The sequence below is a fragment of the Balaenoptera physalus genome (assembly GCF_965194825.1).
Source record: "Balaenoptera physalus genome assembly, chromosome: 4".
NCBI classification, from domain to species: domain Eukaryota; kingdom Metazoa; phylum Chordata; class Mammalia; order Artiodactyla; family Balaenopteridae; genus Balaenoptera; species Balaenoptera physalus.
In genome coordinates, this window is record NC_138891.1 from 120,196,428 (window position 1) to 120,340,606 (window position 144,179).

Genomic DNA, 144,179 nt, shown 5'->3' on the forward strand with positions numbered 1-144,179 from the left:
CGAGATGAGCCCCATCTGTGTCGATCTGGGAGAGAAATTCCATCTGTACTCTGATGAAGGGCAGCAGAGCCCCGCAGGACATGAAATCTGCTGGCTTGGACTTTGTTTGAACAGGTATGAGGATGAGAAGAGGTGGAAGAAGCAAAGGAAATGTGGTTTTGCATGTCACTAGTTCGACTCCTCCAGCCTTTTCTGTTAAGTGAGGGAAGCTCCCCGATCTCTGTAGGGCAGCAGCAGTGCCCAGGACCCCACATTTTTTGGGGTGCGTTTGTGAGAAGTAGTGTGGCAGCAACAGTGGGGAGAAACTCAGCAGGGGGCCCAGATGCTGCCCTTCCTAGTCTCTGAGCTATCTGATCAGGACAAAGGGAGCAAACTCCCCCTCGCGAGCTAGCCAGCAGTTTAGTTATTTACCTGGTTAGTCGTGGGGCACTGCAGAGCTCTTCTCCCACCCAGCACTGTGTACATTTACCTCAAGAATGTGCTCTTTGGGCTGGTGGTGGTTGAGATTGAGTGATATCTTTCTCTGATGCAGAATAACTGTCTGGAGAGTTATTTGTGGGGTGGAGGTAGGAGAGAGCAAGGAGGATAAGAGCGGTACACCAAACATTCAATGTTATAAAACCTTCAACGATTTATCTAAAATTACTGGGTATTGACTCTACTAGGGGCCATATACATCTTTTACTTTTTGTATAAAACTCAGTCTTCAAATAATTGAAGACCAACACCATGTTAAGAGAAAAAAAGAGTATTAGATAACTGTCTTTGTTACACAAAAGATTATTTAAAAAACAATGAAAAGCTGTTCCTCTAAGCCCTCTTAGAACACATGGAAAAATTCAGAATAGTATAAGAACCTCTTGAGTACGTTTCCTTCTCTGGAAATCATAGAGACCTGAGCTGAGGGGCCGGAGGTGGTGCTGCTTAGAGGCAGCTGCCTGGATGAGGTAACGCCGGATCCATGGTTTCCAGACTTATTAAATTCATGGAATATTAAAATAAACATAGAAATCAATTGTGATGATTAATTTTATGTGCTAACTGGCCTTGGCTTTTGTGCCCAGTTGTTTCAACACCAGTCTAGATGTTGCTGTGAACATACTTTTTAGATATGATTAATATTTAAGTCAGTAGACCTTGTACAAAGCAGATTAAGCTCCATAATCTCCATAATGTGGGTGGGCCTCATCCAACCAATTGAAGGCCTTAAGAGAAAAGGCTAAGTTTCCCTGAAGGGGAAGGGATTCTGCCTCCAGACTGCTTTTAGGTCCAAGACTGCAACATCAACTCTTGCCAGGGTTTCCAGCCTACAGCACCCACAATTGGGTAAGCTGATTCCCTAAAATCAATCAACCCCTTCCCCACCCCATCTCTCTGTCTGTCCACCTACCTACCTACCTACCTACCTATCTACCTATCCGTATTGGTTTTGTTTCTCTGCAGAGCTCTGAATAATGCACCAACATAAGATTGTGGTTTTAATTTTTACCAAGTAAGGACTCAAAACCAAACAAATAAATAAAAATGAAAACCAACCATCTACTGTTATCACTTCACGAAGGAAAGAACAATTTTCTGCTCCCATCATAGGAAAGAAGTAATCTCAGATTAAAGGACAGTTCTATTAATTGAAGAAATCATGTCCTACCAAACAGCTTACTGCACTGACTTTACATTTGTCATTTTCCATTCACAGGTGGAAATGTCTGAGCCAGTCTTTAGGAGTTGTGCTCTGGGTGACCCAGCTTCTGACTGTGTGGGAGAACAGCCCCACTGTCACTCCTAAGAGAAGTCTCCCCAAATACTTTTCCCTGATAAGAGAATGTGGGAAAGTAATGAGGTGCCAAGACTTACTGTCCTTTTTTCCTTTCCACAAACAGTACCTAGAGAATTGTAGAGTTGTTTATGAGCCATGTGCATTCTGCCGTCTCTTCTCTTTGTTTTCAGATGGTCATAGAAATATCTTGTTGAAAAAGCACCTCACTGTTTCTTCTTAATGAAACCACACTTCCTTTATGTCCTTTCAGCTCAGTTCTGCTGTTCATGCAGAGGCGGAGGAAATTTTCCATTGCAAGTTTCTTAAAATTCATTATCCTTACAGAGTGTAAGAGCTGGAAGTTCCCCTAAAGATCACAATGTTCAAGTCTACTTTTGACAGGCGAGATAACAGAGGCTAAGAGAGGTGGAGTGGAGCCCAGGAGTGGCAGAGGAGGGTTAGACCCCAAGTTCTCGAATTTCAGTATAGCAATGGCCTTGCTCATTAAAACTTCCTCTTCTAGGCAAAGAATATACAAATCAATTTTCACTGCAAAGTAAAGGAGCTGTTACAGTGGAGGATTACTGGACTGAATGTCAATATTATGACATAGTATGAGCGTGTTTCATGTTTGGTAATTGCAATCATTGTAGCTTTTGTTGTGGTCATCCATGTACAATGCTTGGTGTCAGTCTATTTATCTCTTGTAAAAATAAAATACAGTGTGTGTGTGTGAAAAAAAAAACAACTTCCTCTTCTGCCTTCATCACTTTCATTTCAGTTGACTCTTTCCCCCAGAAGAGCCCTTCTCCCTTTACCTCTCCTTTTCTTTGCTTTGAAGTTACAGATCTGACACTCAGTGTTTAGCTATGCCTTGGCTTTCTTCCACATTCTGTGTACGGATGGCCTCTCATAAACCTCCTTTTATCTAGGTTTCACATTTCCCCACTTTCCTCTGCTGAAGCTTGATACCAACTGACCTATAAGGGCTTGTCCTTCAAAACAGCCTTAGTCCACTCTTGCCTGTAGGACCAATTACCGAGAGGACAAGTGAAAATAATTGCTTGGAAATTATTGCTTAAATTAAAGCTACAGAATTCATTATGTTTCCTACATACTATTTATAGGAACTTTTCAAATTTCTCATTTTCCACACACTTGAAATTTTATCTGGTGGGTAGGGTTTTGTGAATTTTTGAGCCACAAATTTATCTGAGTTTCAGATTCTGATTTATTTTCAGTAGTGCTCTCAGTTTAGTTTACTCCAATTGCAAAAATACTCCTTCTCTGTAGGTATTTACAGTAACAAACTCTGAATGCAAATTCAGAGAAATTCAATCAATGGTGAGTCATGGGTGCCAATCTCCACCTCATCTAAACAGTCCGGCAACCCTTCCACTTGTACCCAGGACTTTTCTCATTTCTCAAGAAGCAGCTATTCATTCACCCCTTCGCTTGAGCTTCTGACCCCATCATCTTTTCCTTTTCTTTCATGGAGAACAGAAACAGCCAGGTAGGCACTTTCTCAACTTACCCTCCAATGAATCTCCTTCAAATACTTTCATCTGCGGTTTTACCTTCTCTCCAATATCAAAGCCTGAGATGATCCTGGACCTCTTCAAAGACAATTCATTCTAGGTGTGCCACATTGTTCTGCCTCTTCAGTACTTTACTCCTTTGATTATTGCTGCCTCTCCATCTTTAGCCTTTCCACTAGATCTGTCTTCTCAGAATTTACTCATGTTTAAGTATTGATACTCCCCAACTTGAAACAAAACAAAAACCTTGGACCCACAATCCTGACTTCCTCAACTTTGTTTTATGGTTAGACTTTTTAGAGCCCATACCCCAAATCCACTATCCTACTTGCCCACACACACTTCAAATCATTATGATCTACTTTTGCTCCCATAGGTCCAGTAAAACTATTCTCATTGAATTCCTAGTTGCTAAATCCAGTGGACCTTTCTCAATCCTCATTTAATTGCTGGGCAGAATCCTTTTCAGTTGGTCAATATAGCTCTGTTGGCTTTTATATCTCTTAGACCCAAAGCCTACAGGGTTTGTTAAGAGTTCCTGGAACACAATCTCAATTTGATGAAATAATTAAAGTGGAAAATAGGTGGGAACCAAATGGTGAAGGCTTTTAATGCTGAGCTGTGAGGATTGATCTTTATTCTCTAGGCAGTGGTAATCTATAAGAGTCTGAGGAAGGAAGTACAATAGTAATATCACATCTTTTGGGAAGTAAACGCTGGGGCAGTGGATGGTTTGGAGCAGCGGTTTGCAAAGTGCTGTGCAGGGCAGCAGGGCCAGCATCACCTGGGCATTCGTCAAGATGAAATTCTTGGGTCCCACCCTGATCTACTGATTCAGAGGCTTTGGATGTGCAGCCACGTGACGTATGTGTCATGAAGCTCAAAGTTAGAGAACTACTGGTTTGGAGGAGAAACAGAGACAGAATAAGTACTAGTCATCAAAGGCCTAAAATAGAGTCACAGAAATGTTGTGGAGAGTGGGGTATGTGAAGAGAATGTGCAGTATTCAGTCACTGGATGAGGGCCTTAGGCATTTTTTTTTTTTTTTTTTTTTTGTAGCTACTGACAGAGAGAACATGCAGTCCTGGTGCTGCCTCTGAAGTCTTATTCACTCCTTCATTCAACATATGCTTACTGTGTTGGGGTCATTTAGTATGACCAGGGAGAACACAGGCCAAGCTCAGAGCTAAAGTTATGACCATCACTGGTTTGTATTAGATCACTTCCTGCAAGATCCTGGTAGATACAAACTGTGAGGACTTAACAGTTAATTCGTGGAGGACAGAGAAAAGTGCTCCAAAGTCACCCCACCTATGAACAATGAACACTTTTAACAGGAAAACAGACATCTACATTACCAAACGATTTAATTTCTCTTTAGAACCTTTGCATCAGTTTCAGCTGACCCAAGGCAGACCATGTGGTCCTGAGGGATAGTTCCGCTATGTGGTGGCTCTCAGCAGTTCACTTTTAGAAACCAGTTCTGTAAGATCTCAGAGCGGGAGAGCACTGAAATGAGATGTCACAGGGTTCTCAGTTGCAAGCCAGAGAAGGCAACTGGTTGATTTAGGCGGAAAAGGAATTTATTCAATGGGTAGAGATTGCCCAGGAAGCTTGGAAACCAGGCAGCGACAAAGGTGATTCTTCAGCTACTAGGTTCATGGCCAAATTCTCAGAGCAGTGGCTACTCAACACCAGATGCTAGGAGCTTACCTGTTGTCCCCATTGGATATATACCAGATGTTTCCCCTAGTGATAGTCAGACGCTGCTGCTCTCAGCGTGGATCCTCTCCTACCCAGTTTCTTTGCTTCGCCAATTAGGGTGCAGTGTCCCAGTTGCAAGGGAGGTTGGGTGAAGTTTTTGCTTCCACAGGTAAAAGTGGTCTGTGCCATTTGAACACTGGAATGGGATTCAGATGCAGAGCAAATGCCGCCCCTCCCCCCCAAAGAAAAATCCACTGATGTAAACTTGCAAGTCGTGTGGAACTTTAGAAGGGATCTAAGACATCATCTAGATCAGATTCCAAAGATAAAACCTTTTAAAACCTTTTAATTAATAATTTAGAACACCAATATATAAATGATTTAAAAGGCGTTCTGCCTGCAGCTCCCCCTCCTTTCTATTCATCATACTCACACCTACTTACCAGTCTCTAAGACACCTACAGAGAATTCTGGGTCCTATAATGACATTTAAAAATGAGGGCGAACCAATCATTTTACAAGTACTTTGAAAATTCTTAAGGAGGCTCAGAACCTGTGCAGGAACAAAGATGATGAAGCAGAAGGCTTACATTTTACCAACTGTTGGCTCTAGCTTAGTGAATTCAGGCTTAGAAAAGTTTAAGTGATTAATTTCCCTTAACGTCACAGAGCAGTTAAAGCTAAATAGGAGAACAACTTCATTTGTGGTCTGGTGCTCTTTCCAGTACTTTCTCCAAACCAGACTCTCTTGATCTTCATCGCCTCTTCTGGAGAACAAAGTGGTCTCAGACTGTTAGACTTTGAAGAGACCTTCAAGGACGATCAATATTCTTTGCAACCCATTAAATGTTTCAATTCTCAAACATCCCTTATTTTGTAATCTCCCTCTTATCTCTTGAACAACTGTTTCCTAGTTTCAAATTATTACCACAAGGTATATAAATTACTTTAAAAATCATTTGTGGGAAAAATGATAATTAAAAAAAATTCAGATTCATAGTGCTAACCATGAGTAATTTTGAATACTTTATTATTTTAATACCCTTTTAAAAGCCAACTTAAAAATATTCACAACAGCTTTATTCATATAACCTTAAACTGGAAACAACTCAAAAGTCCATCAACAGGATGAATGGATAAACAAATTATAATACACACAAAAGACTAGTCAGCTAGAAAAGAGGGAATGAACTACTGAAGCTTGCATTAATATAGATGAATTTCAGAGCAGCCGGCTGAGTGAAAAAAGCCAGAAGCAAATGAGCACATCCTGTGGAATAACATTTATGTCAAGTTCTAAGGCAGGCAAATGCAAATTACGGTGATAGAGATCAGAACAGTGGAAAGGAAATGGCGAGTGAAGAGATTAGAAAGGGGCCCAAAGAGGGGATGGTTACACAGTTGTATACACTTATTAAAACTCAAACAACCCACTTAAAATCTGTGTATTTATTGTATGTAAAGTACACTCCAAATTAAAAAGTTGTATAGACATCTAGAAAGCCACAGGAATCTTATTTTCTGCTTCGAACTCTTGGGACAGAGGGAATATTAAGTATCAAAGAAAGATTCTCACAAAAAAGTTAAGAAATTGTTAGATAACAATTCTAAGTATAGACTCCCTAATCGTGAAAAACAAAACTTTTCATTTAGGTCAATAATTTAAAGAAAATATACGGACACAAAAATATCCACTGAAGCTAGCAGATAATAAAATATTTATTTTATTGTTGTAAAATTAAAAATAGTAGACAAGCATATGTAGTTACAGTTCCAAAGCAGAGCAATACAAATATATAAATTATTGCAGTTTTAAAAGGAAAATATAACAGCCAAGTAATGTCTAAATAAACTTTTTTGAAACCAACTTGGTTTTCATCACTGCAGCTTCATTTTCTTTTCTCAAAGGTCTTAGACAATTTTGTACAAATTTCTACTCAAGTTTAAAGCAAGATTAACACACACACAAACTGTAAAAGTATGAATGGCATTTAACAGAAGTCACTACTGAACACTTTCTAAAATGCCTCTTTTGGAGGCAGTAGAATGGAAATAAACATTCTACACGTTCGAAAGAAGAAACACACATTTACTAAAATTCCCTTTGCTTTCTGTGCAGTTGAGGGAAGTTCAACTAACACTTTTTCTGAAGGGAGGGTGGAGGGCAATACTCATCTTCATGATTTTTAAATTTGTTTTTAATTTGGCAAGGTTAAAATTGTGGACTAATTCAACATCACTGAAATGCATAAGTAATCTGGATTATTTTAAACTAAAGAGAATAGGAAAAGCATATGTTACAAACTAGGTGCTCAAGAAATCTCAACGCTAGAGACTTGCTATGATATGGTTCATAGCAAGGTGACCAAGCTGCTTAATAGGTTAGACTACATTATCATAAGGGCAGTTATGAAAGAATGAAGTGAATGAAAATATTTAAGACGCTGGACGGAATGTTGTTATTCCAAGCACAGTATTACAGCCCTCCTCCAAGATACCTTTACTTGTGCCAGAGCCTTATTACCTTATTATTTTGGTAAATAAACTCTCTCCCACCCCACCACCACAGTCCTCAAATAATTATTTCCACCAACATAAAGTTAAAAATGCAATTGAACACTGAAATGAAATCAATTATCTTTGCTTTACAGCCACATCTGAACAAAAGATTTTTAAAAAAATCTATTTGTAGAGCACTAAACTTTTTATTAAGTACTTAAAATTACTCACATATCTTACTTTAGCATAAAAATAACGCTACAAGAACTTTACACTGTACCATTTTAAAGTTTTTTATGTCACGTAACTTAATTTTATGGTTACTAACCTGAACCTCCTACTAAGCTACACAAATAATTTCTTTAAAAGTTCCTACTGAAGTTTTGAGCATATACATTTTCTATTACATTTTACAACATTAATAACACTAGCAGATTTCTTCCAAAACAAAACAAAATAAAGCCAAAACTGGTAAACATTAACACACAGGCATCCATCCCAAAATATTAAAAAAAAAAAAAAACGCAGCAAAAACTGACCGAAAGCCTCAACATTGTAAACACCTAGGTAAAAAAATATATAAACAAAAAAGAATGAACTTTAAACCATTTTCAGTGGTAAAGAATACAGTAAAATAAAAAACCCGAGAAATCTCAAGATGCTTGTCAAGATGCCAACAAAACAATATATTTTGACTATATTACTGAAATCACTTTCCAACATGAATTTATTTTAAAAATAATCCTCAAATGCATATAAAAATGGGCACTTTGTGGTGAAATGAACATATAATTTGAAAAACTAATAACATTTCTCTGCTCCAACACTGTGTGTAAGCAACTACATAATGGAAAGAAACACTATCCTGCTGCCTGCATGCATCATCTATTATTGGTCTCTTAAGTGCATGCCTTTAAGAAAAAAAAAAAAAAAAAAGACTAATTTGGATACTAAATACTAGGATCAAAGGATAATAATTGCAAAGTAAATAGGTTTTTAGCTTAAATAAAAGGCTGTAAGCATTTTAAATCTTCAAAGAGAACAATCTTGTGTGGTCAAAATAACTTTAAACTTCAAACTGATTTTTTAAACTTAATTCAACTTGTCTAATTATGAAATCTAAAGTGAAAAAATATTAGTCTTATTTCACTCCCTTTAATTATATAAGCTGTGAAAATGTCAATAATGGATGATTAGCAGTCTCTTTTTTACCATTTTTGAAACTAAAGGTATATGTGAGGTTTTCTTCTAAACTTCCTCAAAAAGTACTAACAACTCTGCAGAAAAATAGCCTAGTATGGTAACCAATATTTGCGGTATTTCATATTCTCTGAAAACTCAACTCTATCCCTTATCCTTATTTTAGCATATACAATAATTGCATATTCAAGAAAACTAACATAGGAATATAAAATAAGTTGACCAAATATTTGGATAAACTGCTGTGCAAAATACTTCTGTCAAAAATTTTTTTTAACTAGGATACCCTTCCAAATTAAGTACTAGTGCGAGTACCAGCACCGCAGGTATTTTTTAAGAGCACCTTGCCTTTGAAGGGCTTAAGTTGAAATATCTAAATGGAATAAATTAGAGTCCTCAATTAAGACCTTCGTATATACGCTCCCATCCAATTGTGCCAAACTCATTAGTAACGCTATAAATTTGCCAGAAACTCTAAGAAATAAGCAAACACTTTCTTTGGATAACACTGTTGTATTTGGGACTGCACCATATGGCTCATGTTCTGGCAACAAGCTACTACTTACATCAAAGGCAACACATCCCAAACTTTTACGACTGTCCCTAAGTGATCTAAATAGAACCACAAATGTGTACAAGCACCCTGGCTGGGAAGATTCTTAATGAATTATGCCAAAAAAGAGTAAAGTCAAATTTGAAAATCTGACCATAACAACGAAACACTGAGATACTTATCAGCTTCATCAGGAAATGTCTTTATCCAACTTATAATTTATAGAGATTTTGATATTGCACCCATTCAATTAAAGCTTATCAAAACTAAGGCAATGCATCCCCACTCCCTGGATTTTAAATTCATTCTGGGTGACTCAACGGATTGAGAGAAATTGAAAACATCTTTCAAAAGCTCCCTCCGAAAAGCAGTTATGTCATACTTCAATGAAAACAAAATCAGTGAGATATCAATTGATATCCTCAGGCAAATTTAACCCATTTTAGCATTACAAAAAGTTGTTTTCTACTAGGTTGAGGTGTTTCTTTGCTTAGTCAAATACTCTTTGTGTTCAAGACTAAAATCTGACCCAAACCAGGGCAGGCTGCCAAATTTAAGGCAGAAGTTATTCATATCTTTATGCGTGAAACTGCCAAGTTAATGGGCTTTTCTGTGGATTCTTTCAAGCAAAGGATCCTACCTCATAAATACATTCTAAGTACCAGTTGAAAACAGAATTTAGAGCCCATTTTAATTCTGCATTGGTTTTAGCTTTTACTATATTATTTGAAAACTTATCTAGCTGTTTGAGACAAACTATTAGTTCGGAACTCTTTGGAAACATGATAGGCAAAAAGAGTATCCTCTCAAAAACGGACTTTTTTTGAATCAGAGTTCTGTTTTTCTGTGACTAGCAATCTTCTCTTTTCCTTTAGATTCTAAAGTTTAGAAAATGCTTTCTTCGGGCACTACTTTCAGTGATGTTGATAACAGAATTTGGACAGTTGAAGGATTCTTGAACTTTTATCTGAAGTGGCACACAAAATGATTTTAATTTTTTTCAAAGATAGGACAACAATTTCATGGCATATTATATTTGAAGATAGACATTACATTTGACTTGGAAGTGAGACTTGACTTAAACTCTGTCCAAATCTAACACATCAAAGTCATTGCAATGAAAGTAATAATGATGTAGAATAGGCTTTTACTTCTATGGAGACAAGCTGACATACAGAAACTAGATTAGCATTTTCTTCTTGAACTCGTAACTGTTTTTGTTAGAAAAAAATAATGTCTTTTATTTTCCTGTATACTTGCTTTAAAAAGTTATTAATTCCTCTTTCATAAGAGTTATTAGAAGTCAAAACAATTCAACTAGATAGATTTCTATGCCAAAATACATTTATCTTTGGAAAATAAGATAAAACAGCTGTAAAAACATTATTAAGAGAATAAAATGCAGTGATCTGAAATATGGGTAACATTCACACATGAAAGTGTAAATATAATATACAGAGCCATTCAAATACACATTTATAAACAGAATGAAAAGGTACCTAAAATACTATTTTTATATATAAAATTTTCATATTAAAATATTGCTCAATAAATAAGAGGTGATATTATGAATTCCATTTACCTCTTAAATGTTATCTTTAGTAGTTTAGACTAACCTAAGAACTTTGTTAACCTTCTGTTGTTCTGACAGGTGAATTACATTAAACCATGTTTAACAAAGTCACACTCTAACGGTATATTTAAGTAGTCACATGTGGTAAAAGTTAGGGAGGGCTGTTTAGTAATTATGGGAAAAAAGATTTCCCAAATGAACCAAAATGATTAACCCTAGAAGACTAAAGTGTAATGATCTGCTTTATTTGACAAAGATGATAAACACTGCCTTAAGTTCTGCAAATTTAATGACCATAAAATAATTGACCATAACTTTCTTCAGCTTCTTCAAAGTGTGCATGCCCGGCAGGCCAAAAAAACGGCAGGCCATAGGAAGGATGTGTAAGTTTAGAGTTCAGTTGTTTATGGGTAGGTGTGACTTCATTCCTGTTCGTCCCATTTGCAGACACGGTAACTTGGAATAGTTCTTGAGAAGCTGTTCGATGGCAATGTGGCGGACATGGAGCTCTGAGGCCAAAGAATCTTTTTCTTGCACTTGGTGGGCTAACTCTTCAAAAACTTCTGAAAAGATTTAAAAAGTAGTTCCATTTTTAGTACACAGAAAGCTAATCTATGATTTATATTTCAAGTACTTTAAAATGAATGCACTGGGCAAATGTTTGCAATGAAAGTAGTTTGAAATCAAGGAAACGGTTGTGTTTTGATCATCCTAGGAAGTTGTATGCTTTGCATAGCCAACTGGAATACTGTTTTCCTTTTCTCCATCAAATGAAATTTGAGAGTCAAGCAATGACTTAGAGATGCATAGCAGAAATGGCAGTTACAACTAGCTCTGAGACACTTTTCTCAATCTGAACAGATCAACAGGTTCAATCAATTTCTAATATGACTTATGGACAGTAGAGTGCCCATTAGTACCCAGGTCTGGAACCCCCCTAAGAGGCTTTGGAATCAGACTACCGGAGTTTTGAATCCTTGTTCCGACTCTCACGAGTCTCAGGCAAGTAACTTAAACTATGTTTTTTTTTAAAAAATAAATTTATTTATTTATTTGTTTTTGGGTCTTCGTTGCTGCGCGCGGGCTTTCTCTGGTTTCGGTGAGCGCTTCGTTGCAGTGCTCAGGCTTCTCATTGCAGTGGCTTCTCTTGTTGCACAGCGCGGCTCTAGGCGCACGGGCTTCAGTAGTTGTGGCACATGGGCTTAGCTGCTCCGCGGCATGTGGGATCTTCCCGGACCAGGGCTCGAACCCATGTCCCCTGCAATGGCAGGCGGATTCTTAACCACTGCGCCACCAGGGAAGTCCTAAACTATGTTTTAATTTCTTATACATAGCCTCGATAATGAAAGTAAGCACCTCACAGGGTTATTGTGAGTATTAAATAAGATCATACTTGTAAAGTACTTACCGCAGAGTAAGTACTTGATAAATATAAGGTGCTATTATTATTATCTTATTATTCTGAGAGGGTGTGTGGTCAAGAAAGACTACTAGTTTTGGAGTTAAAAAGACAGGGGTTAGAATCCTTAATCTGTTACTGACTGAATGCATGATCTCTGTAAGCAACTAAAGCAACTGTAAGCAACTTAATGTCTCTGAAGCGCAGTTAGTTTCCTCGCCTAAATGGCAATCAATTGTAGGGAAAAAAAAAAAAAAACAGTTGGGGAATGTGAACACTTTCAGCATCCTATTTGATGATGTTAACAAATTACTAGCCATTTTCTTTTAAAGATGTGATAGAGGTTGTGATTGCCTAAAAAATGATGTTATTTTTTTGAGAAAATCCTACACTATTTACGGACAAAACAAAATGTTGTCTGGGATTTGTTTTAAAATAATCCATGCTGGAGGTAGGGATGAGTCGAGGGGAATGGGTGCATGCAGAGATGAAGGAAAATTAGCTACGCTTTTGATTATAGTTGAAACTGGGAAAGATGGGTCAACGGTTCCACTATACTATTCTGATTACTTTTGTGTTTGGAAAATTTAATAATAATTAAAAAAAAACAGGGCCAATACCACCTGCCTAAAAGAACTGCTAAGGAGCACACCTGCACAGTGCCTGGCACAATAGTAGGTAGTCAAAAACATGTTAGTAAGAGGTAGAGATTAAGTTGTTGTCTCCGTTTTCACCTAAAAAAGAACCTATTTCACCTGCAGTTCATAAAGAAGAATAAGAAGAATTCTTTTTGCTCTGGAAACTCTAACAGGTTCTAATCCCATAATTTAAATGCAGATGAAGCTAACGGGATTTTCTGTATCAAAATTTGCACATGTAAAAAGCACTGACACTGAGTCTTTACCCTGTATTTGTTGTCGGAGCTCTGCATTCAGTTGCTTTACCTCACCAAGAGTCATCGAATTCACTGAAACATGAAAATATATTCATTATTACCATGACAACCTGGGAAAAGAAGTTATCTACACCACCAACACAATATCCTATTTAAAAGAAATATTTGCACTTATCTTCCCACATAACATTCGGCAGGGCCCCAAGATTCATTCATTAACTCCTAAAGTGTTGAGTTTTCAAGTTCTGACCACAACCCACAGTAAGAAACATTTCACTCCCAGTCTACCTCCACCTGTAATAAAAGGTTCACTGAAAAATTCTTAGCATTAGGTCCAGTGGATTCTGATATTTCTCATTCTGTTTCAGTTTTTAAAAAGTGCTAGTCACTACCCATCAAGTTGATTTTGCTTAAGCACTACATGCTTCATGATGTGTAGCTTGAAAAACACTAAAGTGCTGTGGAAATAGTTTGAAAAATCAATTTGTCTACCTAGCTATATAGCCTTAGATAATTCATGTGTAGAATCATGGAGTTTTATAAAAATATACCCAAGGGCCCTTCTAGCTCTAAGATCACTTGATTTTAAGTCAATTAAAATTATCTTAGCTCCTATGAGTTTTTGAAGAAATATATGCAGACTGAATCAGTCACTTTTTCCAAGTGCACACATTACCTTTGGCCTTTAGTAAAATGTCAGATTTCTGCTTTTGAAATGCCACCCCCAATTAGTCTTGTAGGGATTAGCAATGTGCCAGTGTGTGTTTGTCAATGGTTGAGGCTGTACTTCTAAACTATATGAACCCTGAACTTTCCAATTCACAGTTGTTGATTCCATTCCGTTAATAATTTAAAATGGCAATACAAATGATGGGACTGCAGAATTCCAGTGGTTTAGGACATACTAAGGAATATTCCAAAGAAATGACGAAGAGTTTTAAGACATCTCATTTTTGCTAGGGTGAACCTGTCATTTAAATACTGTATTTACCAAATCTATAATATCACAGCAAAATTCTTGACACATCACATCTATAAAACATAAAAAAACCCAACAGAACTCCAACCTTTACCTTTTCTTCCTATTTTTACTTACATTCTTCTCTGCTGTAATGTGGATGCTGGGTATGGACATTAGCCTCTGGATTAGAGACTGTCTCTTCTTTCTTCTGTTCCTGGTTGTGACTCTGAGGCCACAATTCACTATTGTGGCATAAAGTGGCACCTGAATCTTGTAACACAGCAAGCCCAAAGTCCGTATTTTCCCTCTGTTCCAATATTCTTTGTGTACAGTTTGAGAGGCCACCTGCATTTCCATCTATCCACTTTGCAGAATACTTTGGTACTTGGGAGTCAAACTGTGGGAGTAACTTTTTATCTGGCTTATGCCTGAAATTAAACAGGTGATGCTGGGGATTTTTAGAACATTCGGAATCTGAATCCAGATCCTTATTTTGTGCATATTGTACAATCCAGTTTATCTTCTTACTCAAAATGGTTTTAACTTCTTCGTAAGTACTTTTTGAAAGCTTAGATCGAGGACAATCCTGGTTTGCAATCAAATGGTATTTTTCAAAGCAGTCTTTATGGCCCCTTAATGATTTGGTGTGCAAGAGATTAGATTTTGGTATTCCTAAAGAAAAAAAAGAAACAGAAGACTTGAGACAGTTTTGTTTTTTATAAGGTGCATTAAGAAATACAAATCTTAGTAAAACACAGTCACTGATAATTTGTAAATCAGAGGAAAAATGCTGAAGAATATTGGTATTAATATAAAATACAGCCTAATAATTTATGCTTCAATTTAACTATTCAGTAAATTCTGAATAGCAGAAATATTAAATTCTTATGAATAGTAAAGCCTTTCTAAGGGCTTAATGATTCAATTTCAACCTCAGCCCAGAGGCATGTTGTTGCATAATATTAAAAAATACTACTGAACCAGCAGTTTACATTTACAGAATCTTGGCCTTGATATTATAGTGCTTTCTTCACTAATCCTCCTGAAGTACACACTTGCAAAAAATTTCTGTTATAGGCTCAGTAACAGAAATGCTTGACAATTTTTTTCCCAACAAAAAAACACAGTAAATCATGAACTTAAGTTATTAGTTATGTTTTTACTGGGGAAAGATAAACCAGAACCAGAAAAATACACATTAATAAAAGCCTCAAAAAGTCGATGAACTGTTTAATTTTTTGAGTAAGAAAAGCATCTAAAATGTTTTCACATGTTTGATACTTATTAAAACTTTATCAAGATAATTTTATCTCTAGAAGAAATGCATTACACACAATTATTACTCATATAGCAACACATTCAGTCTACCAAAATACAATAGCCAGTATAATTCTTCAACTCACAAGTGTTCATTATGCACCATAAATAATGGAAATATTCGTATTACATGTTTATATTTCCCAACTTTTTAGTACGGCTTAAGCATACTATCTCAATTGCTTTTTAAAATACAGAATACCTTTTCAAATACACAGCACACTTCGAAATATAGAATACATTCATACGTTTTCATAAGTTCAAACCATTTAAGGTCAAACAGCAGTGCTTTTATACTGAAACTGAAAACTGGAACTGAAAATTAATGCCTGCCATAATTAAGCAGTCTAAATCTGCTTAGCTTTGAAAACAGAGTAAGTGGAGAGCCACTCAGGTGCTAGGTTAAAAAAAATGTTTTAGCTGACTCGTCAGAAAAAATTACATTCTGTATTCACCCCTTGTTTTAAAAATTGAAGTCGTAACAATTTTATTAACTGAACTGCAAACGCTGGCTAATACTAAGATAATGAAGTATTTGTACTTTTTTATTTTAAATTTATTTATTTATTTATTGGCTGTGTTGGGTCTTCGTTTCTGTGCGAGGGCTTTCTCTAGTTGCGGCAAGTGGGGGCCACTCTTCATCATGGTGCGCGGGCCTCTCACTATCGCGGCCTCTCTTGTTGCGGAGCACAGGCTCCAGACGCACAGGCTCAGCAGTTGTGGCGCACGGGCTTAGTTGCTCCGCGGCATGTGGGATCCTCCCAGACCAGGGCTCGAACCCGTGAACCCTGCATTGGCAGGCAGACTCTCAACCACTGCGCCACCAGGGAAGCCCCGAAGTATTTGTACTTTAACGGCATTAAATCAGGTATAAAAGTGCTTGTGAATACTAATTTGTTCCAAAATGACATAACATCAGCCAATGGTGGGTCCTGCTAAGACTGCCAAAACCAGTGCTAACTGGGCTGTCAGTTCCCTCACAAGTAAGCTATGGGGCGCACCTCCTAAACACTAACAGTTTAAGCAGATGAGAGCCAACGACTCTCACCAGGTAAATTCAACTATCTCAGCCTTGTTTCTTCCACTGAGTATAAAAACTTAAACAGAATTTCATACACGTTTTATTTACCCCTTTGGTACTTGTACTGCAACTGTGTGTGTATATATTTTTTACCAGTTATTGTCTGGTTGGGTCCAATTTCCAGCAGAATTAAAATATTTAAGCGCAAAACCTCACAGCTGTATTTCAAAACCTGGTAAATTAACATAAAAAGGAAGTTCACAAACCTTGATTAGAATGAAAATATTAAATGTATTGTTATTATGCATGTTTCTTATCATAAATAAGACAAAAAGGTAGTTAGTATCAATTATAGACAAAATAAGAAATACCTCCATTCTGCTGTTTGATTCTAATACTTACTGCTAGGCAGAGAGAACCTGATAGCTTGCTTACTTTACTAACTTTGGAAGATTCATCAAAGAGCTTCCTTACTCTTTATAAACTCTCCTAGGGCTCACTGCCCTAAGATGAGGCAGACGGCTAGCCAATCCCTGAAACAGTAAACAGTCTCATTCTCACTCGGTCCACCGCCACAGCACCAATCATGTAGCAATGATTTAGCTGAATCTGAACACTGTAAATTGTTTCTCCTTTACTATGTATGAAAGGAAATCCTTCAGCATATAAAAAGGGTTCTAAACTAGGCTACAGAAAGGCATGATTTTTTGCTGTTATATTTTGTTTTTTTGGGTTTTTAAAATTCTATTTGGAATGTTCAGAAATTGTATTAAAAAAAGATAAAAAATTATATGAAACAACAAATTTCCTGATGTACCCCAGAGCTTCAACAACAAATCAATATAAAGGATGTTTATTTGAAGAATTATGTGGGCTTTTAAAGATATTTTTACCCAACGTTGCTTCTTAGTAATTCATGTAATATAACTTTTTGTCCTCCAGAAATAATTTTTTAACTTTTACTTAAATCCCCAAATGAATGCTTGGAACCCAGTAAGCACATGATTATATGCATATTGGTAATCTGCTGAGATAAACAGCAAGTCAGAGAACTACAATATTCAATTTACTGTGAAAATACATAAATGTAAAATAAATTTCCGATTCAGACACTCAGGTGAAAAATCCCCTATAAAAGACATAAAAAAAGTCATGGCAGGAAGAGTTCTGAATGTGGGAAATATTTCTACTTAGATGTCCCACAGGCTCCTTAAATTCACCTTGCCTAAATGACACTCCTCTTCCTCCATTTTTACCACCCAAACCCAATCCTCTTCCTGAGTCTGGTACCACCACCTGCTCAAGGAAGAAACCTGGGTGTCCTCCTTGACAGTTCTTCCCTGCACCCCCATCCCAGATGTTTTACTGTCCATCTTAACAGATTTTGTTCCCCCTGAAGTCTAGCAGTACAGCATATTAAATCCTCCTTCACTCCATTACTACTCCCACTACATTATCTGGGTCTTCCTCACCATCCTGTCTAGTTCTCACTTCCTGTAAAGAAGGCTTTTCTAACCAGTAACGTCTGAGTTGATCACAGCAGATTTTACAATTGCTTCTTCACTGGCCTTTATCTCCTGCTAGAAGGTCAGTTCTGTGAGAAAGGGGACCATCTGTTTTATATGCATCCTTATTGTCCTAGTGCCTGGCACATAGCGAACACTCAAGAAAAATGAAATGAATAAAGGAAAATTAAAATTATATTAAAAAACAAACCTAAAACTTATTACCAGTTATTATTTGAGGTCTACTGCCATGAAGTTTTGCCCATCCTAGCAAGGTAATTAGGATGTGCAGATAGGCCAGGCTCTCAGAAGTTAAAGGCATCTTCCAGTGAAGTTACTCCTATGTTTATAGTTTAACGTGCCATTAGTCCCAAGAACTAATGAGTGGCACTGATACAGAAATGGCATTCCTGTGGCATCATTCAATCTGCCAAACAAAATCAGGAACTTCTACTCAATTACATATTTTTATTAGAAATGTACATACAGTGAATATACAAGAAGGCTATTTTATGTAAACTGTAGCTCATTCATCAGATCTGTACCTGTAACTTCTTTAGCTCACTAAACATTTAAAACTTGAATCAGTTTTAAAGTTCAATTTGAAAATGTTTGTCTTATAAACATAGTTTAAAATATCCCATGCAGTAGCAGAAGAAACAAAAAATTTAATACACGGACTACTTCGTATACTTGAACAAATTACTTTTTAATCTAGAAAAGAATGTGAGTAGCCCACTTAATTTGTATCAGCAATATAGGTGTAATTGTATGAACTCCTGAAGTGATTTTGCTTTTTCCACTTTATCAATTAGAATGTAAGAGAAACAACCACTGCTATTATCAGAGATCCCAGTGAGTTTCCCAACTGACCTTACAATTTTAATTGCATTTACAAGTGTAAACAGCTCTGAGCACCATTTATTTCTTCAGCAGCTTTTGAAAGGGAATGAATCTAAATGCAATTAAATAAGTTGATACTTTTGAGAAACTGAGTTACAAGTAATTTCCAAACCAGTTCAACAAAAATTGCACTAAAACTTCCTTACTAATAAAAATTCTGAGGGCCAATATAATTGACATCTTAACTATCATAAAATCTTTAAAACATATCACAAAGATGTCCATGTAACTCTGTGTCTTGAGTTCATAATTATTAGAGAACCAAGACCTTACTTGGCAACTATAATTGCTAATATTTTTAAAAAGTATGTACTAGTTTCTTCTGGATAGAGGCTGTTTAGAAATTTATATAGGCAGTGCATTTCTTTTTTATTTATTTATTTATTTTTGGCTCTGGTGGGTCTTTGTTGGTGCGCGTGGGCTTTCTCTAGTTGCGGCGAGCGGGGGCTACTCTTCGTTGTGGTGCGAAGTCTTCTCATTGCAGTGGCTTCTCTTGTTGCTGAGCACGGGCTCTAGGCACGTGGGCTCAGTAGTTGTGGCACACGGTCTTAGTTGCTCCGCAGCATGTGGGATCTTCCTGTACCAGGGCTCGAACCCGTGTCCCCTGCATTGGCAGGCAGATTCTTAACCACTGCGCCACCAGGGAAGCCCCTAGGCAGTACGTTTCTGTATGAACAGTGGTATTTTAAAAAGTTAAGCTGTTTCTATTCAATAGTTTTCTTTTTAAAGTCTTCCCACTTTCATTTCTGATTTTGTTACACCATTCTCACATACTTTGAAAACCCTCCCACTAACCCATCTGGCATGCTATCCCCATTTTTATTCTTTAAATTCTTCTTTAGGATCAATTTGCTTCAAGAAAACTCGGTTAAACTCATAAAAGAGCAAGAGCCACTCAAATGTAGATCTTCCTGTCTGCCTATCACTATCACCCTTTTAAAATAAAGATATTTCTATGCATATATTTAATATGCCTATTGTAGTAACATAATTTTTCCTCTCACAGGATGATACTCCAAATGGCACTAAAAAATAGCCACAAAACCCAAAACACTTAAGAGTTCTATGACATGTCCCATTACCTTCTGCTTTTACCCCCAGCCTCTTGAAGAAGATCTTATTTATGATTTGGTGGTAATTAGGTAAGCTAAGCAATCTTTCCCTGATGGTTCCCTAGCTGGTCCTGTCAAACAGCACCATCTCTCAGCCGACTGCACTGATGCTACATGCCTTTTATTTCACACGTTCTCAAATGTCATATCATCTGACTGACTGCCTCATGCATGTTTACTCTCTGTCAGTTAGCCTTCCTTCTGAATTTGACTACTATATTTCATTTCTCAAAGGACTGGCTTCATATAATTTGGTATTCCATAGGTAGAGCAAATATAATACAACCAGTAGTTGGATGTAAAGCTGTAATACATGTTACCATATCAGGAGGAGACTGGAAAGCTCTAAGGGAGTAAGCACTTCGACTTTTACTACAAACTTAAAAGAACCAGAATTAGAGAACTGGCAGTGTTCGTTTTCCAAATGGTGGGTTTGTGTGTTCTTTCTTAATTTTTAAATAAGACAAGATAATTTAGTTATGATTTAAGTTCCAGGTTGTTAACAGGCTGTGAAGAAATTTTAAGCACGCTGCCTTTAGACATGACCAACGTTTGTGCAACCATTCACGCAGTACTGCTTCAAAATCTTTTTTATGGAGGCTCACATTTTGCCCAGAGTAAAGACTTTTCCAAGAGTTAAGGTGTTTTCTTTTTATGATGATCTTATCTTGGTTGCTAGGAAAGGGAGAACAAGCACCTGCATGTTTACGTGTTGCCCATATTAAGCCATGTTTATGTGCTTCTTTAAGTAAGTGTTAATTGTAAAGATGGAGGGAGAGCTAAACTTTGTTGTACTACGAATGGAAGGACTGAGCTGCTACGCCTTTGTTTTTGAGTATCAGGTTCCCATTTCTGATAAAAGGACTAGAGGAAAAGTTCTGTAAGTAGAGGTGGCACACCCACAGCCTGAAGTCTGGATCCGTACTGCAGCAAGTTAAGTTTAGCCTACAAGTGTTTTTTTTAAAAAAAGATTCACTTACAATTTTCAGTTTCTTGGTTTCTCTTAAAAACAAAATCAGAAGATCTGACAGCCACTGGCTGGTAATGAGAAGCATCTACTGCCTGAAAACTGGGTAAGTGCTCTCCAGTTCAAACAGTCCTTATCCTTCCTTTCGTGAGTGTGCAGGTACTTGTGACCTAGCAAGCTCCGTGGCCATGTTGGTTAGTGACTCTCATACTATACTCAGACTCTGTGATGACATAGGTCTGGATTGCTTCTGTGTAAATAATGGCTATCCCAATGATGCTTTGACACCCAAAGCGACCAGGCTACTCTGCATTTGATGATCAAGCAGCAGCCAAGCCATGATTCGAGAAGAGTTATTACGATTATATCTACCGCCAGTCACACACGCAGTGGGAGGATGCTCAGGTTGTCTATCCCGTCACTGACAAAAGGCAGATCAGCCCGAAGGTGGGAAGGCGAGGATGGAGAGTTGGAGCACCTACTTCCTTCCTGAAACCCACAATAGGACAGGCTTCTACCTCTTGGAAAATTTTACCAGTTGTCCTATGTGCCTTAGTGAGTACTAAGATAAACAGCGCTCCTTTCCCCACCCCCTCATGCCACTTACAGTCTGCCGTATTCAAATACCCAACATAGTGTTTAAAAGTAATAGGTAATTGCTTATGTCCGCATTGGAAGCAGATGGAATTACTGGCAACTGTACTAAGCCGGTATACAGATGGGTTCAGCAACTTGCTTCTTCCACATTTTGAGAATCACTGCCTTAAAGAAAGACATACCAACAGGTGGTCTTTAGAGAGCATATTTCTGTTTAGGAGATGTTTATGCCATTTTAAAATTTTTGTGTGTGCTAAGAGGATTAAGCAGTTGGTCAAAGCAGCTTAATCCAATAAAGGAATTATAAGGGCAAATTTCAATCAGCAAAGTGTTCAGAGAGATGATGTTAAAAGATAAATCTCAACCTCAAATAACCAAGGTAGCCACAGTAGAACTGAGTTCTTGTATTGATGGATGTATAAACTGCAAATGATTTGTCAAAAAGAAAACCTTTCTCAGTGAATTTTACTTTTTCATTATAATGGTTGGGAAATTGGGGAAACACACCTACATAACAACTGTTTATTACTAACAGGGTACAAAAAAATAACAATCCAAACTCAATTCTGGTCTCAAACTTAGCTACCTGTTTTAACGAGCAAGGTCCAACAGAACTCTCTGTGAAGATGGACACGTTCTCCATCTGTGCTATACAATACGATAGCCACTAGCTACATGTGGCTACTGAGCCTCTGATATGTAGCTAGTATGACCCAGGAACTAAAGTTTTAACTTTAATTAACTTAAATTTAAATAACCAAATTGTGGTTAGGTTACCATATTTGACAGGGCAGCTTGTCCATAGGTAATTGATGAAGTAAAAGGGTACTGGAAAAAAATATGAATGGAAGCTATCCATGGTCAGGATACTAAGCTCACAGCAGCACAGAATATAAAAAGCTAAAATTGTTTTTCTAGCACATTAAAATATATTTAGACTATAATTTTTAAGTGGCACAAAGAATTAAAAGTTACATTATAAAAAATTTTAAGTCAATAATCCAGTTGACCCAAGTAACCCTCTACTTGTTCCATTTTTCTCCTAAATAAAACTTCCCTAAAAATAGGCAAGGTTAAAAAGATACACATTACCTAAACAAAAGACAGTCTGGAAAAAAGGCTTTCATAGTAACACCGGATGAAAGAGGATAAACCATTAAGACAAAGGAAATTTATGGGTTCAAAAGCAAGAAATGTGATAGCCATATGCACTCTGCCCTTTATCTCCTGAACTGCCTGCCATCTGCCCAGTTAAGGTTTTGACTGATTTATTTTCTTACAAATAAGAAAAACAAAATAAAAAGCTGTCCTGCAGCTATTTATAAAACATCTGTTTTGCATCTCAACTTCTCTGCTTATATTTGAATCACTGTTCCTGAAATTCTAGTTGACTATTCCTTATATAAATGCTTTATAGCAGTATCTATTAATTAGAGATTTACTAGCAAGTGAATTTGAAGGCATTTATAATTCAATTACTACTATAGGTAGTAAATGGTAAAAATTAAGACTGATGGGAAACAACCACTACTATTCACCAACCATTTGATTAGAAAAACTAAAGGTTAAAAAAAGGCGATACCTGATGAATCATACTGCAAAATATTAAAAAAAAATTGTGACTATGTATTATAATTGAATCATAGCAATTCTAGAGTAAAAAGAACTTTGATTAGAACAAAGGGTTTGGAGAACTAGTGTACAATAAAATCATTCCATGATGAAACAAAGTTTTAAAAATTATGGTCCAATGCAATGCAACCTTTTACAAAAATATCAGCATAGTAGAATTTTACCTATTGACACGAAAAAGATGTTTCTGATATATTAAATTAAAAGACTGGTTATAAATAGTATATATAGCCTGATTTCATTTTTTAAACACAATTTACCACGCACACATGCATACTCTACTGCAGAAAATAATTCAGAAAAACAACATACCAAAAATATTAAGAGATTATTGGTAGATAGGTGGGATTATAAATCTTAAAATTCTTCTTGCTTCCTGTATTTTGATTTTTCTGTAATAGGCATAGTTTGCTTTTTTAATGGGAAAAAAGACTTTATTATGGGAGAAAGAAAATCTTTTCTCATTTTAAATAGTGAAAATTTAAAACATTAAAAAAAATGCCCATAAAGAAACATTTTGGTTTGGGAAAGGAAATAGTGTTCCTTAGTCCGAGACAAATTAGGTTTTGTACTGTATGTTTCAATGAACTAAGTAAAACAAAAAATTTACAACTGAAATGGTAAAGATACACATACCTAAAATATCCCAATATTCTGGTTTTTTTTTTTAAACTGAGAGTTTCCTTAGGCTAACAATGTATCTATCAAAGGATAACCTTCAAATGAAAGAAGTCCCCCTCCCCCAAAGTAAGATTATAACGACAGTATAGTTTTATCTGGCAATTCTTGTTGGAGGCCCGGAAGGCTTCAAAGGGAGTGAGGGAAAAAGACACTGATACATGAACAGAATTCATACTGTTGAAAGACACTGTGGGGAAAGGATTGGCTGGGCAGCTCCTATGTGAATGAAATTACGGCAGCTAGAGCAGAAAAATCTACTGAAAGCCAAATCATAAAAAGGTAAACTCAGGATAAAGTCAAACCTCCTCAATGTACATAAAGAAATGAATTATTTTGGCAATGGAGGAGTTGTTCAATATACAAACAAATCATAGTAATCTTTTCAGTAGAATTTCATCTTTTCAGATGAGATGAAAACAAAACCCTTCTATATTTCAATTTAAATCAACACGAACATTTGCATCACATACTATATTTACCAAAGAGCTCCTACATTCATCATCTTTCTGTGATCCTCGCAGCAGCACTGTGAACATAGGCAACAGTGTAATTTATCATCACCTCTATTTAATACATGTGCTCCAAAAGTTAAGCAGTTGCATACTAGGAGGAAGAAGTCAATGGTTCAAGACAGAGGGAACTAGATAAACAAAAGTGTGCAAGTGAGAAAGAAATGGAGGAAAAGAGAGGAAGGGAGAGAGAGCATGCACAAATGATTGGCTTGTAGAGTGCCTTTGAAGGGTAACGAAAGATCAAGGTAGACAGTTAAGCAGATACCTGGTCATGAAATGTCCTATGTGTCATGTTAGGGAGTTAACAGCCTAACCAGAAGAAAATAGTAAGGAATCGAAGAGTTCTAGGAAAATGAACAGCATGATCAGATTTGCATTTTAAAGACCTTTCTGGTGATACTGAGAGAGAACTAGGGGTGTGCGGTAGTGATGGGGAAAGGGGGATAAAGTCTATGAAACTGATTAAGTGGGTCTTGAAGTAGTATTGGTGAGAAGGAATAAAGGCCTGGTCAAAGGTGTAGCAGTGGGAATGAAAAGTCAGGAACAGATTGGGGAGAATCAACAGTACTCAGGGACAGACTGCATGGAGAGGGTGGGTGGGAGGGAAGCAGTGAGGGAACAGGGTAGGGTTGCTGCAAGGCCACAGGCCAATTTGCCTTTGAGAACTGAAAAACCATCCCTGCCAGGGTGCATGGCTTGAAAAGCAGAGCTTAGGTAAGATTTCAGCCATAGTTCATCACTGCATCTACACAACTTTATATGGACAGTCCTGAAGAAACTGGAACCATTCATTCGCTAAGGGCAGTTTTTCAAAGTTTGGTCCTGAAACCACCTGCATAAGAGTCGGCTGGGATTCTTATTAAAATGCAAATTCCTAGACTCAACTGTAGACCTACTGAAACAAAATTTCTGGGGTGTAGGGCCTGGAATTCCATGTGAACCAAAGATGAAGGAAATAAAAATGCATGTGTATATGGAAATAAGGAGAGAAATTTAGTTTGAGAAACTTAAATTCAAGACAGCTGTAGAATATCTAAATGGAGAGGTCCAGCAGGTGGTTGGATATATATTGATAGGTCTGGTGCTTAAAAGACAGATTTGGCCTGTGATATGTTTGTGGAGTTCCATTAGCTTACAGAGGTATAGCTGAAGCCAATGCAGTGAAAGAAACAGATGAGTGCAATATGAGAAAAAAAGAAAGACAAGGACAGAATTCAATGAAACACTAGTATTTCAGGGACCTGTAATAAGCAGTGACCCTAGGAAGAAAAGAGGGCAGAAATAAGAGGCCCGAGATATTTTATCACAGAACCCAGGGAGCTGAGTGTTTCAAAAAAGAGGGAAATGTTAAATGTCAGATTTTGAAAACGGCAGGAACATGAACCTATTTATTGTGTTGATAACTAGGAAGTCACTGGTGAAAGCAAAGGAGGTATGCCAGTTACAGGGGCACGGAAGATTAATTTGGGAGGAGAGACAGAGGGAGACAATGCATGAACACCGCTCTTTCAAGAACTATGGCTTAAGGGAAAGAGAGGAAAGCTTTTTCCCTTGATTTTTTCTTTTTTTTAGACATGGGCGACATGAGCATTTCTGCCATTCTAATCATCTTTTTGGTCAATCTGCCAGGTTACGACGGAGAAGATAACTGTAGGTAGGCAAGATGATGTGTCAGTATACGATAAAACAAATGAAGGAGAGGATAAATGAATGAAGAGTGGGTGGTAGAAAAGAGAGACAGAATGTAAGAAGCATGAAATTAAATTGTTCTGGAATTAGTCTCTACTGAGAACTGTGATATTTTCTTTCCGCAGATACTTATGACTGCTGTTTCATTTGGTTAGTAAATACACTGGTAATCTAAGGCTGAGTTTTCTGGAGAACTGTCTGATTTACTATATAGGAATTATATTTTATTATATTGTATTTATTCTACTTTGTAGTAGAAATATAGCCAAATTGTTGATTGACATTGAATTGAAACTTGATTGTTGATATATTGAAATTATTCTGGTGAGATCTGGTCAAGATTATGAAGGATACTTTAATACTAAATAACAGAAATGTGCTCAGGGCAAATACTAGGAACAGTGTTAGTGAGGAAGTAGTAAGAATACAAAACCTTTAAAATCTTTCCCAACACTTAAAGATACTAAAGATCCTCTTTAATATTTGAAGATAAAAATCTAGAAGTATGAATAAAAGAGGACTTCATGTTAATTTTGAAACACTTCCCCTCCAATAACAACAAACTTCAACACGTGAACTCTGTTTTCAAAACAGACTAGGAATTATCATTCACTAAATTCATTGTAGATATTATTCCACCAGTTATCATGAGTTTTAGATATTAAAGATGTCATTTAAGTATATCTGTATAACACTTTAGAGGTTGGAAGGCGTTTTTACTGTCTATTAAATTTAATCTCCACATTATATAGGAAATAAACACTAAGTGTGAATTTTAAATAAGGTAATACAGGGAAAAATGTATCAGCGATTGAATTTATTCTTCATAAAAGGCAAATAATCCTATATCGCCTTCCAGTGTACCATATAACTTATTCTAATGTCTTTGCCGTCCTCTCATGTAAGCTTCACAAGTTTATGTTTGTTTTGTTAACTGCCTTATCCTTAGCTACCAGAACAATTTCTGGCACACAGCAGTTGCTCAATTAATATTTACTTAATCAATGTGTATAAAAATTGCTATGAACATAGCTTTAACTCTGAGATTCAGATTTTGATGGGTACACACAAACCATTATTTTGCCTTACTGTTATACAGTTGAGACAGTAATGCCAAAAAGCTAACAGAAATAGATACACTAGTTTAAAATTTTTTGTAAATAAACAGACACTGTTCCGCTTTATTACAAACTATAAATCCAAGCCTCAGTGTTTAATGGGTTTATTCCCCTTTTCTAAATCCTAATGTGTGCCAAACTGGATTAGAATAATTTAAATCCACTCTAACTAGAACTGTAGTTGATAACATTTTGATAATTCTGCAATGTTACTTAGCCACTTTGATTTCAATCATTTATATATTTTGCATGTAACACCTTATCTGAAATTCATAATGTTAATATCCTTTATAATATGGAGATTAAATTTAAGATGCTGTAAAAGCACCTTTGAACATCTACAGTGCCTTATAAAGTTATGTTGTCTTACCACCTGTTTCTTCTCTCTCTTTCTGGAAAAGTGTTCCAGGCGACTACCGGGGCAGATGAGCAAAAGGGAGATAGCGTGCTAATTCCAGGATTGGTGCTAATCTTTTCACTGTTGTTTGCACTGTCTGCCTCCACTTACTTAGAACCCTATTCCCTCTTCAGAGGAAGACTAATCAGGATAAGTATGTTAGCCTCTATTACTTGAATGGTTGGAAGGACGGAGAGCAGTGTTAGAAGAACTGCCTCATCACCAGCTGACACCTGTATGATTCTGTAGCAAATGTCAGTGTACAGCTCAACTTCCTTGTCCCTTCTAGGCAGGGACTAGCAAGACTGTCATGTGTGTGCCTCTTCTTCCTAGTTCTTTCCTCCTCTCTGATAATCATCAATCTAAGCCAAGAGTTCTAAAAGACCACATTTTCTTGACATACTATTTAGATTGTAATCTATATGGAGATTGCATCATCCCACTCTATTAGGTCATGAGAAATGTCTATTTTTGGATATTCCACCAAATGTGTATTAATCAAATAATATCATAGGTAGAAATAACTTTTAAAAAGCAAGCATTTCTTGGGACCCAAATTTTGTTCCTTGCTTGAACATTCACATTTGTGTAATTCATCTGTAACTTTGCCTGAAAGTTACTTAATATCTCCTAGATTCTTAAGAGTTCACGTAATTTTTTTTGGAAGGAGAAATGATTTAGGCACTTGGACTTTTTGGAATCAGATACCTTAGGTTTGGACTTCCACGCTGTGTGATTTTGGACTAGTTTCCCAGACTCTCTACTCATTTCCCTCATTCATCAAATTGGGATAACCTAGCACCTAGCTCATATAGTTGTATTAAGAACGAAATAATGCATGTAACACAGAATACCTGACAAACAATACCTGACTATTATTTAGGTAAGTCACTTACCTAAAAGTGTATATCAACTGTCAGAAGTATCTGACAGTTGGACTAGCTTCTCCCAACTAGAGAGTGATTATTTCACTTCTTCCAGAGTAGAGAGAGAAACTTATCTTTGTCTTCTTTCTTCACAGGCATTATTTTGCATGCAACAGAAAAATTACTCTTTATTTCTGGGAAGTTAATTTCTCTTTATTAACTCTCCAGTAACAGTTATTCAAATTATTTCAGTCATGAAAAGTGTATCCCTTTTCTGAGAATAGATATTAATATTTTTGACCTAAGTATTAAAAGATTTTCAATCTAGATTTAATTTGTTTCCATATAACTCATAAAACATTTCTTTTCATCTTTGTCAACACACTGGAAGGAATGAATTATGAATTTGAATCAGAATGTCATTTTTATCTAACAAATCCTTTATTTATAATTATGATGTTTCTATTAATAAGATATTCTGGGTTGTATATTGTTTCTTTGTTTTCAACTTTAAATCACTGATTTAAAGAACATACTTTTATTATTACTGATTTAAAAAGCACTCTGGATCATCAAATGCCTTGGGGGTCATCATAATGAGCAAACATCACTATGCTGAGGTGTTCTGAATAACAAGAGTTGCAGTGTGTAAATGAATGCAGAAACTCCCACTCTAAACACAGTTCTGTTTAAGACTTCTTGCTCTGTGTTTGGAGAAAAATACTATGTCTGTTTTCTATCTTCCTGATTGAAAAAGATAACCAGATATCACTCTTAGTATTATTCGCTACATTTTTCTTCTGAATATGATACAAAGTTCTTCTATTAGTAAGATTTGTAAAACTTTTAGGAGACTCCAGAAAGATCTCAGGCAATTCTGTGAAAGAGCAGAAAAATAGCAGAAGAGTTTCACTGTGGGCCAGTTTAAGGGAAAAATATAAAAAAAGACAGTTCTCTCAAGTCTCCTTTAGACTGATTCACTCATCAGTCACATACTCATTCATAACTTCTTGTCAGTCCTTGTACTACTGCTGATAATATACTAGTAAATAAAAGACTCTAATCCATGTCTTTATGCAATTAGAAATGGGGGAGGGGTGGCGCATTAAACAAACACACAAGCAAATAGTTACAGCAACAAATTATAGCAAGTGCCATGAAGGAAAGGGCGCTATGAGGACAAGCAGGTTGGGGCTGACAGCGGTGGCAGGGGCGGGAAGAAGTGCTAGGGCAGGGAAGGCCGCTTTGAGAAGCACCTTTCCAAGCGCCACGGCAGGCAGGTTCTTTCCTGTGGCGCTGCCTCGCACGCATTTTTGCCAGGCATGTAAGTCTGTACCTTCTCCACAGTGTGCTTCCAACCCCAACGCTTCTGATTGCAGGGGTGGAGGGGAATTCACTTATTTAATTTACTCATTCATTTCGAAAGGAGATACATGTGGTACAGGAATAATAGTTTAACTTTAGACATGTAGTCGGAAGTACTTACAGGCTCTACAAGTGAAGATGTCTACAAACTAGTTGCATATATAGATGTGTACCTTGGGGGTGGGAGAAAGAGGTAGGAGGAGATCTGCTAGTTATCAACACATAAAAGGCCATGAAAGCCCAGACAGAGCGACCATGGAAGGTCTAGGACAGAGCATGCCAACATAAAAAACAACAACAACAAAAAAGACACTACAAAGATTATCAGGACTAATCAGAGGCATTAGGAAAACCAATAAGTGAATGCCATCAACATAGCAGGGCTGGTCTGCAATTTAAAACTTAAAATATGGCAAAGGTCAATGTCCATTTCTCACAGTGGTTACAACTGCTCTGACACCAGAGACCTGATCTGAATCCCTTCTGTGTCAATTACTATCTATATGATTTTAGGGTAACTTTATTTGACCTCAGAACCTTCATTTTGCCACATATAATTGAGGGTACTACTATTTACCTCTTAGTCCTGATGAGAGACCTCTATAAACATTAGCTGCAATAAATGCTCCATTATGCTTAAAAATCAGTTGGTAAAGTAAGGGTTTACAACCATCCTAGTCACTTCTACAAGCATTTTAGCCATATACTGTATCACTAAATAGGAGAAAATAAATATTAATCATTTCCTATTTAAAACATACATGGGCATATACCTGTAGCTGAACTGACAGAATAGTAATATACACAGTGGGAATTCCCTGGAGGTCCCGTGGTTAGGGCTCCGCATTTCCACTGAAGGGGGCACAGGTCGATCCCTGGTCAGGGAACTAAGATCCCGTGTGCTGAGTGGCGTGCCCACCCCTACCCCCCCAAAAAAACAAAACCAGAAGTAACTTGCCTATGGTCTCACAGCTACTAAATGTGGATTCAAATCCAGAGAGTCAGGCTCTGGAGTGAGTGCCCCCACCAGGAGTTTTTGGACCTCAGTGGCACAGAATTAGGAACCTGTGCTCCTAATCACCACGCTACAATTACTCTGCAGCTTCATTGTGAGCATCAAGGGCAAACAAATAAATCTGAGCTCCACTGCTTATACTGCCAAGTATTCTTGGAACAAATGTCAGCAACTGGAGTTCAGCCTTTTGAATTAGATTCTGGCACAATAATTTCAAGATTAAGAAATAAAAATATAAAACTGCTCTTACTGGTAACATTTGAGAACCAGTATGACACAATAAACTTAGGTATCTTGCCAAGAAAACCCAACTAGTAAGTGGCAGGGTCAAGATTCAAGGTCTGAGTCCAAGGCCCACATGCTTAATCACTAGAGCAGAAGTGAAGCAGTAGCAGATGTATCCAGCTGTAGAAAAGCAATCTTCCCTGTAAAGGTATGAGGAAGGTGGAATTACCACATTAGTCTATCATGAACAGAGGCTGGGAGAAAGCAGGAAGTAGTTTTCCTAAGTTTATAATATCTAACATACCTATAATGAGCAGTAGCATTAATCATCACATTTTATGTACCGAGATGGGTCAGAAACTTGAAAATTCTTGTAAGCTTTTTGGCAACAAGTTCACATGAGATCTGGCTGCATGCCTATCCTCAGAATACAATGCCTCATTCTGTAAAAATCCCTTCTAGTTCAAACTCCTGGGTTAGAAGAATCACCAGAGCATTCCTTGTTGGTCTTAGTTTTAGCTCAAATAGTTTGTCTTCAATGTGGTAACCTTTAATTACTAGAAAGGCCTCTCTATGGCCGATTTTGCTAGGTGCATACTCAATGTCCTTTGTCCCTTTCTTTGGAAAACACTGATTTTATTTGGAGCAGCTTCTCTTGAAAGGGCAGTGGAATGTATAAGAAATTGTTAGGTGGGACTTTAGGAAAAGCTCCTTTTTAGATGCAGGAGAGAATGCTAACATGTATCTTTTGTCCGATGTCCTTTCTTTTCTGTCTGAGAATAAGGAAGCAATGGCTGGAGTTCTAGCATCCACCCTGGCTCATGAGATGACTGACGATGGCAAATATGTGTTAAGGAAAGTGGATTAGAAAAACAGAAGCAGCTTGAGCCTTTCTGATCATGGAGCTACCATACCAACTCCAGATTCAACTTCTTTTAATATAAGACATATAAATATCCATTCCATTTTATTTCATCATTATTATTTGGATTTTCTATTACATACAGCCAGACCTAATTCCTAATGGAATATACCATTCCAACTGAAATTCATGTACGATCTCAATTTTAAATTCATCCTAGACTTTAAAATTAGAAAGCTTAAAGTTAAAAGGAGAAAAAGTTGGGAGTAACTAAAAAGAGGCCACCATTATTAGGACTGGGATAAAAATCTGGAACCTGGCTCCTCAGATGTGGGTTGTGAGTTAAGTCACAAGTCTTTACCAGACGTTGTTAGCCTAGTTTTATTTTTTAAAAATATTCTAAAATTTAAAGTTATCACCAATTAAACCTACATTTCACTTCTATCCCTCCCTACTCCTGTCCAAATAATTAGATTTTACTATCAGAGCCATTTAAAAAGTGTTCAGATTTATTTAAAATGGCATTAAAAGGCAGTTAAAGAAAAAAAAATTTAACCTTTCATCTGTATTTCTAAGTATATCAAAGATAGCCAAGCTAAAGTTCAAAAGGTATATTAGGCTTATATTTAAAAGTGCTCTTTTAGTTAATAGCAAGGCATGATGTTTGTCATTACGGGAAACAAGAGAAAGAGGTTAATGCCAGATTGAGTTAGCAATATACAGTCTCCTTATCACAAGTAAAGTGGTGGGCTTTTACTTAAGTGGAAAGATGCTGATGTGCCAGAAGCAAGTCAAAGGAAGAGCTGTTGACAGGCTTTGAGTAGTTAATAATCAGTCTTGACTTCCAAGCTAAGTCAAGATTTAATATTCAGATTCAAACTGCTTCCTGACTACTGACCATGTGAACCATGTTTTGGTCAAAGACACAGAGAATCAAGGAAGAATGAGATTAAAAGTGAGCATTGGGGGCTTCCCTGGTGGCGCAGTGGTTGAGAATCTGCCTGCCAATGCAGGGGACACGGGTTCGAGCCCTGGTCTGGGAAGATCCCACATGCCGTGGAGCGGCTGGGCCCGTGAGCCACAATTACTGAGCCTGCGCGTCTGGAGCCTGTGCTCCACAACAAGAGAAGCCGCGATGGTGAGAGGCCTGCGCACCACGATGAAGACAGGCCCCAACTTGCCGCAACTAGAGAAAGCCCTTGCACAGAAATTAAGACCCAACACAGCCATAAATAAATAAATAAACAAATAAAAAAAAAAAAAGTGAGCATTGGGTTCACCGGTGCCTTAACACCAACAGAAAACACCTATAGACTTTTCTGGCTGGAAAGATTACTAAGGATCTGCATTATGGTCTGTTTCTAGAAAAGTTCCTGGGAAGTTCAACAAATTAGAGGAGAATGAAGTCTGAGATGGATTTTACAGTGCAAGATGGACTAGTAAGCATTAAAAATGCTTCCTAATCAACTAGCAAGATCAACTCACACTGAAAACTTTGGCATAAGAGGAACTGATCTTGTCTTATAAAAAAGTTTCTCTCTGTAGAATAGAAAGGAAGTCAATTATTAAAGGAAGGTAAAAATACTAATTATTTGCACAGTAGTTTGGTACAAAATGAAAACTGACAGTATGAAGTAATAGATTGGAGCCCTGGATCTCTCTCCCATCCCCCACCTGTAGTTTCATTTCTGACTTTCTTATATTACAGTTGAGTTTCATTACTGGCTCCTGACCACTCTGGGCTACCTTCCTCCCAGACTTAATAGCCTAGGGATTGGTAGTCAGTAAATAACTTTAGAGATTTTAGCACCATGAACCATGAGGCATATTAATGCATTTGATCATACATGCATATAGCGTCTTAGTGTCAAGGACAGGCCATCAGTATTAAGAAGTTTAAGCATCTATCTCCTAATCCTAGAAGTAGACAAGTAATTCTAATGGTGAATTATAAGTGCCCCCCAATCAATCTCCTTAAAGTGCATTTCTTAGATCCTTGAAGTATATCACCTATGGGTTGAAAGTATATGAAATGTAGGTACTCGTTTACTTTTAAGTACTGTAAAGTGACAGAAAAAAAGGCAACTTAGAGCCAAGCTCAGAATATGAAATCTCTCCTACAAGATTAGACTGTCTTTTGTTGATCTAGCCTCTTAGCTGAAAAAAGAATAGAAGGCTTTAGAGCAAACTCAGCAATTAGAAAGCTAAGAAACCAAGTAACAGAAACATTACCATACTACAAAAAAGTTATACCAAAAACAGTAAAGTTAAATGTCATATTTTTTTAAAGTCCCTCTTACTTATCTATTTATTGACTGGCACTGTGCTGAGAATTTGGTAGGGGAAAGAAAACTTCAAAAACATTTTAAAAGGTTTACTGACATAGACAAAGAATAATATACTTTGTTATTTTTCAGGTATGTGATTACTTTATCATCACTTTTTTCCATTGATTTTTTAAAAACCTGTATACTGATATAAAAATCGAAATTTTGAGAAATTCAGGGTTCTCATTTCCCTCCTTTTCCCCTAAAATTCCTAATACTTAGAAAAAAATCTCATGACATTAAAATGGTTATACGCACAAGCTCATCACTGTAGTGAATATAAAATGTATTTGTGAGATCTAGGAATTGACTTCAGATAAATTGAGAAGAAAATTCTAAAGTAATTTTTCTTATGAAGATTTAATTGGCATTTAAAAATATAAAACCTTGAGTGTACAAAGAATATAGAGGGAAACAGTTCTAATACAAATTGAGAATTATTTTCGTCTTTTAAGTTAAAGACAACTCTTATTTCAACACGTAGGGCTTATGACAAGCTTATATACTGAGATAAATGTTATCAGAGATGAAATATTTATGAGATGGTACCTGAGGAATACTTGTATATTCTATATACAATGATGAAGAACCAGTTAAAAGGCATTAAAAACAGGCTAGAAAAGCAAATATGAAAGTTTACATTTTGGTAGAAAAATCCTATCACAGCATGAACAACACTAATGATTTAGCAGGAAGCACTGATAAGGAAAAGTTGGCTGACCGAATATCAAGGAGAGCAATTAGGACTCAGGAAAACAGGTTTCTAATATTAGCCCTATCAACTAAAATAACTACTGACAGTAGATCAATGGAATTAAAATCACATATACTAGAACTAGATTGGCAGGCTTCAAAGCCCAGCACTGTCATTCATTGCTGAGCAACTTCAAAGTGCATTTTTTAGGTCTTGAAGGTTAGACTCCATCAACTTTAAAATGGATAATAGTAGCCATCCCAGAGCTATTTTGAGCTGAATAAGATAATCCATGTAAGGTGCTTAGTACAATGCCTGGCACATAACAACAGCTTGCCATCACTGCTAGAGCAACCTTGAACAGTCCAACTACCTGGTTGTCAGTTTTCCTCAATGTAAATACAGGTTTGGCTGAGTCATTTGTAATGCCTTTGCCCATCTAAAACTAAAATCTACAATGTAAAAGAATATATAGGGCCAACTCTATTTCTAAAGAACATACATTTATATCTTTCACTCTAGCATGATTAAGGACATGGTAATTTAAGTGCTACAGAAGAATCATGTTTTTAAGTCATCCCTTTGAAATTAGTTATAATGCTACATTTACTAAAGCCACAGTTTTATGCGTTCTATGCAACCCACAGGAAATCCATGATCTTCCATCTATTATCATGTTTAGCAACTACAGTTCTGAGAGTACAATGGCAAAACTGTCAAAACCAATATGATCTTAAATGGAAAATGAATGTCATATAATTAACTCTACATGTTTTTAGTAGTCTACTTATGGTTATAATTTTGACTTTTACTACAGAGTGTCTAAATATATTAATTTGGTGCCTACAACAATTTCTGAAAAACAAGTCTTAATAGGAATCTCAAGGTAGATAATCCTATTTTTTTTTTAATGGCACGAACATTTGATATTTCTTATTTAATAAATAGAACAAGTAGAGATAATACAAATTAATCTAAAGATCTAACAAAATCTCTCTACTGAAATGTTACAATTCAAAATTCAAATGGCAGGCCAACTTTTTTTACTGCCAGAATATTAAGATTCTTTTTTAGTGTGACTCAAATATTAAAAAAAAAATCAGAATTTATCATGGTAACATCAAGATTAAGGAAACATATCCCACATGTTTCTCAGGGACAAACTACTGATACCCACAGAGACATTAACTGTGCACCAACCCAAATACTTTAATAGAGATTTTTTTTTAAGTATTTGGAGAACTCTTTTTCGTATACTCTTAAAGATACTACTGAGAAATTTTAAAAGCCTTTTTAGTTTAAAAAAATTATCAAAGGTGTGTGTGATCATTGAAAAGAGGTTATCTAAAAATTTTTAAATGTGTTGCAGATAATAAGATAGCACTGGGGAAAAAAGTTATAGCTCACCTCAGTTAGGTACTAGCACGGTAGGCCAAAAGAATAAAATTACATTCGCCTATCAATGTAAATGTTTGGTTATGTTATTTCATAATATTAAAACAAAACAAAACACACACACATGTGTTAAAATCTGACAACTTAATAAGCTCTCAAACCAGCAAAGTTTACTAGTCAATACTCATTCCTCATTTTTATATTAGTAAAATTGGGATTAATGCCGTGGGAGTTAAAAAAAAAAAAAAGTTTCTCTTAAATTCATAGCTGTGCTACCTTCAGTTTCATTTCCAGAAACCCTTATCTTTAACAGATCTCCACTTCATACTTGACACAATTTACAATCGTTCAAGAAATTTTAGTTTTACCTTGTAACTAGTTCAGCATAAAGTAGTTCTGTAAAGTTCATGCCATAAAATTAATCTACACTGTGTCCTTACCATCAATATTTAGCTCAAAACAAACGTGGCAGAAGGAGAGTGTTTCTTTGTCTGTTCCCAGTTTACAAACACTGCAGATGTTGTCATCATTCAAATCAATGCTTACAAATTGCTCCTCTTCGTTCATAGTGCCCCTATTAAGAAACAGAAAAAGAAAGTTATACAATTTCAAGAACTTGCCATTACGGCAATATTAGGAACTTCTAGGAAGACAGAAGGATGCTGTTCAGGTTATCTAATGCAACAGCCCCATCAAACAAGCACTGCCACACTTGTACTTCAATATTATACTTTTATTGTGCAAAGACATAAAGCTAGTAAAACTTAAAGCCTAGCCGTAAGTGACACTACGCCTAAGCGCCTTTTTTGGTCCTGTGTTTTATTTACTGGAGGGGCTCTGACGGAAAGCAGTTTTCGGGTATTCTAGCCCACCCCCATCCCCGACCAGGTGTAGAAGGAGCTTAGCAGCGACACCTATTCAGCTACCGGGGTCTGTCAACCTACTTAACGCTGTTAAAGGTAGAACGATCTGCTCGGGACACTGCTTTGCTAACTTCATCGTGGGAACCTTAGATGCGTTTCGCTAGCTCGGCGTAGCGAGGTTTCCTATTCGAGATCCGGGGCAGGAAAATGCACATGGAAAAGTGAACACTAGGGATGGGGGCCCGGCCGTTTACAAAGCATCCTCACGGAAGGTCGGGCAGCGGCTCCGCTGTGCGGCCCGGGCACGGCCGGAGGCGGGGTGGCCAAGGCAGTCTGGGGATCCCGGAGCCCGGCCGGCGGGAGCGCCGCGTCCCGTCGCCCCGGGCTTCCTCCCACCCAGGAAGAAGGCGTTCGAGGGCCACGGCAGCTGGTCCATCTGGACTCAGCGCCTCTGGGAGCCGGGTCCCCGGCGTTGGGAGCGCGCGCTTGCCCCTCAGGGTGCCGCGGAGCCGTGTCATTCTCTCCGACCGTCCGTCGGGGCAGCCCCCGCGGAACAGCGCCAGGGGCCGCGGGGCTCAGAGTGCAAAGGCGGCGGGACCGAGGGGGTGGGGACCGGGGCGCAAGCAGTCGTGGGCAGGGGAGCTGGGGCTTTACCGTCCGCTTCGTGCGCCGCCGCAGCCGATCCGCGCGGCCCAGGGTCCTCCACTATTGTTTCCGGCCGCAGCGCAGGCGGCCGCCGCGGAGAAGGCTGCCGTGCGCCGGCCCCGCCCCCTCCCGCCGGTGCCATCCCTCGGAGGCTCTGGGGGGGATGGGGGACGGCGCGGCTGATAGCGAAGCCGCGCGCTCGCTCGGCGGCCGCGGGCACCGCCGCTCCCCTGCTGCACCGACGCCGCGGCCTCAACTCGGATTTTCTCTTGATTCCGCGCCTCTTGGCCGGGGTCTCTTGTTGTTCTGTGGAAGGTAGCTCCTCACACGCCCCCTCCTCTAGGCAAGTAGATAGAGGAGTCCGTTACCACCCCCCCCTTCAGCGTAGTGGAAACTACTGCCCCCGGGCGGGGGCCGCAGGGGGCGGGGGCAGAAAAGTGACGAGTGGATGGGTGAGAGGGCCAGAGATGCGTGGGTGGAACTTCGTGTGAAATCGGTAGACTGAAGCAAAATAGTATCATTGAACTTTGAGTTAGGTGCCAGTTTAAGTATTTAATGAGGGAAAAGTTCGTTTTTAAGTTTCATAATTTAGGGATAATCTTAAATACAGAAGCTTATTTTTTACAGATTATCTTAGAAATGGGGCGCCCCTCCCCTGTAATATGGCGCATTCCTTACACGCCCACGAGTCTAATCCCGGAGCCCCACCTCTTACTTTAGGTCCTGCCTCTTTAAAAAGATGATCTCTTTTTGCCCACTTTGCTTGACATTTTAAACCATTTTTTTTAAGGTTATAATTCATGTAACACTTTCACTTACATTTTCTATTGTAATCCTCAAAACAGCCAGAGAAGAGAAACGAAAAGAGTTCTCTTCTTTTGCATTCGAAAAATGACTAACCCAGATTATCTATTGGTTAGAAACAGAGCTGGGACTTGAACCCAAGGCTGCTGACGTAAAATCACTGCTATTTTCCAGAGGATCCTAAACAGCTATCCTGCTTACACCAACAAAGAGAAAGGGGACTAGGTTGTCAGTCTACATGTAACCGGTGGTAGGAATGGATTCCATAGATCTTGGGAACTTATAGACCGAATTGGCACTTGATATAAACCATCAGTGCCCCAGACAAGTGGTCTGTGTTTTTGCTACTTGAAGTGTAGGAGATGAACCAGCAACATCGGCCTCACCTGCCTGGTATCTTGTCAGAAATGTAGACTATCGAGTCTCACCCAAGACTTCCTGAATCAGAACCTGCATTTTAACAAGACCCCCTAGGTGATTCCTATGCAGATGAAAGTTTGAGAAGCACTAATTGAAATTGAAAAGTCTATGCGTTTTCTACTTGAATTTCACATTCTAAGTAAATATGACTAAAATGTCTTACATCTTGGATTCTACCTATCTTTTCAATGAAAGTGCTTTCTAAAATCGCTAACGAGGAGCTTCCCTGGTGGTCCAGTGGGTAAGACTCTCAGCTCCCAAAGCAGGGGGCCTGGGTTCGACCCCTGGTCAGGGGACTAGATCCCACATGCATGCCACAACGAAGATCCTGTCTGTGTGCTGCGGCTTAACGATTTTCTTGTATCGAACAAGTTCTTTTAATTTCTCAGGGTTATCTCTCTTTCTGTGGCATTTTGCCTTTTTAACTCTCCTTAAAACTTTCACCTTGTTTTTTATTTTTAAATTATTTTTAAAAGTCTACACATTGGGGTTTAACTTACAGAAATAAAATGTTCCCGTTTTAAAAGTACAGTTGCTGAGTTTTGTCAAATGTATACAATAGTGTGTCCACCACCCCAGTTAAGATACAGAACATTTCCACGACCCCAGAATTCCCTATGCCCCTTCTCAGTCAAGCCTCCCACCAACATCTGATATAATTTATATCACTAAAGACACGTTTTACCTGCTCTAGGACTTTATGTACATGGGAATAAATGGTATGTATTCTTTTGTGATTGCTCTCATTCAACATGTTTTTGAGATTCACAATGTTTTGTAATAGTAGTTCCTTTTTATTGCTGAATAATATTCCACAACTTGTTTATCCATTCACATATTGATGAATACTTGAATTGTTTCTAGTTTGGAGACTATTATAAAGCTGCTATGAGTATTAATGTAAAAATCTCTTTGTGTGTTTATGTTTTCTTTCTCTTAGGTAAATAACTAGGAGTGGAATTGCTGAGTCGTATGGTAAGTGTACACTTACTTTTAATTTTAAAAGAAATTGCCAAACTGCTTTCCCATGTGGTTATGCCATTTTACATAGTTAGGACTGTTTTCTTTTCTTGATGATTTGACCCTTTTATCACTGGTGGTATTTTTATCTCTGGTGGTATTTCTTCTCCTGAAATCTACTTTATCCGATATCAATATAGCCACTCCTGCTCTCTTATGATTAGTGTTTCCATGTGTTTCTTTTCTCCTCTTTTTATTTTTAACCGCTCTATGTCTTTATATTAATGTGCTGCCTGTTTCTATTAACAGACTATTTTTTCCCCTGCTGGGTACGTCATATTTTCTTGCTTCTTATATGATATGCATTGACTGGTTGCTGAACAATGTAAAAGTGATATTGTTGAGTGTAGTAGGCAGAATAGCTCCCCAAAGATGTTCACACCCTAATCCCTGCATCCTTTGAATATGTATGTAACATAGCAAAAGAGATTTTGCAGATATAATTAAGGTTGTGGACTTTACAAGGGAGATTATCCTAGATTATTAGGGGGTGATCCCAGTTTAATCACATGAACCCTTAAAAGCAAAGAACTTTCTCCAACTAAAGTCAGAGAGATGCAGCAGAAGAGGAAGTCAAAGTGATTGGAAACTTTGAGTTAGCATTGCTGTAGGAGCAAAGACTGGATCCCAGCTGACAGCCAGCAAGGAAATGGGGACTTCAGTCCTAAAACTTGGAGAAACTGAAGTCAGCCAAAAAACTGAATGGATTTTGAAGTTCATCCAGTAACTGGCCGACCTCTTGATTTTAGCCTTGTGAAATTCTAAATGGAGGATTAGAAATCCATTGTACCCGGACTTCTTACCTACAGAACTGTGAGATAGTAAATGGTATTGTCTTAAGCCATTAAATTTGTGTTAATTTGTTATGGCAGCATTATAAAACTAATACATTGAGTGTCTAGATTTTTAAAGAGTGTTGGGCTTTATTTGGGAGGCTGTTACTCTAGTAGCATATTAAACTTGGTGAGACTCTAGACTCTCCTTTTGCTATAAGAATTTCTAGTTCTCTCTTAAGGAGTGGCTTAGGCTTTCTATTGTATGTCACAGGTCTTTAAAAAAGTTTCTGTACTCTACTTGGAGAAAACTCAAATTATTACTTTCCCTATGAGTTCCAGTAGTTGTTCATATTGTAGTTCCCAAGTAATTCTTTTTTCCCTGGTAATTAATTTTTGCCCAGCCTCTTGGAGCTTCACCCTGTACATGCACAGCTTAGTATTCAGGCGAAGACTTAAAGCGTATTCTGAAACTCTTTCTGTGTATAGCTCTTCCTTTCTAGCATTCCTGATTACAAATTCCAGACATCTTGTACACCCCAGACTCAATCTTTGTCTCCTCATCCCAGCTTTGCTTGGATCTCCTCTTGTGGACCATGGTTTGAAAGTACCTCCAGGCATAAAACCAGGGCAATTGTAGGGCTCACCTCATTTGTTTCCTTTCTTTCTGGGATGACATGTTTGCTCTGTGTGTGTTTCAGTGTCTGAAAATAGATATTTCATAAATTTTGCCCTGTTTTCTAACTTTGAAGAGCTATTCTGGTACTCCTTACTCCATCCTGGCTAGAATCCCTTGTTATTTTGTCGGTGGATCCTTCATTCATCAAATAAGAGCTTCTTCCCAGGTCTCTTTGCTTCTGATCTAGTTTTTTTCACTCCATCTTTCACAGTCCGTTATGAAATAAACACAGGTGAACTCCCCTTCTCAAAAACTTGTCATGGCATCTTGCCTTTCTCATAACAGTAATACATGAATCTATTCAGCATTTAGACAGTTACAGTGGGATTTCCAGTTTACTGTCTCATTTGATAAAACCTAACATTTACTTGGATAGTCAAGGATTTTATTTTTATGTATTTATTTTTTTAAAAAAATTATTTATTTATTTATTTTTATTTATGGCTGTGTTGGGTCTTCGTTTCTGTGTGAGGGCTTTCTCTAGTTGCGGCAAGTGGGGGCCACTCTTCATCGCGGTGCACGGGCTCCAGACACGCAGGCTCAGTAATTGTGGCTCACGGGCCTAGTTGCTCCGCGGCATGTGGGATCTTCCCAGATGAGGGCTCGAACCCGTGTCCCCTGCGTTGGCAGGCAGATTCTCAACCACTGCGCCACCAGGGAAGCCCAAGGATTTTATTTTTAATTAACTGCAATCCTTTCTAATTTAGTAACTGAGTAAAGTGTGCAAAAATGTGTTACAAACTGTAAGGGGCTATACAAAGATTAGTTGTATAATTTGTTCTTGACCTAAAACAGACATAACCTTGACTTTAGGCTTAAATCAGTTAGGAATCCTTTCAGATGAAAGTAACAGAAAACCTGATTAACAGTGTCTGAATCAGGTAAGGTTTTATTTGTTTCACCGAACAAGATCTGAGGAACCATCTCCCGGCAGTGGTTCACTGGCTCATTATATCAGGACTACCCTCTCTGCATCTATTCTGGCTTTCCCTTTCAAGAGCAGAATGGCTGCCCTACAGTTAAGCAACATATTGTCTTCCAGGCAAGAGGATAGAAATGGAAGATGTAGGGAGAAGTGGGAGGGAAAGCTGCCTCTTTCATTTTTGCGAGGAAGGAAAAGCTTTCCTGAGAGACTCCAGTAGATTTCTGCTTATATCTAATCACTAGAAATTATATGACAACAATGGATTCTAGGGAAGTGAGTATTTAGTTTTTTCAACCTCTATAACAGAAGGCAAGGAAAAGAAGTTAGGTATATAAACCAACAATGACTGCTAGAAAGTTTACATAATTTTCTTTTCTGAATATCATTTTTATGTCTGCTCTGGTGCAAATGACCCTCGCTCATCATTCCAATGAATGTCTGCTATAAAAATTTCTCTAATCTTCTCGTTTTTCTGAATCCCCACAACTCTTGTTCATGCCACTGCTATTCTTGGTATTTTTTCTGGCATGTTCCTATTTTAAAGTAAAGGATTCAGTATACTTAGTGTATCTATTCATCCATCTATTACCTTTGCTGTCTTTGCTTCTCTTTATGTGTTAATTCGTTCTCTGCTGTTGGAGATGTGCTTCATCCATTTAGCCTGGAAGATTGACGCATGCAGCCCCAGGCTTAGAGCCTTCTAGTACCATGACCCTAAAGGACCCAGAAACTCAAGATGTGTGCATAATCAATTGCATTATTATTTCCACTTCTTCATACCCTCCCTCTGCCATGTGACTTCATAGCTCACTGTAGTGGGCAGAATATATTTCCCCACCCTGTTGGAATATTAATGAACATGACGTGAGCAGAGACCTTAAATGTGCTGTGTGATTTAGCTTGGCTTCTTGTGCCTCTGTCATATATCACTAAGAGAATTTCGCCCAGATAGTTGCCAGTGCAAGGAGGATGAGAGATGTGGAGAAGACCTGCGTCCAATCAGCAGCCTAAAGCTAGGGAGGCCTACCTGACCTACAGACCTGTGATAGATGCTTGTTGTTATAAGCACTGAGTTGTGGGTTGTTTTGTTATGCAGCATATTGTAGTGATGGTTGTTAATACAGCAGGATTCTAAATGGCCAAGTTTAATTCATATGCTCATTTCTGAATCAATTATAGTGGCTAGTATTGGGATGGCCAAAAAGTTCATTTGGGTTTTCCATCAAGATGTTACGGAAAAGCCGAATGAACTTTTTGGCCAAACCAATATATATATATTTTTTTTAATAATTTTTTTTAAATTTAATTAATTAATTTATTTATATATTTTTATTTTTGGCTGAGTTGGGTCTTCGTTTCTGTGTGAGGGCTTTCTCTAGTTGTGGCAAGCGGGGGCCACTCTTCATTGCGGTGCGCAGGCCTCTCACTGTCGCGGCCTCTCTTGTTGCGGAGCACAAGCTCCAGACGCGCAGGCTCAGTAGTTGTGGCTCACGGGCCTAGTTGCTCCGCGGCATGTGGGATCTTCCCAGACCAGGGCTCGGACCCGTGTCCCCTGCATTGGCAGGCAGATTCTCAACCGCTGCGCCACCAGGGAAGCCCCAAACCAATATTTTAATTGGCCAGGCTTGGATTATAGTCCCACCTCTCCCAACTCACCCCTCCCCAGAAAACAGGTTGGCTCAGGAATGGGGCTGCAGGGATTAAAATTTGATCTCATAATATGGGAGAAGAACTTCTCCAAAGAAAAGTGGTTGTTGTTACCAGAAGAAGGGAGTTGGTTTGAAAATATAACAAACAGGCAAAAACTATTGTAATTCACTCTGGTGTTCTTTATATTTCAATATTCATTGCTAGAATTTAAGCCGGTTGTTTGCAAGGAACCCTGCTTTAGTCATCTTGTATTTCAACACTACCTTACAGATTGTGCTTGTATCAGTTAGGATTAGGTTTCACTGCAGTAATATAAAAACCCTGAATACAAGTAACTTTAAAAGATAGGACTTTATTTTTTCTCTTACATTAAAGTCTGGAGATGTGCAGTCTAGGGTGGGTGTGGTGGCTCTGACCCACAAAGTCCTCAGGAACGCATGCTGCTCCTAGTTTTCTACTCTGTTATGCCTAGGACGTGGGCTCATCTTTTTGTGCAAGAGATAGCCCCTTTCGTTAGAGACAAATGTTAAACAGTAGGGTGGAGGAAGATGAGAAGACAGGGCAAAGAATATATACCAGTTGCTTTTTAAGGATATTTCTGAGAAGCTGCTACAAAACATTTCTGGTTACCTCCCACCCTTCCAGTGGTAAGAGCCTGGATGAAAGGGAGACTTGGGATCAGACCTTTATTCCAGCATCCGTGTGCCCAGCTAAAAATCAGGGCTTCTAAATAGGGACAATGTATATTAGAATAGTCAACAAGCAATCTCTGGCACAGTACTCAATAGATATTTCTTGAATGAATGTGTTAAGTGAATGAATCATATATTAAAAATTAAAATTGGTCAATAAACTCTGAAGACTAAATTTTCAATCTTAGATTCAATGCTGGCTTAAATAACCTATTTGAGGTAAAATACCTATCCTACTTCTCATTTTTAGCAAGCAAGAAAGCAAAAATTGACTGTTTTAGAATTATTTTTGCTTTACACTCAAATTGAACAGTGTGGTAGGCTTATTTCAGTGTTGTTGATCCATTTTCTAAAAGTCTAAGTTTTATAGGATTATAGACAAAGTTTAGTGCTGCTCTATTGGAATTCTTAACTCTGAAGAAAATGTCTCTCTTAAAATTATGGGTCCTCTTAAGCTTAGACCAGCATCCCTTCGAAAGTTTGGGCTACAAATATTTGCATTAAAGGGATTTACCACCTATAGTTTCAGTAACGCTGACTTTATGGGTAAGCTGTCTGTTGATCCATTGTCCTGTTGTGCAAGCAGAACAAACCAAACCTATTTCCAGTCTGTAGATGAATTCACTGTTGGCATTGCTGGGAGAAGATTGGGAGTTAACTACTAAGCTATTGATTTTTTCTTTTTCCACTGTGGTTCAAATCCAGTCTTTAGTAATGTGCACAATTCCCGCTGTTAAATTCAAGGTGATAAAAGGAAAGTTTGAGATTGATGTCTGAAGTTAGAAAACAGTCTGTTTCACAATATTTTACCAGAGGTTTATTTTTATATTTCATTGTATAAATATCAGATGTCTGGGTGTGGAATACTCAAGCTAGAAATTGAAATCCCGACATATTTCTGAGTTAACTATTAGTGCACCTATTGAGTTAGATAGAGAATTTTAAATTTCAGAATTTTAAATTTAAAATTTTCAGGATTTTCTTTAATTCAGAGAGGTTTGTGGATGGGAGATGATAGCATTAATGGTAAGTGAAAAAGAATACAACTTTTTGTTTTTGGAATTTCTACTAAACGTGTACTTTTTCACAAAAGTTAAAACTAATTCAATTTTTAAAATACTTTTTTTCATTCATTATTTGTTCATTTAACAATTTCTTATTAAATGCTCTTTATATTTGAGATACTTTTCCAGGTATTAGTTATACAGTAGAGAGCAAGAGAGTGCCTACTCTTGAGAAATTTACCACTGATGCAAGGGACAGGCATTAAGCAATTGCTTCTGGAATGGAGTTTTTAATGGCATTGAAATATATTTGCATTTTCATTGCCATAGCACTATAAAGATGTCTAAGTACCACATTGGCATATATTTTTGTATTCTGCTTTTTTTTTCATTATTCTGATAAATTTTACATGTTAAGTATAGTAATGATTCACTTATCTATAATCTGTAGGAAATGAGGGGTTCCACCACAGTTTTTTTTTTTCCAAAATAACTGGAAAATGATAGTTTTTAAAACTTTAAAAATTTTAGCTATTTTGAAAGAAAGCTGCAATAGACTGAATGTTCTCCCCAAATTCATATGTTGAAATCCTAACCACCAGTGTGATGGTACTTGGAGGTGAGGCCTTTGGGAGGTGATTTGGTCATGAGAGTGGAGCCCTCATGAATAGGATTAGTGCCCTTCTAAAAGAGACCTTAGAGGGCTCCCTTTCCCTTCTGCCACATGAGGACTCAGTGAAAAGGTGGCTGTCTATGAACCAGGAAGTAGGATCTCACCAGACACTGAATCTGCCAGCACCTCAATTTTGGACTTCCAGCCTCCAGAACTGTGAGAAGTAAATTTGTGTTGTTTATAAGCCACCTAGTCTATGGTGTTCTATGGTATGGGTAATAGCAGCCCAAACTAACTAAGACAAAAGTTTTCAAAAATGTATCAACATTATGGTTTTTTTCACCATCTTAAACTATATAGAAGATAATTTCTACATTAGCTGGGGAGTTAAATTTCTGTGTTAGAGTAGACTAAGTTGTAGTAAAAATAGACTTAGAAAATCAGTGACTTAATGAACAACAAGGTTATTTCTCCCTCATGGAATAATCGAGGGTGCTCCAGGTTGGTAGCAACTCTCTTCCACATGGTGATTCAGGGACCCGGATTCTCCCATCTTGTCATCTTGTGACTCTTTTATCCTCTGACACCTTGTCATCAGGTCAAGGCTTGTTCACCACCTCAGGTTCAGCCAGTGGAGAGGGGAACAGTGTGGATGAGGCACGCCTCTCTTAAAAGCTGGAGTCCTGAAGAGGCAGGTGCATATCACAGCTACCCACATATCATAGCTGAGATTTTAGTCACATGGTTACATCAGTCTGCAAGGGAGACTGGGAAATGTGACCTAATTATGTGCTAGGAATAAGGAGTGGATGAATATTTGTGGGCAGCTAGCTGTTTCTCACATAACCTGCAATTCTGGCTGCCAAGTGTTTGTGTATGTCCTTCTCACATTCATCCTTTCTCTATGCAAGACACATAGAGCACACTCACCCGTTTCCCAAGGGAGACTGCACAAAGTTCCATCTACTTACTGTATCCAGCTCAAATCCAAGGATTTCTGAGTGATGTTTAGTCTTTTCACTCAGGTCCAGATGTAACTCAGGTAGGTCAGGGCGGCCCAAAAAATTAAAACCCCTATTCAGGTAAGAAAACAATGAGAGACACAGCAGTCATTGGTCCATAGCACTGATGGAGACCAGCTGGGCAGGTGTCTCAAAGACCTCTGCTCTGGCAGTGGTGGAAGTTCCTTGATTGCATCCTGTTTTTGCTCTCTGGGAGGGAATTCTTATCCATTGCTCTCTGTGGTCCCTTGTGCTACCTTCTGGAAGAACCTTCCTCATCTATTATTCTTCTTGGCCACATCTGAAATGGGTTGTGGGAATATGTTCCCCTTAGGGGCTGTGTGTATTTTGCAGCTGTTTGTAAGCCTATAGGTTGTTTTAAGGCTCAAAGAGTCAGATGGATCTTTGGTTCTCAGGCTCATAGATTCTTTACCAACACAATTTCCTCCATCTTAGTAAGCTCGTAGTTTATTTGCTTCCAATATGTCTGTAAGCACAATCAAAATTTTTTCTGGATATATTCTATACAGTACTTCAGTTTTTGCTTTCTTCTTCTTCCTCTGACATGTTCTTTTATTTTAGTCGCAGTTATCTTGAGGCCATCTGAAAAATTAGGGTGGACTGGGAAAGCAACAGTCTGACCTTTTGCTGTTTAATCATTATCACTCCCTTAGGAGGCCTTCTCTGATCACCCTACTTAAAGCTTCCACTCAGTCCCACCTTGCCCCAATCTTTAAAAAAAATCATTACTTTCATGTATATATGAAACATGTATATATGAGATACATTTATCTTATTTATCATACTTATTGTTTATTGTCTGTCTTCCTCCTCTAGCATGTAAATTCCATGAGGTTTGGAAGTTATATTTTCTTCTCTCATATATCTCAGGGACAGAGAATAGTGCCTGCCAAATATTTGTTGAATGAATAAATGAATGAATGAATGATTTGAGAGTGTGCTGACTTTTCAGGATCTGCTGTATACTATTTTGTTAATGAGCTATGCAGATACTGCTGGTTATAGCCATTTCCTCCTCTTCCATGTAAACAGAATCCTCATTTTGTTCATTGGTAGAGTAGGGCAGGGAGGATCCATCTTTGTTCTCTGTTCTCTAGCCATAGAGAACTCTTCTATGCCAGTTATGGAAATTCCATTCTTCTTCATCTAGTCTAACAATGGACAAGTTTCAGTCTTGGCAAGTGAGAGGTAAGCAAAAATGTGGTAGAATGGAAAAACCTCTGGAAATAAAAAAAAAATTCTGCTCACCCCCTTCTTTTTGCTTTGGCTATTCTTTACTCTTGTGTTGATGTGATGTTGAAGCTTTACCTGCCATCTTGTGACCATGAAGGCTGACATTGCTAACATACTGAGGTTAGAAGAGTGGAGAGATAGAAAGGACCTGGACCCATGTGACATAATTGAATCACTGCAGCAACCTTGGATTCACCTTTTTTAAAATAAGATAATAATGTCTACTTCATTTAATCCATTTTTGGTCTGCTATTCCGTTACTTGTTGATTGTAGCTGAAAACATCCTAATTGATAGAGTAGCAGTATCTTCAGTAGCTGCTGAGACTAACTGACCACTATTCTGTTCATGCATATCCTTGAGGAATTGACAATAAGGGTACAAATGAATAATCACAGAGTCATCTATCTAGCACACTGTTATCACAGAGCAAGTGCTTATTAGCATTCAAATTCAGTATAACTAGTGGAAATGGTTAGTCTTTTAGGCACTCCTAGTTGGATAGAGGTAGTCTATCCTGTCATCTCTGCAATGGGCCCACATGGATTCTACTATAAGGCACCATTTGAGAGAGGCTCTCTTCTATTGCCATAGAAGGAGTGACACCAGTGTAGACAATTTTGGCCATACTGTTTATTTCTTATCCACTCAGACATAAACTCATTGGTGGAGAAGATTATAGGGTTAAGGAGTTGGGTGGGTTAGTTTTCCTCTTTCTCCTCCATCTCTACCCCTAGATAACTTCTTAAACACCCAGGAGAATGGAACTGACTCTGGCTAGAATGTGTTGATCGATTTGTGGCAGCTTAAGTACTTTGCTACAGGCTATTGGTAAAATTTGCATGTATGCCTAGAAAATAAATTAGAATTTCAGATTGTTAAATATTTCAGTTTAATCATCTGGAAAACTGTAGTGGTTTTTTGTCTTCAAAAATAAAGCAAAACAAAAAAAGCCCTGCAGCTTTATCCGCCCAAAGTAGCTATCTAGTCATTGATACATTGAACTTTTTTTTTTGCAAAGTCATTCAATATGTGCAAATGGTAATGTTAGCTGACAAATGAGGATGTGGGCTTTCTATCTGGAACTCAGTAAGAGAAGACTATATCCAGCTCTTTTTCATAATTAAAGTTCAAATGACAAATTCATGTATTCTCAGGATGAGTCTCAGTCTCTCTACAGTGCATCATAATATTAGGTTCATTGGCTTACTTTTTATGTTGGGCTCATTAAAAGTTTCTGTAGGAAAAAGGTTTATATAGCAAAACTCTAAAAAAGGTAGTGACTTAGAGTATTATACTGATTTCTGATAGACTTAACAGATAGATTAATTTATATGCTCATGGGAAACTGTTCAGGAGCTACTCTTAGTTTATTTATTTAAAGTTTGTATCAAGTACCTTTAAGTCTAAATATCCTTAATTTTTTTCTGTCTGCTTTAGAATCGTTTGGGGATTTCCATTCTTTGTTTCTGTCTACTCTCTGGTCACTAACTTCTCTAATGGTATTTGACTCTTCCCTTTGTTTGCTTCTGGTTTGTGATATTTAATGGTTAGGTTCAGTTAACCAGATGTAGGGGAGAGATTATAATTTTCATCTTTGATACACATAAACTTCGTATTTTAAAAAGAGGAACTGCTTATGTATATATCTGAGAGGAAAACAAAAAATAGAATATTGTCAAAAATGTCCGGGGACGTAAGGCTAGCAGCTATGCCTGTACCAAAACATGTTTTGATTTTCTTCTGAGGAGGTCAAAGTATTTCATATATTATTTCATGTTCATGACATTCCTACTGTTGTACAGGAGCAGATGCTATCTCCACTTTATGTTGTGGCATTGAAGAATGACTTATCTGTGGGACAGAGATGAGAATGAGTCTAACAGCAGTGAATTTCCCAATCATAAATTCTAGAGTCCCTGCAAGGGGCCTGCATAGTTATGAGAGTCATCACATGCAGGGAGCCCCAAACTGTGGTTTCCCACCAGGTTTTTATAGTTCATGTATAGTTTCTCTCCTGCCAGATGCAATTTATAATTTTTTTATCATAAGAAATATTGCCTAGTAGCACCACTTCCATTCTACCTTTTTCAGGTTTCCAGGGAAACAGTGCTGTAAAGTTAACCAGGGTCAAGTTTGTTCATAAAGGACAAGAGGTTTTGTTAATGCTTTACCTGCAGTTATGTAGTCTCTTCTGGACTATTAAGACTGAGTTGGAGTCTTAACAGATCTTGGTCACTGATCAAGTGTACACTCACCCTGGTTCTTGAAAAGCTGGAGTGGGTTACGTGTAATTTTATAGCTAACAAAAATATTTTCCAACCTTGTTATTTTATAAATAAAACCCTGTTATTCCATGTTTTGTATTTACAACTTTTGGTAGAGATTGAATTAACTCTTGGCACTTGCCCAGTAGTACAGATCAAACGTAGTGGAGAACACAGCCCCACTGTTAGGAATTCCCACTGAGTTAAAATGTTGTAATCCAGAGTGAAACAACCTTCAGCACATAATCTGACTCTCTACTTAATACATCTAAAAGGGCATAGACAAAGACAGATCTTCCCAGGCATGTAGGAAATACAGGCATACCCCAACAGGATTTCTCCTAGTTTTAACATTTTTCTAGTAGAATGCCTGTGACTTTTAATATGTCATAAAGTATATGTATCTCAGCTGTAAGAAAAATTTATACTTGTGCTTCTAAAATATAATATGCTCTATATTTTTAGGTGTAATTTACATGTGGTGAAATGCACACACAAATTTCAAGTATACAAGTCAATAATAAATCAATACACCCAGGCAATCCACACCACTGTCAAAATATAAAACATTTTCACTACCTTAGAAAGTTCCCTTGTATCCCTTCCTGTTCAATCCCCTATCTTTCCCCCTACCCCAAGGCAATCACTATTCTAATTTCTATCAATATCAATTAATTTTACCTGTTTTGAAATTCATATAAGTGGAACCATAAAGTATGAACTCTTTTGTGTCTGGCTTCTTTTGCTCATCATATTTTTGAGATTCATCTATATTATTGTTTGTAGCAGTAGTTCATTTATCATTGTATGAATATACAGTACTGCAATATGTTTTTCTGCTACCTCTTGTTGGACAATTGTGTGGCTTCCAGTTCTAAGCTATTATGAATATGGTCGCTGTAAGTATTTTTGTATAAACTTTTGATGGACTTGTTTTCACTTCTCTTGAGTAAATACCTAGAATTGCTGGGTCATAGAGTAGGTATACATTGAACAGTTTCACAACTTAAGAACCTGCCAAGCAATTTTCCAAAGTACTTGTTCCATTTTGCATTCTCAGCAGCAATTTATGAAAGATCTGGTTGCTCCACATCCTTGCCTATATTAGGTGTTGTCAACCTTTATTTTCAGCCATTCTAGTATGTATAAAGCTTCTGGAAGAAAGAAACATGAGAATATCTTTGTGACCTAGAGGTAGGTAAAAATTTCTTATAGAAACCACTAACCATAAAAGTAAAAATTAAATAATTGGATTCATTAAAAGCTTCTGCTCTTTGAAAGACACTTAAAAAATGAAAAGCAAACTATAAACTGGGGAAAAATATTCACAGTACATATATTTGACAAAGGACTTGAATATATAAGCAACTCTTATATCTCAATAGTAAAAATACATACAATTAAATAAAAGAAATAGCTAAAATACTTGAACAGAATTTAACAAAGGAAGATATACAAATACCCTGTAAGTACATGAAAAAGTACATAGCACTGTTAATTGTCAGTGAAATGAAAAATCAACAAAATATTTCCAATGAAACAATGTATAGGAGTGTTTTTGAGTTATTTCAGCTGCAGCATCAGACCCACATGTTGATATTTGAAAAGCTCTTGAGTCTTCAGAGACAAGATGTTCAGTATATTGCTAAATTATTAGCTATATTGATTTATTGGTTATTGGGAAGTAATGTTTTAAGCATTTTATGTTCTAACATGGTAGTTCATTAATTTTTTAGGGGTATTTTACTGCGTTTTAGGAAATTGGCTGTGGGTTTGTGGTTGACATATACATTATAATTTTTCCCATTAAAATCATGATAATTAGGTTCACAGTAAGTATTTTTTACTGAACTATTCAAGAACAGATTGCTGAAATTAAGAGGGAGGCGATGTATTTATTTATTGATTAATTGAATTCTACAATCAAAGGAGGAAAGTATTTAAAGACTATTTTTATTTTTATTTAGAATTTCTTAAAACAATCTAATGACCGTTTTAAAATTTGAAGTTTATATTTTTCAAAGCTAATATTACTAAATGACCTAGTTATTCATTCCCCAGTATAATAGAAATGATAATATTGAGCTTCTTTCTCTTACAGACTTCTTCCTTTCCCTCTTTTCTGTCCTTCCCCTGATACCTGTATTTAAGTGCCCAGAATATAGAATCCAAAATAGACAGATGAGTAGATTGTTATCTGTGTCTTTCTTGCTCTAAACTATGACTAGAACTAAGTTCACCTGAATTGTATCATGATCATCATCAAGAGCCCTTTAAAAGAAAAAGTATTTTTTGTAAAAATTCTAGAAGTTCTGTCCAAGCTCTTCCCAGAACAAAAGATCCGGTGAACAATAAAGTTTTTATATTAACAATTCAAAGTGATAGGTCAACTTTATGAAGCTGCCAGGTTCCTCAGCGTGGTTAGGCTTCTCACTCACCTCTAGAGCAGGTCTCTCAACCTTGACATTATTGACATTTTGACTATTGATTGTTGTGGGGACTGTCTATGCATTGTAGGATGTTTAGCAGCATCTCTGGCCTCTACCCACTAGATGCCCGTGGCACCACCCTCAGTTATGACAACCAAAACTATCTCTAGACATTGCCAACTGTCCCATGGGGTGCCACCCCCTTCCTCCTTCCCCCCTCCCCCACCAACTACCTGCTGCCTCTCCCCCATCTTCTCCATTAAGAACCACTTCTCTAGAGTTTATCTTAACTATCAGGTTACCTTCAATACCTAATGCATTTTTTTTTTTGGAGTCCTTTAGATTTTGATCCAAGAATGGCCTGGAAATCTTTGGAATACCCTGTACTTAAGAATACTGGTTAGTGACCCTTATCACCTTAGTTATTCAAACTTAGCACTAAATTAGAATCAGACCATGCCTCAGAGGGAAGACCAGGCATGAGGAAGATAGCAGTTCACTTTGTTAATTTCAATTTAGTGTCAAAGCATTTCAGTCAATGATTTATTGTTTTTTTTTTTTATAAAATGTTATAGTTCCCCAAAGAGAGTTGTTAATCCTCTTAAGAATGCAGTAAATTCCTTTATACCTGCTGTAAGTATAATTTTCATGGGCCCTTAAATCATATATGCAAAACAGGTAACATTTTATTTTCCCATTTTTACATTTAGTTTCTATTATATGCCTGATTTCTCCTGATGCTATAAAACTATATCTAGTCATTTCCAGGTGAACTCAGTCTTTGTCGTACTTTTTCAGTCAAGCTTAAAATTGTGTCAGTTCTGGATTTTACCTTCCTCTCCTTCTCTTTAGGGTGGCACTCCTGTTCCAAGGCATATTTATGATAATGACAGGATTGAAGTTGAGGTGGGAAGTCAGGGAGAGAGAGTATCCGCTCTTTGGTGGTCATAGTATTTGTCACTCTTCCTAAGGTCACCTTCTGAAATCTCTGCGCTTGTAAAAACCTCAGTTCCATGATTCACACTGGCATTTGGGTTACAAATTTAAGCCCCTTTGGCCCTCAGCTGTCTCCTTCAACAAACATCTGAGCCCTTCTTGGGGAAGTGGGGAAAGTTTATTTGTCCACTTCTCGGTGGTGAGTTTAAGGTAGAATCAGAGCCTCATTGTTCCCTTATGTCATACCCAGCCGTGTGTAATTGTTGGCTTGATGTCATTATGGTGTAGAGAGACCCACACCATCATTTCTGTCCTGGGGTACCAAATTGAAGTGGTAGATCTAGAACACCACACTTTTCTCCAACCTTCTGTCTCCCTAAGCTACACACTTGGGAAAGAAGATCCTGTTCCAGTGCTCCTCATGTGTGGGTTTAACCCCTTTGCTTCTCCCTCATGACTTCCTAATCAGAAGGCTCTTATCTTCTGGGCATGGAAGCTTCAGTGGAGAGGAATGATGTAGTCTCTTTCTGCAAGTACTTTTGCAATGTCTTTGTTGTCCTGGAACACTGCTTTTGAAGCTAAAAGTAAAGAATATGACATCCTTTTCTGCTGTTCTGCAGTAATTTTTCTTTTCCTGAGTTAGAAGATGCCTTAGAATGAATAGAGTGAGGGAAAGTTCTTGGGGCAACTTTTTTTTTTTTTACAATAGTAATTATAGAGCATGGATTTTTAATGGATTTCATACTGCAATGAAGACATGAAAACATTCCTTCCTCTCTTCTTTCTCCACCAAGAACCAATCAGGTTCTAGCATTTTCTTAATTTTATCTTATGATCTGATTCTCTTCCATTGCCATGGCTACTCCCTTCTAGTGGCCTCTCCAGCATTTTGCAATAGCCTTCCAGCTAGGCTTTAGTCTGACTCTGTCTTTTGCATCCTACATACTGATTCCACATGAATCTTTCTAATAAATAGTACCAAAACCTTCAAGGATGTTATATTGCCTCTGAAATAAATTACATTGACATCCTGTATAGTCCAACACCAACCTATTTTATAAAATTCACCTCCTATTTCTTCTTGTAATGAAATCTCTAATTTATTTGTGCAGAAGAAAACACTGAATACTTACTATGTTCCGGACACTGGGAAATGGGTGAAAGATTTCACTCAGACTGAAAGATTCTTAATGATAAGAACTGTGACCAACAAGAAACTAAGGAAACAGTGGGAGTGCTTATTACTTTGATAGGTTTCATGCCTCTATGCATTTTTTCTAATTCAGCCAGGCTGAATTACTAATGTAATTAAAAAATTTTAGTAATGTGGCTACATTATAAAAAGTAAAAACAAACGTGAAATTAATGTTAATAATACATTTTATTTAACTCAGTGTGTATAAAATACTATGATTTCAACTAATCAACATACAATTATTAATAAGATAGTTTACATTCTTTTTTTATTCTAAGTTTTCAAAATCTGTTATATAGCTTACACTGTCAGCGCCTCTTAATTTGGACTACCCACGTTTTAAGTCCTCAATAGCCATGTGTCACTAGTGGTTACCATATTGGAGAGTTGTGTCTAGAGCATTATTTTGCCAAGAGTAAGTCCTTGATAAGGACTGGAAAACTGATTCATCAGTAGAGTGAATGGCATTTAAGAAGAGATGCAGGGAAGGGAACCATCATGTACCAACCACATATTATGTACTTGCACTGTTAAAAGCCCTCTAGTTCATTTTTTTTTTTCCTCAAAGCGGAGTCTGAGATAAGCATTTGGGAGAAGGTAATCTATTAGAGAGATGACTCCAGGAAGCTAATTAAGGGTACATTATTGAGCCAGTTTTGCTATGGGCAACTGGTGTTCAATTCTACTGTGTACCCTCCAAACAACTGTATAGAAGGGGCTTCAGAATTGTCCCTTCAAAAATGGAAGACTGAGGCATTTATCCACTGACTCCCATTCCTCATTGGTTGAGGGTTGCCACTCTGGTTGTTTAACTGCTCCATGTTTCTGGAATGTTCTCAGAAGGATGAAAAATTTTACATCTTCAGAACAAGTCCTGAGGCAGAAAAGTTGAGAAATAAGACAGACACTTGGGGTAGAGTTTTGCCATCAGCATGGGAATTATCTACCACCAGTTGGAATCAGTGATGGACCAGGCACATGGCAAAGCCTCTGCTATGCACACATTATATAATACTTGCGAAATAGACATTATTATTTCCAGTTTAAAAGTGGGGAAACCGAGAATCAGACAAATTCTCATTCCTGTTCAAGATGACATAGCTTTTAAGTGATAAAGTGTGTTTCTATACACATATGACTCATGACAAGGTCCACAAAGGACATATTTTGGGAGATTTATCTTTTTTTAGGGAAAAAATCCAGAGATTTTTTTTCTTTTATTACATCTAATTTATTATTCCAGAAATTTAGACAAATCTACAAAGTAGGTGTTGATTAAAGTCTCTTTAACCAATTTTTTTTTTTTTTTAATTAATTTATTTATCTTGGCTGAACCAGGTCTTAGTTGCAGCATGTCGGATCTTTGTTGCCGCGTGTGGGATCTTTAGTTGCAGCATGCGGGATCTAGTTCCCTGACCAGGGATCGAACCTGGGCCCCCTGCATTGGGAGCCCAGGTCCCACTGGACCACCAGGGAAGTCCCTAACCAGTTTTTTTGACAGGGAAGTACAATAAGCTTTACAGCAGAGTCTCATAAGAATATGATATACTATTAAAAATGCACATTTGCTGTTGTGCTTGATATGTTCTCTGACCTTCAGAAAAAAATTTCCAATAAATTTAGTAAGCTCACTTATTTCCATTATTCACTGCTGAATTTCTAGTGCAGAGCTCATTTTCAAGTTGATTATTAGTACAACAGATCCTCCCTAAATGGAAGAGACTGAACACATCACACACTGGACAGCTCCCATTATCTGAAATAGCCATAAGCCGCTGTAATGTTAGAGATTTGGTTTAAAGGATTGTGCTCTTGGAAGACTGGCTGTGGTTATTTGTGAGGCAGAACAAATTATAAAACTATTATGGCTTCAGAGATGTATGTTTCTAATGACTGCTCTTCACCAGTCCATAAAATGTCTGCTTTTAAAAAAACGGGTGAAATATTAGAGGCTTAAAAGATTAGATCATTGGGATATTATTAAAAATGTCTTTATAGAACCTGGATGCAAGGCCACTGGGGTATATAACTTACCAGGAATACTGACAGGAAGTCATCTGCATAAAGAAAGAAAGGCAAGTTTAAAAATGAAAAAAAAAAGGCTTAATAACAAAATAGTAATAAAACGAACCTTGAAAAACAATTGAAAGAATACTGTTACCTGTGTTTTCCTCTGCAAAGGGCTATGGAATTGGGGTTACTCAGGGGTGAGAGAGGGAAGACAAAGAAGCCTTTTCTTTGTCTCTATATGCTTCTGTATTTACTTGAATTTTATATACACAAACATGTATCGTGTATAATTTGTGCAACTAAAAATAACTAAATATGCATAAAAATATCTAAAAATAACCTTAGGCTAGAATGCCACAAATAGACTTACATTTCAGTTTTATTCTGCTATTTTCACCTCCAGTATAACATTCAAATCTAATAACTGCAGGAAAATAATGATGAAGGAAGGGAACCTTCAGAATATTTGATGTTATCAACAGTTCCATTTTGTAGTTAGGGATGCATTCCAGGTTCTCAATGTTTTCTTCAAAAATTAAATTTTACTGTTAAATATGATTTTATGCCTGTCAGACTCATTCTATGCAGTGGAGGACATGGTGCCTTGTGCTAATAAGCACTTAATAGAAACTTTTTGGATGTTACAATGATGAAAAACCTACCTGAAACAGAGAAGGAATATTTGACAAAAAAAGGGGAAACTAAGTGTTTAATATTTAATATCTCCTTTTGATCTCTTCTTTTTTTTTTTTTAAAAAGGTGGAGGTTGATGGCAGTTAGTCATGGAGGGAGTCCTGGAGGAGGAGACCCAGGGTTGGGGTAGTGTTTTTTTTTTTTTAAAGTATTTATTTATTTATGGCTGTGTTGGGTCTTCGTTTCTGTGCGAGGGCTTTCTCTAGTTGTGGCAAGCGGGGGCCACTCTTCATCGCCGTGCGCGGGCCTCTCACTATCGCGGCCTGTCTTGTTGCGGAGCACAGGCTCCAGACGCGCAGGCTCAGTAATTGTGGCTCACGAGCCCAGCTGCTCCACGGCACGTGGGATCTTCCCAGACCAGGGCTCGAACCCGTGTCCCCTGCATTGGCAGGCAGATTCTCAACCACTGCGCCACCAGGGAAGCCCTGATCTCTTCTTTAGAAGTATTTATTTTAAAGTATTTTTCTTATTAAAGTCATATGTGCTTTCTTAGAGATATATTTGGGGTCCTGCTTGGCCTGTTTTATTGGAGTTACCTCTGTTCCTGACATTTGGAAGAAAGGGGTTGGGTGCCCGTCTTATTTTGAACAGCTGACTTCCCATTCCTGGTCCCAGCTGATTGAACCAAACACGGAGCCCTAATTCAAGCTGAGCCAATCAGCTTGCCTATCGTGTATCTGAGGGAGACAAACAGTCAGGTGATGGTGGTCTCTGGAACTACGGGCTGAGACAAAAGCAGCCACATTGGGATCCTGTGCATTGATCCACAAGCAGAGGAAATCAAAGGAATGATTCAGATTCCCAGAAGGAAGCATAAGAGAGTAAGAGGTGATGTGCTCAGTGAGAGCAGGGACAAAAAGAATTGTTGTCCTGTTTTATTGCTTTCAGATTTAAATTTCTTGTGAGACCTGGCCCTGCTTTCTGTCTTTGGTTATATGGGATGGTCCCGAATACTAGCTTGTTTAAGATAGATTGAGTGAGCTTTGAGTTTTGCAAAAAAATTTAGAGAATATGTAAGAAATTCAAATTGCCTGTAAAATCATACCCAATGTAAACATTTCCTTTCAGTCTGTTTTGTTCCTATAGAAGTGCTATAATCATACTCTCTATAAAATCTCCTGTTTTTCTTTTTTTACAAAGTTGTGAGCATTTTCCTATTTTGTTAATCCCAATGCTGGTTGAAGCCAACTCTCATTTATTAGGACCTACCATCATACGACTGAACAGGTCTGGAGAAAAACATCACCTTGCTGACTGGTCTCTTTTTTTTTTTTTTTTTAAATATTAATATATATTTACTATTTTTAAAAAAATTTTATTTATTTTATTTTTGGCTGAGTTGGGTCTTCGTTTCTGTGTGAGGGCTTTCTCTAGTTGCGGCAAACGGGGGCCACTCTTCATCACGGTGCGTGGGCCTCTCACTGTCGTGGCCTCACTTTTTGCGGAGCACAAGCTCCAGACGCGCAGGCTCAGTAGTTGTGGCTCACGGGCCCAGTTGCTCCGCGGCATGTGGGATCTTCCCAGACCAGGGCTCGAACCCGTGTCCCCTGTATTGGCAGGCAGATTCTCAACCACTGCGCCACCCAGCGAAGCCCTGGTCTCATTCTTAACTCATTAGTATTAACCACAAATGGTCACTTAATAACTGTCTGGCAACAATACTGCATTTCTCTAGTTCTCCACTTGCCATTGCCCAAAGACTGTTTTCTTCTTTCTTCTCTCTCCTCAGTGTTTCCTCCTCCATCCTCACTCTTTGCTGAGATCTTGTTTCCTATTTTACTGGCATGATAGAAGCCACCAGAACAGTTATAGTATGCCCCTGCCACCATGTCTACCCACCCAAATGCTCTGTGACCATATATTCTGTCTTTCATTACTACAGGTGAACTTGCCACACTCTTGGCTAAGGCCAGTCCCTTCCACTGGCTCACCAATTTCCATCCCCTGTCACATGTTTAAGGACCGCACATCAGCAGTTGGCTTTTCTCTTCTGTAAAATCATGTTTTCTCTGCTGCCTGCTCATTTTCACGAGCTTATAAAATGCTACTATTTCTCCTATCTTAGGGAGAAAAAATTTCTAGACTCTATTTCACTTTATTTACTGGGTCATTTTTCTGCTTCTGTGAAAAGCAAACCTTCTCAATGGTTCTATCTCCTTGTTATCTGCGGTTTGCTCATCTCCTATTTTCTAATCAGGCATTCGTTCTCATGACTCCTACAAAATAGCTCTTATAAAATTGCCATTGACTTTCAGGTAGCTAAAACCAGTGCTTGCTCTCAGTTTTCATCTTACTTGAGCTGTTGTCAGTATTTGACGGATGATCACTCTTCCCTTAAATATTTTCTTCACTTGACTTTTAGGATACTGTACTCTTGGTTCTGTTCTTACTTTACTGGCTCCTCCTTTTCAGGATCATTTGCTCCATGCCCTGTGCTCTGGTCCCTCTGTATATTCCCAGTCTCTAACATTGGTGTGCCCCAGACTCAGCCTCAGATCTCTACGTTTTCTACACTCACTGTCTAGGTGATCTCACTTAATACAATGGTTTTAAATACTACCTATATACTAAGGGCTTTCAGATTTACTTTTCAAGCCCAGACCTTTCTCCTCATCTCCAAATTCACATACCCAACCCCCTACTCAAAACTCCCTCTTGGATGTCTAATAAGCATCATAAATCCCCAAATGTCTGATGGCCTCAGGACTCGAACCTTGGAACTCTATTTTTTTCTTTCCTTTCCTTCTTTATTTTTATTTTTTTTAGATAGTATTATTGAGATATAATTCACATAGCATACAATTCAACCATTTGAAGTGTACAATTCAATGGTTTTTAGTATATTTAGAGTTGTACAATGTTTACCATAATCAATTTTAGAACATTGTCATCACTGTCAAAAGAAACCCCCTTCCCCTTAGTTTTTACCCCCTACTTAGCTTTCCTTCCCACCATTCCCAGCCCTAGGCAACCACTGCCTCTATAGATTTGCTTATTCTGGACATTTCATATAAATGGAATCATACAATATGTGGTCCTTTGTGACTGGCTTCTTTCTCTTAGCATAATGTTTTCAAGGTTCATACACGTTGCAGTATGTATTTCATTCCTTTTGATTTCCAAATTACATTCCACTGTATGAGCATACCACACTTTAACCATTCATCGGTTGATAGTTGGGTTGTGTCCACTTTTTGACTTATGAATACTCTTGCTGTGATCATTGATACACAGCTGACCCTTGAACAACACAGGTTTGAACTGCACATGTTCACTTATATGTGGATTTTTTTCAATAAATGGGTACTACAGTAATACATAATCCATGTTTGGTTGAATCTGAGGATGTAGAACCATGGATATGGAAGGCTGATTATAAAGTTATACTCTAATTTTCAACTGCAGAAGGGTCAGTGCCCTTAAGCCTCATGTTGTTCAATATTTTGTATGGACATGTTTTCATTTCTCTTGGGTATATACCTAACAGTGGATTTGCTAGATTATAGGATAACTCTAGGTTTAACCTTTGAGGAATTGCCAGACTGCTTTCCAAAGCAGCTTGGAAGTCTTTTCTATCGGTGCTCATTCCATTGATCTCATCCAGTCCGTGATTTTAAATATCATCTATGAACTGAAAACATGGAGATTTACATCTGCAGTGTAGAGCTTGCCCCTGAATGCCAGATTCATATGACCCATTCATTGTCCATTAATACATCCATCACTGAACTCCTGATTTTCTCTTTCGCCTCATGCTGCTAACCTCAAGCTTGCATTTCCTCTTGTCTTTTTCTCAGTTAGTGATGATTCCATTCTTCCAATTGCTGAGGACAAAAACTCAAGAGTCACTCTTGACTCCTCTCTATCCCAACCCACATCTGATCGGTCAGCAAATCTTGTTGGCTCTACTTTCAAAATACTCTCCCCACTTCTTCTGTATAGTAGCGCCTCTGCTACAGTCCCAGTTCAAATCACTGTCACTTCTGTACTGCATTATTGTAATGTTACAGGAAGGAGGACCCCTTCCAGGGCCCAAGAGTGGGCTGTTGTCTAACACTCGGAAATGAATTGTCCAAGGAGACACACGTGCTGACAAAGCAAGAGACTTTATTGGGAAGGGGCGCCCGGGTGGAGAGCAGCAGGGTAAGGGAACCCAGGAGAACTGCTCTGTCACGTGGCTTGCAGTCTCGGGTTTTACGGTAATTGGGTTGGTTTCCGGGTTGTCTCCGGCCAATCACTCTGACTCAAGGTCCTTCCTGGTGGCGTGAGCATCACTCAGCCAAGATGGATTCCAGTGAGAAGGATTCTGGGAAGTTGGTAGGACATCTGGACTGGAGTCTCCTCTCTCCTTTTGACCTTTCCCAAATTCTTCTGGTTGGTGGTAGCTTGTTCCCCATTCCTTACCAGGACCTCCTGTTTAAGGTAACGCGTGCAAGTGGTTACTATGGTGCCTGGCCAGGGCGGCGGTTCCCCTAACAGTAATAGCCTCCTAACTGATCTCCCTGCTCCAGCTTTGGCTCCCCTTCAGTCTATTCTCAATAGAGCATCATGGATGAACTTTTCAAAACCCTCAAATGGCTTTCCACCTCATTCAGAGCAAAATTCTAAGTCTTTAAAATGGCCTGTGAGGCTCCCAGCAAAGCAGCCCTCCTTTCTTCTCTGATGATACACTTTCCTCTTTGCTTAAAGACCCTTAACAAATACTTTAATAGGCCCATCTAAGGGATTTACCTGGCTGAGGAAGCCAGTTCTTCTTCTGTCCCACCTTTACGCCTTTCTTTGTTCCAAAGCTTTAACTGTTGTCAGATCCCAGCCTACTCTGGGAACCAATTTAAAAGCAAAATTCTGAGATGAAAGAATTCCCACAAAAAAATTGCAAAACTTTGTTAATTTATATCAGAATTTTATGTGTGTGTGTGTGTGTGTGTGTGTGTGTGTGTGTGTGTGTGTATTCTGAGGGAGTAAGGCCAAAGGAGAACTGATGATTTTAGATCATGCTGATTTTAGCATGATGGGGACATTCATTGAGATTCTGGATTCAATGTGCCTCTTCAAGCTGGGAGTAATTCTACTTGTTTGCTTGCTCGGTTGACTTGTGAGAAACAAAGCCTCACACTGTGTTTGAGTCAGAAACAACCAGTGGCATTATTATTCTACAAACTAGCGGATGTTGGGAAAGAAGAACAAACTGATTTCTTCTCACTCAAAATTTTTATAATATATGTAGTTTGGAAGACTGTAGGGGGAAAAAAGGGAGGGGGGTGAGTTTCTTACATATAAATAAATATAAGTGAATAAGGCCAGACATGTTCATTTAACAATACTGTTTGTTTTTGATCCATTCGAATACCCTCAAACAAAATTTAAAATTTGTTAGGACTTTGAGGGGTAAGATTCATTCACTTGTTCGTTCACTAAGATATTTATTGAATATCCAGTATGTTCACACAGTTTTCTCGGCACTGGAGACACAGCAATAAACTAGGCAGATGAAAATTCCCTCATGTAATTGGTAGTCTAGTAGAAGAAAACAGAGGATAAACAAATAAATTGAAAAATATAGTATGTTAGAAGGTGATCTGTGTAAGGAGAAAAATAAATCAGGATAAATTAAGATTACCAGGGTGGGGAAGGGTTTAACTTTAAAAAAGTGTTGCAGGGAATGTGTCACTGAGAATGTATTATTTGAGCCATGGCCTGAAGGAGGTGTTGAAGTAGCTTGTGCATTTCCAGGGCAAGAATATTCTAGGCAGAAAGAACAAGAAGGGCACAGGTCATGAACAGGACTGGCTTGATGGAGGAAGAGAGTAACTGGAGTGGAGTGAGCCAAGGTGATAATAGTAGGAGATCAGAAGTATAAAGTTGAGCCAGTTTGGATTATTTCTTTACCAATAAGGTGAAGAACAGAAGATGATACAGTAAGGAGTGAAGGATAAGAAACAAACATTGATGTTAAACATGGCCTGAAGTCCTCCATCAGCAAATGGAAATGATATATCCAGGACTGGGTCCAATCCAGGTGTAAAGGAAGAAATAAGTTTCATGAGTAGTTTCATTAACTCTCACCTTGCCTCCTCCTGCTCTATTGCACTCCACTCTCATGGGAGAATTACTTCAGATCATTGACTAAAGAGGAAAGCATTTGAGTTTGGTTAAAAATGGGTCTCTACACATTTGTACCAACAAGAAGTAGGTTGCTGCAACTTCATTCCCTCCCTTAGGAATGGCCCTGCAGGACAGTGGACATAGAAAATTCTCCCAGTGGTCATAAATTCAAACAATTTATCTTTTTGTTCACTTTGTTAGTAGAAAGCCTGAGGTATATACTGATTGATGAGCGGTGGCTAATGATATAATCAGATTGTCAGGGACCTAAAAGAAACAGAATTGTAAGACTGATCATAAAGAGTTTGTGAGGAGACATATATGACTGAACCTCTTTCAGTGAGGTTCCAAAGTGTGACTGAATGTATCCTATGTGAATGACCACCAAAAGGATAGGCTTTTAATGATCGTGTGGACAAGATGACTCACTCCATTTATGCTGCCCTGCCTCTTTCTCAAGCCTCCTTAGTATTGGTAAAAGTGGATATGGTGACAGGTATTAAAACATGGACTCCTCAAAAATCTGACTTGGCTGTACTTTCCAGCAACAGCTATCAGCCTTGAGCTTGCAGTGGAGTACCATCCCCTGGGGAGGGCAGCTCGATGCCTTCCATCATGGAGGGGCATGTGACACTTTAAATTTTAATTTGCCTTTCCTCCCAGTTTTTTTTTTTCTTTTAGTATCACTATTCATGGACTAACTATTTTATGAACTATTATGGTATTCTAGCCAACTGCCCTCTGACCAAGGAAGTTTATTTTACGGTGAAAGAAGTGGGGCAAATGGTATTTAAGTGGTCTAAGGTACATCAGGGCCCAGAAACATCTGTGGTCTAACTGGAGTCTTGAATACAGTATAGCTGAGATACAACACCTTGTGAATAGCGGACCATCTTGTAATATCTTTTTTAGCCAATGATTAATATACAGTATTATTTCTCCCATGGGTTGAATATATGGGTTTGAAGACCATAGAATGGAAGTGAGAGTGGAACTTCTCCTAATTGTACCTAATAATCTACTTGAAAATGTTTTACCTCCCATCCCCATTCTTCTGGATTTAGTTTGAATATTTTAGTATTTAATAGTGGGCTGTTTCCACTTGGGATATAGCAATCATTCCATTAAACCTGAAACTTAGACTGCCTCTTGGCCATTAAGTTTACTCATGCCGCTGGGTAAATGGGCAAAAAGGAAGTAATTGATTAATCCTATCAAAGGTTTCACTACACAGTGTGTCCAGAGAGCAGCATAGATAGAATGAAAGTAATCTTCACGGATAGAATGAAAGTAGAATTTCCTTTTAGTACTGCCATGTCCACTAGTACAGTTTAATAAAAGACTGAATGAAGCAAACGCTTTATAAGCAGAAGTATCAATGGCTCAGATACATCAGGACTGAAATTTCGAGCCATCCACTAGGTGAAGAACCATGAGTGGCTGGAGTACTGGTTGAAGGTGCTCCATGAATGAGTCATGGAGAAGGGAGTTCATGAGTGCTGTCCTTTCTTAAAGGAAAGCCATGGAGTTTATCAAGGCCTCCCTTTCTTTGTGGGCCCTAAACTTCAACTTTTGTTTCCCAGCCCCACAAGACTATAGGAAGCTCTGCTCATCTTCTGATTCTCCACTGAGAATTAGCAAAGGCCATAAGAGGAAAAGTCACTCTTACTGTCAGGTTCACCTCCCTGCACTTCCCTCCTCTCTTGGATTTGAGCCCCATGAGTCCTCATATCCTTAGTAGCTTTATGACATATGCACACGGATTTTTTAAAATTCCGTTTTTCTAGTTTACTTGCTAGGGTGCTAATCTGTGATTAGCAGACTCATAGAACCATATTCCTTTCCTTCTAGCACTAATCTCAGTTTTCAATTGTAAACTCATTTCTGTGATAATTTGCATAATACCTGTATTCCCCACAGCATGGAATTAGACACTATACCTGTTTTTGCTCAGTGTAGTATGTGTGACCTAGCACAGTGCTAAGCACATAGCAGACACTTAATACTAGTAAGTCAATGAATGAACCTTGGACAACCTGCTTGTTATTAAAAGCATGTACCTATTAAGTGTAAAACATCAGAGTCAAGATATGCCATTTACAGTCTGAAAATATCTGATCTCAAATCCTATCATTTATACTTAAAAACAAAACAAAACAAGACTGGATCAAGGCTTTGTCTTACATGGACTTTAAATGGCTCAGAAGGGAATGAGTATGTGCAGAAATCATTGCACACAGTGAATGACTATCCCCTGGGAGGGAGAAGCGCTAAAGAGTGACATAGAAACAGCTGGTGGTACAGACTCTAAGCAGTTCAGAGCCACTCAGAAAGCGGGCACCGATGATTGTTGAAAAGTTAGCCTTAAATGCCGGGAGGAGAGGCCACATGCTGCCAGTGTCTAGGTAGCAACTGAATAGAGTTTAAACTGAGTCAATATGGTGTGAAAATGGTCTGTGGTTACCGTGGGGGGGAAAAAGATCAACAGATGAGTAAGTCGTTAGAAACACAAGGTATGATACCTATTTAGTTGGAAACCCAGAATCCAATGTATGTTTGAAACCTGTGTGTGTATTTATGTATGTTGTTTTCACTGTTTTATTTTATACTTGATAAATGGAGCGACTAAGTGAAAGAATAATAATTTATTTTTGCTATCTGCATAAATATTTATATCTGTGCATACACATAGATCCATGTAAATACATAATGGTTTATTAACGCTTTCTTGGTTATAAATCCTTGAAAGAACTCTTAACTACTCTGTCCTTATTTCTTAATTAGGCAATATGAAGCCCCCATAATAGTTACTAGCTGTGAATAAGAGTACTATAAAAGTTACTCATGTAATTACCTCAGAAACTCCAACTTTACTGAAGTGACAAATCACAGAGTTAAATAACAGTTGGAAAAACAAAGTAGCTCACTATCTATAAAAAGTCACCCAGCCTGCCAGTTTCTGGATGAAGTTGAATAGGGTAGTACATTTAGAAATAGAAGTGTGTTCATCCTAGATAATCCCAATTAAGCATTTTTTTATGATCAATTTTAATTTTCAATTGCATCATTTAAGAAGAAACTTTATTCAGAACTATTGTATTCAGCTTCTGGTAACAAAGACACAGATAGGCTAAACAAAGTATGGGTCATAGTCTCTTACGTAACAGAAGTCTAAAAGAATGCTGTCCTAGACTTGTATGAAAGCTCCATGGTCATTAGGATACCAAACTCCCATCTTTACAGCATGGATTTGTGTCTTCAAGGTCACATGATGTCTCCTGGAACTCTAGACATTGTGAATATGTTTCAGGCAAAAGGAGGGGAGGAATAAATGACAAAAGCATCTTTTTCCCAATTGAGTCAGCCTCTTTTAAAGCAGTTTCCAGAAAGCCAGCAATGAGTTCTTACACTGCATTGGTCTTCTGTCATGGCAAGGGAGGTTGGAAAATGTCAACATTGAGCTGGGCACATTGTCACCAGGAATAAAATTGGAATTCAACAGAATACAAGAAAGAAAGGATAAAATAGATAAAGGGTTCTGTTGCAGAGATTCAAAGTCATCACAGAAATTTCAGTGCTGTAGCTGTTTTTAGATACCTAACATGTGCTAGGCTGTCCACTACATCCCGGGGCACAAAAACAAATATTATATTGGGCCAGTTCTCAAGGATTTGATTGTTTAGCGGAGGAGACAGACTATAAATAGCTCCTCTCAAGTTATGTGGTAATAATGAGAGGTTTGCTGGAGGTGTGTGGGAGAGCAGAGTGAACTCAGTCCAAGCCAGAGGTTTGGGCTTCCTGGAAGAGATGTTCCCAGAATCTAATCTTGAAGGATAGGTAAGAGCTGGGTGACATTTCAGGCTTGGGGACACCATAAGGGAAGCTAAAGATGAAGGCAACATCATTGTTTAATAGGAATTGAAAGCAGTTGGTGATTATTCGAAGGTAAAATGGAAGGTAGATGTGAAAAAGTAAAGAGTCAAGTTATAGAAGGCCTAGTCTGTTAACTGAATAACAAGGCTATGGAAAGCCTTGAAAGGGGTTTAAGCATGGAAACTCCACAGTCAAATTGAATTTTAGGTATGTCATTCTGGCTGCTATGTGGGGAAGGCTTCAAAGGTGGGCAAAATTGAGATAAAAAGAGTTATTAGGAGGCTATTTCAGTAGTCAAGGTAAGAAAGAATGGAAACCTGATTAGGCAGTAGTAGTAGGGATGGGAAGAAGGATTATAGAATCATGTGGGAGCAATAATTAGTTAGTGAATGAAAAGATGTGGGGAGACAGAAAGGAGTTTAGAATGACTACAGAAAGGAGTTTAGAATGACTACAAGATTTATGGTTTAGGAAACTAGGTAGATGATGGCACCATTAATTGAAATTGTAAATGTAAGAGAAGGAGGAACAGGTTGGGGTGGGAGTGGGGGAGTGGGAAAAAAGATGAGCTCTGTTGGAACATGTTGAGTTTGAAGTGTCTGTGTAACATCTAGCTGGAGATACTTAGTAGGCAATTAAATATAAAAATATGAAGCATGTGATCAGGGTGGAAGAAATATATATTTTAAGTCATAGCTTATAGGTAGTTAAATCCATGTGAATAGATGGGTTTGCCTTTGGATAGAGCGTAGGCAGAGAGAAACACCAAGTTAAGGTAGAGACTCTGCTGACACCAGCATTTGAGGGAGAAACACCTGCTAAAGGCAAGGAAGAAATGTTAGACTGAGTGGTTATTGAGCCAAACAAAATAAAACAGGATTACTAAGGGCTTCGCATGGACCAGGTACTGTACTGTGGCTAATAGTCCTGCCATGAACATGACAGACATAGTCTTTCTTCATAGAGCTTAGAATGTAGGGGATTTGTATATTAAATAGAATTGACATTATTGTTATGAATGATATATCAATAAATGAAAAGAACATATTCTTGGAGTTCAAAAGATAGTGACTACAGCTAGTTTGGAAAAGGCTTCCCTGAGGAAGTCATATTTTAGCTAAGACCTAATGAAGAGATAACTAAGTGAGGGGAGGTGGTTAGAAATCGAGACAAAAGTACGACAGAGGGTACAGCAGTCCAGCAAGAGCAAAGGCCCCGGATCTGGGGAGAACTTGATGCATTTGAGTTGAGATGTCAACATCTAGAACACAAGAGGGGAGAGAAGTACATGACACACATGACAAAGTAGGGAGGAGCTAGGTCATGCAGGACTAAACAGTTTGTATTTATGCCATATTCCAAGAGAAATGGGGATCATATGCAATGACCAATTTAAAATTCTTTTGTCTGCCTAGCTTCCATTTTTCCTCTTTTTTTAACTGCCACTTTTCTACTCTATGAGATTTTACTAGAATTTTCAGTTACCTGGGTGGACAAAACATGGAAAGTAGTCACATGAAAAGTTGCCTAAGTCCTCAGGGAGAGGCAAATTTTAACACAATAAGATACCACCATACACTCATGATAATAGCTATAATTAAAAAGACCACTAATTCTAAGTGTAGGTGATGTGGAGCAGTTGGAATTCTCAGATGTTACTAATGAGAATTAAATTTGTACAGCTATTTCAAAAACTGGGCAATATCAATTATATAGCTAAACACATAAGCCTATGAATTAGTAATACTGTTGCTAGGTGTATAGCAACAGAAATGCATACATTATGTGCACCAAAAGGCATGTATATGAATGTTCTTAGCAGCTTGTTCACAGTAACCTTATAAATTGGGCACAATCAAAACATTCGTCAACAGTAGACTGGACAAATAAATTGTAATGTAGTCATGCAATGGAAACCTACAAGGCAATGACAATGAATAAGCTACTGCCATGTGCAACACTGTAGAATGAATCTCATGTACATAATTTTGAGGGAAGGAAGCCAAACACAAACGCAGTGTGTGATTCCATTAATATAAAGTTCAAAAACTGGAAAAGTTAATGGATAGTGGTGGAAGTCAAGGTGGTAGTTTCTTTTGAGGGTATAGGTGGGATACTGGTTGTGTTTTACTTCCTCATCCATGGCTGTCTCAAGCATATATGTTTTCTTGGTGAAAATTCATCAAGCTGTACGTTCATGATTTGTCTGCTCTTCTGTATGTAAGTTATACAATAATTAAAAGTTTCCTTAAAAAGCGGAACTTGTAAAAACAGAGTAGAATGGTGGTTACAAGGGGTTGGGGCCTGGGGGAATTGGGGAGATGTTGTCTAAGGGCACAAATTTGGAACCAGTAGATAAATAAGTCCTGGAGATCTAATGCACAGCACAGTGATTATAGTCAATACTGTATTATAAACTTCCAAAATTGCTAAGAGACTAGATCTTAAATACTCTCACCACAAAATGAAATAATTATGTGGTGTGGTGGAGGTGTTAGCTAATGCTATGATGGTAATCATGATGCAATATATAAAGGTATCAAATCAACACATTGTATATCTTAAACTTACACAATGTTGTATGTCAATTATCTCTAAATTGAAAAAAGAGAAACAGAATCTCAAGAGGGCATGTGAGTATTGGGATAGATGCTTAATCGATCATATTTGCATTTGTCTCAGGATAAAATTAGGACGTTTTTTAAAACTGAGGTTTTTTTTCCTTTCTCACATTTTTTTTTCTCAGTGTCCTGCAGTCTTTATCATTTCTGGCAGTGGCATCCATTAGCTAAGAGGAAGAACAGATTCAGCCTAGAAAAAGAAGCCCATTGATTATTTGAAACCCATACCAGTGATAAGAATCTTAAAAGCCTAAGTTTTCTTTTTTCAGCTTGATTGAGGTATAGTTGAAAGCCTAAGTTTTCAATGAAAAGCCTAATTCTTGAGCCAGAAAAGTTTTTATGAATCTCCCCAAGGTGGGATTTTTATCATTGATGGTCAGAGCCTGAAGAAAGAGTATATAGAATTTATTCATAAATAAGAGAGAAGATTCAAAGCCAGATTCCAGATTCCTCTGACATACAGAGAAGTGTTTTTTGTTTGTTTGTTTGTTTTTGTTTTTTACACTTTTGGCAGGTGAGTGGAGCTTCAGAATTGAGATTAGGGAGCAAGAGAATTAACAGCTGGTGTGGATATCTAAGAAAGTGTTGAGGCACCCTTCTCTCTTTCAAGTTTTAGATCTTGAAGGGGTTGGCGTTGGGGGAATTATAGGAATGTCCAACCTACTCTGTGAATCTGAGAGCAGAGGAAGCCCTATCTTGCTTTCCTGGGAGCAGCATGGGGAGACTACAATGGCCAGAGAGAAGCCTCATCCCACATGGCACTGGAGTGACAGAAGAGCAGTGGTTCAGCGAGATGCTGGATTGAACAGGTTTAAGGGCACACTGAGAGAGTTCAGCAAGCACATGCAGTGCAATGTGGAAAACAGCAAAGGCCCTCAGTTTCCTGAGGGAAGAAGGGGGCACAAAGTGCCAAGAGATGACAGACACACCCAAAGGGTTATGGATTAAATGAGTTGATATATGTAGAGGACTTAGAATAAAAGCCAGTTGTTGTTGTTATTATCAGTAGGTTGGCTATCAGAAGCTGTGGAAGAACAGGGGACATCATTGGTGGGGGTTAGTCAAGATGAGGTCAATCTCAACAGAGGTCACTAAGGATAAAGGATAATTATGGAAAACTTACCTTATACCTCACTCTCCCAAGGCCAGGATAATGTGTAATCATCACAGGATCATAGATCATCCTCAAGTGGAAGGAACACAGCTTGGAGAATCCTGAGGAGAATCTTGAAGTGGTTGATTGGTTGAATTGGAGTATTTAACCCAATGATGTAGTTAATCTTGCTTTTCCAAGATTCAATTTTCTAATTCTAAGTGCATATGGGGTTTTAGAACTAAGCTGGTTTTCAGAGACCTAAAGGATGTTACATCTCTGCACACTTGAAGTCTCTGACTGTAGGAACTCATGCTTGTTACACACTTACAAAACGTACTCTGGCTGTCATGTGGAGAACGGACTGGTGGAACACGGGAAGTGATTCAGGAAGATCATTTAGAAGACGTCATCCTAGCCCAGGTGAGGGTTCATTTGGAGACTTGGCCTTTGGTGGTGGCTTTTGGGTGAAGAGACGTGGATGTGGTTCAAGATGTATTTAGAAGGTAGACTTGGCAGCCTTTAGTTGGTGATTGGATATGAGAAGCAGTGGAGACAAAGGTATCAAAGAAAGCTCCTAGGTTTCTGTCTGTGAGATAGCACACTGCAGGAATAGCAGGCCTCAAGTTCAGTTTTGAATATATTAAGTAATGAGGTACCTGCAAAATATACAGACAGAGATGTTGCATAGGCTGTAGGCATGTGGATCTGTATTAAAAAAGAAGTTCTCAGCTGGAAATACAAAGTTGGAGTTATTGGCAGAGAGGTACTAATTGAAGCTATGAGGGTGGGTGAAATCATCCCGATGTAAATCCACGCAGGATACATATCTCTAGTGGGTGCCATTCCCATTCAATTCCTGGCCCTGTATGAGAATGGAGAGTGAGGTTACAAGAGTGTCTGGAATACTTTCCTGAGGAAATCCCATGTATAATTGTCAGGTAAAGATAGGAGGTTCCATGAGAAGAGAATGAGAAGAACATTCTAGAAGTGGCTAGAGAAGAGAAAAACACACACACACACACAAACCCAGGAGAGCCTAGTCTAACAGAGGTCAAGGAACAAGAGGGTTTTAAGAGGAGAACATGACAAAATGTGTTGAATGTTATTGAGAGCTCAAGTAACAGGACTGAAAATTGGCCTTCAGATTTCTTGACATGGAGGCGCTCTGGATGTTAGTGATGTGGTTTTGGTGGAGTGATGAAGGCAGTGAGCAGAGGACTGGATGGGAGATAAAGAGACAAAGATGATGACGATAGAACAACCTTAATGAAATTTGGTTCTAAGTGGGAGGAGAGAAATAGGGATGACATTAGAGGGAAATGAGATGTTAGGAGATATAATGCCCTAGAGAACCAGAAGTTCCTTTGAAAAACCCCTATTTAGAAAGGCAAGCATTCTCCTTTCTGTTCTTACCTCCAGTCTCTGATTAATTCCAAATAGCACAGAATTCTCGACAGTGGTATACAACCTGTATATCAAGAAGGCATGATGTGCTGCCAGGGTTCTTCAGTTCAGGTTTCAGAGCAAACTCGAGAAAAATAAAGACCCCAAAGCAAGTGCACTCATTAGGAGCATAACACTCCTTTCAGCTGCATACATCAGCTTCTCCCTGCCTCAAAAGGACAAGGATTTTGAAAGAGACTAAAGGTCAACTTATAAGAAAAAACTCAACTTTGGGACCCTTAACTAACCCCTTTAGGGCAAGGTCCATGTTTTTATTTGACTTTTTATACCCCCAGTTGCAGTGGCAGGACGTGGAAATCTCTCTGTTTTTGTTGTAATGAATACATCAGTGTGGTTTCCCCTGGGAAAATTATACAAGCAGTAGTGCTGCTCCCTCCAATAATTTCCTCAGAATGGTTCCCCTGCACGGTACCACAAATAGGTAGCCCTTCAGACCAGGCCATAATTGTGCCTTTGGAAAACCATAATCAGAATCAATGCTCCTGTCACAGCTTCCCCAACTCTATAGATTCTGTTATTCTTACTCTTTGCCCACTAGTCTCTCAGGAGTGAGAAAGGGGGCTTTTAAACCCCAAGTTTTAACATTAAAATACTACTGGTTCAGCTTATTATTGGATAATAAAGTTGGCATTGTTATTCAGGAGCCATATCCGAATGTGGTTTCTATGATGTGACTGATCAACTATACATTGACTTGTTTTTGAGCCCTTTGGAACACAAATGCTTGTCCTACAATTTCTCCTTATTACAAAATACATTCTGAATAGACAATACGGGCTTTCTCCTCTAAATTCATGCCCCCTCACCCAAACACACTGCATGTTTGTGTGTGTGTGTGTGTGTGTGCGTGTGCGTGTGTCTACCCTTCTGTAAGTCATGCCTTATCCTAACTTTCTCTTATTGGCAGATCAACCTGTTTTCAGCAGAAGAGATGAACTAACTCTAAGCCCTCTGCAGATCCATAGGGGAGTCTCCCTTGGATGTTACCTGCCAGGTTCTCTGGCTTATTCTTGGTGTGTCCTCATTGCCACTCCAGGGTTAGTTCTCAGCCCATCCCCAAGCAGTGGTGGGAGCTGGCAGCCTAACCCATGCTCAGCATCATTGACATATCTTTCAGTAAGAAACATATCTTCCTGAATATCTTGATGGGGCAAATATTATCTGGGAATGCCTTTTCACTTAAAAATATTAAAAAGTATAATATTAGGCATTAACAATATTCCAGGCTCCATGTAAGTTACTGGTGTTGTGTTCTATATAGATCTTGCAAGGGCTGGTCATTTCTGCTTGTCTGTTTTTATTTATCTTTCCATCTTCTCACCTGCCCTCTCTCATATTCCCAAATGGGCTTGTGGGGGTTTATAACAAGCACAGACAATAAACTAATGGGGAATGAGAAACAGAGAGTCACAATTAGAGGAGGCATCAATAAGAACAGGAAGAAACCGCAACTACTGAGCTCACGCTCTCTGGAGCCCACATGCCACAACTAGAGAGAAGCCCCCATGCCACAACTAAGACCAGACACAGCCAAAAATAAGTAAATTAATTAATAAATATTTATAAAACCAATGGGTCAATGAAGAAATCAAAGAGGAAATCAGAAAATACCTTGAGACAAAAGAAAATAAAAACACAACTTTCCAAAATTTATGGAACACAGCAAAAGCAGTTGTGAGAGGGAAGTTTATAACAAAACAGGCCTACCTCAGGAAACAAAAAAAATCTCAGATAAGCAAACTAACCTACCAAGTAAAGAAATTAGAAAAAGAAGAACCAACAAAAACCAAAGTCAGCTGAAAGAAGGAAGTAATAAAGATCAGGGAGGAAATAAATAGAATAGAGACCAAAAAAACCCCCCAAAAAACAGAAAAGATCAATGAAATCAAGAGCTGTTTTTTTTTTTTTTTAAATAAACAAAATTGATAAGCCTTTGGCTAAGTCTCATCAAGGAAAAGAGAGAAAAGACCCAAATAAATAAAATAAGAAATGAAAGAGAGAAATAATAACCAATATCACAGAGATACAAGAAACAGAAGAGAATACTACAAACAGTTATACGCCAACAAATTGGACAACCTAGAAGATGGATAAATTCCTAGAAACATAAATCTTCCAAGCCTTAATCGGGAAGAAACAGACAAGATAAACAGACCAATCACTAGTAGTGAAATTGAATTTGTAAAAAAAAAAAAAAAAAAAGCTCCCAGCAAATGAAAGTCCAGGACTGGAGTGCTTCACAGGGGAATTCTACCAAACATATAAAGAGAAACGAGAATACCTATCCTTCTCAAGCTATTCCAGAAAATTGAAGAGAAGGGAACACTCTCAAATTCATTCTATGAGGCCACCATTACCCTGATACCAAAACCAGACAAAGACATCACATAAAAGGAAAATTACAGGCCATTGTCTCTGATGAATATAGATGCAAAAATCCTCAACAAAGTATTAGCAAATTGAATTCAACATTATACAAAAAGGATCATACAGCATACTCAAGTGAGATTTATTCTAGGGATTCAAGGATGGTTCAATATCTGCAAATCAATTAATGTGATACACCATATTGACAAAAAGAAGGATAAAAATCACATGATCATCTCAATAGATGGAGGAAAAGCATTTGGCAAAATTAAATAAGCTATAAGGATATTATTGTGCAGCCCAGGGGATATAGCAAATATTTTACTATAAGTTTAAATGGAGTATAATATATATTGTAAAAATATTGAATCACTATGTTGTACACCTGAAACTAATATAATATTGTAAATCAACTATACTTCAACAAGAAAAGTCATTAAAATCAAATAGGGAATATTTATGTCCACACAGAAGCCTGTACACAAATGTTTATAGCAGCTTTATTCATAATGGCTAAAACTTTGAAGCAATCAAGATGTCCTTTGTAGGTGAAAGGATAAACTGTGGAATATTATTCAGGGATAAAAAGAAATGAGCTATTAAGCCATCAAAAGACATAGAGGAATCTTAAATACATATTGCTAAGTAAAAGAAGCCAATCTGAAAAGGCTGCATACTGTATGATTCCAACAATATGACATTCTGGAAAAGGTGAAAACATGGAGACAGTAGAAAGATCAGTAGTTGCCAGGAGTTAAAGGGAGAAGGAGGGATGAATACAGCACAGGGGATTTTTAAGTCAGTGAAACTACTCTGTATGATACTATAACGGTGGATACATGTCATTATACATTTGTCCAAACCCGCAGAATGTACACAGCAAGAGTGAATCCTAATGTAAACTGTGGACTTTGGGTGATAATGGTATGTCAGTGTAGGTTCATTGATTATAATAAATGTACCACTCTGGAGGCGGGGGGGATGCTGATAGTGGGAGAGGCTGTGCCCGTGTGGAGGCAAGGGGAATATGGAAAACTCTGCACTTTCTGCTCAGTTTTGCTCTGCACTGAAAAAGTCTCTAAAAAATAGTCTATTAAAAAAAAGGATTTTGAAAAAAATTCTGTTGAGATCATTTGAAACACAACTTGTTTGTAAACCACCACTTAAAGAAATTGTGCATAATAATCTTTGAGCAAGAATTATGAAGAGTATATAAGATGATGGCTCTAAAGTACCCATTATTGTCAATATGACACAAAATTATTGTGATAAAAAATTTTAACAGTCGTTAAGAAGACTTCTCAAAACACAACAGTTAATTAGTGACATCTAGCACCTCCTGTATGGAGATTTATAGTTTTCAAAGCTGGAAATTACTAAAGATCTTGAGACTGGATAGAATGAAAACAGATCTCATTTTTTACATCTTAGAAATAAATATTTGTAACCATCTGGAGTCTACTTTCTGGATTGAGGACAAGAACAGTAACCTCGCAAATTTATCTTTGAAATGTCACTTCTCACTTTTGGTGGCTGAACAATACTACAGTTTTTTTTTCTCCATTACACTGAATACACTATTAAATATTTTCTCTTTAAAAATAGAATTTTAACATCTTGAAACAAAGGTCGTTTCTATCCTCTAGGCTGTAACATTAGTAACCAGAGAATGGAATTCTGTCTGAAGATGACTTTTCTCTATTATGCTCCATTTAAGACTATAAGCTGGGACAAAGGGAGAGAGTGGCATGGACATATATACACTACCAAACGTAAAATAGATAGCTAGTGGGAAGCAGCCACATAGCACAGGGAGATCAGCTCGGTGCTTTGTGACCACCTAGAGGGGTGGGATAGGGAGTGTGGGAGGGAGACGCAGGAGGGAGGAGGTATGGGGACATATGTATATGTATAACTGATTCACTTTGTTATAAAGCAGAAACTAACGCACCATTGTAAAGCAATTATACTCCAATTAAGATGTTAAAAAAAAAAAAAAAAGACTAAACTGAGCACTATTAACTCTTCCACTCTTCTGTGTCTTTGACTTATTGTTCTGTTTACCTGCAGGGGACTCTCCCCAATGCATGATGAACTCATATTCATCCTCTAAAACCCAACATAGTTTTCTTTTCTAGGAAGCCTTTTCTTATCCTCCTCCTAGCTTCCATATGTATTTTATCATTCTCTCCTTTGTGCTAATTTTGTGCTTATACTTATCTCCATTTTTCCATTTATCACACCATGTTCTTATGGAATTTTTCCCCATAAAGAGTGTGAGTTCAAAGAAGATGTGAACTACATCTTATTCATTTCTGCATTTTGGGGTTAAAGTTTACACTGCAAAACAAATCTGCACAAAATATGCTGCTTTTTAAAATTTTGCTATAATTGATCTTATCTAGCTCCGGATATCCCAGTTCTGCTGCTAGTGGGAGCATGCGTGTGGTAGAAAACACTTGTCTTGCCTGTTAGAGGTAACTTAGCCTCTTCTGGTTAAACAAAGGTTTCTTTGTACTGTAATTGGTTTAGTCTTTGTGATTAGTCTTTAAGGCAGATGGTAGAATAAAATATTCCATCAGTTCAAAGTTCAAACTCCAAATCAGGATTTTTTCTCCCCACCTCTCATAAGGTCTTCTCTTTCCCTTCTTTTCCCCAAGGTGGCATGTTTGTTCTGAGAGAAGACTGAATTGTTTATTGCAGTGTGGAGATAGCCTTCTGGTGTTGGGCTACCTTCTCTGTTCTTGCTGGTCTCTGTCGAGGAGTGATTAGCCTATTCAGTGCCTGGTTTTCTTTGGATGGTGTCCACTAAAGTATAGGTAATCCTACCTAGTCTACTCGGGTTTCCTGCTGGGACCTCCTCTTAAAGTCTGTAGTCCCTTCCATTTGTGTGGTGTTCCAGCATTCTGTGTTCTGTGGGCTCATTCTCCCAGTACCAGATCCTTCAAATCTCTCAACACCAAGGCTCCCCAGGTCTTCATCTTGGGCCATTGGAACTCCAGGATCTCCATATAACAAGTGTTGGTCATGGGGGAGACACGTCTCCTCGTGTCTCATCTTCCACAGTTGAGAAAAGGCTGTTCTAGAATGCTAGGAACATTTCAAGAGACATAGCTGCTTCAGTCTGTCAGATCCCAGCAAAGAGAGTGACCATTTAGAAAATTATTGTCATAATATAGCGGGGAGAATCAAGAAAAATAGAGTAGATTTTGCCATTCTTTTTGGTGGAAAGGGGACCTTCAGTCAGCTATTGAGCTTTACTAGAAAACTGGTTATGTCAGATTGGAGAGTTGATCTAGAATTACTGAAGCTTAAGTTGAAGAAAGGTAATAGGTTTTCAGCTATAGACACTTCAGTGACTCTGCTGCTGTTTGGGATTGATATCTTTAAGAAATACTAGAGCCATATCGTTAACTTTTTTTTTTTTTTTAATAAATTTATTTATTTATTTATTTATGGCTGTGTTGGGTCTTTGTTTCTGTGCGAGGGCTTTCTCTAGTTGTGGCAAGCGGGGGCCACTCTTCATCTCTGTGCGTGGGCCTCTCACTGTCACGGCCTCTCTTGTTGCGGAGCACAGGCTCCAGACACGCAGGCTCAGTAGTTGTGGCTCACGGGCCCAGTTGCTCCGCGGCATGTGGGATCTTCCCAGACCAGGGCTCGAACCCGTGTCCCCTGCATTGGCAGGCGGATTCTCAACCACTGCGCCACCAGGGAAGCCCCATATCATTAACTTTTGCATAATAATTTATATTATTAGTTTTCAGTAAAAACTGCTCTCAGGGTTGGTGAATAGAATTGCTTACGCCTTGGAGAAATAACTGGATGTGACAGAATTCCTTGTCTCTCTTACATTAAAATACTACCTGTGAAAGAATAGAATCTGGTGGATAGTGGGTAGCAAACCAAGGCAGTGAGTAATATGTTACTTTTAGCTTGGCTCACTTGCTTTCCCCCTTCTGCTGCAAACCTCTAAAAATTTTTGAGAAGCCATGAATATAAAAATTGTAACCTAAGATTTCTCAGCAGGTTGAATTATTTGCTGAAACCTCAAGACCAGCAGGTGTTTTTGGAAAATGTGGCATCAAAAGCCATTTTCTCTCAGCTAAAGCAATCTTTCACGTATAGGTATAAAATGGAATCAAGATTTATACAGGAAAAATGCTGAAGCAGTCTGTTATTTTTCTCCCTCAAGTCTGTGCTTGAGGGTTTTTTTTTCCTCATTTTTAAGTCATTTTAGACATTTATTTTTTGAACAATCAACCCTTATTTACCCTTTAATTCTTTGGACTTAATCACCTGTAAACAAATGAAAACATATTTATTATATAATTAGTTAATCAGGAATTACTTTGTTTCTAAAGTTCCATAGGAATTATAGGCATTATCATTCAAATTAGCAATTATATATCATTTTGTCATTGTTTACCACTATTAATTGTGTTTGCCTTATTTCTTTCCGAAGTTATAAACTTTTTGTGTATGTGAGTGTGATGGTTAATTCTGTGTGTTAACTTGACTGGGCCACGGGGGTGCCCAGACATTTGGCCAAACATTACTCTGGGTTGTCTGTGAGGGTGTTTCTGAATGAGATTAGCATTTGAATCAGTGGACCCACTAAGGTGGGTGGGCCTCCAAATAACCTAAGTAGAACAAAAATGTTGAGAAAGAGGGAACTTCTCCTGCCTGACTGCTTTGAGCTGGGACACTGGCCTTTTCCTGCCTTCATACACAAATTGAAATATTGACTTTTCCTGGTTCCAGGCGCTGCCTAGTTTCAGACAGAAACTTATGTCATTGGCTCTCCTGGGTCTTGCTGAATGCAGATCTTGGGAGTTCTAGCCTCCATAGTCATGCGAGCCAGTTCCTTAGAAACGTTTCTCTCTATCTCTCTCCCCCACCTGCCCTCCCACCATATATATGTATATACAGGGTTGGCCAAAAAGGGCCTTTGGTTTTTAAGTAAAAATAAAAGACACATTTTTCATTTTCACCAAGAACTTTATTGAACAATGCATTCACCCTTTTCTTCCACTACCTTCTGCCATTTTTCAGGCAAATTCATAATTCCATCTTCCCAAACCTTTTTATCTTTTTAAGCAAAGAACTGTTCCAGGTGCTTTTTACAGTCTTCCAGGGAATTGAAATTTTTTCCTTTAAGAGAATTTTGTAAAGACAGAAATAAATGGAAATCCGAAGGTGCAGTGTCTGGTGAATATGGTGGATGAATCAGAACTTCCCAGCCAAGCTGTAACAGGTTTTGCCTGGTCATCAAAGAAACATGCAGTCTTGTGTTATCCTGATGGAAGATTATGCATTTTCTGTTGATTAATTCTGGATGCTTTTCATCGAGTGCTGCTTTCAGTTGGTCTAATTGGGAGCAGTACTTGTTGGAATTAATCATTTGGTTTTCCGGAAGGAGCTCATAATAGAGGACTCCCTTCTATTCCCACCATATACAAAGTATCACCTTCTTTGCATGAAGACTGGCCTTTAGTGTAGTTGGTGGTGGTTCATTTCTCTTGCCCCACAATCTCTTCCATTCCACATTATTGTACTGTATTCACTTTTCATCGCCCGTCACAATTTGTTTTAAAAATGGAACGTTTTTGTTAAGTTTCAGTGGAGAATCGCATGACGAAATACGGTCAAGAAGGTTTGTTTTTGCTTAACTTATGTGGAACCCAAACATCAAAGCGATGAACATAACCAAGCTGGTGCAAATGATTTTCAATGCTTGATTTTGATATTTTGAGTATGTTGGCTATCTCCCACGTGGTATAACATTGATTGTTCTCAATTAATGTCCCGATTTGATCGCTATCAACTTTAACTGGTCTACCCGACTGTGGAGCATCGTCCAGCGAGAAATCTCCAGCACGAAACTTCGCAAACCACTTTTGACACGTTTAATCAGTCACAGCACCTTCTCCATACGCTGCACAAATCTTTTTTGTGTGTTTCGGTTACGTTTTTACCTTTCTTGAAATAATAAACCATAATATGCTGAAAATGTTGCTTTTTTCTTCCATCTTCAATATTAAAATGGCTAGAGTCTGTCATACAGAGTGGAGTAAGCCAGAAAGAGAAAAACAAATATCGTATATTAACGCATATATGTGGAATCCAGAAAAATGGTACAGATGAACCTATTTGCAGGGCAAGAATAGAGAGGTAGATGTAGAGAACGGTCATGTGGACACAGCGGGGGAAGGGAAGGGTGGGATGAATTGGGAGATTAGGATTGACATATATACACTACCATGCATAAAACAGATAGCTAGCGGGAACATGCTATAAAGCACAGGAAGCTCAGCTCAGTGCTCTGTGATGACCTAGATGGGTGGGATGGGGGGAGGTGGGAGGGAGGTCCAAGAGGGAGGGGTTATAGGTATACATATTGCTGATTCACTTCATTGTACAGCAGAAACTAACACAACATTGTAAAGCAATTATACATACTCCAATAAAAAAATGGCTACACAAAAATTCACGAATTTTGATGTCTTTTTTTAAATGCACGCTGATATGACAGCTGTCACATACAATCTAACAAAATTGTTTCGAATGAAGTTAAAGACAACTAAGTGCTACTAGAGCCATACAGAAAATGAACGAACCTTTTGGCCAACGCAATATATATATATATATATATATATATATATATATATATATATATATATGTATCCTATTGATTCTGTTTCTTTGGAGAACTCTGACCAACACAGTGGATCATGTCTGATACTTATATTATATATAGGTGTAGCACACCATGGTTTTGTTAGAAACTTAAAAGAGACTTTAAAAACAGAGGGATCCTTGATCAAAATGACTCATGAAACTTAATGTCAGTTACTCTGAGACAAAATCCTCACTGCACATTTGCTAAATTCTTGAATGCATGTACTACTGCACTTGTAAGTTTTAACAAGGGTGAAAATAAAGCCAGTGAGAAATGCAGTACTGATCTTGATTAGGTGGTGTCAAATGAGCTGAATTTCTATATTTGAATGATGAATTATAATTATAGCTCATTATACAACGTGATTTTCACCATGAAATATATTATTTAAAGGATAATTTCAGCTCATTTACCATAGTCAAAAACCTGTGTATATCTTCTGAAAATTCATGATATTGTAAGTGTGAAAAATTAATAAATAGAAACCTCAATTAAATAGTTTTGGGAGACCGGAAAGGGTAGCTCTCATGCTCTGCGATGATAGCAGAGCCCAACAGGAGGAAGAAAGACTCCTCTTCTTTCCTGGCAAGGACTCAGCCAATGAAAAGCTATGGATTGTTTACTATAGCCCTCCCTCCCAACTTCCTTTTCTCCTCTATAAAAGCATTCTTCCTCCCTTGCTGTGTGCGGACTTGCATGTGCCTCACCATGGTTGCAGGCCCTGAACTGCAATTCTCGCTAATCCAAATAAACCCATCTTTGCTGGAGAAACATCTGACAGTCTGTTTTAGGTCAATGTAAGTGACATGAGAAAGGCTCTTCTTATCATTGCTGCCTATAAGATTTGTAAACCAGTTAAGGCATATCATCCTTCCAGTGGCATTTGGTGCTTTTGACCATTGTCAGCGCATGCATTTGGAGTTGTTTTTCAAATAGTTGTGATGAACATCTTCTCTGATTTCACCTATGACCCTTGACATGGATTTGTAGGAGGACTGATCAAGGTGAAAGTTTTAGTGTGTTTGTTACCAAACATAGTGAGACTACAACTGATCCATGTTAAATTGAACTCCATGGCCTTGATTTCAGTGGGGTTGTGTAGTAGCTGACTGAATTTAATGGATTAAAGTTAGAAAATGTGCCAAGCCATAAACTAGAGATAAATGAGCAGAGAAGTACATTTTTCCTGCATGTACCATGATTCTGTTCACTTCAGAGCGTGATGGCATGAGTGTTCTCGCATGAAAGAGTATTGTGAACTCCTATAGTTGAGACCAAGCACTTATAATATTTATTATGTGAATATTATAAACACAATTTATGAAAATATGAAATGTTTCTTTCCTTCAAGGAAGAAAGCTAAGATATTTCAGCTGAGAAATCTGAGAAAGCAGAAACATTAAACTGACAAGTGTGGAACAAAATTCTCCTCTAAAATATCTGGTATTCTGCATTTGCCACTGACCTGGTTTTTTTTTTTTTATAAAGGAGCTTGTTAACCCAGTGAATTTCTTTTTTTAAGCAGATATTCATTTTTAGTTATTTATTTATTTATTTTTGGCTGTGTTGAGTCTTAGTTTCTGTGCGAGGGCTTTCTCCAGTTGTGGCAAGTGGGGGCCACTCTTCATCACAGTGCGCAGGCCTCTCACTATCGTGGCCTCTCTTGTTGCGGAGCACAGGCTCCAGACGCGCAGGCTCAGTAGTTGTGGCTCACGGGCCTAGTTGCTCCGCGGCATGTGGGATCTTCCCAGACCAGGGCTCGAACCTGTGTCCCCTGCATCGGCAGGCAGATTCTCAACCACTGTGCCACCAGGGAAGCCCACTGATCTGGTTTTTATATGCATTTCAGAAAGTAAGTTTTTCCCTAATACTTTGCTAGATTGCCCATAGAAATATTGAGAAATATAGCACATACTAATGTGGCCAACCTGATATTGAGCATGATAGAGTTAAATACTCCTGAGCTGAAACTTCTGGGTTAAAAGTTGACGCTATTTCAGGGGCAGTAAGCATGGCATCCCTGTTACTTCCCAGGAGGTGATGTATTTTTCAACTCTGCTCTCATTAAGTAGCTTTTCTTCCTCTTCAAATGTGAGGAAATTAGAGCCCTCTCCATCACCTGAACATAGAGTATACCCTAAGTGAGTGCTCCTCATGGGACACAGATGGCTCAAAACAGAGGCAAGTGGCAGAAGGCATTGTGTAGGCATAGTGGAGAGCAATGAAAACACCTATGTTAACAGTGTAACTATTAAGAGCAGATATTAAATGGAACACTGGGCAAGCCCACGAGCAGATAGTAAGAATAACGATTCTGCTAGAAGGAAGTGACTTGTGGTGCACGCCTGTAAAACCACAAACAGTGTGGCTTTCAAGAGAAGGGATGAAGAAATTGGATAAGCAGGAGACAAGAGAAATCGGACCTGAATTGAACCTGGTGATGATTCTATTAATCATCCTTGACTAAGGATTTTCACCCAAGACATACTGAGGAAAATATTGGAAATTAATATTAGAATCCTCTGTATGCCATTTGTTATTTGTATTCAGTATATAATTATTATTATATTTATATTATTATTAGTTAACTGTATAGTAAAACATTGTCACTTTAAAATTTTATAATACAGATCCTTTTCATTTAAATTAACCCTTTTATTGTCACAAAGTCCTTCAGTTAAAACACTACCTGAAAACAGCTGTCTGCACTGGGGGCCCAGAGGAGCAAAACATAGAAATCAGTCCTTTGTCCAGAATGCTGGCTTTGCCATGCTCATTTCAGTCTGGGGATCCTAGACCATATCCATCTTTTTTTTTTAGAGATCACCAAAGTCTTCATGAGGAGTTTAAGGGGAAAAAGGTGAATGTGATTAAAAAGAATGTCTGGGGACTTCCCTGGAGGTCCAGTGGTTAAGACTTCGCTTTCCAATGCAGGGGGTGCAGGTTGGATCCCTGGTCGGGGGGCTAAGATTCCACATGGCTTGAGGCCAAAAAACCAAAACATAAAACAGAAGCAATATTGTAACAAATTCAATAAAGACTTTTAAAAAATAAAAAAATAAAAAGAATGGTCTTTTACACTTTATTCAAAGTGGCTATGCTCGGTCACTTATTAAGTGTGACTGGTCCTTGTTTGAGAGTATGAGGGAGGAGAACTCATAAGTTTCCTCTTAGCAACTAAGATCTGTGTGTTCTAAGGAGACACCCCTCTCACCCAACTCCAGAAATGGAAGCAAATCAAGCGACAAATATTTATTCACCCCTTTTTATGGGCCCAACACTGGGCTAAGTGTAAGGTATGCAAAATAGAGACCAGCTATATTCTGGAAACTTGAATAATTATTCTAAACACAGAAGAAAGAATTGTCACAGTCTAAAACATTTCATGTTAGCTAGAGAGGCAATAAGAGACAAATTGAAAGAAATGAATGTGATCTGGAGCAAAGAGATTTCATGAAAGAGACATGATTGGAAATGTTCCTGGAAGGAGAATAATGGGGAGAGGGGGATGGTTAGGCAGATGGGAGGAGTAAATCCTCCACACTGAGAAACCCATCCCAGGTTTGTGCATCATCCCTGAGCTACCGCCTAGTTTTGCAGGCATCATGGCCCTGTATTTCTATTGTTAATGCCGTGGTGCACACATATAAAATAACTTCTGTGACTATATTTTAAAAACTCAGTTTCTGATATTAAGTTGCCTCCAATTTCAACTCTACTCCACCATCTTGACTGTTTATCCTCCATGAGGAGAAAGAGTTTGAGAGGTAGACATAGTTTTGATCTCAAGATTTTTTTGATCTCAAGGTAATTTTCTGTGCTCACTTTTCTCAGAAGGGGTTATTTCTTCTCTCTGTTTTTTTCAATTAAGTGTCCCCAAATCTCTGTAAAATGAGATACTAATTTTGGCAGATGTTAGTGCTCCCCAACACCTGTATTATCGTCTTCCTGAGCCCCCAGATAGACCACATGTTCTAGGCTTCCTTGCAGGCAGGTGTCACCATGTGAGTGTTCTAGGCAATGGCAAGTGAGCAAGAAGGATGGGACCATTTCCAGATTGTCACATAGAGAACAATCCATGTGCAATTATCTTTTATCCCCTGGCTGATTGGAGAGGACTCTAGGGAACCAAAGGAGGGTGGGGCCTCTGTTGGGAAGGATCCTGGTTCCTGAATTGCGGGCGTAGGAAGGAGCCTCCCCCTCCCCCATCACCACTCATATTGGACTGTGATATGATGTGAGTTAGAAAGAATCTTGATGGGTTGATTTCTTGAAGCAATATCACTATCAATTTAAAGCATATGAATGAATTTCTTACAAAGGAGCACAGCTAATTCTGGTAAACTTTTTAAAAAAGTTTTTATTTGGAAACAATTTCAAGTCAATAAAAGTTGTAAGAAAAGCACAAAGAATACCTGTATGCCCCTTACCCTGGTTTGCCTACATTTTGTTCCATTTCCTTTATCTCTTGCTCTTTCTTCACATATATATGTATTATTCATTTTTTTCTGAACCCAGTCTCTTAAGAATGACACTCTCCCACATAATCATAGCACAGTTATCAAATTAAAAACAAAAACAAAACAACCCTGACCTCTATTCAATTCACTGTGTTCCAATCTGTGAATTGACCACTGTCCTTCGTAGCAGTTTTCTTCTCTCTAGCACAGCGTCCAGTTTAGGGTGATGTGAGGTACTGATTTTACTTGTCATATCTCTTTAGTGTCTTTTAATCTTTGTCTTTGCCTTTAATTTTTGTCTTTTATGACATTGACAGTTTTAAAAAACACACTCTTCCCTTTTTACTAGAATATTTCTCATTTTGGGTTTGTCTCATGTTTCCTCATCATTGGAGTCAGGTTATCCATTCTTTTTGTGAATCTTTTTTTCTTTCTTTTTCCCCCTCGGCCTCGCTGCACGGCATGTGGGATCTTAGTTCTCCAACCAGGGATCGAACCCATGCCCCCTGCAGTGAAAGCCCAGAGTCTTAACCACAGGACCGCCAGGGAAATCCTGTGAATCTTTTAACTGAAGTACAATAAGCAAAGAACTCTTTTTTTTTTTTAACATCTTTATTGGAGTATAATTGCTTCACGATGGTGTGTTAGTTTCTGCTGTATAACAAAGTGAATCAGCTATATGTATACATATATCCCCATATCTCCTCCCTCTTGCGTCTCCCTCCCACCCTTTCTATCCCACCCCCCTAGGTGGACACAGAGCACTGAGCTGATCTCCCTGTGCTATGCGGCTGCTTCCCACCAGCTATCTATTTTACATCTGGTAGTGTATATATGTCCACGCCACTCTCTCACTTCATCCCAGCTTACCCTTCCCCCTCCCTGTGTCCTCAAGTCCATTCTCTATGTCTGCGTCTTTATTCATGTCCTGCCCCTAGGTTCTTCAGACCCCTTTTTTTTTTTTTTAGATTCCATATATGTGTGTTAGCATACGGTATTTGTTTTTCTCTTTCTGACTTACTTCACTCTATATGACAGTCTCTAGGTCCATCCACCTCACTACAAATAACTCAATTTCGCTTCTTTTTTATGGCCGAGTAATATTCCATTGTATATATATGCCACATTTAAAATTTTTTTTTTTTTTTTTTTTTTTAAATTTTGGCTGTGTTGGGTCTTCGTTGCTATGCACGGGCTTTTGCTGGTTGCAGCAAGCAGGGGCTACTCTTTGTTGCGGTGTGCAGGCTTCTCATTGCAGTGGCTTCTCTTGTTGCAGAGCACGGGCTCTAGGCGTGTGGGCTTCAGTAGGTGTGGCACGTGGGCTCAGTAGTTGTGGCACATGAGCTCTAGAGCGCAGGCTCGGTAGTTGTGGCACATGGGCTTAGTTGCTCCGTGGCATGTGGGATCTTCCCGGGCCAGGGCTCGAACCCGTGTTCCCTGCATTAGCAGGTGGATTCTTAACCACTGTGCCACCAGGGAAGCCACAGTGCCACGTTTTCTTTATCCATTCTTCTGTTGATGGACACTTAGGTTGCTTCCATGTCCTGGCTATTGTAAATAGAGCTGCAGTGAACATTGTGGTACATGGCTCTTTTTGAATTATGGTTTTCTCAGGGTGTATGTCCAGTAGTGGGAGTGCTGGGTCATATGGTAGTTCTATTTTTAGTTTTTTAAGGAACCTTCATACTGTTCTCCATAGTGGCTGTATCAATTTGCATTCCCACCAGTGCAAGAGGGTTCCCTTTTCTCCACACCCTCTCCAGCATTTATTGTTTGCAGATTTTTTTTTGATGATGGCAGTTCTGGCCAGTGTTAGGTGATACCTCATTGTAGTTTTGATTTGCATTTCTCTAATGATTAATGATGTTGAGCATCCTTTCATGTGTTTATTGGCAATCTGTATGTCTTCTTTGGAGAAATGTCTATTTAGGTCTTTGGATTGGGTTGTTTGTTTTTTTGATATTGAGCTGCATGAGCTGCTTGTAAATTTTGGAGGTTAACCCTTTGTCCGTTGCTTCGTTTGCAAATATTTTCTCCCATTCTGAGGGTTGTCTTTTCGTCTTGTTTATGGTTTCCTTTGCTGTGCAAAAGCTTTTAAGCTTCACTAGGTCCCATTTGTTTATTTTTGTTTTTATTTCCATTTCTCTAGGAGGGGGGTCAAAAAGGATCTTGTTGTGATTTATGTCATATAGTGTTCTGCTTATGTTTTCCTCTAAGAGTTTTATAGTGTCCTGCCTTACATTTAGGTCTTAATCCATTTTGAGTTTACTTTTGTGTATGCTGTTAGGGAGTGTTCTAATTTCATTGTTTTACATGTAGCTGTCCAGTTTTCCCAGCACCACTTATTGAAGTGGCTGTCTTTTCTCCATCATATATTCTTTCCTCCTTTATCAAAGATAAGGTGACCATATGTGTGTGGGTTTATCTCTGGGCTTTCTATCCTGTTCCATTGATCTATATTTCTGTTTTTGTGCCAGTACCATATTGTCTTGATTACTGTAGCTTTGCAGTATAGTCTGAAGTCAGGGAGCCTGATTCCTCCAGCTACGTTTTTCTTTCTCAAGATTGCTTTGGCTATTTGGGATCTTTTGTGTTTCCATACAAATTGTGAAACTTTTTGTTCTAGTTCTGTGAAAAATGCCATTGGTAGTTTGATAGGGATTGCATTGAATCTGTAGATTGCTTTGGGAAGTATAGTCATTTTCACAATGTTGATTCTTCCAATCCAAGAACATGGTATATCTCTCCATCTGTTTGTTTCATCTTTAATTTCTTTCATCAGTGTCTTATAATTTTCTGCATACAGGTCTTTTGTCTCCTTAGGTAGGTTTATTCCTAGGTATTTTATTGTTTTTGTTGCAATGGTAAATCGGAGTGTTTCCTTAATTTCTCTTTCAGATTTTTCATCATTAATGTATAGGAATGCAAGAGATTTCTCTACATTAATTTTGTATCCTGCTACTCTACCAAATTCATTGATTAGCTCTAGTAGTTTTCTGGTAGCATCTTTAGGATTCTCTATGTATAGTATCATGTCATCTGCAAACAGTGACAGTTTTACTTCTTTTATTTCTTTTTCTTCTCTGACTGCTGTGGCTAAAACTTCCAAAACTATGGTGAATAATAGTGGTGAGAGTGGGCAACCTTGTCTTGTTCCTGATTTTAGTGGAAATGGTTTCAGTTTTTCTCCATTGAGAATGATGTTTGCTGTGGGTTTGTCATATGTGGCCTTTATTATGTTGAGGTAAGCTCCCTCTATGCCTACTTTCTGGAGGGTTTTTATCATAAATGGGTGTTGAAGTTTGTCGAAAGCTTTTTCTGCATCTATTGAGATGATCATATGGTTTTTCTCCTTCAGTTTGTTAATATGGTTTATCACATTGATTGATTTGCGTATATTGAAGAATCCTTGCATCCCTCGGATAAACCCCACTTGAACATGGTGTACGATCCTTTTAATGTGCTGTTGGATTCTGTTAAGCAAAGCACTTTGAACTGAAACTTTGCATGTCACATTGAACAAGAGTTAGTGAGTGAAGCATCATGCTGTAGTTGTTTAGTTGCTGGGTTACAAGGTGGATGCAGTTTCTAAAAATAACAAATATGTAGTTTCTTACACCATACCAAAAATACCAGCTCTTTTGAGAAGGGGAAATTGTATGTAAGATTAGGATATTGGTGGTTGTTGATGATAAATTACAGCTTTCTTTTTAGCATATCAGAACCTCCTGCTACTCTGTGCTTTCAGAATGCCACACACTTTCTTCTGTCTGGAGAAACATATGTGATAACCTGGCAGACACACATTAGTGTCTAAATAGGTGTATTTACCCAGCAAGGATATATGCATTTTAGAAGGTATCTGGGAAGAGCAATTCATGACTCAAAGCACAGTTTTCCAAGGATGGCATTTCTGGGACATGGCGCTTGGACAGGGGAAATGTTTTGGAGCAATGTGATGGTTAGTTTTATGGGTCAACTTGGCTAGGCTATTGTAACCAGTTATTAAACTCTAAACTTGGTGTTTTTGTGAAGGCATTTTGTAGATGTTGTTAATATCTACATTCAGCTTATTTTATGTAAAGGACATTAAGTTTGATCATGTGGATGGGCCTCACCCAGCCAGCTGAAGGGCTTAAGAGCAAAGGCTGAGGTTTCCTAGACTGCAGCCTCAACTCCTGCCTGAATTTCCAGCCTGCCAGCCTGCCCTACAGGTTTCAGACTTCCAGCCTCCATAATTGCATGAGCCAATTCATAAAAAAAAAAAATCTCTTTATACACATATGTATCTCCTATTGGTTCTGTTTCTCTGGAGAACTCTGACTAATACAGACAGGCAATCATTTTTGTATTCCTCAAGTTATGCCTCAGAAGTGGTGATTGCTAGCACAATGTTTTGAACACGAGAAATGTGCAAATAATATATGTTAAATGGATCCGTGAGTAACCACCTGGAGATTCAGCTACTAAGAAAGTTAATGCTGTAGTTCCTCCTTATCCATGGGATATCCAAGACCTCCAGTGGATGCCTGAAACCGTGGATAGTAACAAATCATATATATATACTATGTTTTTTCCTCTAGTAATGGGTGGGTAGTGTATACAGTGTGGATACCCTGGACAAAAGGATGTTTCACATTCTGGGCGGGATGGTGAGAGATTTCATCGTGCTACTCAGAATGGCTGTAATTTAAAACTTGCGAATTGTTTTTTTCTAGAATTTTCCATTTAATATTTTCAGACCACAGTTGACTAAAGGTAACTGAAATCATGGGAAGCAAAAATGTGGATAAAGGGGACTACTGCATTGAGGCTTTGAAGTAAAAAATGAAATTTGAGCTTCATCATGATATTTCTTCATAATATTGAAATTCTCAATAAATAGGAATATTCATGCATTCATGATTTTTCTTTTTAGTCTTAAGAAATAAGGTCTCCTACTTATTTATTTATTTATTGCCACATAAACTTGACGTAATGTTGCTGTCTTAGACTCTAATGGTTTTCTATTTAGCAAGTAATAATACAGGTTTGTTCTCAATTTCTGCCTTGAGTGAATGTTATTCACATATAAAATTTTTTGCTGCCCTCTGGTGGACGTAGTTCTGTAAATCAAAAATATATAAATATATGTCAAGTAGTCTTCTATTTGAATATGTTTTCAAAGTTCCTTTCTAAGTTTGGAAGTCCAAATGCATCTTTCATATAAGAAGAGATATCAGCATCTCTGATTTGTTTATAAATCCCAATTAGAATACATGAGGTAGTTAAAATATGGCACCAAAAGAGCCTAACAAAAGTTGTGACAATGATTCCATGAGAAAATGCCTTGAAAGGTATCAGTTGGGAATCCAGTGGTGGTCTCCCCTGCTATGGCCATGATTACTGATGAAGGCTACGTGGAATCCCTGGACCCCTCCCCGGGGGCGGCAGAGTTGGGGGGGGCTTCCATGGGCTGGTATGATGTATGTGTTAGTGTTAGCGGGAGAGGGGCTGGCAGTTGTGAAGTACAGACCTGAAGGTTTTCAGGAATAGGGTCAGGCAAGGGTAGTAAAGGAAGTGAGGCAGAGCTCAGCCTTGAGGAACAGGATGAGAAGCCCAGTTTAAGAGAAACAGAAGATCTGGAAATAAGGTACATAAAGGGGCTGGAGGAACCAGAGTGACACCAAAGACAGGGAGGGACAGGAAATAACAATGATACGGGCTGTGGTGTATTGGAGCTCGGTCGTACCCACTCACAAGAGCCAAGTGTTACATTTTCAAGAATTTTGTGAGCCAGTTGTTAAAGATGTTATTAAAAATTAAACCATATAAACTTAAAATTAAATTGTTTTTAAAACTAAGGTAATACATGCTCAAAACCCATCACTCCCTAATTATTTTACTACAAATTTACTACATTACTGATAGTAAAATCACTTGTTGAGGTGATTTACGTGTTTAGTATTTGTATGGTGAAAATACTAGCTAACAGTGTGCTGCTGTGTGTCTCTCACAACTCTGCAATCAGTGACATCAGTAGTCTGTAGCTGGTCGTGTTGGGAATGTTCTTACCAAGAAAATTGAGAAATGCTACAAAACCAAGAGTTGGTTGCTAAATCTTTGCCAGCATACCACTGGTTAAGGAGGGGTCTTTGGAAACAAAAAAAGGGAACTTCCCGTTTTATTTTATTATTTTATTTAAAAAGTTTATCTTATTTTACTTATTTTATTTATTTTTTATTTTATATTTTTAATTCCACCATGTATGCTGGATTGGTGCTCTAGTTCATTTATTCATTCAATCAACAAATATTTCCTGATCCTCTACTTGTTGGCAGACAATTTTTCATGGGTCTCTTGTGTTCCTACACATCTTACAAGAGAGGCACTGACTGCCCTTTGTCCCAGAATATCCTTCATGGATGTTCATATAGTGAATGGCTTTGGAAGATAGAGATCATGTCTCCTTCTGGAGTGAAGGGCAGGCATGTTTAATGCCCATTATAAGATTTTTGGAATCTCTGCACTCAGGGTTCATGTCTTATACCACAACCCAACTGTGTGTGCAGGTATCATCTGGCCCTTTTGGTGTCACCCTATAGGACTTGGGCTCAGGGAACTGGGCAAAATTGCCAATACTCTGCCTACTGCTATTGCTGTGATTCATTTTTGATCCAGAGTCTTGTGTCTTCTATCAGCATCAGAGAAATTGTGCAGGCTAACTTACTGGCTTGCAAGTAGGATAAAGTCTTAGACCCTTTCCTATTTTTGACAGACTCTGTGTCAGGCATTGGTCCAGGTGCTGGGACAAAGAGGTGGACTAGGCAGACAAGATCCTGCCCCTGTGGGGCTCAAAATATCTTATGGGATTATAAACCAAAAAAAGTATTAACACTAAGCAAGAAACATTAAACAATTATATTGCGATAAGGATTAAGAAACAATTGAATGGTGGTATGATGGAGTACTGAGAGAGTCTAGAGAGAAATCTACTCCACACAGGTTGTCGGGGAGGTTCCTTCTGGTGGATGGTTGAGTGAGGAGAAACGAGTTAGGACTGAGGGGTGAAGAGGGGGATTAAGTAAAATAGTAAGAACTGTAGTGATGTAATGAAGCAGCAGTTGTTGAGCAGTCAGTGATTGGTTCATTGACTGGGGTAATGAAGTAGCATTTTTTTTAAATTCAACAAATATTTATTATATGTTAATTATATATCAAGTACTCTGCCAGACAATAGAGCTACAATACAAAAGTGAACAAAACCGACCTGAACATAACTACAGTGATGGAATTTTCTTCTTTGGGGGTTTTCAACCACTTTGCTTATAAAGTTCTTATAAAGAACTTTATCAGTTTAGCTTTGGTTTCCTTGCAATGTCAAATATACCATCATAAACCTTTAATCAGTCCTCAGTGAGGTCTGTGGTGGACCTCTCTCTTGCAGCCTAAAAGCTTGAAAGTATCATGCATATTCTACTCTGTCAGGTAGAAAGTAAGTAGGGCTTTAGAAAAGAACAGATGTGACAGTTTTATTTTCCCCCAAGCCTATTCCAATAAGACCGACAATATCCCATTCATTGATGCTGACCTTGATCTTCATAGAATGGAGAATCCATTCTAAGCTAAGATGGAATCTCAGTATAAAACTTGGCATATTATACACTGCCAGGAATCTGTAATTCCGAAATATGTTCAGTAGTTCTTGGCTGATTCATGCTTTTTTTAAGTCCTAAAATTTCTTCTAAGAGATCTCTCTATTGAAGTAGCATTTGTTTATTGATTGATGAAGGGGATTTTTTTTTTTTAAATCGGGGGGGGTTATTTGGTTTACTACTAAGGTAAAAACTGAGGAGGGGGTCATCAGACTGTGGTAGTAATGGGAGGGGATTCCTACCATATTCTTGCATTGGAATCATGTGCAATTCCAAACATTGTGTAAAGAGTTGGCATTTGAGGGAATCCCTGGAACTAATGTACGGGGGCTGGATGGGAGAAGTGTCAGTGTGATGGTGGAAGGGAGCAAAGACGTAATTAGTAAGTAGCTGTAGTGAAGGAAATCGAATTTCCCATTTATATGGGAATAATGAGGAATGGAACCTGCCCCGGGCAGTTTCCTAGGTGAGAGCATATGAGTCAGGGACAAATAGTCAGGAGTTTAAAAATTTCCCTCAACCATTATTTGGGAAAATTAGGTAGCAAAATCCATGTAGTCTGGATACACTAATTGTTAAGAGTTAGAGTGAAGTTAGTCTAGCTCAAGGACTGAGAGAAGGGTTTCTGAGATCCAGTTCCTGTCACTTAATTGATGGCTCTGTGACCTCTCTACTGTCCTTATAAGATGTGGAGCTTTTTCTGAGAGGTTATGAAGGCCTGAGACCTGAAAGCACAGGCAAAAGAATAGAAGATAAAAGTTCCCTTATGTCTTCCACACATGTGGTTTGAGTACCTTTGCGTATTTTTAGAATTATATGTTACCATGTGCACTCAGAGCAACTTAAAAATAATATTTTTATGCTCAATTATATTTATTGTCATAAATATTTCAAATTGTATGTTCTAGATGGAATTTGTCAGTTGGTTATAACTGCTTGTTTCTTTTAGCACTAGCCATTAGACAACCTTAGGTTATACACAAAACGTCTGTCCCTGGATAATAAATACATTACTGGCTTAGGGAGTTTCCACAATAAAATGCTAACAAAATAAATCTAGGTAACATCCAAATTATTTTACTGTATAATTTTGTTAAAATGAATATATTTCTGTAATCATGTACCCTTACATGTACCAAGCATTCCACATACATCATCATAGGCCTATAAAAATCCCCCACAGTAGTTATTGTTATTATTCCCTTTTTTACAGGTGAGGAAGCAAGCTCAAGAGGTGCAAGAGGTGGAGTGAGTTACCTCAGGTCCCATAATTAGTAAGTAGCTGAGTATGAGCTACTTACTAATACTAATCTGCTATGAGCCTTTTGAACATGTAGGCAGTACTCTCTGGTCTGAGGCCTTAAGAAATTTTTGCAGATTTTCCTTTTGTTGCTCCCTTTTAGTTTACGGAATATCCTTGCCCCAAACCTTGATTCCTGGGGTCTTGCTGGTTCAAGCTTCCTCTGTTCACAGGTCTGAATTGAGAACCCAGCCCCAGTCCTCATCCTATGAGAAAGCAGGATTGCTGCCTATCTTCAGTTGCTGGTGGTTTCACATACCCTAGAGTTTTAAAAAATTCATCTACAAGAAAGTACCTCTTTGTTCAACATTGGGCCATCATGAAAACTGATCCCAGCACAATTTGATTTAACATCCTGTTGGTGAGAAGGATAAAACATATCCATTTCTGCTTAGGAAAGAAAATGAGGGCTAAATGTATAAAGCTGTTAGGAAAAAAACACAAAGATACTGTCTCCAAAACAACCACCCTCAGGAATATTAGAAACTCAGCTTGCTGGGAAACCTAGAAAGTGATTATGCTTAGGACTAAAAATATGAGGCATGAAAAGAAAAATTCTTGACATAGTCAACTAGCAAAACCACTAGGGGGGCATTTAAAATAAGAAAATAACGTAATAAAAATAACATGAAACTATAGATGTATAGTACCAATCAAGGAACCTCAATGTAAGTACCACTTAGATCAAGAAACAGAATATTGCCAACATCTAGAAGCCTCTTCTTGAGCACAAAGCTCTTCCCTACTGCTCTATAAAGGTGATATTTACAATAAATCATTTTCTTTTTTTTTTTTTTTTGTCGTTGGTTTGCTTTTGTTTTAACACCTAAGTTTATGTGTATATATAGTGTATATATGTATTTATTATGTGGTATGCATATAGTTTACATAATTTATATGCATATATGGTTTGTAATCAAATATATATGGGATATATATATATTTAATTTTAACCAATACTCTAGAGAATGTCTGTGAGGTTTGTGAACTCCTAAAGATTAGCCAGACTTACTAATCTTTATATATTTAGTACCTAGCGTAGACCCTGACACTTAATGAGCTTGTAATAGCATGCAATAAATCTGTGTTGCATGCAAAAAAATTACTAAGCAGAAACCTCAATTAAATAGGGTTGAGAGACCAGAAGAGGGAGTTCTCACGCCCTGTGATGATAGCAGAGCCCAGCAAGAAGAAGAAGGACTTCTTTCCTGGCGAGGACTCAGCCAATGAAAAGCCATGGATTATTTGTATCCTAATGAAACAGGAGGGAAGGGGGCAGGGCACAACCTTTAAAGGAATGACATAGCCATAGGACATGACAAAAACTGGTTAGGATTAACTAGATCCAAGATGGTGGAAGATTTGACTACCAGTAGACCTTGAGCCCCATTATACGCTCATTGTAATACATTAGCATGCTAAATGACTCACCCACTAGCACCATGACAGTTCTAAGGCTAACCATAAAAGGCCAAATAGTGGGCAGTGGCCCAATTTCTGGAAATCTCTGCCCCTTACCTGAAATAATCAGAATAATCCTCCCACTCATTAGCCTATGAAATTATCCAGCCCAGAAAAACTAACCACGCCATATTTCGAGGCTCTCTCACCTTCTGAGATGGCCCACGCTCTGCCTGTGGAGTGTGTTTCTTTCTAAATATTCTCTCAATAAATCCACTTCTTACCTATCACTTTGTCTCTCACTGAATTTTTTTCTGCAGCGAGACATCAAGAACCTCAAATTCACCGGGAACACTATAGCCTTTCCAACTTCCTTTTCCCCTCTTTAAAATTTCCCTTGCCATGTGGGCACTTGCACGTGGCTCACTATGGTTGCAGACCCCAAACTGCAAGTCTCCGCTGATCATGAATAAACCCATCTTTGCTGGAGAAACATCTGAGAGTCTGTTTGTTTCAGGTCAACATGAACAAGTAAATTGTAAGTTGTTAAATAAGAGATTATTATTTCACTTATCTTTGGAGATTATTTTGACTATGTGGTGGAATAATATGTGTTGAGATGTAAACTGGTACTTTTTCCTTTAGCATTTCCTAAATCCAGTTTTCTCCATTTCAACAGTTAGGTATTCTGCCTACATTGCCGTAGGGAAGGGACAACACAGATAAATCAGATTACAAAAGAGGTAAATTCTTGACTAATCTATTTCTGTTTCCAGTAGTCAATGGATTTGGAAGATTAGATAAAGTGTTGTTTTTTCTGCTTCTTATTTTTCTTGGCCAGAGAAGAAAGAAAGTGAGAAGGCAAACAAGAGATTAGATATGAGACTGTCCCTGAAAACTGGAGGTTAACACTTGCTTTTTTGCCTTCTTTGCCCTTAACCCTAGAATGACAGAGATCTTGGATAGGCTTTGGGGGCTCTGAAATTGAGGACACCTGTGCTGTAGTGTGCAGGGTCTGCTTTTTCCCTGCTTCTGAGAGCCAGTCGTCACATTTTTAGGAGTGGTGTGAGCTTGTTGGCATCACACGGGTGACTTGAAATCAGCCCTGGCGAGAGTGTTCCTTTCTGAAAATTGTCAAATGCTCTTCCATCCCACCTTGGAGAGCTGGTTGTTAAACATTTATCAGTACCCTCTGGACCTGTGCCTCCATTCCCAGGTGGAGCCTGGGAAAGTATATGGACTGCCAAGGACTGGACACATTCTGAAATTGCACATCAAGTGTAAAATTTGTGGTGTGATGTGTCCAGGAAGATGGGCTTCAGTCAACCACCCAGGGCTCCTGCCTATCTTTTTGTGCCATGCAGAGGAGTAGAACAATTTCTCTGCATGCACGAGTAGGACAGAGGTGGTAAAGTATCTCAGACAACCCTAATAATTGACCTGAAGCCCCAGAGTGATATGGAATTGCAGATGAATGTTTTCTGAGCAACTTGGAATGGGCATGGAAGTGATTGAATAAGGGCCAGTTTTGAAGGGTCTTGAAGTTGAGGCCAAATGACCTGCCAGAAACCTGAGTGGATCAATGACCTTAAACCAGATAAGCAACATGCATCTCAAAGAATGCTGGTTTCGATAGATGACAACCCTACGTCTCCAGCCTACTCTCTTCACCCTTCACAACTATATAAGCTCCTGGAACTTAAACTTGATCTCAGGGTGAAAGAAGAAGGTTTGAGACTAGGGTGGAACATGTGAGTCACCCACGTTGGGTGCAGAATTTAATGGGGTACCAAAGAACTCACTAATCAAGATAAATAATATTTTAATGCAATATATGAAAACTCAAAATTAACATAAAAGTGCACGGTGAAAAAAATGTCAAAATTTTAAGTGACCACAAGGTCAGTATCACCTAGTTTTCCTTTCATTTCAGGCTCTGCTATGGCTACTAGGGGAACTGTTACTGATGCTGCTTTAGTCTCCTCACTCCAGTGGAGGGGAGGTAGTTGTGGGGTGGCTGGAGAGCTTTGTATTGCATGAGATTTAGTTTCTGAATGAGAGTTTGAAATAGATAATGAACTGAATTCCAGAAAAATAAAATTCTATCTCTTGCACATGTGACTTGTGGGCTCAGACTTGCATTTCGTGCACATACATTCTGCTTTAAATTATCCTTGCATCTATAATTAAGTACTTTACAAATGTTGTAATATATTTTCATGTGGGATTAAATATATGGTTACTTGTTAGTAACAGTTGAGGTCAGGGAGGATTTATGTTATTTTTTTTAGGTGGTTTCAAATCTGTAGGTATACAGGTATACTTTGTTTCATTGTGCTTTGCTTTATTGTGCTTCACAGATGTTGCATATTTCACAAAATGAAGTTTTGTGGCAACCCTGCATTGAGCAAGTCTGTTGGTGCCATTTTTCCAACAGCATTTGCTCACTTCGTGTCTCTGTGTCACATTTTGGTAATTCTCACAATATTTCAAACTCTTTCATTATTATTACATCTGCTATCAGTGATCTTTGATGTTACTATTGTAATTGTTTGGGGGCACTACGAACCGTGCCCATATACGATGGTCAACTTTTTTTTTTTTAAGATTTTTTTTGATGTGGGCCATTTTAAAAGTCTTTATTGAATTGGTTACAATATTGCTTCTGTTTTATGTTTTGGTTTTTGGCCGCGAGGCATGTGGGGTCTTAGCTCCCGGACCAGGGATCGAACCTGCACCCCCTGCATTGGAAGGTGAAGTCTTACCACTGGACCGCCAGGAAAGTCCCTAAGACGGTGAACTTAATCGATAAATGTTGTGTGTGTTCTGACTGCTCCTCCGACTGCCGTTCCCCGTCTCTCTCCCTCTCCTCAGGCCTCCCTATTCCCTGAGACACAACAATATTGAAATTAGTCCAGTTAATAACCTTACAATGGCCTCTAAATGTTCAAGTGAAAGAAGGCATGTTGAAAGCCGAGATAGGCCAAAAGCTAGGCCTCTTGCACCAAACAGTTAGCCAAGTTCTGAATGCAAAGGAAAAGTTCTTGAAGGAAATTAAAAGTGTGGCTCCACTGAACACATGAATGATAAGAAAGTGAAACAGCCTTATTGCTGATGTGGAGAAAGTCTTAGTGGTCTAGATAGAAGACCCAAACTAGCCACAACATTCCCTTCAGGCAAAGCCTAATCCAGAGCAAGGCCCTAACTCTCTTTAATTCTGTGAGCGATGAGAGAGGTGAGGAAGCTGCAGAAGAAACATTTGAAGCCAGCAGAGGTTGATTCATGAAGTTTAAGGAAAGAAGCTGTCTCCCTAACATCAAAGTGCAAGATGAAGCATCAAGTGCTGATGTAGAAGCTGCAGCAAGTTATCCAGAAGATCTAGCTCAGATAATTAATGAAAGTGGCTACACTAAACAACACATTTTCATTGTAGACAAAACAGCCTTCTATTGGAAGAAGATGCCGTCTAGGACTTTCATAGCTAGAGAGGAGAAGTCAATGCCTGGCTTCAAAGCGTCAAAGGACAGGCTGACTCTCTTGTTAGGGGATAATGCAGCTGGTGACTTTAAGTTGAAGCCAATGCTCATTTGTCATTCTGAAATTCTAGGGCCCTTCAGAATTGTGCTAAATATACTCTGCCTTTGCTCTATGAATGGAACAACAAAGCCTGGATGACAGCATGTCTGTTTACAACGTGGTTTACTGAATATTTCAAGCCCACTGTTGAGAGCTATTGCTCAGAAAAAAGATTTCTTTCAAAATATTACTGCTCATTTACAATGCACCTGGTTACCCAAGAGCTCTGATGGAGATGTATAACGAGATTAATGTTGTTTTCATGCCTGCTAACACAACATCCATTCTGCAGCCCATGGACCAAGTACTAATTTCAACTTTCAAGTCTTATTTTTCAGGAAATACATTTTGTAATTCTATAGCTGCCATAGATAGCGATTCCTCTGATGGATCTGGGCAGAGTAAATTGAAAACCTCCTGGAAAGTATTCATCATTCTAGATATCATTAAGAAAACTCATGATTCAGGGGTAGAGGTCAAAATATCAACATTAACAGGAGTTAGGAAGAAGTTGATTCCAACCCTCCTGGGTGACTTTGAGGGGTTCAAGATTTCATTGGAGGAAGTAACTGCAGATGTGGTGGAACTAGCGAGAGAACTGGAATTAGAAGTAGAGCCTGAAGATGTGACTGAATTGCTGTAATCTTATGATAATACTTTAATGGATGAGGAGTTGCTTCTTATGGATGAGTAAAGACAGTAGTTTTTTAAGATGGAATCTAGTCCTGGCAAAGATGCTGTGAAGATTGTTGAAATGACAACAAAAGATTTAGAATATTATGTGAACATAGTTGATAAAGCAGCGGCACGGTTTGAGAGGTTTGACTGTAATTTTGAAAGAAATTCTACTGTGGATAAAATGCTATCAAACAGCATTGCATGCCTACAGAGAATTCATTTGTGAAAGGAAGAGTCAATCAATGTGGTAAACTTCATTGTTGTCTTATTTTAAGAAATTACCACAGTCATCCTAACCTTCAGCAACCACCTCCCTGATCAGTCAGCAGCCCTCAACATGGAGGCAAGACTCTCCTCCAGCAAAAAGATTACAACTCGTTGAAGGCTCAGATGGTTAGAATTTTTTTAGAAGTAAAGCATTTAAAAAAAAAATCATTTATTTGGTTGCGTCAGGTCTTAGTTGCGGCAGGTGGGCTCCTTAGTTGCAGCTCGTGGGCTCCTTTGTTGCGGCAGGTGGGCTTCTTAGTTGCGGCAGGCAGGTTCCTTAGTTGCGGCTCACCGGCTCCTTAGTTGTGGCATGCAAACTCTTAGTTGCGGCATACATGTGGGATCTAGTTCCCGGACCGGGGATCAAACTTGGGCCCCCTGCATTGGGAGTGTGGAGTCTCAACCACTGCGCCACCAGGGAAGTCCCAGTGGTAAAGCATTTTTTAATTAAAGTATGCACATTGTGTTTTTAGACATAATGCTATTGCACACTTAATAGACTATAGTATAGTGTAAACATAACTTTTCTATATGCTTGGAAGCCAAAAAACTTGCATGACTCCCTTTATTGGGATATTCTCTTTATGGTGGTGGTCTGGAACCAAACCTGCAATTATCTCCAAGGTATGTCTGTACCTGTGTGTATGTATACACAACTCTCTTTGTATATTTAGTAGTTTATTAGTCTGCCAGATTTTCTGGTACTAAAGTTAGAGTCACTGGTCTATAGTACTTATGATTCCCTTCAGCAATTTGTCAAAAATGACAGACATATATTTTGACCAACAATTCCATAAATTCATGCTTCACTTATTTTCTGTGTTGGTCAGCTTCCATCTATTATCAGCCTCTGCCAGTTCTAGTAGGAATAAAAAAAAAAAAGCTGACATTTTATTGGTTTAAGTATGTGCAAGGAACTTTGAATATTCTGTTACATGCATTATCTCATTTAATATGGCATCTCCATAAGAGATGGACTATTAAAATGTCCATATACAGATGAAGAATCTGAGGCTTAAGATGGTCACATGTCTGCCTGGCTCAAAGCCCGTATGTATACTCACTGTGCCAAATTGCCAAATCTAGTGTCCTGATGCCTCACGATGGGGTCCACTGATGTCCCCTTCCCTCAGCTTGTGGATGTGTTTTCCTTTTGTTTTAGACCTAGAAGACTGTGCAGCATTTCTAGTTCACAGGAGTTACATTATTTCTATTTGTTCTTGTGAACATAATGTCTGATGAAATATTAAAACTATGTTTCTCTATGAACAGTAACTCCAAAAAGAATGTCAACCGATAGTGCTGGTGATGAAAATGAATAGAAAATGAGAAAGTAAAAGAAAAGACATCATTATTCTTAGGCACAAAATGTAAGATTTATGGAACAGATGACAGACCGCATTGATGTTTGTGAATTGGATCAGGACTCTCTCATTTGCAAGTATCAGAAAACCCACTCAGGCAAGGTCTTGAGAGCTGAACTGCTGGTGCTGTGAGGGTGGGCCAGGATCTGGAGTGGCAGGAAGCGCTGGAGATGCAGGGATGTGAGGGCCACATGAGCCAAGTCCAGAATAGGGGAGCAGTCTAAAGGTCAGGGCTGCAGGGCAAGAGTAAGGTTACAGAAAGAAGGCAAGATAGATGACTAGGGTATGAGGGGATGGAAATACACTGGGAAATGGGGCATTTTCCCTCTATCTCTTTGCCCCAGGTGGGATTTCTGGCAGTGCCTGCATCTCCTCTGTGGCTCCTGCTGTCTATGATGATGCTTGCCATGGTTCCAGGTTCTCCTGGGTGACCCAGCCCTGGAGCTCCTGTAATACCACCTCCTCCTTTGGTTCCTCAAGCCTGCTGGTGTCAATCAGAAGCTTTATTCGGCTTCTCAGCTTTTGCCTCACTTGTGTTATCAATTTCCTACACACAATTCCCTCTGATTTAAATATTCAGAGTGGTTTCTGATTCCTGGTTGAATCTTGACTTATACACTGTGCTGCTGGTCTTTGACCTTTATAAACCTAGAACCCAATAATACTTTAATCATTAGTGGCATACACATATAGGACCATTAAGAACACTTAGCATAACCTTTTTCTTAAAGTGCCATATTTTGAAGCACTTGAATCTTAAAGTAAGAGGTACCTGCTATATTTCATAGTCAAAAAAGAACAATGAGGTTTTGGTAAAGATGAATCTAGAATACACATATGGGATGGGCTGAAGACCAGAGGTCTGAGCATGTTGGCATGAGAAGAGAAAGGAACCATTAGAAATGCTGGGAGGGTCTTTGATTGAATCAAGATCCTAGTGGTGGCATTTTGGGGTAAGAACATAAATGGGGAGGCAAATTTCTTCCTAAGGGATAAATAAATGGAAGGGGAATAAAAGGGATGGTGTTAGTTGAGAATGTTTTTTGCAGTAGATTCAATGAAGTACTTCAGTATGTCTAAATGGAAACATAAGTTTGTAGTGGAAGTCACCCAAATGAATTCCCCAGCAAAGCCCAAAGTAAGCAAAAACTTTAATCTTTCTGTTTTCTCTCTTTCATTCTTAAATGTGCTTATGTATGATTATTGTCAAGTGAACCAGTTGATTCTTTAGTTGGTTTTTTGGTGACATTCAGTGTCTTTTTAAAGGATCTTTTTGTATTATAAATATGGCATTTTGTAGATTTTTGAAATCCCAGCTCTCCCTCCACCACCCTCATATTTGCCTTCACTCTTTTGCCCTTTCCTTTATTTAAGTGTATATGCTATTCTGTGCTCATTGCTTGGATAGGAATGTGGAAGGTGAAGATTTGGTGAAATCAAACTGGCTTTCATTCTCTCCCTGGCATTTATTTTCCAAAATGCTAAGGCCCCAAGAAAATAAAAAGGCAGAGCTGGGGATAAGAGCAGGGTAGATCTTCTCCAGCAGATAGAAACATTTCAAATGAATTTGTAGTATCTGTGATTAAAGGTATCTCTGCCTTGCTCCTTAGGAAGAGCACTGGAGAGATGGTAAGATCCCATCTGTTTCTGTTTCCTGATTGGATTCTACTTACACACTCGTGCTGCCCAGTTTTGATCTCTATAAACTTAGACCCTAATAATACTTTAATCGTTAAATGTATACATATATAGGACCGCTAAGAACACTTAGCACAGCCATTCTTTGAAGGTACCATATTTTAGAGGAAATGTGGCACCTTAGACAATCACACAGATGTCCTGTACCCCAATATGATATTGATGTAGAAAAAGTCTTAACCCTTAGAAGTCTCCCAGTAGTAGCAGAGATTGTGTTGGACCTGAAGGAGCCATGCAGACAGGGATGAGGCATGTCTCGATATTCCCTGCCTGTACTAAGGACCAGAAGGAGGCAATGGACATGTCAGTAAATGCCACTAGGCTCAGATGACACACAGGATCAGATGATCTTCTTTTGATGCTTAGGTGCCACAGAATTTAAACACACCTCAGGAAAAAGGGATAGGAAGCCCAAATTAACTGAGATTAAGAAAAGGAAAATAGTATGGATGTTCCTAAAAAATTAAAAATAGAACTACTGTATGATTTAGCAATCCCACTTCTGGGTATGTATTTGGATACCCAGAATTGAAATCAGAATCTCAAAGAGATATTAGAACTCCCATGTTCACTGTAGCTATTCACAATAGCCGAGATATGGAAACAACCCAAATTTCCATCAACAGATGAATAAATAAAGAAAATGTGGTATATACATACAATGGAATATCATTCAGTCCTAAAAAAAGAAGGAAATCTTACCATTTACAACAACATGGATGGACCTGAGAGCCATTATGCTAAGTGAAATAAATCAGTCACAGAAGGACAAATACTCCATGATTCCACTTCCATCAGCTATCTAAAATAGTAAAATTTATAAAAGCAAAAAATATTAATGGAATTGTGGTTGCCAGGGGATGGGAGAAGAGAAGAGGGGCAGTTGTTGTTCACTAGGTATAAAGTTACAGTTATACGAGCTGAGTAAGTTCTAGAAATCTGCTGTACAACGTAGCACCTGTAGTTAGCAAAATAGTATTGTGCACTTAAAAATTTGAGAGGATGGATTTCATACTGTGTTCTACTCCAAACAAAAACAAACAAACAAAAAACCCCAAAAAACAGAAAAAAAAAAAACTAGACACAAGGAAACATTTGGAGGTGATGGATATATTTATTACCTTGATTGTAGTGATGATATCATAGTTGTACACATGTATTCAAACTCATCAAATTGTATACATTAAATATGTGCAGTTTTTTTGTCTATCAGTTATGCCTCAATAAATCTGTAAAAAGAAAAAGAAAATAAAAAAAAGAAGGAAGACTACTTTTTTCAGTTAATGTTTGGATTGTCCCCAAATCATTTATTGAACGATTTATCTTTTTCAACACTTGAAACACTCTTATGACATACTAAAGTATTTCATATACTTAGGTCTATGTTTGGACTTCCTTTTTTATTTTAATGAATTTTTTAATCAGTTCTTGAGCAGGAACTGTGTTATTCTTGATATTGTAGCTTTATAACTTATAACCAGTAGGGCTGGTTCTTCCATGTTACTCTCTTTTTTTCAGAATTTTCCCGTTTATTTTTGCTTGTTATATTTTAATATAAACTTTAAGATTGGCTTCTTTAGTTCTAAGTGTCGCTAGTGTTTTTACTAGAATCAATTTAAAATTATGGATTAATTAATGGAGATTTGCACCTTTATTAGGTTGATTTTTCCTATTCAAGAATATGGTATGCTTTTACATTTTTTCATGCTTATTTTTGTGTCCATTACTAGTATTTTAAAGCTTCTTAATATAAATTTTGCACATTTTTTATTAAGTTTTCTGTTATGTGTATTAATTTGGGGTCTTGGCAAGAAAGAGATAGCAAATACTCAAATGAAATAATGGAGGAGAGTTTAATGAATGGGCTCTTTTCAAAGGTGTGGGAAAGGGTTAAGAAAACTCAACAAGGGACATTGAAATATCCAAAGATTAGTGACAGTGGAGAGTAGCAAGAGGGGGAAGGAACGGTTACCAGATATTGGAGGGAGCACTTATAGGAGAGAACTGCCTTACAAGAGCTGTGGGCATCTGCAGAAGGACAAGGAAAAATCAAGGAGGAGATACCTTGACCTTGCTCTTCACTTACCATCTGGTTACCTTCCATGCCCTCCCGTTGGACAAACCCAACAGAAACCAGAGAGCAAGGGAGACCATTGACATAGCCCACAAATGTCAGCCTCCTTGGACACAAAGTAGAGTAGAGAAGGGTGCAATGGACTGAATGTTTGTGCCCCCCCATTCATATGTTGAAATCCTAACCATGAATGTGATGGTGTTAGGAGGTGGGTACTTTTGGAGGTGATTAGTTCATGAGGATGAAGCCCTCAAAAATGGGATTAGTGCCTTTATAAAAAGGACCCTGAGGGCTCTTTCACCCTCTTTCTACCATTTGATGATTCAAGGAAAAGTTGGCAGTCTGTAACCTAGGAAAGGGTCCTTACCGGAACCCAGGCAGGCTGGCACCTTGATCTCAGACTTCCAGCCTCTAGAACTGTGAGAAATAAATTTAGGCTGTTTATAAACCACCCAGTCTATGGTACTTTGCTGTAGAAGCCTGGACTAAGACAGAAAATGGTACCAGTAAGTGGGAATGCTGCTCTAACAAATACCTAAAAATGTGATTGAAACTGGGTAATGGGTAGAGGCTGGAAGAGTTTTGAGGTGGATGCTAGAAGCAACGGAGATTGTTGTGAATAGATTTTGAAAGGTGATTCTGATGAGAGCTCAGAAAGAAGAGAGCTGTAGAGAAAGCTTCCTTCTTCTTAGAGAATACCTAATAACTCATGAACAGAATGTTGATATAAATATGGACAGTAAAGGCTATTTTGATCGAGTCTTAGATGGAAATAAGGAATAGGTTATTAGAAACTGGAGGAAAGGTGATCCTTGTTATCAGGTGGCAAAAAATTTGCCTAAATTGTGTTGGTGTTCTAGTATTTTGTGGAAGGTAGAACTTGCCAGTGATGAAATTGGATATTTAGCTGAAGCGATTTCTAAGAAAATGTTGAAGGAGAAGCCTGGTTCCTCCTGACTGCTTATAGTAGAATGTGAGGAGATAGAAATGCTTTGAAGATAGAACCATTAAGCAAAAATGAACCAGAGCTTGCAGATTTGGAAAATTCTTAGCCTATTCATATTGCAAAAGGTAAGAAAGTGTGTTTGGAAGAGAACACTAAGGGATGTGAACCATGGAATTAATCAACCATCTCAACAAAAGCCAAGAGTAGAGATGGGATTATACCAACAGAAGAACTGCCAGCTGGGACTGGCTGAGGAAATGGGACAAAATGAGGGAAGTCTGTCAAACTTCTTAGATCCTACAAGACTGGACCATAGAACTATTTGACTACAAACACGTGCTGTTCTTCAAGACAAGGGAAGAAGACCCTGAAGGCGATTCAGAAGATCGTCAGGGTTCACTCCTAACACAGGCCCAGAATGCTTGGGTCCAGGGGACAGGACTATATCCACCTTGATTTCAAAGGGTGGGACCAAAGCTCAGTGGAGTCCTGGAGGTGTGACCCCCCATCCTGACAGAGAACCATGGCATGGGTGGAGCCACTGCAGAGAGAAACAGCACAGGCAGTTCCCTGCCAAGCTGCAGGGTGATAGTGACACCCCAGTGGGTCTAGAAGGTGGTACCACCCTAGTGGGACTGAAAGGTAGAGTGTGGAGCCAAAGAGGATTATTTTCGAGTCTCAAGATCTCATGCAGTTTGCCTTGCTAGGTTTTGGGCTTGCTAAGGACCCATTACTCCTTCCTTCTTTCCTTTTTCTCCCATTTGAAATGGGAATGTCTGTCCTATGCCTGTCCTACCATTGCATTTTAGAAGCACATGACTTGCTTGATTTCATTGGTTCACAGCTGGAGAGGAATTTTGCTTCAGTATGAGTCTCATTCATATCTGATTTAGATGAATTTTATATGAGACTTTGGACTTTAGAGTTGATGCTGGAATGAGTTAAGACTTTCGGTTACTGGAATGGAATGAATATATTTTGCATGTGAGAAGGATATGAATTTTTGGAGCCAGGGCTGGAATGCAATGAACTGAATATTTGTGTCTTCCCAAAATTCATATGTTGAAATCCTAACTGACAGTTTGATGGTATTAGGATGTGGGGCCTTTGAGAGGTAATAAGGTCATGGGGGTGGATTTTATAAGGGATTAGGGTCTTCTGAAAGGGACCCCAGAAAGCCCTCTAGCCCTGCTTCTGCTGTGTGAGGATAAAAAGAAATCGTCAGTCTGCAGCCCAGAAGAGGGCTGTCACTAGAACCTGACCACGCTGCCACCATCATCTCCACCTTCCAGCCTCCAGAACTGTTGAGAAACAGATTTCTATTGTTGATAAGCCACCCAGTTTATGGTACTTTGTATAACAGTTTGAACTGACTAAGACCAAGGGTAAAGAGTGGATCTGAAGGGGCAAATGACAGATATTTAGTACACTACATATTTTATCTTTTTGTTAATACTGTACATGAAATATTTTGTCATCTCTCTCTGGTGTGTGTGTATGTATGTACTTCTGCCATCCTGAACTTAAACTCTAAGGGAGATAGGTGATGTTCAATTATACAAGTAGTCACAATAAATGTGCTATCATAGGGGAGATAAAGGGTTCCTTGAAAGCTTTAGTGGGTAGACGTGATGAAGTCTATGGAGTCATAAATATGTCCTGAAAGAGAGAGGTTTTGATTGATATCCTAAGGATGATAAGGTATTAGACAGGTGAAGGGGCGATAGTGGTAGAGTATGGTAAAGAGAAACTGGAGGTGAAGGAGGTTTTCAAGTTAGATGAGGAATTTGAATCCTTCTTCGTTATTTACTTGCTGTTGGACCTTGGGTGAATTACCTAAGTTCTCTGTGTCACAATTTTTCCATCTGTAAAGTATTTGTAATAATACTCACCTCACAGGGTTGTTGTAAGAATTAAATGCGAAATGCATTTAATTTGGGGGGGGACAGTGCTTGGCAGATGATGAGTGCTCAGTAAGTGTTAGCTAGTGTCGTTAATAATGTATAAGGAAGACCTGCAGTCAATAGAGGGTGAGACCCATCAGATGAAATCCATCAGAGTGTGTAGTGGGAGAGCATTAGAGGTTCAAATGGAGATGAAGAAAAAGATAAGAATTTGGAGAATTCGTGACTTGATAATAAGTTTGGGCACTGTTCTGAGGGCAATAGGAAGTCTCCCCTAACACAGGGAAGTTACATGATCATAGGTCTGTTTTAGAAAGTGCTGATACTCACTATCTATGTCTCTCTTCTTCTTCCTGGGCATACTACCAAGCTACATTTCCAAGCTCCCTTGAAGTTAGGGGCCTGCATTGTGGCCAAGGGGATGTATTAGTCAGGGTTCTCCAGAGAAACAGAATCAATACCAGGATGTGTGTGAGTGTGTGCGTGTGTGTGTGTGTGTGTACAGAGATTTATTATGAGGAATTGGCTCACATGAATATGGAGGCTGGTGAGTCCAAAATCTGCAGTGCGGGCTGGCAGGCTCGAGACATAGGGGAGCTGATACAGATGAAGTCTGAAGGCAGTCAGTTGGAGAATTCCCTCTTGCTCAGAGAGGCTGCTATTTTTGTTCTATTCATGCCTTCAACTGATTGGATTGGGCCCACCCACATTATGGAGGGCCAACTGCTTTTCTCAAAGTTCACTGATTTTAAAGTCAATATCATCCAAAAGCACCCTGAAAGTTGACATGTAAAATTAAACATTACAGGGGGTGTTAAGCAGAAGCAATGTGTGCCCCTTACAGGCTGGGCCTTAAACCCCAGTCCTCCATGCTTGCTTTCTTTGCTTCTTGGCAGATGGGAGGCAGAGGATCTGGAATAGGACTGTAAATCCTGGGGGATGAAGGAGCCACTAGATGGAAGGAAGCTGGGTCCCTGAAAGACTAGATGGAACAGAGCCTTTATTCCACCTCCATCTCTCATTGAACTGTGACACGTGTGAAAGATAAGCATATGTTGTGTTAAGCTTTGGGATTTGGGGGCTTGTTTATTAAGCTGAGAGTCAGGAGTTCTTTGGAGAGTGCTGTTGGTGTGCTGTTCCTCCTCCCCCTTTCTTTGGAAGAGGGAAGAGTGGCAAGGAATGCTTGCATCTTGTGGAGTTTGAGAGAGGAAGTCATGTTTTGATTCATGCCTGAGGAGTCTAAAGGTAAGAGATCCCTCTTTAACAGAGGTCCCAAAGGCAGTTAGTGTATCCTGAGGCAGTCATTCTGGCAGCAGTAGGGAGAATGTGTTGAAGAAGGTAAATGCTAGAGTCAGGGAGACCAGTTAGGAATTTGTGGTTCAAGTCTAGGCAGGAGATTATGTTGATCTGGACTAGGTTGGTGCAGTGGGTGTGCAGAAGATGCCTAAATTAATCATGCTGTGATTAGTAATAAATGTTCAGTGCCCTACCAGATTATCTCAATGCAAACTCCAAATTTCTTTTTTTTTCCAGATGAAATTGACATTGATTGATTGTTTGGATTTATTTCACAGTAAAGGAAAATTTATGAAATATGATGGTCTTTCTGGTTTCCTATTTCAGGTCCAATTAAAAAAGAAGGAGTCTTAGGCAAAGTTGAGGTGATAATGCTTAATTAGGAGGCACATCATAGTGCAGCAGGAGAGAAGGAAAGAAATGAGGCAGAGAAAGATGCAAATTTGAGGTGATATGCCAAGTTGGCCACTGCTCTGTGGCTCTAAAGAAAAAGTGTGCCTCAGAATAATTCATCCGTCAGAAGTAGGATTAGGAAGGAAATTTAGGCCAGCTCACTGATACCTACTGTCTCTCTGGGTTAAAGGTTAACCCACAGGGAATTTACTACATCATCCTGCATCCTCCCTAGGGTATTGCTGTGAGTGACGAAGGAAAGCATGAGGAGAGGAATGGACAGTCAGAAGCCATTGGTGGAGGAAGGGAGAAGAGTCAGCAGTCTGCTGGAGGAGAGGCAGTTAACATACCTTCATGAGAGGGTTTCTGAGGGCCTGCGCCAAAAACCCTTTAGAGAAGAATCAGCCTTGGATACCAGAGGGCAGTGATACAAGATCACAACTGTACCCTGGGCCTGACCTAGCAGGAGAGGCGGTGAGCAAGGAAGAGAAAGGAAGCCAACTTCATCCTACTTACCTACTGCAGACATCCAAGCCCAAAGCATGTTGGAGCTGGGAGAGGGGAGAAGTTATAACTTGAAATGAAGGTTTCAGTTATGTGATTAGACTGGACTGGACTGGACTTTTTACTATCTGAATGAGGGCAGAGGATTTTTTAGTTGAGCAGGACCATAAACAAACAAACAAATAAATAAAAATTTGAAAAAATAAAAAAGGAAAAAGCAAAGCAATATTTTCTTGGTATTTTGTCCAGGGTGGACATTAATGAGTCTAGAGAGCAAGTTAAAAGTCTGTTTTTAAAAAAATTTTTTCTACATCATCATATCCATCTTGTAAAATCAAGTAGGTGTACTCTTAAACATTCTGCTATATTGCTATGAAGATCTTCCTTATTTGGCTCTGTTAAAATGCTGCATAAGAAGACAAAGACATCCATCAATTATCACTCATGATGCCCACGGTCTGAATTATTTAATACAATTTGCACCACTTTATCAAGCAGGTTCCAGCTATAATAGGGACTCAGGGTTAATAAGATATTCTAGGGGTAGGAATTATAAAAAGAATAGTACGGACCCTAAAACACTGGGTTGTCTGGAGTAAAGTGTGTATTGGTGGAATATTTGGGCAACCGAAGTGAAGGGGGATGCTGCTGAATCTGGCCTCTGTACCCAATATTGAATTAAATCTTGGAGACAGAATTTTTGGTGACGTAGAAAAGAATAGCTTTATTGCCTTGCCAGGCAAAGGGGGCCACAGTGGGCTAATGCCTTCAAAACTGTGTGTCCTGACCCGGAGCGGGTAGGAGGAGTTTTATAGTAATGGTTCAAAGAGGGCGTGATCAGCTCACGGACATTCTTCTGATTGGTTGGTGGTGAGGTAAGTGGGAGTCAGCATCGTCAACCTTCTGCTTCCAACTGGGTCTGGGATCTGTGTGCTTGTGGGCAGCATACAGTTAACTTCTCCCACCTGGTGGGGCTTTCAGTATCTGAAAAACAGCTCAAAGATATTGTTATGTGTATCCTTTGAGGGGGAACCAGGACCTTGCCCCAAGGCTGCACTATTGTTTCTTTCTTTTTTTTTTTTTCTCTGTTAATATAGTTTTTTTTTTCTTTTAACATCTTTATTGGAGTATAATTGCTTTACAATGGTGTGTTAGTTTCTGCTTTATAACAAAGTGAATCAGTTATACATATACATATGTTCCCATATCTCTTCCCTCTTGCATCTCCCTCCCTCCCACCCTCCCTATCCCACCCCTCTAGGTGATCACAAAGCACCGAGCTGATCTCCCTGTGCTATGCGGCTGCTTCCCAGTAGCTATCTATTTTACGTTTGGTAGTGTATATATGTCCATGCCACTCTCTCACTTTGTCACAGCTTACCCTTCCCCCTCTCCATATCCTCAAGTCCATTCTCTAGTAGGTCTGTGTCTTTATTCCTGTCTTACCACTAGGTTCTTCATGACCTTTTTTTTTTTTCCCTTAGATTCCATATATATGTGTTAGCATACGGTATTTGTTTTTCTCTTTCTGACTTACTTCACTCTGTATGACAGACTGTTCTCCAAAGAAGATGTACAGATTGCCAACAGACACATGAAAGAATGCTCAACATCATTAATCATTAGAGAAATGCAAATCAAAACTACAATGTGGTACCACCTCATACAGGTCAGAATGGCCATCATTAAAAAATCTAGAAACAATAAATGCTGGAGAGGGTGTGGAGAAAAGGGAACCCTCTTGCACTGTTGGTGGGAATGTAAATTGATACAGCCACTATGGAGAACACTATGGAGGTTCCTTAAAAAACTAAAAATGCACTATTGTTTCTTGACCGTTCCTCCCTTGTCTCTGCATCCCCTCCCTTCCCTAATTAACAACTGTTTGAACCTGCCTGTTGGAACTCGGGGAAGGTCAGGAGGCTGAATGAGGCCTATTTCCTGTAATTAAGAAATGGGGGACACAGAAAGGCTTTTGTGCCCAGGAGTCCCAAAGGATCCTACTCAGTTTCAGTGGCACTAGGCACCTGGATAGGGTGAAAGTTAAGAGGACAGGAAAGCACTGAGGACAGTCCGGGTGCTCTGTTGCATCCATTCTGCAGCGGGGCGGCCTCAGTGAAGCCCACCTCATTCAACCCTTGTGGTTACTTGTCACAGTTCAGCACGTGTCCAGGGTAGTGACTGTGGCAGAAAATCTGGAAGTCGACTCCCAGTTCCTCAGTTTAAAACTTTAGAACTTGCAAACTGTGCAGGAAGAGAGTTCTTAATACATATTAATGGTTTGATTATTCAGGTGGAGAAGGAGTGAGGGTGAATGCATTGAGGCCAGTATTCTGATATCTGACTTTTGTGCTGTGTGTAAATTTGGTCACACACTTGAAGCATCAGAGGGAGAATCATAGGACAGCAGAAGAGAATTAAATAATTCATCAGTTTCTCAACCGACCTTTGGCATAATTCAGAAGGAGCTCATAGAAGGCTCTGAATAAATCCTGTTGAATAAATTGGGAACTACTGATTATGTGAGTTGGCAGAAAGGTTTAAATTGTAGAAACAGCAATATTTCCAGCAAAATATCCACAAATTTCAAATTCACCTGCAAATAAAGGAATAAATTTATCTATAATGAATTTGAATGATTTCTCGCTTGAGGTTTTTTATTTGCTGTATTTTATACAGGGAATTCAGGACTATAGATGGGTAACACCTTTATGAATGCCTTTGAGTAAGTGATTATTCCATGTTAATTGTCCATAAGGGGCAAATAGTAGACCCAATAACTTGTATTGGTTAACTGGAAGTTTAATATTATTGTGATTATTTAGTTCTTTGAGATGTTTAGGAGACATTTTGTATTGCAATCATTATTATTTTAATTTGTGACTTGATTAATATAGTCAGTTAGTTAATCAGTTTCGATAAACATAATGTAACGAGAATACCAGCGTCCAATTAGTAGATGTAATGATTCTTGACTCTCCTCCAGAGGGCAGCAAAACCGCATAGCTCAGTTCTCAAAGATCAGGATAAAAATCTTAAAAAGCAGGCTCACAGACATTCCCTGGCCTGATCATTCATATTAGTCCAAATAATAAAACATAGCATGTGCTGATATTTGTATTGGCATTTTATGGAAGTTTAGCCTTTCCTTTGTGAAATGAAAAAAAAAAATTTCTTTTTCATTTTAGGTTATACAAAGGAACTATACTTGCTTGGGGTCTCAAAATGCATTGTTTAAAAAGGCCAAATATTGGGCTTCCCTGGTGGCGCAGTGGTTGAGAATCTGCCTGCCAATGCAGGGAACACAGGTTCGAGCCCTGGTCTGGGAAGATCCCACATGCCGCAGAGCAACTAGGCCCGTGAGCCACAATTACTGAACCTGCGCATCTGGAGCCTGTGCTCCGCAACAAGAGAGGCCGCGATAATGAGAGGCCCGCGCACCGCGATGAAGAGTGGTCCCCACTTGCCGCAACAAGAGAAAGCCCTCGCACAGAAACGAAGACCCAACACAGCCATAAATAAAATAAATAAATAAATAAATAAACCCAAAGTTAAAAAAAAAAAAAAAGGCCAAATATTTAAGTAAGTTACTGTGAATAATCAAGAAGTAAGAGCTCTCCCTGCCCCGCCCCTGAATAGAATGACTTGATTTGTGAGCAGATAATGGTTGTGCTTGCTTTATTGGGGCTATTTTGGAAATTCCCTTTCTTTCTATGATCTATCCTAGGTAGAAAACCTTCAAAAAAATATGTCCCAGAGTGAAGAAAATTTGGAGATTGGTCACAGGAAAATAGGGAAATGGGAGAGAGTTGAACGCATCCCTGCCCAGCTCTATCCAAGGGGATTTGGTCATTTTCTAGATCAGATTTTAGGTAAGGCTTGACATTACCACTTACCACATCTTTTAGTACTTTCTCTGTTTCTCCAGGCACCATTCTTGCACTTAGAAGTTAGTCAGTGATTCTGGTAAAGGTGTTACCTAACAGTGGTTCAAAATATTTCTTCCCTTTGGTGTATTTTCATTTAGTAGAGGATTTGTGAAGATTAGAAGCTTTTCAAGGCATAAAGGAATGGATTATAGAATGGTAGCATTCTGGTCCTTAACAGGTTTATCCTTTGTGTATAGTAGGCTTTTACTAAATAGTTACTAAATGAGTGAATAAAGACCTAAAAGGATAAATGAAAGATGTAGCTGCTCTTCCATCTGTCCAAAGTACAGAATAGAAATTCTCTTCCTTTTCTTGTGAGGCTAACTTTAATGGGGTAAAATTTAGCTTATTATTAACAGAAATAGTGTAGGTAGATGATTCAGGCAAAAGTATTTGATGATTCTTCATTACATTATATTGAATAGGTTGAATAGGGGTCAAAAACAGTTTAATAGCATGGTAGCCACCATGAATGAGCTTAAAATTTGAATTTTAGGGTTCTTTCTCATCTTTCAACTCTTTAAAGGTTTTGTGAGAATTAGTGTTCGTATTTATCAAACATGTATTCTTTGCAAATCCCCATGCTAGTCCAGTATTGAAATTTACTACACAGTGTAAAAAGAAGAATAAACCATAGCACTGTCTTCAATGAATTTATAAATCCCCCTGGAGTCTCAAGACTAGCACACATGAAAACATCTGTAACCACAAAAGGTATAGATTACTAATGCAGTCGAGTGTGTGGCATGCTCTAGGATTAAAAGGTTTCTGAAGAAGGGAGGTCAACACAAGTTCAAGACCGTGGGGAGGGCTACACACAGAAAGGGGCCTTGAACAGACTCCTAGAGTGCAGGTAGGGTTCAGATACAGAGAGGAAGGGAGGGTGTGCTGGGGAGAACAGCTTGTACAGAGATGGTGAAGTGATGAGCGCTGTACGTTCAGAAAACAGACTAGAGAAGAATTGCAAATTGCGTAATAGGGCGAAAGCTGGAGAAGGGATTTTGGGGCCTGCAGTATTGCTACTGAAATCTCAGTCCCTGTACACCAGCACCAAATCAAAATCACAGAGACAGAGTTTTTGGTGAAGAAGAAAAGAGTAGCTTTATTTCTTTGCCAAAGGAGGCCACAGCAGGCTAGTGCCCTTAAGACTGTGTCCTCCTTGAAAGGGTTCAGTGAGTAAAACTTCATAGTGTTAGCTCAAAATAGGTTTTTTTTTTTTTTCATTTTTGGCCACGCTGGGCGGCATGTGGGATCTTAGTTCCCTGACCAGGAATTGAAACTGTGACCCCTGCAGTGGGAGTGCAGCGTCTTAACCACTGGACAGGCAGGGAAGTCCCCAAAATAGGGTTCTTGATAAGGATCAGGGCAGGTGCGGGGTCTGTATTCTTCTCTTCTCATGGAACATTTCAAAGCCATCAAGGCTGGGTGTCAGCAGGTCCAGAGATGGGCTCTGGTGGTCTCCGGGGTTATTGTACCATGACCTTCTCTTCTGGAATGAAGAATGCTTTCAAAGAAGAGGAGTGTTAGGGAGTGTTTCAAAGAGGAAAAACACCAGGTGCCTGATATAGCTTTAACTAATAAGTAAGCTACTTTAAGCAATTAGGTGTAAAGGAATCATTAACAAAAGAAAGAAAAAAAAAACATATGGAAAGAGGACGTGAAAGTGAAGCATAAGGTGATGGAGACCTAGCTAGTCTAGTCAGTTTTAGCTATAACAAAATAAAGGTTTTTGCAATTGAAGTTATAGAAAAAGATGAACTATATAACATTGTTGAGTAGGAGGAGAATGAAAGGATAGTCATGTTTCCAGAAATGTGCCTCTCTCCACTTCCATTGCTGTGGAAACCACCAAGAGCCTGTGGAAAAACGGTGAGAGGAGGCATGTTTGAGGGGTGGATAAAGGACAGTGGAACCTGTTTACTTCTGAACTGTGAATATTACAGTTACTGTCCTGAGTTATATTTTCAAAGCTATATTATGATGTATTTTAAGAAAGGAGGCTTAGAAATAATAAATCTATGTCTCAATTTCTATACTAAGAGAGTATTAGTGTAGAGTATTAGAGTATAGATTCCAGCCTGAATCCCATGTATGTATTATAGTCACTAGAAATCCACTTAAAATAAAAGATGAGAGCCAATGATGGTACAGTTTTATTTTTCACTAAGGAAATATTTCTAACATCAAACACTGGTGAACTAAGGGTTTGCTGGAAGAAAACATACCCCTTAATAGAAAGCCAACACATTTAGTCGGGAACATTTTATTTCTTCCAAATGGAAACCCACTACAGAAGCAACATTGCTGTTTTTTTTTTTTTTTTTTTTTGAAATAAACGTATTTTGCAGAAACAGGCACAGGATATTTTTATACATCAAACTAATGTCTTTGCCAGGTTGCAGTTGTGTACTTTCATGATATGAATAATATCACTAACAATTCATCATTTCTAAACTAGATTTCAGTTGAAGTTGCCAATTTACCATTTTAATGACATGTTTGAAAAGTTATTTTCTTGTAGAAAAGTACAAGTAAGTAAAATAAAATAGAATACATGGATGGAAATATACCACAAAATTCTGAGAATAGGAAAAGTAACTTCTTAAAGTTCTGGAGTTAGAGATACTTAAGCACCTAACAGAATTTGGTAAATGTCAGTGGGGAGCTATCTTGTTAATACCCAGTTCATTCATTTCCCTTTCTCTCTCTCTCTCTCTCTCTCCCTTGCCTCCATCTCCAGGCCTTGTTCTCTAATTCTTCCAGATTTTCAGTAGAGAAAATCATACATGTTTTAAATTTGTGTTTTATTCTCAACCATGATCCTTTTTTCCTTTTTCACTTTGTATTGAAGCCATTGCAAGAATTTGATTTTTTTCTTAGATTGTCTCAGAGTGTGTCACTTTTTGCTTTTCTTTCTTTTTTTGTTATCTTTTTTTTTTAAACAGATACATATATCCACTCTTTTTAGATTCTTTTCCCATATAGGTCATTACAGAGTTGTGAGTAGAGTTCCTTGTGCTATACAGTAGGTCCTTTTTAGTTATCTATTTTATGTAGAGTAGTGTGTATATGTCAATACCAATTCCCCAATTTATCCCTCCCTCCCCTTCCCCCTCTGGTAACCATAAGATTGTTTTCTACATCTGTGACTCTATTTCTGTTTTGTAAATAAGTTCATTTACATCATTTTTTTAGATTCCACATATAAGTGATACCATATGATATTTGTCCTTCTCTGTCTGACTTATTTCACTTAGTATGATAATCTCTAGTTGTATCCATGTTGCTGCAAATGTCATTATTTCATTCTTTTATGTGGCTGAGTAATATTCCATTGTATATAAGTACCACCTCTTCTTTATCCATTCATCTGTCAATGGACATTTAGGTTGCTTCCATGTCTTGGCTATTATAAGTAGTACTGCTGTGAACATAGGGGTGCATGTATCTTTTTGAGTTAGAGTTTTCTCTGGGTATATGACCAGGAGTGGGATTGCTGGATCATATGGTGGTTCTATTTTGAGTTTTTTTAAGGAACCTCCATACTGTTCTCCATAATGGTTGTACCAATTTACATTCCCACCAACAGTGTAGGAGGGTTCGCTTTTCTCCACACCCTCTCCAGCATTTATTGTTTGTAGACTTTCTGGTGAAGGCCATTCTGACTGGTGTGAGGTGATACCTCAATGTTGTTTTGATTTGCATTTCTCTGATAATTAGTGATGCTGAGCATCTTTTCATGTACTTTCTGGTAATCTGTATGTATTCGTGGGAGAAATGCCTATTTAGATCTTGGGCCCAGTTTCTGATTGGGTTGTTTGTTTTTTTGACATAGAGCTGCACGAGCTGTTTATGTATTTTGGAGATTAATCCCTTGTCAGTCGCTTTTTTGGCAAATATTTTCTCCAGTTCTGTGGGTTGTCTTTTTGTTTTGTTTATGGTTTTCTTTGTTGTGAAGATGCTTTTAAGTTTAATTGGGTCCCATTTGTTTATTTTTATTTTCATTACTCTAGGAGGTGGATCAAAAAATACATTGCTGTGATTTATGTCAAAGAGTGTTCTGCCTGTGTTTTCTTCTAAGATTTTTATAGTGTCCGGCCTTACATTTAGGTCTTTGATCCATTTCGGGTCTATTTTTGTGTATGGTGTTAGAGAATGTTCTAATTTCATTTTTTTTTTTTTACGGGTAGCTGTTCTGTTTTTCCCAGCACCACTTATTGAAGAATTTGATTTTTTTTCTTAGAGTGTCTCAAAGTATGTCACTTTTTGCTTTTCTAACTTCAAACAATAATATATTATTTGACCACTTTTAATTTTTATTATAACATTTTCTTCATAAATAGCCTTATGTTACCTCTACCTTTTATAATATTGGATAGCAAAATTTATATAATCTTTTCTTTTTGTTTTCTCCTATCACCCCAAATATCCCATCTCCCACTTTCATTATCATCAGAAGAAATTTACATGCCTATATTGTTTCATTTTGTTTTCTAAAACAAATAAATTGTATATTTAAAATAACTTTGTAATTTAAGTACTGCAGGTATTATTCCTATTTTTAAGATTTGGAAGCTGAGAGATGAGAGGTTATGCCAACCAACAAATATTTATTGAACATCTCGAATGGATCTTGGGCAGCCCTCAGTGCTATGGGGAACAAAAGAAATATAGTAAGTATTTGGAATATTTTAGTAATATTTCCTGGCACCAGATTCGCAAGTAGCACTAGAGAATATGAGTTTTCTCATACACTTTATTCTTAATGGTCATGAGAGTAGAAAATAACAAAGTTCTTTTGAGACTGTAGACTGCCCACTAATGGTAGCAGCAACAGCACCTAATTTTTTGTTTTTTTTTAAAGATTTTTTTGATGTGGACCATTTTTAAAAATCTTTATTGAATTTGTTACAATATTGCTTCTGTTTTATGTTTTGGTTTTTTGGCCCTGAGGTATGTGGGATCTTAGCTCCCCAACCAGGGATCAAACCCGCACCCCCTGCATTGGAAGGTGAGGTCTTAACCACTGGACCGCCAGGGAAGTCCCCAACAATACCTAATCTTTATTGAGGGCTTAATATGTACCAGTCAATTTTATAATCACTTTTTATGTATTTACTTAATTTTTCATTAAAACAATCATATGATATAATCATATTAATATACTGATCCATAAGAGATAATATAGCAAAAAAAAAATTTAAGTGACTTGCTAATGGTCACCCAGTTTGTAAGTGATGGAACCATAGATTTGCACCAGGGCAGTCTATCTCTAGAACCAACACTCATAACCACATTTACCTTTCATTACTCTGTGCTTCCTCTATACTCCCCACCAAGCTCACTCTAGTTGGGGGCATGACTATCTCATGGCATGCCTTAGAGACATTACAAATTGTTTTGTATCAGAGACTTTCCTAATTGTTTGGAAATGGGCAAAAATCAAGAATTTAAATGGTACTTATTAAGAATTATTGTTGATCACAAAATATATACAATATAGTTGGAGAAATTAGATATATAGATGCAATTAATGTGCAAACTAGCCACCTATACTAGCATTGTATACTGATATATTAAATCTCTAAGGAGTGTAGCACCGACAATAATTAGGGAAGGAATTATTGGAGAGGGATCTGGAGTGTCTTGATGTACACAAGGAATATCTTCTGAGAATGCTGAAGAGGATGTAGGTTTTTCAGTGGCACTGCTGGTTGGGTGAGGTGGGAGATGGTGAGCAGAGCATGAAGACACAGGGAATGTGCTATTTGGAAGCAATGAAAAGTGATGAGTGCCACTTCCAAGGAGAAGCTTCAAGAGCTGAATTATGGTTTGCCATGTTCTCTTTTCTTTTTACTGTGAGATTGGCAATTTTTTAGACAAGGGTGGCTTCATCACCTTGAATCTCAGGGTGAAGAATCGTGAAGCAGAGTCCCCCAACAACCCGTATCTTAAACTTGAAATAAACTCTCTTACTATCAGTCATTGAGATTTTGGGATCACTTATTGACACAGCATTTCCTAACTCATATAACTAGCTAGTAGGCAATTTCAGCATCCCAAGCATAAATAGTTAGGGATTTAGGCAATGAAGAACAAGGAACACATCTGAAAGTCCATGTCAGGGAAGAATTGATAGGACTTGGTGACTGATGGGTTGTGAGATGCAAAGATTTAGAAGAAACTAGCACGATGACCTTAATGGTTTTGGTTTGACAGAATAAATCTTTTATCAAAAATGATGAAGTATGGAAGGTGGGTTTGAAAGATAGACAGGAGAGAAACCCTTAAATCCTTTTTAAGGAGTTAAAGATATTATAAGGTGGGGTAAAGAAAAAAAGCTATTGGGCAGAGATCATTGAAAAATTTGGTAGTTCAGAGAAATTTCATAGTACTGAGAAGGCGAACTTCTTCAATAGAAGTCAATAGAAGGTTTTTGTTTTATTATATTTTGTTTTAAAGTTAGGCTATATATTTGCATATTTGGAATCATAAAAAACATAGGAATCCAGCAGTGTGAAAAGATGCTGGGGAGATGGTTGATAAGTCTAGGATTCAAGGGCCACAGAAATTAGGAAGGGGTGTGACTGAGAACATACATGGAGGAGTAATCTTTGGAGAGGGGAAGGGAAACACCTTCCATTATAATTTTGGAAAGGAAGGGTAGATATGGAGATAGATAGGCACGAAGATGAGGACAGGGGTTAATATAAGACAAGAACTTGATGGCGCCAGTGCCTTAATTTTCTGTAAAGTCAGAGAGGTCATCTGCTAAGGAAGAAGGAGGGAGAGAGCAGAGAAAAGAGGTCTTGAACTAGTCACTGCGAGGAGCAGACCTTGTGAATGGATTGGTGAATACAGAGGGCTCGTTCGAAGTTAGATTGCAAGAATTCATAATGTGCCAAGTCTGAATAGCTCTCTGTCTTGTCTCGGGAGTGTTTAGTGTCCTGGGTACAGGCAGCAAAAGCCCACAGAAAGGGGGATCCAGGTTTGTAATTTTTATGGATAAAATTATTTGCCCAAAGTCATTCTTGGAGTTTCGTCTAATCCCTTCTCATTGTGTTTTCAGAAAAATACATTGTCTCCTCATGGATACATTCTATATTCCTGTGATTCTGACAATCTTCACATTGCCTAGAAATTCATCTCTTTAACCAGTGGAACTTAGATTTCTTTTTTTACTCTTGGTTCTTTATTAACTATGATTTTGGTTTTTGGATAACTTTTCTCACCTTTTCATTTTGGTAAGCTTTTCAGGTAACTTTCATTGGTGGAAAAATTTTCTGTGTTTTTTAAATGAAAGTTTGTCACCTCATTTAATTCATATGTCAGATAATTAACAAGCATTATTAAGTGCCTAATATATGCCAGATGCTGTGCTAAAGCCCAAGGATACCAAGATAAATGAAATAAGGCACATGTCCTTGATGTGCTTGTAGAGGTCAAAACTCTGGCTGGGAAGTATAAACAGAAATAACCTACAACACCAGAAAAAGTGTAACTTGAAGCTTCTTAAGCTTCTAGAAATTGTATAACTTGTGTTCTAGTGGCTTTTGCTCTAACTTGCTATTGAGGATCCTACCTCTCTGGAAAAATCCCTTCTCTCTCCCTAGTTTCCTCCATCCACAACCCCAATCCACACACACCTATTACCAGATTGCTTTTCATGAAATATGGTTAATCACTACATGGAATGAACGCCCCCCCGCCATCCTGCTTCAGTCTCCACTGATGAAAATGATACCGTTGACACCATCTCATCCCACTGGTCACCATATTCTCTCCACTCGGTTTTGCCATTTTTGTGCAGAAATGCTGTCACTTATACAGGCTATTCTAGTGTCTACTGGTATACTGGAACCCTTGAGTATTAAAGATGACTGCTGTTCTATTTTCACAAGAAAGCAAAGTTCTGTATTCCTATCAGATTACATTTATTTAGAGATGAAGTAGTGCAGTGTTCATGATAGCTGTCAATTGATATGGAAATAACTACTTCTTATATATAGTGCTTGTGGGCCCTGCTTTTAAATAAAATCAGCTGAAACCTACATTTTATGCTTTGTGAAGGTCTAAGCGGTTTCAAAAATTTCCAAGGGCCTATGGACATGCGGGCATCTCTGATTCCAGTTTACTGCTTCTGCTGGATTTTTGTTACTATGATGTCTAATTTTGTTTCCACAGAGCCCTTGTTTAAATGTGGCCCATTGCTCCTTATCAATGTCTGCAAAGAAACTATCCTCACACAATTAGGAAAGTTTATTGGTGGGAAATAGGGAGAAATGCTTACAATTTAGAAATGCAAACAAATTAAAATTGAACATTACAAACTCTCATTAATAAAGTTCTGACAATGGGCATTTTTCACCACCCAAACTCATACCTTTCTCTTTCTTCTTTCCTTTCTCTGCCTTTTTACCTCTCACCTCTCCTACTCAGTTCAGAGGGAAATACATTCTTCATTTTGTCCCATGAATAAAATCCAGTATTCATTTTGGTTGCCTTGGTTTTTCCTTCAGAATGTCTCCCTTTTCCCTGTGAGCTTTATTAAACAAGGTGTTTTCCCAAATGTTTTTTCCTGAGATAGAATTCTGGGGCTAGCTCTTACAATCATAAAATGTTCAGCCCCATTACAAGGCTCACAATTCCATGAATCCAAATGATATGAAAAACTTTGGAGAGTAAAAATCGGTACAACCACTTTGGGAAAGAGTCTGGCAGGATCAGCTTCATGGGTGAGTGACCTGAGTGGTCACAGAGGGTTTAGAAGGGCCCTGCGCTTGTTTTAGTGTTCTGTTGTTTCTGTCTTGAAATTCTTAATAATTTTTGAACAAGGGGTTCTGAATTTTCACATATCACTGGGCCCAAAAAGTTATGTAGGTAGTCCTGCAGCTTGGCTTTATCTACCAAAACTGAGCAAACCCAATGAATGACCCAGGGATTTCACTCCTGGATAAAAATCCAATTGCAACTCAAATCTATCTTCACTGAAAGATGTTACAGAAATATATATCTCAGTATTATTCATAACAGCCAAAAACCTAGAAACAGCCTCATTTCCATGAGGCAATGAATGGACATGTAAATTCAGTTATATTCGTGCAAACGAATATGATACAGCAGAGAAAATTAATGACCTACTATGACAAATTACAGTGGATTAATCTCACAAACACAGTATTAGGGGAAATAAATAAGACAAAATAATAGTTTAAGATTCCATTTACATAAAGTTTGTCAACAGGCACACTTACAATGCTAGAAGAGAGTATAGTGGTTGATTTTGAGGAGCAGAGGGTTATAGTAATTGGGAGGAAACGTTATGGAGGCTTCTGGGGTTCTGCTAATGTTTCAGTTTTTGACCTGGGTGGAGGTTACAAGTGTAACCTCTCTTTGTAAAGCTGTTACATTTATGTTTTATACACTTTTTTGGATGTGTCTTATATACACGAAAAATGAAAAAATAATACACAGAATGTTGTTGTTACCAAGGGAAATTGGATTATCTGTTGTGAGCAGAATAGAAGCCTCTTAAATAATCTCTGATTAAGTAACTCATCGTATTAATAGATACTCTTCATTCCTGCTGTAAAGCATACTGTCAGATTACAAGACTTGCTGAATTGTATCTAGTAAGTTTCTCATTTGTGTGCCTTTTTAATAAACCAACAAACTTCCATTTGGATAAGATAAGGGCATCTATGCCACTTACACAAAAGGAAACTATCGATAAGGACTTAAGAGGTTTTTCATGGGATTCCAGACCCAGAACAAAGACAGGTCTTGGTAGGCTCTAGAATAAGGAAATAGAGAGCCAACATGTATTGCTTGCCATCTCTTATCTCTGAATCCTTGTGTACCCTGCTTTATTCTTCTCAGTCTTTAGTTTTATTTTTCTTATACTCAGTCAACTTGGTAAAATATAGCCATGATATAAGTTTCATGACTTCATGTCCTTTTAGTTCTAAAGACAAGGCAGACTCTGATGTATTCTCAGACCTAATTGCAGATTTTATAAAGAGAAACTGGTGGTTTAACTTGCCTCAGGTTTCCTTCTCAGGGCCTATTTTAATGCCTGGAATAGTGTCACACAGCAATAATACCTTTACAGTAGTCCGTTCTATAGAATCCAAAAAGCTCGTTTCTGATTTTTAACACACATGCATACACAAATTAAGGAGCAGGGCATCAACTCCTCTAAATACTCAGGATGGTACAACTATCCTGTCGTTCTAATCAATGAATTGGCTTTGGTTTACAATGTGAAGGAAATATTGGCCAAGTACCTTAATAAAAGGTAAAAAACAGAAAGATAATGTTCCTGTGAAACCTTTACTTAAAAGCAACATGGCATTTCAAATGAATGGATCAAAAGTTAACTTTTCAAAAAATTGTGTAAGGACATTTGACTATCCATTTTAGGGGAAAGGTTTGTTTTCCTACTATACATGGTCATCAAAAAATTCAGGTAGATAGTGTATCTAATAGTAATTCTAAGAGCAAAGACAAGCACACAAACTCACAAAGACCATAAAATATAATAGAATTTGTTTAGAAACATGGGCGAAAGAAATGGTTTTTAATTTTTTTATTATTATTTTTTATTGACATATAATTGGCATTCAATATTGGTTTCAGGGGTACAGCATAGTGGTTCAACATTTATATACATTATGAAATGATCTTCATAATAAGTCTAGAAGCCATCTGTCACCGTACAAAGTTATTACAATATTGTTGGCTATATTCCCTATGCTTTATATTGCATCCCAATGCATTTATTATATGACTGGAAGTTTGTACGTCTTAATCCTCTTTACTTATTTCATCCATTCCCCCACCCCCTCCACTCTAGGAATCGCCAGTTTGTTCTCTGTGTGTCTATGAGTCAGTTTCTGTTTTATTTTATTTCTTCATTTGTTTTGTTTTATAGATTCCACATATAAAAGGAACCATATAGTATTTGCCTTCCTCTGTCCGAATTATTTCACTAAGCATAATACCCTACAGGTATATCCATGTTGTTGCAAATGGAAAAATTCCATTCCTTTTTATGGCTGAGTAGTATTCCATTGTGTGTGTGCATATGTGTGCATCACATCTTCTTTATCCATTTGAATGTTTTTTAATTGAAATATAGTTGATGTACAATATTATATAAAAGGTGTATGATATAGTGATTCACAATTTTTAAAGGTTATACTCCACTTATAGTAATTATAAAATATTGGCTACAGTCCCTGTCCTATACAATGTATACTTGTAGCATGTATCTTTTTAAGTAGTGTTTTCATTTTCTTTAGATATATATGCAGTAGTAGAATAGCTAGATTGTATGATAGTTGTATTTTTAGTTTTTTGAGAAACGTCCGTATTGTTTTCTACAGTGGGTGCATCAATTTACAGTCCGTTTCCTCTACATCCTTGTTATTTGTGGTCTTTTTGATGATAGTCATTCTGACAGGCGTGAGGTGATATCTCATGCTGGTTTTGGTTTGAATTTCTCTGATTGTTAGAGATGTTGAGCATCTTTTCATGTTGGCCATCTGTACGTTTTCTTTGGAAAGATGTCTATTCAGATCTACTGCCCATTTTTTAAAAAAATTATTTATTTATTTAATTAATTTTTGGCTGCATCAGGCCTTAGTTGTGGCACCTGGGATCTTCATTGAGGCACGTGGGGTCTTTCGTTGTGGCATGCGGGCCCTTCATTGTGGTGTGCGGGCTTCTCTCTAACTGTGGCATGCGGGTTTTCTCTTCTCTATTTGTGGCACACGGGCTCCAGGGTGCGTGGGCTCTGTAGTGTGCGGCACACAGGCTCTAGTTGAGGTGCGCGAGCTCAGTAGTTGTGACATGCGGGCTTAATTGCCCCACAGCATGTGGGATCTTAGTTCCCTGACCAGGGATCAAACCCACATCCCCTGCATTATAAGGCAGATTCTTTACCACTGGACCACCAGGGAAGTCCCTGCCCATTATTTTATTGGATCGTTCATTCTTTTTGATATTGAGTTTTATGCACTGTTTATATATTTTGGATATTAACCTCTTGTCGGTAGCTTTGTAGTATAGTCTGAAGTCAAAGAGTGTGATGCCTCCAGCTTTGTTCTTTTTCTCAAGATTACTTTGGCAGTTTGGGGTCTTTTTGGTTCCATATGAATATTAGGATTATTTGTTCTAATTCTGAGAAAAATGTCATGGATATTTTGATAGGGATTGCATTACATCTGTAGATTGCTTTGGGTAGTATGGCCATTTTAACAATATTAATTCTTCCAGTTCAAGAGCACTGGCTATCTTTCCATTTCTTTATATCATCTTCAGTTTTCTTCATCAGTGTTTTATAGTTTTCAGAGTATAGATCTTTCCCCTCCTTGCTTAAGTTTATTCCTAGGTATTTTATTCTTTTTGATGCAATTTTAAACAGGATTGTTTTTTACTTTCTCTTTCTGATAGTTCATTATTAGTGCATAGAAATGTGACAGATTTCTCTGTATAAATCTTGTATCCAGGAACTTTGTTGAATTCATTTATTAGTTTTAATTTTTTTGGTGCAGAATTTAGGGTTTTCTATTTAAAGTATCTTGTCATCTGCAAATTGTTATAGTTTTTCATCTTCCCTTCTAATTTGGATACCTTTTATTTCTTTTTCTTGTCTGATTGCTGTGGCTAGAACTTCCAGTACTAATTTAAATAGAAGTGGCAAGAGTGGGTATCCTTGTCTCTTTCCTGATTTTCGAGGAAAAGCTTTCAACTTTTCACCTTTGAGTATGGTGTTATCTGTGGGTTTCTCATAAATGGCCTTTATTATGTTGAGATACGTTCTCTCTATGCCAACTTTGATGAGCATTTTTATCATGTTAAATTTTTTCAAAAGCTTTTTCTCTGACTATTGAGAGGATCATCTGATTTTTATCTTTCCTTTTGTTAATGTGGTGTATCCCATTGATTGATTTGCTAATATTGAACCATCCTTGTGTCCCTGGAATAAATCCAACTTGATCATGATATAATTCTTTTTGTATGTTGTTGGATTTGGTTTGCTAATATTTTGTTGAGGATTTTTCATCTATATTTATCAAAGGTATATTAGCCTGTAATTTTCATTTTTTGTAGTGTCTTTGTCTGGTTTTGGTATCAGGATGATTATGGCCTCATAGAGTGAATTTGGGAGTGTTCTATCCTTCTCAACTTTTTGGAATAGTTTGAGAAGGTAAGAATTAGGTTGTTATATGTTTGATAGAATTTCCCTGTGAAGCTGTGTGGTTCTGGACTTTTGTTTGTTGGGTTTTTTTTTTTTAATTAAAAATTCAGTTTCACTAATAGTAGTGATGAGTCTGTTCAAATTGTTTCTTCTTGATTCAATCTTGGCAGGTTTTATGTTTCTAGAAATTTATCCATTTCTTCTAGGTTGTCCAATGTGTTGGCACATAACTATGCCAAGTATTCACTTATGATTTTTTGTATCTCTGTGGTATTGGTTGTTATTTCTCCTCTTTTACTTCTTATTTTGTTTATTTGGGTCCACTCTCTTTTCTTAGTGGTGAGCCTGGCTAAAGGTTTATCAACTTTGTTACTCTTTAAAAAAAACAAGCTCTTGGTTTCATTGATCTCTTCTATTGTTTTTTGTTCTCTATTTTATTTTGTCTCTGATCTTTATTACTTCTTTTTTTCTTCTGACTTTGGGCTTGGTTCGTTCTTCTTTTCTAATTCCATTGGTTGATAATTTTGGTTGTTCATTTGAGATTTTTCTTGTTTCTTGAGGAAGGCTTGTACCACTATAAACTTCCCTATTAGAACTACTTTACTGCATCCCATAGATTTTGGAGTTTTGTGTTTTCATTTGCATTTGCCTCAAAGTACTTCAATTTCCTCTTTACTTTTTTCATTGACCCACTGGTATTTTAGTAGCATGTTGTTTAGTCTCCATGTTTTTTTTTCAAATTTGCTTTCTGTAATTGATTTTTTAAAAAATTTATTTTATTTTTGGCTGTGTTGGGTCTTTGTTGCTGCGCGTGGGCTTTCTCTTGTTGCGGTGAGTGGGGGCTACTCTTTGTGGCAGTGTGCGGGCTTCTCATTGTGGTGGCTTCTCTTGTTGTGGAGCATGGGCTCTAGGCATGCAGGCTTCAGTAGTTGTGGCTCATGGGCTCTAGAGCGCAGACTCAGTAGTTGTGGCGCACGGGCTTAGTTGCTCCACGGCATGTGGGATCTTCCCAGACCAGGGCTCGAATCCATGTCCCCTGCATTGGCAGGCAGATCTTAACCACTGCACCACCAGGGAAGCCCCTGTAATTGATTTTTAGTTTCATACCTTTGTGGTCAGAAAAAATGCTTGATATAATTTCTATCTTTTAAAATGTGTTGGGATTTGTTTTGTAGCCTAGCATGTAATCTATCCTTGAGAATGTTCCATGTACACTTGAAAAACGTGTGTATTCTGCTGTTTTTAAACATGATTATGTATATAATTTTCTTATTTCTAGTTGTTGCCTTTTCTTTTTTTGCTTAGAGAAGCCCCTTTAATGTTTCTAAGACCAATTTAGTGGAAGTTCATCAAGATTTTATTTGTCTGTAGACTCTTTATCTCTCCTTCAATTCTGAATGATAATCTTGCCAGGGAGAGTATTCTGTCTTGGTTGTAGGTTTTTTCCTTTCAGCACTTTGAACATACCATGCTACTCCCTTCTGTCCTGCAAAGTTTCTGCTGAAAGGTCAGTTCATAGTCTTATGGACATTCCCTTGTATGTAACTAGTTACTTTTATCTTGCTGCTTTTAAGATTCTCTCTTTATCTTTATTATTTTTTTGAATTTTATTTTATTTTTTTATGCAGCAAGTTCTTGTTAGTCATCAATTTTATACACATCACTGTATACATGTCAATCCCAATTGCCCAATTCATCACACCACCACCCCCACCGCCCTGCCGCTTTCCCCACTTGGTGTCCATACGTTTGTTCTCTACATCTGTGTCTCAATTTCTGCCCTGCAAACCAGTTCATCTGTACCATTTTTCTAGGTTCCACATATACGTGTTAATATACGATATTTGTTTTTCTCTTTCTGACTTACTTCACTCTGTATGACAGTCTCTAGGTCCATCTAAGTCTAAACAAACGACCCAATTTCGTTCCTTTTTATGGCTGAGTAATATTCCATTGTATATATGTACCACATCTTCTTTATCCATTCGTCTGTCAATGGGCATTTAGATTGCTTCCATGACCTGCCTATTGTAAATAGTGCTGCAATGAACATTGGGGTGCATGTGTCTTTTTGAATTATGGATTTCTCTGGGTATATGCCCAGTAGTGGGATTGCTGGATTGTATGGTAATTCCATTTTTAGATTTTTAAGGAACCTCCATACTGTTCTCCATAGTGGCTCTATCAATTTACATTCCCACCAACAGTGCAAGAGGGTTCCCTTTTCTCCACACCCTCTCCAGCATTTGTTGTTTGTAGATTTTCTGATGATGCCCATTCTAACTGGTGTGAGGTGATACCTCATTGTAGTTTTGATTTGCATTTCTCTAATAATTAGTGATGTTGAGCAGCTTTTCATGTGCTTCTCGGCCATCTGTATGTCTTCTTTGGAGAAATGTCTATTTCGGTCTTCTGCCCATTTTTGGATTGGGGTGTTTGTTTTTTTAATATTGAGCTGCATGAGCTGTTTATATATTTTGGAGATTAATCCTTTGTCCGTTGATTCGTTTGCAAATATTTTCTCCCATTCTGAGGGTTGTCTTTTTGTCTTGTTTATGGTTTCCTTTGCTGTGCAAAAGCTTTGAAGTTTCATTAGGTCCCATATGTTTATTTTTGTTTTTATTTCCATTACTCTAGAAGGTGGATCAAAAAAGATCTTGCTGTGATTTATGTCAAAGAGTGTTCTTCCTATGTTTTCCTCTAAGAGTTTTATGGTGTCCGGTCTTACATTTAGGTTGCTAATCCATTTTGAGTTTATTTTTTGTGTATGGTGTTAGGGAGTGTTCTAATTTCATTGTTTTACATGTAGCTGTCCAATTTTCCCAGCACCACTTATTGAAGAGGCTGTCTTTTTTCCATTGTATATCCTTGCCTCCTTTGTCATAGATTAGTTGACCATAGGTGCGTGGGTTTATCTCTGGGCTTTCTATCCTGTTCCACTGATCTATGTTTCTGTTTTTGTGTCAGTACTGTATTGTCTTGATTACTGTAGCTTTGTAGTATAGTCTGAAGTCAGGGAGTCTGATTCCTCCAGCTCTGTTTTTTTCCCTTAAGACTGCTTTGGCTATTCGGGGTCTTTTGTGTCTCCATACAAATTTTAAGATTTTTTTGTTCTAGTTCTGTAAAAAATGCCATTAGTAATTTGATAGGGATTGCATTGAATCTGTAGATTGCTTTGGGTAGTGTAGTCATTTTCAAAATATTGATTCTTCCAATCCAAGAACATGGTATATCTCTCCATCTGTTGGTATCATGTTTAATTTCTTTCAACAGTGTCTTATAGTTTTCTGCATAAAGGTCTTTTGTCTCCCTAGGTAGGTTTATTCCTAGGCATTTTATTGTTTTTTTTTGCAACGGTAAATGGGAGTGTTTCCTTAATTTCTCTTTCAGATTTTTCATCATTAATGTATAGGAATGCAAGAGATTTCTCTACATTAATTTTGTCAACTGCAACTTTACCAAATTCATTGATTAGCTCTAGTAGTTTTCTGGTGGCATCTTTAGGATTCTCTATGTATAGTGTCATGTCATTTGCAAACAGTGACAGTTTTACTTCTTCTTTACCAGTGTGTATTCCTTTTATTTCTTTTTCTTCTCTGATTGCCATGGCTAGGACTTCCAAAACTATGTTGAATAATAGTGGCGAGAGTGGACATCCTTGTCTTTTTCCTGATCTTAGAGGAAATGCTTTCAGTTGTTCACCATTGAGAATGATGTTTGCTGTGGGTTTGTCGTATATGGCCTTTATGTTGTTGAGGTAGATTCCCTCTCTGCCCACTTTCTGGAGAGTTTTTATCATAAATGGGTGTTGAATTTTGTCAAAAGCCTTTTCTGTACCTATTGAGATGATCATATGGTTTTTATTCTTCAATTTGTTAATATGGTGTTTCACATTGATTGATTTTCTTATATTGAAGAATCCTTGCATCCCTGGGATAAATCCCACTTGATCATGGTGTATGATCCTTTTAATGTGTTGTTGGATTCCGTTTGCTAGTATTTTGTTGAGGATATTTGCATCTATAGTCATCAGTGATATTGGTCTCTAATATTCTTTTTTTGTAGTGTCTTTGTCTGGTTTTGGTATCAGGGTGATGGTGGCCTCATAGAATGAGTTTGGGAGTGTTCCTCCCTCTGTAATTTTTTGGAAGAGTTTGAGAAGGATGGGTGTTAGGTCTTCTCTAAATGTTTGATAGAATTCACCTGTGAAGCCATCTGGTCCTGGATTTTGTTTGTTGGAAGAGTTTTAATCCCAGTTTCAATTTCATTACTTGTGATTGGTCTGTTCATATTTTCTATTTCTTCCTGGTTCAGTCTTGGAAGTTTATACCTTTCTAGGAATTTGTCTGTTTCTTCCAGTTTGTCCATTTTATTGGCATAGAGTTGCTTGTAGTAGTCTCTTAGGGTGCTTTGTATTTCTGCAGTGTCTGCTGTAACTTCTCCTTTTTCATTTCTAATTTTATTGATTTGAGCCCTCTCCCTCTTTTTCTTGATGAGTCTTGCTAATGGCTTATCAATTTTGTTTATCTTCTCAAAGAACCAGCTTTTAGTTTTATTGATCTTTGCTATTGTTTTCTTTGTTTCTATTTCATTAATTTCTGCTCTGATCTTTATAATTTCCTTCCTTCTGCTATCTTTGGGTTTTGTTTGTTCTTCTTTCTCTAGTTCCTTTAGGTGTAAGGTTAGATTGTTTGAGATTTTTCTTGTTTCTTGAGGTAGGCTTGTATAGCTATAAACTTCCCTCTTAGAACTGCTTTTGCTTCATCCCATAGGTTTTGGATCGTTGTGTTTTCATTATCATTTGTCTCTAGGCATTTTTTGATTTTTTCTTTGATTTCTTCAGTGATCTGTTGGTTATTTAGTAACATATTGTTTAGCCTCCATGTGTTTGTGATTTTTACATTTTTTTCCCCTGTAATTGATTTCTAATGTCATAGCGTTGTGGTCAGAAAAGATGCTTGATATGATTTCAGTTTTCTTAAATTGACTGAGGCTTGATTTGTGACCCAAGATGTGATCTATCTTGGAGAGTGTTCCATGCACACTCGAGAAGAAAGTGTAATCTGCTCGTTTTGGATGGAATGTCCTATTAATATCAATTAAGTCTGTCTAGTCTATTGTGTCATATAAAGCTTCTGTTTCCTTATTTATTTTCTGTTTGGTTGATCTGTCCATTGGTGTAAATGAGGTGTTAAAGTCCCCCACTATTATTGTGTTACTGTCGATTTCCTCTTTTATAGCTGTTAGCAGTTGCCTTATGTATTGAGGTGCTCCTGTGTTGGGTGAATATATATTTATAATTGTTGTATTTTCTTTGATTGATCCCTTGATCAATGTTAATATGTCCTACATATGTCCTATGTAGCGTCCTTCCTTGTCTCTTGTAACGTTCTTTAGTTTAAAGTCTATTTTATCTGATATGAATACTGCTAATCCAGCTTTCTTTTGCTTTCCATTTGCATGGAATATCTTTTTCCATCCCCTCACTTTTAGTCTGTGTGTGTCCCTAGGTCTGAAGTGGGTCTCTTGTAGACAGCATATAGATGGGTCTTGTTTTTGTATCTGTTCAGCGAGCCTGTGTCTTTTGGTTGGAGCATTTAATCCATTTGCGTTTAAGGTAATTATCAATATGTATGTTCCTATGACCATATTCTTAATTGTTTTGGGTTTGTTTTTGTAGGTCGTTTTCTTCTCTTATGTTTCCCACTTAGAGAAGTTCCTTTAGCATTTGTTGTAGAGGTGGTTTGGTGGTGCTGAATTCTCTTAGCTTTTGCTTGTCTGTAAAGCTTTTGATTTCTCCATCGAATCTGAATGAGATCCTTGCCAGGTAGAGTAATCTTGGTTGTAGGTTCTTCCCTTTCATCACTTTAAGTATATCATGCCACTCCCTTCTGGCTTGTAGAGTTTCTGCTGAGAAATCAGCTGTTACCCTTATGGGAGTTCCCTTGTATGTTATTTGTCATTTTTCCCTTGCTGGTTTCTATAATTTTTCTTTGTCTTTAATTTTTGCCAATTTGATTACTACGTGTCTCGGCGTGTTTCTCCTTGGGTTTATCCTGTATGGGACTCTCTGCACTTCCTGGACTTGGGTGGCTATTTCCTTTCCCATGTTAGGGAAGTTTTCAACTATAATCTTTTCAAATATTTTCTCGTGTCCTTTGTCTCTTCTCCTTCTGGGACCCCTATAATGCGAATGTTGTTGTGTTTAATGTTGTCCCAGAGGTCTCTTAGGGTGTCTTCATTTCTTTTCATTCATTTTTCTTTAGTCTGTTCCACAGCAGTGAATTCCATTCCATTCCATTCTGTCTTCTAGGTCACTTATCCGTTCTTCTGCCTCAATTATTCTGCTATTGATTCCTTCTAGTGTAGTTTTCATTTCAGTTATTGTATTGTTCATCTCTGTTTGTTTGTTCTTTAATTCTTCTAGCTCTTTGTTAAACATTTCTTGCATCTTCTCGATCTTTGCCTCCATTCTTTTTCGAGGTCCTGGATCATCTTCACTATCATTATTCTGAATTCTTTTTCTGGAAGGTTTCCTATCTCTACTTCATTTAGTTGTTCTTCTGGGGTTTTATCTTGTTCCTTCATCTGTTACATAGCCCTCTGCCTTTTCATCTTGTCTATCTTTCTGTGAACGTGGTTTTTGTTCCACAGGCTGCAGGATTGTAGTTTTTCTTGCTTCTGCTGTCTGTGTTTCTCAATGACCTGGATGCCGGAGTCCCACGGTTCTGGAGTCGTCCTCAGGTGTCTCACACATGCCACATATCAAGCAAACCTCAGTCCTCTTGGATGCCTAACCCCCACAAGACTCCACGTCACAGTGAGGTGTGGCCTCTCCCAGTCGCATGGTCAGGTGGTGGGCAACTGGATCCGGAACAGAAGTCCTGCTGGCATGGAAGTGCCACAGCCAGAAATTTATTTTTATTTTTGTCATTTTAATTACATTATGTCTTGGTGTGGACCTTTTTGGGTTCACCTTGTTTGGCACTCTCTATGCTTCCTTGACCTGCATGTCTTTTTCCTTCCTCAAGTTAGGGAATTTTTAGTATTATTTCTTCAGATATGTTCTCTGCCCCTTTCTCTCTCTCTTCTCTTTCTTGGATTCGTATAATGTGAATGTGATTATGCTTGATGTTGTCCAAGAGGTCCTTTTATCCTCAATTTTATTAATTCTTTTTCTTTTTTCGGCTTCTTGGGTGATTTCCACTACTCTTTCTTCCAGATGGCTGATCAATTTTTCTTTATCATGTAATCTACTGTTGATTCCCTCTAGTGTATATATATATATTTTTTAATATATATACTTATTTATTTATTTATTATTTATTTTTGGTTACATTGGGTCTTCATTTCTGTGCGAGGGCTTTCTCTAGTTGTGGCAAGCGGGGGCCACTCTTCATCGCTGTGCGCGGGCCTCTCACTATCGCGGCCTCTCTTGTTGTGGAGCACAGGCTCCAGACGCGCAGGCTCAGTAGTTGTGGCTCACAGGCCTAGTTGCTCCGCGGCATGTGGGATCTTCCCAGACAAGGGCTCAAACCCGTGTCCCCTGCATTGGCAGGCAGATTCTCAACCACTGCGCCACCAGGGAAGCCCCTCTAGTGTATATTTTTTATTTCAATTATTGTATTCCTCAGCTCTGATAGGTTCTTTTAAAGTATTTTATAACCTTTTGTTGAAGTTCTCACTGTGTTCAGCTATTCTTCTCCTGAGCTCTGTGAGCATCTTTGTGATCATTCCTTTGAACTCTTTATCAGGTAGGTTGCTCATCTCTGTTTCATTTGGTTATTTTTCTGAGGTTTTTGTGTGGTTCTTTCATTTGGAACACATTCCTCTATCTCCTCATTTTACCTAATTCTCTGTGTTTATATTTTTGTATTAGGTAGATGATGTTTCCTGATCTTGGAGAAGTTGCCTAATGTAGATGTCCTGTGGGGCCCAGCAGCATGCTCCCTTTAGGTCACATGAGCCAATGTGTTCCCTATGTGGACTTGCATGCGGCTTTCTATTGTGGTGAGGCCAACTGCTGCAGGTGCACTGGTATGTGGGGCTGGCTTCCCGCCTGGTTGGCTGTGTGGCCCAGGGCATGCAATGTTGTGGGCATGCTGGTGGGCAGGATAGACCTCCTGTGTGTCTGTCTGGCTGTGAGGCCTGGAGCCACATAATTGCTGTGGGCACCCTGGTGTTCAAGGCAAGCCCCTGGCATGGCTGGTTGTGTGGATCAGTGGTCTGCAACCCCTGTGGGCACAGTGGTGGGCAGGACGGGCCCCCTCAGCGTGGCTGACTGTGAAGTCTGTTGGAGCATGATCTCTATGGGTGTGCTGCTGGGTGGAATAGGTCCCTGGCTCACCTGGCTGTGATACTTGGTGGCTCATGACCACTGTGAGCACAGTTCTTCGCCAGGCAGGCCCCTGCTATGGCTGGCTGTGAGGTCTGGCAGTGTGTAATTTCTACAGGTGTGCAGACCTCTGGCACTAATAGGCTAGATGGAGGATTCCAACATGGTGCCTGCCAGTACTGATGTCAGCATGGTAGGATGGTGTCACAAATATGGCTGCCACAAGCACCTTAGTCCCTGGAGAAAGTTTCAGCTGCCTCCTGCCTCTCTGGGAGGAGGCTCTGCAAGATCAGGAATTGGGCCTGGCCCTGGCAACTTTCAAACTGCTGCCTCTGTGCTGGGGCTCGGAGCAAGTGAATTTTTGCATGCACCCTTTAAGAGCAGAGTCCAGGTTTCCTACAGTTTTTTGGTTCTCCTAAATGTAAACCCTGCTGGTTTTCAAAGCCAGACATTTTGAGGGCTTGTCTTCCTAGTGCAGGACCTGTGGGCTGGGGAGCCTGATGTGAGGATCGGGTTCCCTGCTCCTGGAGGAGGAGCTCTGTGGTTGTGATTTTCCTCCCACTTGTGGGTCACTGCACTGGGGTTGTGGGTCCTGACTAGACTGCATCTCTATCCCTCCCACCCATTTTGTTATGGCTCCTTCTTTATATCTTTAGTTGTGGAAAATCTTTTCTGCTAGTGTTTGGATCGCTCCCAGAGATAGTTGCTCTTTAGGTAGTTGTAATGTTGCTGTGTGCCCATGGGAGGAGGTGAGCTCAGGGTCTTCCTACTCCACTCTCTTGATCCAGACCCAAGCAGTTGTTTTTAAACATGGTACCAAAAACATAAAGGAGAAGATTGATACATTTGATTACATCAAAATAAAAAACTTAATTTTGATTAAAGGCACCATGTAAATTCAAAGACAAGTGTGATGATCCATTTTATATGTCTGCTTCGGTAAGCTACAGTCTCCATTATTTATTCAAACACTAACCTAGGTGTTGCTGAGAAGGTATTTTGAAGATGCTGTTAAAGTCCATAATTAGTTGACTTTACGTAAAGGAGATTATTTTAGATTACGTGGGTGGGCTTGGTTTAATCTTTTGGAAGCCCTTAAGAGCAGAATTGAGGTTTCCTTGAAGGAGAAGAAATTCTGCCCCATGGACTGCAGCTTCAGTTCATTTGAGGAGGCCTGCCCTATGGATTTTGAACTTATTTACCTAGGCAACCTCTGCAATTGCATAAGCCAATTCCCTGCAATAACTCTGTGAACAGATATTTCCTACCGGTTCTGTTTTTCTTGATGAACACTGATTAATACAACTGAGAGACTAGAAGAAAATATTTGTGAAATCTGAAAAGGAGTATATTTTAGAATAAAAACTTAAAACAACATTCTAAAAATGAGAAAGAACTAGCTAATAGAAAAATGGGCAAAGGCTACTTTTAAGTTATCTGTTGCTGTGTAACAAACCAGGCTTAAAGCAACAGTTTATTATTTCTCATTATCTGTAGGTTGGAAATCTGGGAGGTCCTTATCCTGGGGTCATTTAATCTGCAGTTATCTTGAAAGCTCCACTGTGGCTGGAGGGTCCAGGTTGTCTTCACTCAGGTGTGTGGCAGTGGGTGCTGGATATTGCCTGAGACTCCTCAGTGCTCCTCCACATGATCTCTCATCTTCTGGTAAGTTGGTCTGGGCTTCTTCATAACACTGAGGTGGCCGGGTTAGAAGAGGGTGAGTGTGGGAGCTACAAGAATAGGGATTATCCCTGGGGAATGAATGGAGAACGTTCCTGAAAGGGGAGTTTTGATCTTATCTGAAGTATTTAAATGTTTTAATATACAGTCGTGATTTACCTGTGTAATTACAAAAATATATAAATATTGTTATAGCCTGAATGTTTGTTAACCCCCCTTCCCCACCAAAAATTTTGTAGGTTGAAACCTAATCCCCAATGGTATTTTGGAGGTGGGGCCTTTGGGATCTGATTAGGTCACGAGGGAGGAGCCCTCATGAATGGGATTAGTGTCCTTCTGAAAGAGACCCCCAGAGAGCTCCCTCACCTCGTCACCCATGTGAGAATAAAGCAAGAAGACAGCTGTCTGTGCACCACGAAGGGGGATCTCGCAAGACACTGAATCTGTTGGCACCTTGATCCTGGACTTGCCAGTTTCCAGAACAGTGAGAAATAAATTTCTGTTGTGTATAAGCGACCCAGTCTGTTGTATCAGTTATAGCACCTAGACTGACTCTTTGTCATCTCAACTAAAGTTGCAAAAAGGTTACAGCTGACCTGTATTTTTTGTTACCTAACATTAAGCCAGTAATAGACATCTCATTTCTCTGCCCAAGTTTCCAACTGGAAGAATAATTGCATGAGATGCTTAGTATGATAAATGAGCAAATATTCAAGGGTGGTTTGGTGTTAGGATCCCAGTTCTGCTGAAACTATACATTAGGCTTAAACAAAGACACTGTTTTGGTTTTTGGGGATCACTGACAATAGAAGTCTATGTTAACACAACCTCACCACTGGAGCCTTATCTTCTGATCTTCATTTTCTTGGTTGCATTATGAAATCTGGATGTCAGACTTATTGATGACTATGCCATAACTTGTAAGAAATGGTAGGGTCTCTGAGGCCACCATAAGTTGGGACCCATTTCTGTTGCTGTGCGTTATGTTTCTTATACAGGAAGTGTTCTGAGACTCTTTTATTTCAGCTAAAAAGGGGCAATGCTTTTCTTTGCATTTGGCAAATATAAAAACAAAGGGAAGTGCTTCTAGTTTGAAGAAGAGTTGATGTAATATTACAATGTGTATCCAGTTCCTTCATATCCAGGCTAGAAATGGACACGAGTTTTATCAGGATAGGCTTTGTTGAAAGCAAAACCAGGAACAGAAACGCTGATGGGAAGTGTACCATGATAAGTTTGATGGGCAATAAAAAAGAAGGACTTTTCCTTCCTCTGCTGAGAACAACCTTTTGATGAAGTTCTTTCACTGTGAACCTGACTTGGTCTACCATATGATTCTCTGCAGTATGTTGTTCCTAGAAAGGTGGAGAGTGAAGGACAGATGATTCAAATGGCACAGAAGAAAGGGAAGAACTGCAACTTGGGTTGCCCACTGCTTAGTGCTCTCAGCAGAAATCAGATTGAGTAAAACAAAAACCCCTACTAGTAAGGAAGAATTGGAAGGGAACAATTGACTTTATAGGTATCTTTAAAAGTCGTGGGTCTTGAAGATTGTGCTGTGAAATGTCTTCAACTTGACCTGAGCACATATACAACAATGATAATAAACTCTAACAGCAGCCAGAGCATCATACTTCTCTACTGCAGATGCTGCTTATGAATATCTGGGAAATTGGGCGGTGACCAGATAAGTACAGGTATACCTTGGAGATATTATGGGTTCGGTTCCAGACTACCACAGTAAAGCCAATATTGTGATAAAGCAAGTCACACAAATTTTTTGGTTTACCAGTGTATATAAAAGTTATGTTTACAATATCCTGTAGTCTAATAAGTGTGCAATAGCATTATGTCTAAAAAGTACACGTCTTAATTAAAAAATACTTTATTGCTAAAAAATGCTAACCATCGTCTGAGTCTTCAGTGAGTCTTAATATTTTGCTGGTGGAGGGTTTGAAGTATTGCAAGAATTACCAAAATGTGATTCAGAGACACAAAGTGGGCAAATAATGTTGGAAAAACGGCGCCAATAGACATGCTTGAAGTAGGGTTGCCACAAACCTTCAATTTGTAAAAAATGCAATATCTGCAAAGAGTAGTAAAGTGAAGTGTAAAGAAGGTATGTCTGTAGAGGACAAATTTTTATTTCTTCCTGTTTACTATGAGGAGGATGCAGAATGAAATGAAAAATGAGCTTATGAAAAATTATCTTTTTTTCTTTTAATCTGTAGCCATGTGATGTGTAAGGACCTGACACTATTTGACATCAGGTAGAGAAATTGTGAAGCAGTTAGTTAAAATCAATTTTCACAGACTTTTCAAAGTGGCTCTTTTAAAAGGATCCTTCCTTAGGCCAATAATTGAATCGTCCAGTTGGGACCATAAGTCCCTGATGTGAGAACTGTGGAATTTTCTCTTTAATATGAATGTTTATTTGTCCTGGTGTGGGAATTAATCTTGAATGCATGTTAATGCAGAATAGCATGCTCTTAAGGGTCATGTTGTTCCTGTGGTTTTCTTTTGAGATATAACGATGCTCTACCTTTCCAAGGTTAGAAGGAGCAGAAGTTTAGAGATAAGTGTTTATATAACCATTATGTAGACTTTTGGTAGCTCCCCTCCTTGCCCCCAGCTGCATTTTTGCTGAGAAATATGTTTCATTTTCTTTGCTGACATCCATCTGACAGTGACTAGTGGGGTGAAAGTGGTGGGCACATAGACAAACTTCTTAGAAATAGAGATTTAATGATTCCTTTATTTTCAGCCTTATTCTGTATGAGGTGAACTAATTGAGAGTTAATTGATTGACTTCTACTGGCCAAAGCTGAATATGAAATGAGATTCTTAGACTGCTTTAGAAACTCCTATTTTTGTCCAATAATAATGACCCTCCATACCTAAAAATATTGAGTTACAGTTGCTTCATTGCAGACTGGAAACTTTTAGAGTTCTCCTTTGCCTGCTAAATTAGGGGCATAACATAGGAATCTACCTAATGCTAAATTGGAAATATGGACTTGAACTCTCTATTGCTTTCACCCTGGGGCCCCTCCCCTCACATGGGAGGTGCTTAGTATGTGTTCAGAAAGACTGGAAAGGATTTCTCAGTTCGGGAATGTATTACTGGGTGTGAATATGGAGAAATCATTCATAGATTATTAGATTACTATTGTGTGATGTAAAAAAATGCTTCATGGGGTACATATAACCCTATAGAATACTAAATTTGGATATGGACTTAGAATGTCTCATTGTGTAACAATTTGATTACTTTCAGCTTTCTTCTTCTGACTGGGAACTGATTTCACCAGTTTTATAAACCCCAGGTACAATGTTAATGTTGGTTGCAACAGTAATGTGCTGGAGACATGAAGCTACTTAAAACAATCTAGTCTTTGTTTCTTTTTGTGAATAATTTCTGGAAGGAAATGGATTCCCAGTTCTCAGATGTAATTTAACTGACTTTAGGACGCAATTTCTAGAAAGCTGCAGAGTCATGCTGGGTAATACATTTGGCTCAAGAAATTTTCCAGATTAAATTGTCTGTGTGAGAAGTGTAAAAGCATATATATTCTGGAAGTGCAGCCTAATTGTGTCACATCCTTGGCTTTTCAGTTGCAAGTTAAATATTATATATGTGTTTGAAAAAAAACTTCTAGTTAAGAATTATGGGTAAAAGGTGTTTTGTCTCCATTTCATTCACTCAGAAATTGCCATAATAAACATGTCATTAAGATGTTTTCAACAAAAGAGCAATTCTCTTCTAAGAAATTTTCAGCCTACCACCTTGACCAATTGAATCAAAATGGCCAGTTTAAAAATAATTATGCTTATTTTTATTTAACGACTTGGGTTCATGCACTTAATTTAAGTATTTTGGCAATTAGGAGCTTTATACCTAGCAACACACTTAAGGAAATTTTTTTTGAAGAAAATTTTCTGATTATCGTTAAACTTCATAAATGATTAGCTTTATTCCTTACATATACATAATGTCTAAAAGGATCATATGATGAAGTGTAATATAAAAGAAATTACTGTAAACTATTTTAGATTGCCATAACAACTTGCATTATTAAATTGCAAAGTATAAAAGTGTACTTATAAAAGTATATTGTTTTCTATCTTTAACTCAAATAAAGCTTATAATAAACAAATGAAAAAAAAATAATTATGCTTTCTTTTCTTTCCCTTAAATAAAGTTACCTGCCTGAAGTCATGGGATTAATAATAATATTCCTAGATTCATTTCATGATTGCAGATGACATTCATTGAATGAATAAGTGGCTACTCTTGACCTCCTGTTGTCCATCTTTGAGACAGTTTCCCTGAGAACAAACCGTGAATTAAAGAAACACTAAAGTGTTTCTTTAGTAGAGTTTGTGCTATTGTTGTCATAGATGTAAGTGCTATATTACAATTGTTCTACTCCTTTCTCTTGAAATCTTACAGCCTGACTTTAAGCTCTTCTGTTCTATTACTTTTCTTTCCTCTTGGAAGCACTTACCTTTAATCTACAGGAGAGTGTTAGGCAGATTCAATTAAAACTGCATGACAACCCTTACACAGTCGCCAGGGGAGTGCTAATGCAGAAACCACCAAAGCAGCTTATCTTAGAGTTTCCAAATAAACCTGAAAATTATATTATGAGTGGATTTGCTACTGCACATAAGATTTAGAGTAGTTGAAGTTTTGAATTGCCCTCGGAAATGGGGAAAAAAATCACTTGATTTTTGGGAATAGAATTTTCACAAAAATCTAAAGTGCTATGAAGCAGTCAGGGCATTTGGATTCCAGACTTGCATGGTTTGGTATTTCTAGTACTTCATTTGTCAAATAATTTATGGGACATTTGTCAGGTATGACATTTGTCAAGTAAGTTTTGAGGATTAAACAAGGATGTCTCAGCAAAGCCTCAGAAATATGTTAAAGGCAATCCAACTATTTGTTCAACTGAATGCCAATGCCTTTGATCCAGGAAGAAAAAGATTTTGAGGAGTTCACATAACTGCCAGGGAATCTTCTTATATGTATCCTTGCAGCTTTCAGGCTTAGAGTGACTAAGTTGGAAAAGAAGCACCTCTGTCCTCCCAATCTTTCTTTATATCAGATACCTGAGAATTGTCCTTGATTTTTCTCTCATTCACCAACCCTGTATTTCATCTAATTAATCACTATGC

The 144,179-nt window shown here is 38.3% G+C and overlaps 1 protein-coding gene and 1 long non-coding RNA gene across 3 annotated transcripts; one reads left to right on the forward strand and one right to left on the reverse strand.

Moving 5' to 3' along the window:
- Window positions 1-1,465: 1,465 nt before the first annotated feature.
- LOC309660049 (protein EURL homolog) lies at window positions 1,466-37,956 on the reverse strand. 2 transcript variants are annotated; one of them, XM_082460577.1, is made up of 5 exons: window positions 37,796-37,955; window positions 36,719-36,852; window positions 14,214-14,750; window positions 13,127-13,189; window positions 1,466-11,386 (listed from the first exon to the last, which is right to left on the reverse strand). In XM_082460577.1, exons 2-5 carry the CDS (start codon window positions 36,843-36,845, stop codon window positions 11,220-11,222), a joined length of 894 nt encoding a protein of 297 aa, XP_082316703.1. In that variant the 5' UTR covers window positions 36,846-36,852; window positions 37,796-37,955; the 3' UTR covers window positions 1,466-11,219. The 2 variants fall into 2 exon arrangements, with proteins under 2 accessions (XP_082316703.1, XP_082316704.1); XM_082460578.1 differs by lacking the exon at window positions 1,466-11,386 and adding an exon at window positions 11,396-12,081 and having other exon boundaries at window positions 37,796-37,956.
- A 4,039-nt stretch (window positions 37,957-41,995) lies between these two features.
- On the forward strand, window positions 41,996-118,398 carry LOC309660143. Its single transcript, XR_014263198.1, has 3 exons — window positions 41,996-53,715; window positions 102,944-103,041; window positions 115,039-118,398. It is a non-coding gene; the product is annotated as an uncharacterized lncRNA (long non-coding RNA).
- Window positions 118,399-144,179: the final 25,781 nt, after the last annotated feature.

Excerpts from the sequence above, each read along its gene's own strand:
- LOC309660049 (XM_082460577.1), bottom strand. The coding sequence starts at position 36,845 with ATGAACGAAGAGGAGCAATTTGTAAGCATTGATTTGAATGATGACAAC. Across the intron at positions 14,751-36,718 it reads TTTTGAGCTAAATATTGATG|GAATACCAAAATCTAATCTC; the intron begins GTAAGGACACAG and ends TTTTTTCTTTAG. Across the intron at positions 11,387-13,126 it reads GCTCCGACAACAAATACAGG|AAGTTTTTGAAGAGTTAGCC; the intron begins GTAAAGACTCAG and ends AAATCTTTTCAG.